The sequence below is a fragment of the Lontra canadensis genome, unplaced genomic scaffold (genome assembly GCF_010015895.1).
Source record: "Lontra canadensis isolate GAN:19392208 unplaced genomic scaffold, GSC_riverotter_1.0 scaffold72, whole genome shotgun sequence".
Taxonomy (NCBI): domain Eukaryota; kingdom Metazoa; phylum Chordata; class Mammalia; order Carnivora; family Mustelidae; genus Lontra; species Lontra canadensis.
Window position 1 is genome coordinate 8,169,626 of NW_022631066.1, and position 144,179 is coordinate 8,313,804.

Sequence of the window (144,179 nt, forward strand, 5' to 3'; positions counted from 1 at the left end):
ATATGGGCCTACAGAAATACCAACCACCTGGCCCCAGATGAGACGCGATTGTTCCCTAGCTTGTCTATATCCAGGGCCTCATCTGCCCATCTCTTTCCTGAGCCAGTGATTCCTATGTCCTGTTCAGTCCCACAGCCTCTGAGCAGAAATCAAAGCGCCATCGCACTCAGGCTCTGTCACTACGAAGGGGAGCTGTGCTGATTTGCCACGATTAGAAGATCTCTGAAGGTCTTTGCCAGTTTTTATCAAGCCTTAAAAAGCGATTATTACAATTAATGCAATTTACCATGTGTTACTTTTCCAAAAATGCTATTTCAGGGTAGGCCTGCCATCTGTCCCTTTCAGAGTTATAAAACTAATAATTTAACTCCATCCACGATCCCAGGTTTTCCATGTAAGTCTTCGGAGAGACTCCTCAGAGGGACCCGGGCCAGCATTTGTCTCTTGGGCTCTCTGAGATCCCTGATTCACCAATGCTCTTCATCTCCACTGAAAGAAAAGCTTTCATGGCTGGGCCAGGTGCAGGAGCCAGCCTCTTTTCTTTTCTTTTCTTTTCTTTTCTTTTCTTTTCTTTTCTTTTCTTTTTTTTTCTTTTTTAAATTTACTTGACAGACAGAGATCACAGGTAGGCAGAGAGGCAGAGAGAGGAGGAAGCAGGCTCCCCGCTGAGCAGAGAGCCCGATGCGATGCGGGGCTCCATCCCAGGACCCTAAGATTATGACCCGAGCTGAAGGCAGAAGCTTTAACACACTGAGCCACCCAGCGGCCCCAGGAGCCCGCCTCTTAATGAATGGATATTCAGATGTTTATCTCTGCAGAGGCTGCCCACAACCGGCAGAGGGAGCTTCCCTTTTGCCTTCAGCAGCCCTTTCCCTTAATAGCGCACTGAAGTTCGAAGGTGTTGTCTACCAACATGGCTTCTGACGACCAGGAAGTATGGAGGAAACACTGTCGCGGCCCATATGTTGCCACAGGAGCCAAGGGAAATAGAAAAATGCATGCCAAAGGAATCCAGGCTGAACAGGAAAGAAAGGAAGAGGCACCAACATGACTCCTAGTTGATAGGAGCTGGTTTTTAGAAAATTAGAACAGACATTTAAGATCAAAGTTCAATTAACAAAGATCAAGGTAAAATGTAAAACAACAAGTAGTTGTTATGGGTATCCTTTTGGGGGAAACAAACAACCCCACTTGATAACTGTCTTTATCATCCTTTCTTTTTAAATAGATGATTTGGGGTTCTGGGGAAATAGAAAGTGATATCACCCATTGTAAAAAGCATGGAGCCAACCAAATGTCTGGAAAACTCATACTTCACTTCTCACCAATCGCCCCTCATTCCTCTGAAAGAAATCTGGCTCCAGAGCTGCTGAGTGTGTAGTGAAAGGAGAAACAGGACAGCCTTTTCCCAGTGAAAACAGGATTCACAAAGACTGTGAGAAACAAACCAGCTTTTCTCCCTGTTCACGCATTTGGTGGAAGCTGCCATTTTCAGGTTTGGCACTTCTTTCCTTTCCAATAACCAAGAAGATTTTCTATGAGATATTTATATATCTATAAAGTACTATCTAATGTTTTTTAATGACTAAATGTTTTTATATTTTTTTTTATCCCAATGCTTTGGCTTGTACAGTAACTTTCATTTTTACTGAGATCCTTGTAGCCCTCGGGTTTATGAGAGGTTGCTGGAAAATAAATTAGGTTCTTTGAGATGATCTTTGGAATCTTCAGACCTTGTTGTTCAGGAGACACTCTTTCCTCCCTTGCCTACATTCAGGTGAAGCCAGGGGACTGGGACCAGGGCATTTATCTGAGGTAGAATGACAGTGTGTCCTTCAGTCGAAAGAGCTATGGTGGGGCAGAGAGTTATGCTCACTGTTGCTGGAAACTGCCTTTTCCTCACATCTCATGAGCCGATATTATGCCCTCACTTAGGTGGCAAGGGAAACAGACACGTCAGTTTACACTGTTGGCTTCTTAAAACATTTTTTACCCGGCAGTGTTCAAACCGTGTATTTACTGTCACATTTTATATTTGCTATCAGGCTTCTACTTACCATTTACGAGATATATTGAAAATTGCCCTCAAGACGTTGCATCCAATTGAAGACATATTTAAAGTTTTTTTTAAACAAGATTGGGGCTTGCGTATCCTAGCTATGTGCATAGGAAATACACAAAGTAAATTAAATAAAGTTAAATAGATAAATGAAGTTAAATAAATGAAGTTAATAGATATTAAAACAACCAGTAAAGAGATGATCATTGGGAGCTTAAGCGTCTTTTCAACCCTTATAAACCATCACAGACTGTGAGCCTTAAAGTAGGCAAGCAGGACTCAAGTGAACAGGATGTAAAAGTAAGGCATTTTGGAGAAGCCAATCATGTTCACAGCCTCTCCAAGTGTTCCTTCTGAAAGAGTGGACTCTGACTGGACCAGTGTTGTGCACATGACCCATAGGCATGAGATGGTTATGGGTAGCCTGGCCATGAGTTGGTTTAATGACCTGCAGTGGCCTCCTACAAGGGACTCTGCCCAAAGTCACTGGAGTCATCAACTAAGCAAAGAAGACTAGGGCCCCCCAGAATGTGAGAACACATATGGAATGATCATGTAGGACTGAGAGAAGCACGGAGCCCACTTACAGAGAAAATCAGGAAAACAAGAATGGATGTTTACGAGAGAACATAGACACTAGAAAATCAGGTCAACCTTTGGAGACATCTTACTTTCCTGTGGTTTGTGCATGTTTTTATGATACACACCCTTTTACTTCAATTGCTGAAGTGAGCCTCTGTTAGCTTAATTTAATCCCCAGAATAGATACTGTTGTTATTCTCAAATATTTCATAAATGTACTTGTAAACCCAGATAGGACAAAGATGACCGCTTTTCATTTTCACTTGGTACTAACTAGACTTGATTTCTAGGACGAGAGTATTTCTGCTCTACCAGCATTCAACAATTAAGCCCATCTCCAGAGAATATAGTTACCTGGCACACACCACCTAGGGAACCAGCTGTCCCTAGAGACTTCCCTGGTTCAAATGAGGAAAAATTCCTGTTTGCTTATAGCTTTCACTTAGGTTTTTTGGGTTTGTTTGTTTGTTTTTGTTTTTGTTTTTAACATTGGAGAAAATATCAATAGAAAAATTATAAAACTTAGATGAAAAGGCAACATCAGGCAGTGTGTGGCATCTCTCAGTCCAATGGAAGATATATAGGCTTTAGTATAGGACTGGGTTGGGTTGGTGTGGCTCCCCGTTCCCTGTGAATTGTTTATAGAAAGTGAAGGACAGCTATGAAGTAAATCTCACCTTTAACCTGAGGGCAAGTGGTACCAAGATTTGTCAAGGGAACCTGGAGTCGAACTTGGACAGGAGATGTATGTACGTGGAACAGCCTAAAGTCACGTGCTGAACTCATTTGTTCACCAAGTATGTATTGAATTCCAGACGCTGTTGCAGGTGCTGGGGACATTGCAGTGATGAGGAAAAAGTCCCCGCCCTCACAAAGCTTATATTCTAGTTCAGGGTGTCCCAGAGTGTGACCTACAAAATGCTAGTCTATGAAGGGTCAGTAGTCAGTAGCAGAAAGGGGGTGCTCTGGTATTAAGTGTTGGAAAATACTTGGTTGAATGAAATCAAGCAGGTTTTCATAAAGCAGGTCCTCACAGCCATATTCCTTTGTTAGGGCTGCCCTAAGAAAGTACCACAGATTTGGGGCATAAGTTTACCGTGTCACCGTTCTAGAGGCTGGAAGGCCAAGCTCAAGGTGTGGGCAGGGTTGTTTCTTTTGAGGCCCCCTCCTTGGCTTGCAGAAGGCTGTCTCCTCTGGGTGTCCTCCATGGTCTCCCCTCTGTGTGTGTCATGTCCTAATCTCCTCTTCTTCTAAGGACACTGAAGTAGTTGCATTGCATCAGCACCCACCCTGATGACCTCCTTTTACCCTAACTGCCCCTTTAAAGGCTCTGTCACCAAGTCACATTCTGAGGCACTAGGGGTTAGAGTTTCAACATAGGAATTGGGGGAAAGAAAAAATTCAGCCAAAACAACAGCTTTGTGAAGCTGAGTCTTCCAGAATTGTAAATCACACCATGTCCATTCCATCCCCTTGCCTACATTGAGGCTCCTTGTATGAAAGAGTGAACCCTAATGTAAACCATGGACTTTAGTTAATAGTTGGTAACAAATGCACCATGCTAATGCAAAAGATGTTAATTATGGCAGAAACTGTGTGTGTAGCGGGAAGTGGGGATGGAGAACTCTGTGGTTTGTGGTCTATGTTTTGGTAAACCTAAAACCACTCTAAAAAAAAAGCTTTTTTTTTTAATTTTTTTAAGGAAAAGTCCTATATAAACATTAAAAAAAAATTTAAAAAAAGACCCCTCAAATGACTATACATCACCAGGTACTATAAGGAGCTCCCCTCCCCCTTTCTGTGTCTCTGACCTCCTCTGCCCCTGGCTTCATTCTGTTCCAGTCACACTGACCTTCCTTTTGGTTCTAGAGCAGGTCAGTCTGGTTCACAGTGGAAGGGGTTTTCCTCAGTATTTCCTCAGCCTGGATTCTTTTTTTCTCTCCTGGTTTTCCAGCTCTCAGTTTACAGGTCACCTCCTCAGGGCTGTCCTTCCTGACTGTTTCACCTACAGGAGCTCACAGAGCACTGTCTCATCCCCCTGCATTTATTTTCTTTGCAGAATTTATCCTTGCTCGCTAGGTTTTATTTCTGTGTCTGTGATCTGTTTGTTCCTTTTCTGCCCCCTGGGCTCTTGTTCTCCCCGACCACTTACTCCCATTTCCTCCAACGCTGCCTGGTCTCCTCCGAGGCTGCCTGCTCCAAGCTGCCATCTGACCTGATCAATTGCAGCAGCTTCTTAAATGATTATCAATAAGATACAAATGAAGATGAGTGGGATCCTTGAAGATGATTCCAACAATTGGGTCCTTTCGGCTAGATCTGGATTTCATCTCATATGCAAGGATTTCCAACCCCCCCCACCTTTTTCTCTTGAACAGTGTAGCTGTAAGCACAAGAGAGGAAAGAAAGGGAGAGAGAGAGGGAGGGAGGGAGGGGAGGAAGGAAGGAAGGAAGGAAGGAAGGAAGGAAGAAAGAAAGAAAGAATGCCCTTCTTCCCATAAAGATCTTTGTTTAGCCTTCAAGATTTAACATCTTGGAACTCTTAAGGTAAGCACCTGAGTTGATCTCAGCTGGTAGAGTTAAGAAAGGTGATCCTGAGAGCAGTGAGAATTGATGAGGCAATTTAGAAAAAGATAGGTTTAAAAACACTGAGTGTTCCTGGTAGATTTTGGAGCACAGGTGTACTTTCTTCTATTTGGAAAGAATCGCAAAGAAATTCTGTCCAACGCTGTGCGTTAACTGATGAAGGGCTACAGTTCTTCACTTACCCCAAAGTAAATGGGTGTCAGTGGGAGATTTGAGAGGTAGGGAAGGGGGCCAGGGATTTTTATGCCTGTTTTCCTGAAGGGAAAGACCTCTCTTTTTTTCCAGAAATTGTCACGGGGTGAATGAGTCGGTTTGGGTTTTGGTTTTTTATTTTTGTGGGTTTTTTTTAATTTGTTTTCTTTGTGTGTTTTGTTTTGTTTTCCAAACAACAGAAACACTCAAACCAACTGAAGCAAACAAGGGAAATTGATGATGGGGGTCACAGGGATGCCACGGAAATGAAGGGTGGAAATGGAAGTCGGCATTAGGAAGCTCCCTGTCACTGCTCTGCTCTGCCTGACTACATACTCCTTTGCTTTCTGTGTGAACTGCCTTTCCTTCTCGGTGCCACAAGAACACCAATCCCCCTCCTTCCATCACCTAAGTATACAAAAAATAAGGGTTGCAGCCAGCAGTGGTGTCACGATTCTCAGTCTCAATCCATGTTCCTGGGAGAAGTCATCTCAGTGGTGCAGTGTCCATCTCTGCTCCGTGTCTCTGGCCAAGGGGAAGAAGAGAGAGACTCCCAGGACACACTCACTGACTTTCACTTCTGTGTTCTTTGCGTCGTGGAAGTGAGATGAAGGGTGGGGACGTGAGAGAAATCTCAGCGAAGGGGAGTTGCTGGGAGCTGGCCGATGTTTCCCAGAGCCCAGTGGTGTGCACAGGGTCATCACCCATCCATTAAAGATTTATGGAACCCCTCCTACAAAAGGGCAGAATTGCTGGCCCTGAAGACAACTCCTGCCCTCAAGAAGCTGGGAAGCAAAATAGGCACGTAGGGAAATTGTTGGACAACATGCAAATAGGACATTTTGGGATGAAATATCTATTGAGTACCTGCCATGTATGAGATACTACAGGTCATTAGGGAGTGAGGGTGCTAGTAACTAGCTGCCCCCTTCTTGTCCAAGTTCTAAACCCACTGAGAAATAATGTAAAGCCAGCAGAAACCCAAGTGCTGCCTTTCTTACCAAGAGAGGCTGGTAGAGGGAGGTAGTTTTTCTTTGCAGCTAAATGGGCTTCCTTTGCTAACCCACAGAATTAGGCAGAGATTGGTGGACCCAAGCATGTGGACTGGTATTCCAAACTCCATGTATTAAACCCCTACTACACACCAGGCATTGCTCTGGATACAGATACACAGCAATGAACAAAATTAAGTTTCTGCCTTTACAAACTTGACTTTCTAGTGGGGAGAAACTGACAACAACAGTGAAAGGTGGTAATATATCCACCTGTATGAGTCTGCTGGCGCTGCCGTTATGAAATACCACAGACTGAGTTACTTCAAAAACAGAAATTAATTTTCTGACAGTTCTAGAGGCTGGAAATATGAGATCAAGGTGTTGGTGAGGCTTTCTTTGGAGAGCCATGAGGGTAGGATTGATCTCGGGCCTCTCTCCTGGCCTTGAAGAAGATCGACTTCTCTCTGTCTCTTCACTTGGCTTTCACTCTGTCTTATCTCCTCTTAGGAAGACACCAGTCATACTGGGTGAGGGTCTACCCCAATGACCTCATTTCAACTGAATCACAGCTCTAACAATCCTATCTCCAAATGCAGTCATGTTCTGAGGTCCTGAAGGTTGGGACTTCAACACATGAACTTGGGGTGAGGAGACACACTTGGGCCCTTAATAGCACCATCAGGAAAATCAAAGCAGGGTTACAGAGTTTTGATGGAGGGAACACTATTCTGGACAGGGAAGACTTTTCCAAAGAAGTAAAATTTGAATACAGGTTTTATTTTAATGAAGAGTAAGGCCTTTGAAGACATTCCAGATGGGGTAAGAGAGCGAGGGGTTGGGCATGGAGTGTGTATGAGATATGTCAGCAGGAAGTAAGGAAATCTGGGGGGACTCAGAGGAGTTTTTTTCGGTAGTAGTAGAAATCAGAGTCATCCGCAGGGTGTAGTAAGGTGATAAATTACACTTAGCTTGAATTAGGAATTTGGGACTTATCTTGAGACAACTAGGCTGAGGGTCCTTTGAAGATTCCAGGGAACAGGAGGAACAATGAACATGGTCTCTTGGGAAGGAGAATCTAAGCTTAGTAAGTAGAATGAATGAGAAGTGGGACCGGCTGAAGGCCGGGGGATCATGCAGAAAGCCATTAGGAGGGTCCTGGCATGGGGTCATAAAGACTTACTCAGATAGCCCTTGGAGGAAGAAAAATTCAAAATTAGAGATAATTTTAAAGGAAGAATCCAGCGAGTCAAAATCAGCATTCAAATCTGTTAGTTACATGGAATAAGTAAGTCGTACTCATTAAACTCCTTGGAAATTGTTGCTGGGAGTAGAGCTATGCCCATATCTATAGGTCAACTGCTGCTGCAATTAAAATGCAGAAAATGCAGTCAAACTTGGATTGGAAATGCGGCACAGGTCTCCAGCCTCAAGGGTGGCTAGCTCCTGGTCAGGCGAGCAGTTGGAATTTTCATCAGACCTTTGTCTCTCAGCCATGTCCACACAGAGACCATTAGTTATGGGTAGGACTGTGTCCTCCCAAAATTTCATACTTTGAAGTCCTAACTCCCAAGTGCCTCAGAGAATGGTGGTATTTGGAAACAGGGTATTTAAAGAGGCAATTAGGGTAAAATGAGGTCATTGGGGTGGGACCTAATGCAATATGACTGGTGGCCTTAGGAGGAAGAGATTAAGAAGCAGACACGTGCATGAGGGAAGACCATGTGAGGACACAGTGAGAAGACAGCCATCTATAAGCCAAAAAGAGAGGCCTTGGAGAAACCATCTTGCTGACATGTTCCTCTTGGCCTTCCAGCCCCCAGAACAGTGAGGCAAAAAATATCTGTTGTTTAAGCCCCCCAGTCTGTGGTACTTTGCTACAGCAGCCTCCAAACGAATTCACCATTTTTTTCTGATGGCCATTTCTGAGCATGCCCGAGAGTCCCAGGAACCTTCCTTGATCTTTTTTCTCATGTTTTGCTTACAGCTAATGCTTAGCCTCCTTCCTTCAAGTTAAGTCCAGTGTCTCTTGTTCTATCAATAAACAGAGGAAAGGATTTTCACCATCCTCAGCAGGCCGCCCCATCGAATACCTAGCCACTGGTCACCTGTGGCTACTTAAACTTAGTTAAAATTAAATACAATTAAAATTTCAGTTTCTCCAGCACTAGCCACACTTCAAGTGCTCAGTAGCCACATGTAACTAATGACCACTTTATTGGACACCCCGTATACAGAACATCTCTGTTATCACAGAACGTTGTACTAGACAGCGCTGGTGTAGAAGAAAGCTTAATCCTTCCTTAAAGCCCAGCCTGTTGTATTTATTAAGGTTCTCTCCAGTGTAACCAACATAAACCCACTGTTGGTAGACTAAGGTTTAAAAAAGTGGGATGGGAAGGTGGTGGTGTGTCTTACTGCAAAATATCAAATATCCCACAGGATTAGAAGGTTGGTTGAAAGAACCAAGGGCAGCTCCAGGGCTTGAACAGTAGGCTTTTGTGGGCCTTTCCTCTATGGAGCTACCAATTTCCATATCTTTCTACGCTGTATCTCAAAAATCAGGAAAGAAAGCTGAGTGCCATCTTTTTTTTTTTTTTTTTAAAGATTTTATTTATTTATTTGAGAGAGAGAGAGAACATGAGAAGGGGGAAGGTCAGAGGGAGAAACAGACTCCCTGCCAAGCAGGGACCCTGATGTGGGACTCAATCCTGGGACTCCAGGGTCATGACCTGAGCCAAAGGCAGTCACTTAACCAACTGAGCCACCCAGGCACCCCTGAGTGGCATCTTCTGAGACAAGAGTCTACTTGGCCAAATTAAGCTGAGAAAGAGGTGGAACAGGGCACTAAAAGACAAAATGGCCACGTGACATCCACCCTGGTATCTTCTCCATGATACCAAAGAACAAGGAGTCACTGTGAGTGGAGCTGCCACCTTGATCAGGGCACTGTTCTGAATAAAGAAGATATCTCTTTTGTGGTTGATCCAGAACCTTCCATTGCAGAGTAAGCATTGTGTATGCTTTGATCTGTACTTTTTGTGGGATGCAAGCCACAAGCATGTTGGTTTCCTTTACTTATTTTTTTTTAAGATTTTATTTATTTATTTGACAGACAGAGATCACAAGTCGGCAGAGAGAGAGAGAGAGGAGGAAGAAGGCTCCCCGCTGAGCAGAGACCCCTATGCAGGGCTTGGCCCCAGGACCCTGAGATCATGACCTGAGCCGAAGGTGGAGGCTTTAACCCACTGAGCCCCCCAGGCGCCCCTCCTTTACTTACTTTGACAAAGATTTACTGAGGGCTTGCTTGGTGCACAGGTGCTGATACAGATGCTATGGGGGTTATGGAAAAGAATAAGGTGTGTTTTGTTAAAGATATCTAGTCTAATAGAAACTCGTTCTACACAAAACCGAATAACCTGGAAACAGAATGGAGGCTAGTTTCACTGGACTCTTTGTCCCATCCTTTCCCAACCTTAATAATATTTTTATTCTTTTGCTGCTTCCCCACTTAGGAAAAATTATACGAAAACACAAGAAACTCTCAAACCTAAGGCCCTCCCTTCCAAAGCAACCACCTCGTTTACTTTAGCCAGTTCTGATCGCCAAGATCAACGATAATGACATCTTGCCGAAGCCCACACTTCTTTAGGGAGGAAAATCCTGTCATTTTTCACTTTCATGAATAGTTTACCCAAGAAGAGTTTTCCGTCTTGAATCTTGTACATTTTATTTAAGTCAGCGTACATACGCCCCAATCATCCCGTGGCACTGAGCTCTATGATTGCGGTTAAATTCCACACAAAGACTTCAAATCCCTTTAAAATATGCTATCTACCATAAAGAGGCCACTTCGTGTCAGAGAACTCAGTTGAGATTGAACTCTCTCCTACTTTCAATTAAAAAATACTATGCAAATGAATCATTAAAATAATTGCAGTTGTGGTTAAAAAATTAGATCACTAATGATTCCAAAATTAATAATCGAAAAACAGAGGAGTGCATAGAGTGGATGACAGCCAAAATGAATCTCTCGACCAACAAAACAGTGAAGATTTTAATTTGGAGTTGCTCTACTCCTGGCAATTCATTCATAGCACACATCCATCAAGTCCTGATGACTATGAAGGAGCACGGTTTATCATGCCATCAGAGCCCCAAGGATGTCCGTGGATTTGGAGTTGGTCAGAGGAAATGGCGGACAACCTGTATGGTGAATCTTTACCATTCCTCTCCTTCCTCCCTGTTGTTTATTTCCAGTTGCACTGCTAATAGTGCAATTGCCATTTCAAAGGGATTCCAGTTCTTTAGATAGGCTCATCTTTAAAATCTGCCCGTGACCATGACCGTGAGGAACCGTAAATGCTGAACTAACACGTGCTGCCATTTTTGAAGCTTGAGTTATTCAGAGAAAGCCGGTCTGTAACACCCTCAAAGAAGGAAAATCAGCAAGTCGTTTTCCTCTCTCATTCAGATTCCCATTTACTAGTTTAAACTACCTATATTTATTCCTGCATTTTTTATCTCCCTGGCTCTGTTCCTTTTTGTGTCACGAAAGAGTTTTTATTTCCCCCCTTTGTATTATGTACTGTTTATCGCTCTGTAAAAGCAGTTTGCCTTTTATCTTTGGCTGGTGGGAGACTGTTACCTTTTGAGTGGTTTCTGGTCCTGGGTATGAATGCGCCCATCATGGGGACGGCATTACCATCCACTGAACCCATTTCAAGTTCATTTGCATTTCACAATACATATTTCTATATTTGTGTGTAGATCTAAGCGGAGCTGAAAACCATTAAAATTCCTACTATTCTGCACACTCAAAAATCTTCAGAAAATTCATCAGCTATGTCTGGAGTGCTGGGGCGCTCTTACCTCGCATACACGCATCTGTATTTTAGAGACCGTGAGTAAATATCCAGTGGCTTAGTACAGGCTTCATTAAGGCGTTACTAGGGTTGGCATAAATACTCTTAATTATAAGTAACAACTCAATGGGAAGGGAGAGAAGTGATTTTTGTATTTGGTGTAAGTAGCTCAGCGCTTGCAATTCACAGGGGTGCACGGGTTTGGCAGTCTTTTCTCTGAATAGTTCCGGTGTTTATGAATACTGTTATCAGACAGTATAGGCAATCATTTTGTTTTCAGAATCGAACGCTGAGGTGTGATTCAGTAACTTCCTGTCTGCTCATGGTTGTGTTTTTATAATATAAGTAGTAACGCTTTTATATCTGTAGTAAATTCATGGGTCAAAATACTGTAGGCATGACTCGGGAACAAATCTGCCAAGTGGTTTAACTTCCTTTTTTATTTTCTGTAGCTAGTCACATTTGACTGATCTCCTCAAATTACATACTAAAAAGAAACCGAAACGTGGAATTTATTTGCATTTGTTTTTGTCAAGCTTCGTCACTCTGATGATAATATTTACTACACTTCTGATTTTTATTTGAAAATGAGTCGTCACCCCTTTTGGCTTAAGCCGTATCCTCTGCTCTTCTTCCCATTCATTCTGCTCTCGCTAATTGTGTATTTTCTGGGAGTGCTGTTTGCTGCATGTTCAGCATGTCCGCTATCTTTGAATGAATTTTAAGATGTACTAGCGTTGGTAAGCTGAATTCGATTTGGGCTGCTTCAGTTTCTCACTGGGGAACATTTCTTCATTTTCCGGGAAGCTGTCTTTGACTCTTATTCATGATACAGTTTCATACCTCTGACTTAATAAATGCTTAGAACTTGATAGTAAAAAAAAAAAAAAAATCATTCTCCTGAATGTTGAATCATTTCTTTTAATAAATCATAAAATGAAGATAACTCGTGACATTTCCCTTTTTGCCTTGGCTATTGGGGAACCCAGAAGTATTTTATTTTCTATATAGCAGCTACCATCCTTGATATAACACTTCCGTGCAATTCTTTCTCCCTAGTCCCCAGCCTTTCTTTCTGTCACCTTGCTGTTCTCTTGTCTTGATTTTTAAGGAGCTATTTTGTGTTTTCTTGTTAGAAACATCAAATATGGGGCACCTGGGTGGCTCAGTGGATTAAGGCCTCTGCCTTCGGCTCAGGTCATGATCTCAGGGTCCTGGGATCGAGCCCTGCATCGGGCTCTCGGCTCAGCAGGGAGCCTGCTTCCCCCTCTCTTTCTCTGCTTGCCTCTCTGCCTACTTGTGATCTCTGTCAAATAAATACATAAAATCTTTATTAAAAAAAAACATCAAATATTTCTTTGGAACTCAGTGATGTTTAAAAGAAATAAAATGATCAATCTGTATTTTAGAAGAAATACGTTGTATCCACTTTTTGACAGTTGATAGAGCATAGGCAGAATACCTTCCCATGAATCTTAAAGAAACAAAGGGAAGAACCCCATAGGAGATCCACTGAGGCCTGTATTTTGGGTGCTTCCTATGGCCATCCTCTTGGGCCAGAATCCCTGAGGAATTCATGTCCTCTTTTAGTAATCGTGGGTGAATTTTTGCTCTCCACCATGTGCATGGTATGAGGTATTTTGAAAATACAGTAAACAAATCTAATTGCTCATTTCAACTATTAGAACCAGGTCTGCAAGTATCCCTGCTGGGAGATGAACACATATTAGGTATGAAATCTAAGGCACCATTTTTTTTTTAAGATTTATTCATTTATTTGTGGGGGAGTGTGGGGGGTGGGGGAGGCAGAGGGAGAGGGAGAGAGAGAGAGAGAGAGAGAAGCAGACTCTCCACTGAGCACAGAGCTTGATGCTGGGCTTGTTCTCAGGACCCTGAGATCAGGACCTGAGCCGAAATCAAGAGTCAGACCCTTATCCGACTGAGCCACTCAGGCGCCCTGGCCCTAGTCCATTTCTAACTCTGATTCCTGTACAGGTTATTTCTCAGCTCTTATTTTTCCTTTTATTTATTTATTATTATTATTATTATTTTAATAAAGATCTTCTACTAATCTGATTCTTAATCTAATGTTTTTGGCAGTTAAAGGGTTTCCATTCCTTTAGGGAAGTCTGGTCCTTGGAAATACCTAATTTCCAGTCCAGTCTTATACACTACATCTAGATTTCTTAAATCTTACAAAGTTCTTTTGAAAGCTATGCTGTCAAACCCAGTTTAACAATTCCATTCAACAAACAACCTATTTAGCCCCCAGTCAACATGTCTTTAGGGCCTGTGGGTGGGGTAGGGCCCAAAGATGAAATGTCCTGGCATTTCAGTCACAGGAGAGGAAACAAAGCAGGAGGAAGGAAGCCCAGCAAGAGGAGGACACACCACAGGCTCTGGAGGCACCAGTGAGGTGGGGGGTAAGTGGGGTGGGGGGGGTGCATGGTAGGAGCCAGTAGGAGGAGTGACGAAAGAGGAGGTGGCTTTGGAGCTGGAGGGCAGGGGATTTGAAAAAGGAATAATATCAGGAGGAGGAAAGAGGAGAGGGAGGAAGTCGGTGGCCAGGGTAGAGGAGAGACAAGGACAAAGTGGAAAATGACAAGGCCACTTCCGGTGAAATTAATGACCACTTCCAGCGTGTTTAACCAATAACCAGAGAATGGATAATGAGGGGACCAAGTATGAAAATCAAGGCTGGGAAGGCAAAGAGGCCTTTTGGCAATTTCTGAGGAGCCTGGCATTCTGAGCTTTCGTAGTTGGACTTTCCAGCCATGCGGACAATGAGGAAGATACCGTTTCTGGGCAGAGTGATGACGCACTGAGCAGGTGCTGAAGGCAGATCATTGCAAATGCCAGCGGGAGACTGTCTGGTGACGGGAGAGGCTTCAGGAGGAGAAAATGGATAATAGAGTGCAGTTCTTGTGGGTTTTAACTCCATTCAATTGAATTACATTGAACACATTAATGAGAAGATAATAGAAGTGACTTATCCAGAGAATTCATTCTAACTAGTACAGTCAAACCCTGGATAAAACATTAGATTATGGCCTTCTGAGCTTGTTCTGAATTTCTGAAGGAAAAGTTAATTATGTAGTTTAGACCTAATGCCTTATTATATCCGAGAACCACATGTCCAAATTTACTTTTAATTAGCTCCTTCTTTTTTTCTTTTTTTCTATTCAAGGCTTTAAAAAAAAAAAAAAAAAAAAAAAAAAGCCCCTGCTACCCTCAGCCCTGGGGAAATGAGCAAAGAGGTCTGTGGAATGCTAGAACAAATGTTCATACGTACTCGGGTGCTGGAATCATGTTATGGGGCTTTAACGAAGTCCACTTCGGGCTCTCATTATCCAAATAACGAGACCTTCTGCCTACCCACAAAAACAAATCCTTAAGATGAAATGAAAGAAATCATATATATATGTATGATTGCAAAAACACACACATACATGTATATGTGCATGATGGCAGCTCCTGGATAATGGACCTGCCTAGGGGATCCTCGATTTAGCAAACAGTTTTGAACTTTCTTTTACAAAAGCAGCCATTGGTAATAAAATGAACCATTTTGCCCCTGTTCCTGCCCCTGTGAAGTTGTCAGCCTGCTGGAATGGTCCGGACAAGAGAGCAGTAGACAAGAAAAGGCTAAAAGACCCAGAATGATTAGCCTCTGTGAAGAAGCTCACACTTAGAATATTCCCATGTGCTTATGAGTCTTAGAAGCCTGAGTGAAGTCAGAGAACCTTTGCAGATTTTGACTAGTGGAAAGATTACCCCTTGAATATGGGACTCTATGGGCTGAAGAAAAACACCAAACCCTCATCTAAATAGCATCAACTTTTACTGACTTTTTCCACTTTCCAGAGCAAAAGATAAAGTAATTAATAAAATTGTGAATTGTTACAGGGTAACTGGGTGGCTTAGTCAGTTAAGCAACGGACTCTTGATTTTGGCTCAGGTCACGATCTTAGGGTCCTGAGACCAAGCCTGGCATAGGGCTCCACGCTCATGGGGGAATCAGCTTGTGATTTTCTCCCTCTCCCTTTGCCCCTACCCCCACAGGATCACGCACTTTCTCTCTCTCTCTCTCTCTCTCATAAATATATCTTTAAACAATAAATTATGAATCGTTACAACGACTCTCAGTGGGAAATGTTGAAATATACAACTACTTATATTCAACATACAACTCCCTCATTTTTTCCCCCCTCTAGCTTATTACAGATCTAAACTACCTACCTCTGCAATTTATTTTTAGGATTATGGTTTCAAATTGTATCTATTTTTATATAGTTTAAGTCTTTTCCCAAGAGTTTGCCTGATTTAGGGAAAAGCTGATACGTTGGTTCACATACAAATACCCAAGGAATGCAGTATGTATTCTCAGGACGGATTGTTCATATTTGAAGGTGACATGGTCTGGGGTAGGAGTGGGGCCAAATGCACCTTCCCTTGATAGTCATATCCACTCCAGCCCACTTTCTCTTAGAGCCAGATTCTAGGATATTCTAGAAGATCAACTGCTCTTGGCAGGGTCTGGCTCTGTTGGTGATTCTCTGTTAGACCTCTTAGGATTCATGATGCTTTAGATTTTTAAAACAAAACAAAAGAAACAAAACAGTAAGACTACCCCAGTTCTTACCGCTGCCTGCCTGGTTGGTCTGTGTGCTGCACAGCTGTGTTCCTGTGATACATTTTCTGCTTGAAATTCCTCAAGATCTAATGGCACCTGTGTTTAGTTTCTCTAATTCACCCATCTTCCTTGTATAGCTGAGGTATCATGACCGTCCCTTGGGAGGACTGGCTGACCCTCTTAGATTTCATTCTTGGAAACTTTTCCTTCAGTTCTACATCAAATAGGGTCTTAGGGACTGAACATTCCACCCATGGAAAACAAGTATGAAATATTATATCCATCCTAGAGATTTCTTCCTTATATTGATTGATATGGCAAGAATTTGAGACCAACTTAAAGCCATACATTGTAACCAAGTTTTGTGTAATATGCTCATTATCATCTCCTCCTGACTATTCAGTAATTTTCTGCCAATAGACTTGCCAGGCTAGTTTTCCAACTCACTATCCTCCATAGAGAATTTTTTGTTGAAAATTCCCTATTGCATGGGGTTATGACTCAGGTGTCCTTCAGAGTGATTAATTACTCTTCTGGCTAACTCAAAGCAGCCCTCTCTCATATGTTCCCTTTTTCTGAGAATCACCATCCATAGGAATAGTTCCTGAGTAACTATCTCATTGATTTTTAAATACACTTGCAACTTGTTGACTTGGGGGAACTTCTCAGAGCAGGAGAAAACAGGTTTTAATGCTTCCTCCCAGGTTGTAAATCCAAAATCTTGGTCTGTCAAACTGCAGTGAATTCAAATTATCTTGGTATAAAACTTTCTTTTTCTTACTTTGGAGAAGCGTGAAGTGATCCTTGTGTTGAGTTTTGTCTTACTTTGTTTTATATTATACAATAGTACACACAGGCAGCTCTCCTGGAGAACTTGGGTGTTCTAATTTTGTCTAAGTCTATGACATTTAGTATCCATTTGATGTCATTTGTCTTAAGTCTGATGCTTTAGCTTCCTGTACTGAGCATGTGTCCTACCATCCAGCTCCTATGCCCATGCACTGTTCAGAAGTCCTACAACATATGAACATGGAAATGGACATTTATTGGGCTCTGGGTGTGAGTTGGGTAGCATTATCATTATATGCATTAACTTGCTTGGGCTTCACAACTGCATGAGTTAGGTGTTAGTGTTCTTCCCATTTTAGAGAAAAAGAAGAAATGAAGCCTCGGGGAGATTTAGTGACTTTTATAGCAACTCAATGAGGAAACCAGGATCCAATTTAAGACCCATCTGATTCCAAAGCTGTAAGGATATACTACTTCCCTACATCGCTCCAAGCAGACCCTTTCTGGCTAGAAACCTAGAACTCTTCATCATAGGGGTGTATGTTCTGAAATAAAATTAGGAGATCGAGGAATCAAAGGTAAATAGCTGATCCCAGTCTGAGGGTTTTTTTTTTTTTTCCTCTTTTTATCTCTATTTCTGTAGATAGTCCTTGGGTTTGTTAACTCATCTTATTTTCCTCTTATAAATGCTATTTTTGGTTCAGTACTGCTGGATTTGGAAACCATTCTCATGACTAAAGATTTGTTTGCCTCGTAAGAGCCCAGTGTAGGGCTGTGCTGCCCGTGGGCGCTCGATAAAGATTAATGGATGGCGGTGCACGTCTGTGTGGGAGTTGTGTGGCTTTGGATCTGCTCGGTTCTCCGAAAGAGACAGAAATGATGCGGGAAGATGAAAATCAGTGGATCATCAACCAACCCAGATCTTGGGTTTCTGTGTTGGACTTTATGATCTGAATGGTCACAGAGGCCCAGGTGCTGAAGGAAATGGGAACACAGAGCCTTATGTTTTCTTGAGACGTGATGGGGGAAATTAGATCGCAGGGCTTGCTTCCAAGATTAATATCAACTTTGAGAGAAAACTTGCTTCTCTGATGAGGACTGAAGAGAATCAAATATTTTTTTTAATTGACACATTTTCTATTATTATATACATATAGAGATGATGAGTAATATGCCATATCAGATGGCTTATTCAAACTGTCAGAATAAGGGCTGAAGCGTGAGTAACTTTCCAGAGAACCTTCTGAGAAATTCAAGCAGTGGAAAGTGGCAGCCACCAGCCGTTAGTTCATCTACTACCCAGTCATCCCTGAACCAAAAAGAAAAAAAAAAGTTTCTCCCAAAGCACATGGTGGGACACCTCTAGAGAAGAGGGAGGAGATTGGTAATGTATATTGACTTCACTCAAAAGCCAACTGTCCATGCGCCACCAGGTTTGTCCCCTCACTAGAAGAACGGGTCAGCCGTGTGACCTGGGAAATGTTGCCTGTGTTGTGCACAATGCCCACAGAGCACTTTTCCAAATCTCAGCAGACTTTTAAAATGTTGGTGCCCTCCCTTGCAAAACCAAGCTGGGCTTTGGCATTAGAGATGGTGGAAAGAGAATCGCCTCCATTGCAGGGCCAGTCCCAGAGGTCTGACATTGTGGCGTAGAGGAGAGTACAGCAGCACATGCACTGGGAGGCCTTTCCTTCTGCTCACACCTGTATCTCACACTTACCGTCTGCAAAAGTGAGCAAGTACAGGAGAGCTTTCTAGCATTCATTCCGTCTCTACCATTTCATGATATCCTCACTGGCTTCCTCTGTAAGATGAACAGCCTTCAGTGGAAGTGTATCTTGAGCTTTTCAATGAGAATTTACTTATTTAACTCTACCTTTTAAAAAGTCCCCATCCATCCCCCAACTGGACTCTCTTTGGCAATGAGGAGGTCTTATGAATTTTGATAACTTGGTGCATTCTAAAAGAGTTTGATTAATACATTAACCTTCATGGCCGTTCCCACATTTTACCGTCTTGTCCCCCAAAAGAAAGGTGACTTTTTTAGAAGCAACCCATATGGTGTGTTAGGAAAATAGGTATTGTGGCGGGGGGAGAACTTTCTATGTGTCTGATGCTCAAACATATGAAAATAAGTACCTCCTTTGAACCAAAGTCTTATGCCCAAGACACAGACACACATTTCTGAAACCACTACCCTAAAAGGTAAAGATTTGAGGAGTGGGAAGGACTCTTAACCAGCTGCAGCCAGAGGGAGAGAAAATACGGAGACCTGGGCCAGGCTGAGCCCCAAAGGCCGGGGGCTCACTCTTGATTCTCCCCGGAAAGAACTAAAGGAGCTGCTGACATTTCTCTTAAAAGAATCGATGTGGTTTTCTTCTCTCTGCTCATTTGACCTTATTTCGGTTTGAAACATAGAAGAAGAAAGAACTAAATTGACATGCGGTGGAAGTTAGGCAGAAGGAACAGACAAGGAAATGCTCAGGCAGTATCCCAGGCCGAGGATTGTCACCCCGGGACGTTACTGTCTCTTGCCTTCGCCCTATTTGTTCTTGCTTCTCATTTCAGATTCTAGCCCTGATGTAATAAGTCACCGTCTTCCCAGCCATCATCCCAGTATTGACAAGCAAATGTCATCCGCATTTGATTGACATCCATTGCTCCTGAATGCAAAAGTATGATTTACAAATCAATTCCACTTGTTTATTTAAAGCTGTTCTTGTGTGTCTTATGTATTTGTTAGTGCCTTAACTTGCCTGATATCTACTCTGGGGGTTTTACATTATTATTACAAAGCCAGGCTTTCCCTTCTCCCGCTCTCTCATTGCAAATGGGGCTCTTCTTTCTCACGTTTTTTTTTCTTTTTGCCCCGTGCCTCAGTGTACATCCAGGAAATGTGGCATGAAGCCTAGAGGACACTTTCCATACCTTAGCAAAAGATGTTGCCCAGTACTCTTGCAAAGGCTGCTTGGTTTGTCTTAAGACTTTTAAAGACATTTTAACAAGTGATTATTTTTCATTCATGTAGTGCAAGTAAATGCAACTTCAGGTCCAATGGCAGTGTCTCCTGAAAGGTAGCTAGAACTGTAATCCTGTAAGTGGAGGACAAAGTATATACTCACCGTCCACGGCACTGGTTAAAAGAAACCCCCACCCCCTCGCCATTAAGTGGTGGGCCTGTTCACTCACAATCGTTCAAAATATCCTTTGGCTTTTCAATGCCTCAAATGTTCTCTGGGTAACATCTTACTTCATCTTAGGAGGCTGGAGAGGAAAACCATAAGGTTAAAAAAAAAAAAAAACCCCATCTGGAAAATTCTAAAGCGCCCTTCTTATGTTAAAAGTGGCATTTCAAAAAACACCTGAAGCACGGGTGGATTGTGGGTGAGCCAGTAGAGAAATACTGTCAACCGAGCCACCCTCTTTTCAACCTTCACCTCCGCCCTCCAACTGGCGCCGCTGGCCGCGTGGGGAACTAGAGGGCTTAGGTGTGACCTTCGAGGGCCCAAGGCTATTGCACATCTGTCTTCCTCCCCCCAGGTGTGTCCAGCGAGAGCGCTGCCATCACCTGGGCTCGGCAAGGGAGTATTTATTCACGATCTCACTGTTCATCCATGTGCAGAGGGGGAAAAAAAAAAGAGAGGCTGGAAAAAAAAAATCCCACATTGTCAGAGTAATGCCAAACTCTCTCTGAGTGGGATGAGCAGAGCAGATGCTGCAGTGAGATGCCAAAGCGGCTCCCCTTCCTCTGTGCCTTGGGTGCCTATAAATTGCTCCGGCGCGCGTTTGTCAGCCTCCTCTTCTCCTGGCAGGTGGTACCCAGGCAGAATTCTGCGTTCAGTCTCTCTCTCGCTCCGCTCCCGGCCGTGAGGCGCTCGCCGCTGCTCACTAGCTCCTCCGCTCCAGCCCGGAGCCTCGCCGAGCTGACCGTGCCCGCCGCCGCTGCTCCGCGCACCCGGGGGGCGGCTGGCCCGAGCTCGCGCCGCCAGCGCCGGGCGTTGGGGGTGCGCGTCTATTAGAGTTGTGGTGGTTGCAAAGGAGGGGGAGAAAGGCAGTGGAAGGGCGAACAGAGCAAGCGAAAGAAGAAAAGAAGGAGGCAGAAAAAGGCAACTTCAGACGGAAAGTTGGTGCGAACTGGCGCAGTCGGCAAAAACGGAAAAGTCGATCGCAGGCGCTGCTGCATAAAAGTGTGAGCTGCCCGGGCCAGCGCGAGAGGCGGCGGCAGGCTCTGCCCTTCGGGTGGCCGCGCCGGCGCCCGCGGCAGCCACAGGTGCGAAGGGGCTCGAGGCAGGCGAGAGGGCGCCCTGTGCACCCCTCCCCCAGTCCCCACCCCCCAGCCCGGGACTTCAGCTCAAGTCACTTGGCGTCTGAGCTCCCTCCCCAGCCGCAGCTTCGGCAGGGGGGAGCGGGAGCGGGAGCAGGCGGGGAGCGGCCGGCGCGCGCCCGCCCAGGGGAGTTGGGGTTCGCAGGGGGTTGTTTTCGGCTCTGAGGAGGTCCCCGCCCAACCTTCAAAATTTTGTCCAAAAGCAGACAAGAGGATCGCCCCGCGCTGAGCCGGCTGGTGGGCAGCAGGAGGCGCCTGATTGCCGCCGGGGCGCTGGGGGTGGTGATGGTGCTGCTGCTGGTCATCCTCATCCCGGTGCTGGTGAGCTCGGCCGGCACGTCGGCGCACTACGAGATGCTGGGCACCTGCCGCATGGTCTGCGACCCCTATGGGGGCACGAAGGCGCCCAGCACTGCCGCCACGCCCGACCGCGGCCTCATGCAGTCCCTGCCCACCTTCATCCAGGGCCCCAAAGGCGAGGCCGGCAGGCCGGGGAAGGCGGGCCCGCGTGGGCCCCCCGGCGAGCCTGGGCCGCCGGGTCCCGTGGGCCCTCCGGGCGAGAAGGGCGAGCCCGGCCGCCAAGGCCTGCCGGGCCCGCCCGGGGCGCCCGGCCTGAATGCGGCCGGGGCCATCAGTGCCGCCACCTATAGCACGGTGCCCAAGATCGCCTTCTACGCCGGCCTCAAGCGGCAGCACGAAGGCTACGAGGTGCTCAAGTTCGACGACGTGGTCACCAACCTCGGTAACCACTACGATCCCACCACGGGCAAGTTCACCTGCTCTATCCCGGGCATCTACTTCTTCACCTACCACGTCCTGATGCGCGGAGGGGACGGCACCAGCATGTGGGCTGATCTCTGCAAAAACAACCAGGTGAGTGCCAGCAGGCAGCAGGGTGGGCGGAGAGAGAGTGCGGGAAGGTACGGGCAAGAGGGAGGAGACCCCGGAAATGGGGGTGGGAGGTCGCGGTGGAAGGGCGCGGCAGCCCGGCTCCTGGGAGCGGAGCCGAGGGGTCGCCGCTATTCGCTGGCGAGGCAGGGGTCGTAAGCCCGCACGGGCGCCCGGAGGCCTGGAGAGCGCGGTTCCCAAGCTGGGATCTGCACTCAGAGCGCGAGTGCGAGCTCGACCCTCGAGGGTAGGGAAGCCGGGAGCTCCGTCCCTTGGACAGCTTGTGCACCAGGCAGTCCCGGGCAGGAAGCGACCTGTGGGATCCTCAGCAGGGCAGGGACGCTCTCAGGCTTTGCCTGGAAGAGGAGGGCTGGGGGAGCCCCGAAATGGGCGTGCCAGGGTGACAAACTCGGGGGAGAAAGGGGCCCGCGGGAGAAAGAAGGGATCCGAAAGAGGGAGTCCAAATGTGACGCGTCCAGGGCCGAAGAGAGACCGGGGGACTCGCGGTCGCAAGGCCCCTGCGACGTCCCAGACCGGGGAAAGGAGCATACCGTCAAATTCAAGGCACAGACTCCGGTTTAGATTTCAGCCCAAGGAGAAGAAGGGGGAGAAGTAACGAGTCCTGATAACAAGAGAGAAAAGTTGGGACTCATGGGTGTACTCAGCAAACACGAACCCAAACACAGAACCCAGACTCCAGGGGCTGAAGTAGGAGGCCGCACAGGCAGGTGGCAAGGAGGGAGAGAGGCAGAGCCGGCGCTGGGGCGATGGGCCTCACTGCCAGCGAGCCCCCGGGCCGCCTGCGTGAGGGTCTTTCCAACCCTGCCTTCTCACAAGGCAGTGGCCTTGGCCTTGACTGTGCCCTAGCCTCAGATTAGCCCTGAGCCCCAGGATTTGCTCTCCTGGGCTGGATGGCTCCGCCATCAGGGCCACGGGTCTGTTTTATGTGGGGGCCACTTTATCGTTTGCTTGAGAAACTCGCGGTCACTGCAAAACCAAGGTGTGCCCAATCTCTTAGAAGAGGAAAACTGGATTTGTAACTACCCGGAAGTGTCCTCCGACCTGAGGCACGCGCTGAATCAGCAGGAGCGCTCTGGGCCAGGCCTTGCAACCGGAAGCCTGCAGTCTGGGCTAGTTCTCTGGCTTTCATTTTGCCTCTTGGGTGGTACAGGGAATGGCCAATTTAGATTTAACAAGGGCTACTGGGCTTCAGGTAACCCGCGCCTTGAATTTCAGACCTTTTCAGTTATAACCCAGGTTTCTATCAAGCAGCATTAAGGCAAGATTTCTTCCAAAGACCCAATTCAGGATCAGAAGTGTTGTTTGTTGTTGTTGTTGTTGTTGTTGTTTTTGAAAAGTGAAAGACAAATAGTATAAATGTATAAGAAGGAAAGGACCAAAAAATCCTGTCCCTCCTTTCTCTTCCCACCCCTCTTTTCTAAAGGAATTTAGAAGTGAATAGCTCAAGGACCCCACAGGACAGGTAGAAGCAAAAAAAAAAAAAAAAAAAAAAAGGAAAGAAAGAAAAGAAAAAATGGCCACCAGGAGGCACTGACAGGGTTGTTTATTGTAGTTATTATGCACAAAAATAATATTAAGAGAAATAAATATTTACAGAGGAGTGAGATAGTTATAGGTGTATGGTTAAAAAGGGCATGACTCACTGTATCAAAATAGAGCTATTCGATCACCTTTACGACATGGTTTATGAAGAGCCCCTTAAGCAGACAGCAATGAGGCACCCATTTATTTACAAACTGGCTCTCTTCTGACTCAAAGGTTAGGTCTAGAAAATACTGTCAGGCTGAAGGATTGTTTTTAGTGGTATTAATTAAGATGGAATAATATTCAAGTTTTATCAGCCACTGAATAAAAACACTCACATCTTTAAAGATCTGGAAATTGCAGTTGCATGAAAAATCAGGGAATGACACATTTAAATTAGTTTAAAGGTTCCTGTCTCAACTGCTGAGCCCAAGTATATTGAACTGATTCCAGGAAAACCATTTTATATACCTGTTCAGGCGCTTTTTGTTTTTAAAATTATTCCATTGTTTGGAGAGTAGAATGCTTCTTTGTATCCTCCTAGCTTGCACATTCTCTGAGGATCAGGAAAAAAAAAATAAGGCAACCAGCTGACCTTATCATGTATAAAGCTCTCCACTGGCATTATTAAGCTGTTACTTATTCAAAAGGTGTGCAACAAGTAATTCTGAAAAATATACATAGCAGCAAACAATATATTTTCAACTTAAGCATGGACTATTTTGGAAAATGGTTATTAAACTATTACTGTTAAGGAATTTTATCCCTAGAATAGAACGATTTTATAAAGGCTGACCTGTAGACAGTTGCAAATGAGAAATATTTTATAAAGTTTATTTTATTAATATTAAATAAATAGTTTATCAGTGATCTTCAGTTATGTTCTTGTCTGATCACTTCTTAGAATGGCAGTTTCCCCTCTGGGCAGACCTAATTTGTTTTCATAAAACAGAAACTCAGAGAGCCATGTCAGTGTAATGTTCTATGGATTAAGTGGATTTGAGAAGCACAAAAATTAAACTAAAAATGCAGTGCACTCTAGGATAGAGGAATGCCTCTGGACCGTAACCATATGAGAACCATTTTATTTATGCTTTGTGTTGAATGCAGGATCACAGATGGAAACATCAAAGGCCAGTAAATTAACCTGATGCACCACTTAACCTTTTGTTTATGATTCCACAGAAGTACAATGAAAATGAAATTATGAGAGCATCAGTAGCAATTAATTAAATTAGCAAATGTTACCATAAATATTGTCTCTAATGATAAACCCTCCCTAATAAGATAATGCCACAGCCACGCAAACTCCCAGGTTCTCACAAACAGGCCAGTAAAAGGATCACAGTTCTCATATTCCCCATGAAACCATCAGCCCAAATTTAATCATATCATTTGTTGTGAGCCCATGACAGTGCATATGAAAGGTAAAAGTTGGACTCTGGTGGCTTTACAGAGAGACAGGAAATATAATTTTAATTTGTTCGTATACCTTTGGCAGAAAACCTGAATTCAAAAATTGCTCTTTGAACACAGTCACTGTGATACCACTATACTAAAAGCTAAAACTGGCTCAAGATTAGAACTATAAAATAATTAAAGGCCCGGTTTCATTTTAAGAATCTACTAAGTAATTACAGAACCAATGACCATGAGATGTTGGAAACGATAGTTTGTGGGTTGATCATTCATTCATTAGCGAGATTAATGAAATGTCAAATTAATATTATCTTTTTAAAAGCGGTGACACACACACTACAGATCAAGCAGGATCTAAATAGTTAACTTAAAATTTGAAAAGATATTAGAGTACATTCAGGCAGAAATGGGGGATATCGGGCTAAGGAAAGGATGCATCATATTCCCAGAGAAAATGCTGAAATTGGTGTACATTTAGGAACCTGAAAATAGCGTCCAAGGCGGATGCATTACCTTCCTCAGTAGTTCGATGGCTTAAAGGGAGATTTGTTGGAAGTCACCGAGCTGATTACTAGAGCTTGAAATTTCAAGTTCCATGATACCTTTAGAGTAGTAGGACCAGGTGAGCCGGCAGGCTAAAATCATGCAAAGCACATTGGAGTGTGGCAGTTATTTCATTGAGAGAGTCTTGTGGTACAGTATAGGGTAAAATCTTAAGAGAATCACTTTCATTAAAAAAACAATCACACAACAAAGGAAGTGAAAAACCGTAAGGGTAACCTTCTAGGCTGTGGAATCACCCTAATGCATTTGCAGGGTTTGTGGTCAAACCTACAGAATAAATATGGTCACATTTACAGGGTTTTCTCTTTATACCCTGTAGAATAAAAACTGTATCATATATATATATATATATATATATATATATACACATATACTTATATATAAGACTATTGCCTCTAAATCAAGGGATTTTAATGAGTACTGGTTCCCAGATTCCTTTATAAAGAAAAGAGTGTTACAGCACAATACCCATAGAGCATATATTAAACATCTAAAGCACTAAATAAAATGTGTCTGCCTATTAATAATAGCTGAAAAGTATATTTATGGATGGCTAATTAATTAATATATTACTGACATGGCTAATTACTAATTTGTATTTTAATTTTTCTCACCTATTAAAAGTCCACGTGTTTAAAAAAAAAAAAGATGAAGTCATAACAGCGCTATCCTCCTTGTAGATTTTTTTCCCAGGGAATTAATGACTAGATGAAATTAGTGAATAAAGCACTCAATTCCTACAAACTTATGATTAATTTCTAGGAAATATTATGACATTAAATTGGGTTATTAATTAACAGTCCAAACAGATCACCTCATTGAATTGGTGTATATATTTGAGTCAATGTTTCAGAGCCTAATTGCATGGTATATTGCTTTCACTGTATTAGTTAGTGTCAGCACAGTGTTAAGCAATTATAAATCCTTTAAGCCCCTTTCTCCTTTTGCTATACGATATCCAGAAAGAATTTTTTTAAATACTACTCAAATTACTTTACAAGTTCAGCAGTGTCAAAGAGCCTTCTCCTTTTTTAACATTTTAGCATTAATGTGAGAACATACCACATGAAAATTTAATTTGAAAACCTATCACTTAAGTTTTGAAAGAAATGCATGGAAATTCTTGACTTATGTCTCAGTTCCCTCATTTTACCAAGTGATAAAATTCAGCATATTATACCCCAAGTCATGCATTATTACATAATGCAGGTTTACAAAACCACTAAATCACTTGCTGTGTTATTCAGGGAAACCATTATAGTGGAATAGAAACAAGGCACAGAGTGGAAGATGTTTTACTGAAATAAATCAAATTACAAGTCTGCCTACTGAAAATTTTTTTCCAAGGCAGAACCAAAATATAGCTAAATGAATATAAAGCCTAATTTGAGTTGAGGAAGTGACAGAATGTCCATATTACTTGAAATGATAGGCAATTTGACCATTTGCAAATGTCTATCAACCCACTAATGAGATCACAGACTCAACACGAGTGGATTATAGGCAACTTCCATTCCCAAAGCAAACCACACATTTTTAGAATCACCCAAATGAAAAAGGGTGTTCAATCAGATCACTAAAAATGTTTAGAAATTTGAGAGACCTCAAAGCTTAGTTCTTTCTATAACTTTTAGATATGTTGAAATTAAATATGGAAGCGCACACATCACAGGTTAGTAATAAAAAGGCACATCTAGAAAAATGAACTCTGCAAACTTGGGTGATGTTTAAATGAGGTTTCTGGCCCCCCCCCCAAAAAAATGCTTTACCTGAATTAGATTTCGAAAGCCCCAAATCAAAAGACTTCCTTCCTTTTTTTTTTTTTCTCCCTATATAGTAGAATTGGAGTCGTATTATTTCTCTGACGTCTCCACTGCTATGGCTCTCCATTTTCTAATAAGCATGGGGACCCGCTGAAGTTCAGATTGAACCTCTGTCCTCGTAAACAGCTGCTTAGAATATTGGTAATTGGCTTAAATTAAAATGCAAAAAAAATTACCCTTCTTTCCATTCCAAGAAGTGACTGGGCCTAGAGATTCAAGAAATGAGAAAAAGTGCTGATTTAGGAAGAGGATAGAGTGATGTGCATATGGTTTACAGCACACAGTAGGAAAAAAGCCTGCTGGAATGCCCCTTGCATAGGACCTTTTCATCTTTCTGCTCCTCCCTTCCAGCGACACAGTTGAAGCTGTTACAAAGATACCCTCCCAGAGCTCCAAGGCCCTGGTGGACTCTCCCAGGCAGAATTCTGTGCTGTGGCGCAGGCTGGCTTCCAATGCTGAGTGAATGGCAAAGAGAAAAACCCGACAGCTCTCTCCTCCAGATTCTAATTCTCCTTTGCCTCACACAGGTGCGAGCCAGCGCCATTGCCCAAGACGCTGATCAGAACTACGACTATGCCAGTAACAGTGTGGTTCTTCATTTGGAGCCAGGAGACGAAGTCTACATCAAATTAGATGGCGGCAAAGCCCACGGAGGGAATAACAACAAATACAGCACATTTTCTGGATTTATTATTTACGCTGACTGATCACGCAGAAACTAAGCTTATTATTCTGAGTTTGAACGCTGGATTCGTATGGCTAACGTCCGTGAATCAAGGATCCCAGGGGATGCCGGTTGCGGGGCACCTCAGTTGTGTATATGTGGGGAATTCAAATGCTACCTGACTCACATCTGTATACGCAGAAACATTATGTAAAAAAAAAAAAAAAAAAAAAATTAAAAGCAAGATAAGCAGATGTGTTATCCACTACCGCCAAAGCAAATACTCCTCCTTATCGTTAGTGTCCATGTGAATGAAGTCCTATATAGATCACAAATTTTTATAGAAAAATCTAAGACACTGAATTATTTCTCCAATATATCTGAACTTTGGTGTACTGTGATCTTGCTGCTTTTATCCATATGTCAGCTTTGGTTCTTGTGAGTTTACCTGCTTATTATGATACCTGGAGTCCATTCATAGTGTGGGGAGAATTATATTACCCTGCAGGAGAAGGTCTGATTGAAACAATGCTGCTTGTCCCCAAAGAAATTGTTTGCCTTGTACTTTTGTTAACTTTAGAGCTAGTCCTGGGAATGATTCAACTTCAAGCCTTAACCTGGAATTTTCTGGATTTGAGGGAATTCCCAAGCCTATGATAATTTTCACATTTTCTTTTTTCTTATGAATTTTCTTTTCTCTCTTTCCCAGTGATAGTCTTTAAAAATAGAGATCGAAATTGTATCATAGGATTACCCTCTAAGTGTGAAAATGTGTAATTATGTATGGTATTTAGAAAATCCCCTGTGTGTCCATTTTGTCCATAGGATGCGTTTAGATTTACTTAGAAAGTCAGAGAAATTTATTCTTTGGTGTTAAATCAGACTGAGGCTTTTGCCTTCTTTGGAACAAAAGATTATTCATCACCCAATGCACAGTGGTTTAATTTGAGCTACTGCATGGGTCACCAAGGGGACACTAAGTAAGGCCTTCAAATAGTTACTACAAGTCACGGCCTGAGGTTATTTCAAAATGAGCAATTTCACATATAACCAATAAGACAACAAAGTGTATATATTTTATACAAATACCTGCTACATATACATGTATTTGTGTGTACACACACACACACATATGTTAGATCAAATATAATATATACATGGCTTCAGACCATAGGCACAGTGGCTGTATAGCCTCAAAAATTTAATTAAAAAAAAGTATGTGTATATATACACACAAACACTCATAAATTGTTCGACTTATTTTCGATCAAAATATATTTTGGATTACAAAGGCATATGGGAGAGCAAAATAATTTAAGTGGCTTCTCTCTTAAGAGTTACCCAGAAAATTAAATTTTATTCAGTTAAAATGCCCTATACATCACATGTCTGTAAATTATGCCTATGGCTTCTTTATTACCATGTGCCAATCAATATTTCCACTGGATTCTGTGGCAGACTGTTAATATTAGGACTGCAGAAACAAAGGGGCTCTCTTTTGCAATGTTTATGAATCACATGCATTTGAATTATCCATTTTTTCCCTTTTTTCTCAGGTGGATTAAAGCTGACGGTAAAGTAGATGTTGAGAGTAGTGTAAATCATTTCTCTCTGGCTAAAATACATTGCCAAAAGCCATCTCTTTAATCTAAGAAAAAGATTAAAAATGTATGTTGATAGGTCCTAACTATCAGACAACTTCCACTATTACGATGAAAAATCTGCTCCCCTCTCAGCTGCCTTTGAAGACTCTTTGAGCAAGTCGATTTGAAAAACAGGGATTTAAAAATCTGCTTGTTTTACTGGTGAAGGACATTTGCATTTTTTCATTTAAAGGAATTAGTTTGTTCTCATGGCTTGTTCCTCGTGGGTACTTTCTGTTCTAATACACAGAAAAAACTCGATCATCTTTGATCCACAGAAATATCTTGTATTTAGAAAACCTCAAATTTGCAAAAGAGTTACGCGTGGTGTTCCCATCTGAAGGTGCTGTTGGCTTGGTTTAAATGCCTTGGTCTGAGTAACTGTCATGATTTTTATGATTAAAAACACTTAGCCCATTCATCAAGAGTAGTGACTAATTCTGTTTGGCCTTTCTGATACGTTGGATAAGTCATGAAGGAGTTGCAATGGATTTATGTCTGTTTAACAATATGTATTTATCAAAGAGAAATTGGTAGCAAGGGTTTGGAGATTTGTTTTGGGGGGTTGGGGCAGTTAACAAATAGTATAACGAGGAATCAACCAAAAGATTAATTTGTAAGCAGCAGTGCACATCTTCTATGGGTTTTAAAAAGGCTTTATTTACACAAACATCAGGGTTGGGTACCTTCTGAAGAGCAGGCTCTAGAATCAGAATGTCATTTCTAATAGATCTGACCTTTCCTTCAGATAACTAAGCATTATTTTCTCTGTTTAGGCCCAAGGAAAAACAAATAAAAGGTAAAGGGATTAAAGGGAATACATATAAGGCAAACATTTCTCTTTTTTTGCATTATATATTATTAATTAAACTGTGGCCTTTGTTATAGGTATAATGATTCATTAAACTATATTATGTAATATATTTTTATTATGATGATTGAATTTTTATAATTCACTATTAGGTGTTCATGCTCCCTTATACAGGTTTTTTTAAAACAACAAAGTTTTACAGCAAAAATGGATACCAGGAAGCCACAGGCAACAAAACTGATTTATTATCAGTAAATATAGATAAGGTAGACAGCATATCATTAAGCTTACACAATCTTTTTTACCATTGTGAATTGGTAATTGTATTACAGTATCCTCCGGGGGAAAAAAAGCCTCAAAATGTAACTTCCTTTGCTGCTGAAGCTATTTTAAAAGTGCCGTATTATTCATTAAGCATTAATTAAAGAACAGCAGGATAATTAGTAGGATCATTAATATTACAAGTAACATTAGATTGCTCCAGAAGGGGGTAATTTAACTAGAAACACTTTAAATTTTCTCAAGTAGTGCAGCTGATAGATTAAGAAAACAAAACAAAACAAAACTCCACTAAGGGGACACAGACTGTAAATCACTGTTTGGAAATAGGTATTTCTGTATTTATTTTGTGGAGGCAAAACAATAGGGCTGAATCAGGTTAGTAACTTCTTAAGGTACGGGGGTAACCGCAGTATCTGAGAAGGCAAAACTCTTCTAATTCTCATGAAAAGGAAAGGGCCCACTATTGGTCCTACAGGGCTCTGATTAATATCTCACAATGCGCTCGAAATCACTGAATAATGTTCTCCGCAAGCTTGATACTCAAGGTGTGAACTCATAAGCAACCACCCTATTTGAAAGTTAGCCATCGCTTAGGGTTTTCTATCAGTATCTTATCAATTGCATTCTCAGTGATACCTCTAAGCAACATTTTAGGAACAATGTTGGTGAGTATATGAGAATAGCCGTGACCTCCGTATTTCATTATCCGATGCTTCGTATGTATGTCATGCGCCATCAGAATTCGGTCTTCATAGCCCTCATCCACCAGAAGACGCACTCTGTGAAAAATGTTAGCTCATTAAATGGCATTGGTCTCACATTTAAAATTATCGGGGCGCTTGAAACGTTTTACTCATAGACGTATTATGCTTGCTGTAGAAATACTGCCTTCCGCTATGGCACGGGTAGTGGGAGGCCCTCATTAAACACTCCACGGTGATGATAAAGATAGCACTGCATCCTAGTAGGAGCCTCGTCCTTATTCCACGCACAGAGAAATTTCTAGCCTGTGGTATTTATGACAACGCCAGCAATACTGCATTAAAAACAGTTTCTAATAGAATGTACCAGTCATTCAGAAAGAAATAGGTGGCATTTCACAAAGTAACTTTGTTCTGGATTTGTAGCCAGCTCTCTGCTCTAAAATCCCTCTCTTAGTGGACCCATTTTCCAGATTCCATTCTCTCTCCGGCTCACTGTCTCTCTGTCTCTCTGTCTCTCTCTCTCTCCATTCTTCTAGCAAATACAATCAATGGCAATTTGTGATCAAAAAAGGGAAACAAAAGGAATCTTCATACAACTAAAACATTCCGAGAGTAAAATCTGTTGTTTTGAAGGTGAAGGGCATATTATCAACTAGATGGTCATTTTAAAAAGGCCAGGAAATGTACCTCTGTAGTTCGAGCATTGGTCCCTTCAAAGTAACTATGGAAATTTTGGCTTAGTACTTGTCTCAGAGCATTGGATTAAATCAACCAACAATTGATTCTGTCTTCCTTCTATTTCAATAAGATTGTTATAAATACTGAGATGTTCCTTTAAATTTATAGCCAGTTGCCTCAAGTTCTGTCTAAACATCTAATCCTCTTTGCTTTGTTAAATGCTGTAATCTATAGTGTGAGTCACCTCCGGACAGCTACCATCTGTGTGTCTGGACTCTGGGCACTGTCTGTCGTGACTTCTACGAGTCGCTGATGGCAGGAGGTGCAACTTGGAGACAGTGGTTCTTCTCTGGCATTCTCTACACGGGCTTGTCAGTCTCTGGATTCCCAAATGAATCTAGACGGTTGGATAGCACCTTCTTCCCAGAGACTAATTATTTAAAAGGTATCCTTTTTGTTTCTAGGACATTTTTTTGCCATTCCGGTGCATGAGTCATATTTAATAATAACTAAAATAAGCAAATTGTGGACCAACACACAGAAACCTCAAACACAAAGCCTTGCCCTCCGAGAACAGATGTTCTAAAATAAAATTATAATTGAAGATGAAATCTTGTGTTTGTAGGTCAAAGGAAGGCAAGTGCCAGAGAAGAGCCACCCCGAGCCTTTTTGTCTAGAAATCTGTATTTGTGTCACATGTACCCAGGCGTGTCCTGCAAGATCTTGGACTTCTGTTTGTGCCACCGTGGATATTTACCTCTTTAAAAATTTGTATAGCGTCCAAAAGCTCTTGTCTGATGTTACTTTTGGAACAGGCTCTCTTTAAGGGAATGCTCTGAGTTATATGATCATTTATGAGAAAAGAGGAAGATTAAACAGAATGCATATGCATTGCTGAAACTTAGTGTAACCTTGATCCCCTACTGAAAAGGAGTTATCATGTTCCCGGAAATTTTAGGGTACACTTCCCCCCTTATATTTTCTGAACATTTCCTGAAGTTTTTGTCTCTTTTCCGTGTCTGAGAAAAAAAATGGTGTCACGTTACTACAGAGGCATTTCGTATGGAGAAACAAATTCCTGTACGTGGCCTCGTGCCATACCCTGACACCCAAAGTTATCAGATTGTGAGATAGTAAGGAAAGAGCATAATGGATAAGATACTCGTTGAAAAAGTGAGAACCCATAGAACTCATTAAGTCAAGAATGGGGAGACCAGTTCCCTCATGAGAATATTACCATGGCACTTCAAACATAGTTATCTCCTGACTATCAAGATATAACTTCGCCACTCTTTTTTTTTTTAAGAGTTTTTTTTTTTTTCCTCTTAAAGATTTTATTTATTTGAGAGAACGCGAGAGAGCATGAGCGGAAGGGAGGGGCAGAGGGAGACGGAGAAGCAGCCTCCCTGCTGAACAGGGAGCCTGATGTGGGACTTGGAGACAAGTCCCATATCAGGACTCTGTGATCATGACCTTGACTGAAGGCAGATGCTAAACCAACTGAGCCACCCAGGAGCCCTAATTTGGCCTCTCTTAGAATAAAAGCTTCTCTCTCGTGCTGTGCCGTTGTATGGAAGAACAGTAGTTCCAGCGATGCCGCCAGAAGGAAGGAACCACTGTAGACGAGAAGACAAATATGATAGTAATTATAGAAATACAAATGAGTTAGTGTTTTGCAAACAAATATTAGAGAGAGACTACAAAGTGTGAAAAGGCAGAGATATAATAAGATTTGAGAAATGGAGCATAAGATTGAAAACAGGTGTTAGACACAGAATTTCTGGTGCTGAAAACCAGAGGTAGGCAGAAGCGTGCTTCTCTGTTCTTGCATTTCAGAGCTGTAAGATGACTAAGGCTCAGAAAAGGACTGCCAATGGATGATGAAAATCAAGTGCCCAAAGGGGGGGGGGGGGTGAGGGGTACCAGAGCACAAAAGGTCATTTAGTAATTACCGTAAGCTGTACTCCAGTCAAGTCACCTAATGCGTGATTTTCATTTAAGGACAATTAAGTATATGTATGTGGATATACATAAACACACGTATACTACATATAAATTTTGATGTATTTCCATATGTCCAGAATGTTTATATTTGGTTCAAGGAAAGCTGACCAGAATGAAATTCTTGTTCTTGAATTAATAGCCAAAAGCTGCTAAGAAGGGATATGAGACTAGGTGTTGGTTGTCCTCCCCGCCCCATATCTCCTTTGTAGACCCCCTGTGCAGATCCCTGCCCCCTTATTCCAGGTCCAAGAGCCTCATGAATAGTGTAGGCTTCCTCCTAAGGATACAAAAGACGCAGCTCACTGCCACAAAGGAGCTTAGGGAAAGGAATCAGGTTCTCAAAGCAAACTTCCTATTTCTAAGATGAATTGTTTCCTCCTCAGGAAATCATGATTTTGAGATCATGGAAGATGAAAAAGCCCTACCACGCTGCCCACTTTAAATTCCAGGGAATATTCGCCTCTGAGTATGGCTCGGGGGCTCTAAGGACACACGTTTGCACCTACTGAATGGTGCTCCTGGGCAAGTAAAAATCATAACACAAGATGAACACACAAAAATAAATCTGTGTATCAACAATAATAATCAATAAATCTGTGTATCAATAAATCTGTGTATCAAAGAACTGATTTCAGTGGTTTAAAAAAAAATTTTAAAGACCTAGCTTCACTGGTCAGGTCAGTTTGCTTACGTATGGCCAATATGTCTTCCTATTGACATAGCTAGGGTGGGACAGATCAGCCAGCTCTCCCTGTCGATATTAAACTTGAAGCATCTTTTACTGTTACTGAGGTCATCAAGAAGGAGTGATCACACACAGAGACAGAAGAAGGCGCACAGATATAAAGGTTGACTGCCCAGGGTAAGAGCTGAGGGCTGTCCCAACCGTGGCCACCAGCTCGAGATCTTTCCCTCAGCCCCCGGGTGTGTATATCCCACTATTGCTGCTTGAACCTCAGTTTCTGGATGTCCCTTCTGTAAGTCAGTTCTCTCTACTTGTATTCCAAATCGGTTTCTACACCCATAACCACATTCTGGTTCTTGTCGTCATGGAAGACTACTTCCTCTCTGAAATCTCGATCTTGGGTGTCCCACTCTGATCACAAGTTACATCCCTCGATGTTTCCTCTCACCTCCTTCTGTGCACATTCCCCCACTTCACTCAGGCTTCTGGTTATTCACCTCTGCTATATGATTCCTGTATCGTCCCAGTTCTCTCTACACTCTCTTTCCTCCGTCTTGGACCCCATGACCCTCACTCAACCCCACCCTTGTTCCCCGGGCTCTCGGCCGTGTGTTTGAAGACAGAATCCCAACCGCCAGTCTCTCTAACTCTTCACATTTTCTGCCTCTCCTCAAAGCTTCCTTGGTCTTACTGCCAAAATACGCAACATTTTGGGTGGAAACAATCTCCACATCACGTGCATTGGAGCCACTCTGCAGTTTGTAAAGATCTTGAGTCTCACGTGGGTCTCACACACAACACGTCCCATCCGTGTCTCTCTCATTCCCTGAGCATCCATTCCCAGGCTTCCTCCTCTTCCACGAGGTCCTGCCCTGAATCGTTCCCTTCCTTCTCAGAAGACAACCATGTCTACTTCACAGGGACACTACCAAACACGTGTGACCATATGTCCTCAGTTTCCTGTTCTCACCATGACATCTCTCGGCATTCACCCCATTGCTCGCCTTATCCCTTTCAACCAACTTTCCGTTTGCTTCCCAGATTCCATCTGTTTGTCTCCTTAGAAGCCTCGCTCTGTAGCTCCTCTCTCCAGATTGTTTTAAGTTAGCATCGATTGACTATTTTCATATTCTGCACCAGACACTCACGTAAAAACTCTGCATACTTTATGTCATATAAATTCCGTAGCAGCCCTGTAGAATGAGTACTGCTTCCCGGGACTGGTCTCGCTCTCCATTTTTGTCTCTCTGCTTTTGCTCTCAGGCACATAACCATGCTCAACTCTACAAAACCTCAGGATCCTGCCGTGGCTTCTCGCTTTGGCCCTACACCCCTGCTTCCCTTTACTACCGAGCTTCTTGAAAGAATACCCTCCACATTCTCTCTCCTCTCCCTGACCCCTCCTCCTTCCTCAAGCCTTGACTGTGGAGACTGCACTTACTAACTGCAAGACAGTCTCCAGCCTATGAAATCCAACGGACACTTTTCAGCCTTGACCACGCTTGATGCCTGCCACCTGTCCAGTGTCCAAGCCCTTCTGCTCTAAGTATTCTCCTGCACCGACTCTCACCACAAGACATTTCCCTGATATTAGAACTTTTCAATCTGTCCTTGAGTGAGTGTTCCTGAGTTCATCCCTTAAATATCAGTGTTCCCTAGGGTTCTGTCCTCATTCTCTTCTCTGAGTGATCTCATTCGTTCCCATGCCACCAACCATGACATATAGACCAAAGACGCCCACATTTATTCTCAGTCCAGATCCCTGCCCTGAGCTTCCCACCCTTAACCATTTGCTCCACTGGAGAGCAACTCTTAGATACTCCCAAACCAGTCATCCTTGTTAATCCCGAATCTGTGTCTCCTCTCAGATTCCCTAATCTGGTGCACTCAAGGTTCACATTACCATGTAACCAAGACAAGCCAGGTAGCCATCCGCCCTTAACTCCAAAAATTTTCCACTTGGTTGCAGAGAATGACTCATACGATTATTCGCTTAGACAGTTTGGAAGGGGTTAGATCTCCTTATGATGGTTGGTCTTTAGACATTCTACTTACAGCATTTAAGTTTCAATCATCTCCATAGTGAGTATTTTTGATAAAGCGTTTCAGAAATTCATTGTAGGAGGTTAGGACTTCAGCGTTGGCAACTTCTTACTTACTGCTTACTTCGTTAGGGATAAAAAGAGGAAAACATCTTTGTTCTCTTATTGCCGTGGCAGGGGTTAAATATTATCTGTTTCTTGTCAGCTGCCCATCTGCACTGAACTTCTAAGGCTCTGCTAAGCTTTTGCCTACTTAGGATGACTCATTTCCTTCTTGAAATAATATATAAAGATTTTCTCCCTGCAATAGCATTGATACTTTTTTTCTGCAAGTCTCTGGTTCTGCCTGCATACTGTTTTGTGAATCTTTGCTAATACCTGCCCAGCTATGAGTCAAAATGGGCTGGGAAAAGAGAAAGCTATCAGAGATTTCATCATATTTACCTTCTAATTCTTTTATTATCGTCGGGCATGTCGATATCCGGGTTGAATTGGTAATGAAGGAGTTCGGTCCCAAAGAGATCATATTCCAAGTAACAGCCAAGTTGAGCAAACTCTAGTAGTTCCGTTTTATCAAGTATAGTCCTAGAGACAATAAGACAGACATACTGTTATTGTCAAGACCACATCTTCCACATATATAGATTAAAAGTTCTAAGTGTACTGTGTACTGAAGTATAATGGAAGTAACAGAACTTTTGAGTTGGCTCTTACGGTTTAGCTATAAAATAGTAAATGCAATTTGTTACCAGAAATAAAGGAATTTACCCTTATCTAAAAGGGAGTTTTCCCTTCTAAAGTACTTGGGAGCTATAGACATTTTAATGATGCTGCCATTACTCAATAACAATTTTTAATTCTCCTTCAGAATTGTCTTCAGGATATGTTCCATATTCTTTTGAAAATCCTTCATAGAAGTGGGATAGCTATGAACTCCGGAAGTTAACAAAGGGAATTTGGCATCAGTCTGGTGAATTACGTGAGTATTACTAATCTGGGTAAAATATGAAGCTAAGGTAAAGTAATAGGGTGATTTTCTTGTGAAGACCATAAAGCAGTTCCAAAATGAATTCCAGTGTCGTTTTGGGCTTTATTGTCATTTGTGAATATCACTGCAACTTTTCAAAAAGAGGGCAACACTCATACAGCTCTTTGTGTTCTGGTGTGCCTAGTTTTTAAATAGTATTTATTATTTCATGATAACTTTTAGGGATGTCTTCTCATTTCTTTAGACATCATAGTAAGAATAGCACTGTTTTATGATGTAAGACAATGTAAATGAACAGGGAAGAAGAGGGGTAGAAGAGAAGCTCCAGCTACAAATAGGGAAGCGGAGTCCAGAGCAAGAGTAGATGATCTCAAGAAATATAACAAGTAAAAATTTAAAGAATTTTTAACAAGTAAATTTAACAAGTAAAAAGGGGTACATGAAGTTAACCCCCAAAATACCCTGGTAGAGGGGCACCTGGGTGGCTCAGTGGGTTAAGCCTCTGCCTTCGGCTCAGGTCATGATCTCAGGGTCCTGGGATCGAGCCCAACATCAGGCTCTCTGCTCAGCAGGGAGCCTGCTTCCTCCCTCTCTCTCTGCCTACTTGTGATCTCTGTCAAATAAATAAATAAAATCTTAAAAAAAATACTATGGTAGAGATTCAAACACATAGAGAAAAAAGAAAGGAAGAAGGAAGGAAAGAAGGAGGGAGAGAAATCAACCAATCAATCAGGAGACAATATGGAAATAATGTGAATGAAAAACACACCCTTTAGACATTTGTGAAGGGAGGTCAGGGTGCAGAGAATGGAAGTGATTGAAATTCCAAACTGGCCTGGCACATTAGATGATCATTGTCTTACTAGGCTTTTATCCACTGATATTCTATTACCTTGGCAATTCCAGGATACAAGGATTAAAGTATTGTTATATGTCTATAAATCTGCTTCGAAGAGGTCAGAAGTATTTTCAGGGCCTTTCTTCCAAACCATAGGAGGACCAATTAAGCCTCTGTGTGTCATGAGTGCTAGAGGTTTCTGCTGTCTTGGGATGCTACCTAGGAGGTGACTATTGACTTTCACTCTAAGCAGTCATATTGTAGCTGGTTCCGTTTTATTCCATTCAACAATTCAGCATAACTGATAGTGCACAGTGTTGTTTTAGGCAAGGAGGCTAAAATATCTTTCTTTTACACTATAAAATGTACATTCGTTCTGTGCTATCTTCTGCTAATACCACTCCTTTTCCATCTTCTTACCCTGGAGACTGTCTTATGCTTCCAAAATTACTTGCCTAAAAGAATATGTGTTTTTCTATAGTAGACACATTGTGGTTTCCCCCCAAAGAACCAGGCTTAAAAACAAAATATACACAATTAAAATAACATAAGAGGGAAGTTTAGTGTGTTTCTCTTGAGTCAGTTCCTTAAGTTCGTTAATTACCAATACGGGCAAGGTGCTACGGGTGGGTGAGGAGACAAGCAGGGGATGAAGGTGCCTATGACCCCTTCATTGGATCAAATAGGATCTCACTGCTATTTCAGCTCCTAACGTCTTTCTCTTTCCTTTGGCCTAATGCTTTGAGACTAAGTTTTGTAAATTTTAAGTGATATTTTGAAATAGGTATCCAATGAAAAGTCTATGTTCAATGAAAAGCCATAGGAGAGTTTTTAGTCTTAGTTACAACTGAAAACAAAAAGTAAAGTTGCTTGGCATCATAAGAGCTGAAAATTATAAGAACTTACTTGTGTCGGGCATTCTGTTTAGCACTTTATTATCTATTACCCCATTTAATATTCTCCATACTTCCACTGATCTCAATTTTACAGATGGAGAATTGGAAAAGTGAGAGATTAGAAACTTATTCAACGTGATGTTTTAGAATATGAGTTCATTTCAGTGCTAGAATCAGCTATCTTAACCATCATTCTATATGACTTCTCCTACTGCCAAACATTTTGTGCTCAAAGGACTTTGTCCAGAATTATACTGGCAATAGCACATGAAGTGTTGTTTTAATCTTTATTTTGAACTTGATTTCCCTCCCCACAAAATGCACTTGAAAAATGGGGAATTTCCCATCAAATGGTAGCATGGGGACAAGGCAGCGATAAACCCAAAAAGTAAGAAAGGATTACTTTGTACATTTCTGTAATTGTTAGCTCAGAGGACAAATACATATGTTAGGCAGGCGTTGACCATTACAGTTATATTGGACAATTTGAATGACATGGTCAAAGGAGGAGAAGGAATTGAATTAATGATGACCACTGCTTACTTTCTTACTAGGAACGTGATATTGCTCTAAGGCTCGCAGGGGCACATATTAAGGGTCTTCTAACACCAGATCAGGCCTCTGTCCTGAAGTCCAGAATTGCATATCTAATTGCCTGTTTGCCTTCTCTACTTAGGTGTCTAATAAATAGCTCAAATTTAACATGTCTCTAACTAGAGCCCTCATCTACCACCCTAAACCAGCTGTTCTGACACCCTTCCCTCTCTCTGCTGGTGGCAACTCCATCTATCCATTTGCTCAGGCTAAATGACTTAGAGTCATCCTCGACTGCTTTCACCGTCTCACACTACACACCCAGCCTATTGGGACAGCTTTTTGGTTCAACTTTCAAAATGTGACCAGAATCTGGTCATGTCACCATCTCTCCTGCTACCCTCTGGCCCAAATCACCACCATCTCTTTCTCAACTGCTCTCCTCACTCTTCTGCCTTTGCTCTACTGTGGTCTATTCAAATATGGCGACGAAAGTGCTATCACTACAGCTAAGTCAGATCAGGTCTCTCATGTGCTCAGAACTCACCAATGACTTCCCATTTCCTACAGAGAAAAACCCAAGGCCTTGTAGTGACCCATGAGGCCATGTGCTATCCCTTTAATGTGGTCCTATAACAGCCTCATCTAACAGAGGGATGGGGAATAATAAGGATCCAATTCTCCAAATGTCAATTTTATACAAGTGCTTCTAATATTATAAATGTTATCAGAGAATATCGCCACAGATGAAGATATTTTTCTAGAGGAAGGCTAACATGTTTAATAAGAGTCATCAGCACATGTAAGTTTCAAAAGCAACCCCGGGGAATTCTTATTCTGTAGAACAGCACATAGAAAGCAGTATGATTGGGAGGGGGGTGCTGTCCTTTTAAAAATTTCATAGTCACATGGAAAGGAGAAGATTTCTTCAGAAGAAGAGTAAAAGCTGTTATTTTGGACATTTGGAAAGTGCAGTTAAAAAAATGAAGCTGACAAATTTGCTATCATTAAAGAGCCAGGAGATAGATAGATGAAATCATACATTATACAATATATACTATATATTATGCATTGTATATTATTATTTTTACTGACATTTGGTGATATGACACCCTCTGGATAACTGAACATTAGTGTGAAGGAAACTGAGAAATGAATTCACTTTCATTCTCCTCACTGATGTGCAAAACCCATGGGGAAAAAATATCGTCAGTGATCATACACGATTTTCAAAAGAAAGTCCTGGAAAAAACCCAGAATTTGGTATGAGTTGTTAATGGGGGATAGGATGGGAGAGAGAGGTGAAGCAAAAAACCAAATCAAACCAAACCAAACAAACAAACAAAAAAACCCCACATAATAATCATCAAGTATTTAAAATAGCCCTATCTCATTTAATCCTTGCAAAAACTGTATGAGGAAGGTGGGATCATCCCCATTTCATAGATGAGGACACCAAGACTCAGAAAAGCTAAGTAACTCAACTTCCCAAATGACAGGTTGAGAATAAAGCCAGACTATTTGTCTCAGAAGCCATGTTCTTAGGCCACGGTGCCCCTTCTGTGATGGGAGTGTCCCCCACATACTTCTCACCAGCACTCAGCTATGAGTCATGCACCCCCCCTCCCCCAACAAAGACATCCTGGAGCAGGCCTGCACCATTCCTGTCTAACAAGGTGACTTCACCACATTAAACTGGCATTCATTTGGATGACTTCCACGGACTGTCAAGGTGCTACTGAAGTTGCATTTATGCAAGTGACTTTTTTTCACTTGGAGGAAGCCTTGACCCCAAATGTCAGAATGGTACCCTGGGAAAATGTACTCTGCTTGACGCCTTTCAGATGAGGATTAGCAGAGGTCCTGCCCCTCCCAGTCATCAGGGATCTCCTGGCACTTCTTATAGAAGTGGAGGTGTCAACTCCAGCCAGTTCTGTTCATTCCATATTCTATATCCATAAAAATTATCTTCTTTCTTATTCCGGTCTTCCCCAGCCTTTAAGGTAAGTATTTTTCACCTCTTGGCCTAACAGGCACTGGGATGATTTTGAGATACAAAGGCCCTACTGCCTTTCACACTGGAGAAAGTCCCTTCTTCAAGGTGCATGAAGTGATTGCAATGTCACTTGTAAAATATCCTGGGATTTCCTGGGAAGAAGCTGAAATTTTTGTATCAAGTATTCTTGTCATTCATATTTTATATATATCATTTCTTCTACTACATGTTTTATACTTTTGCTGCCTATTAAACTAATTCTCTTTATATAAGGAACAGGCATAAATTTAGGACAAACATACTGCCATCAGCCCCCCCCCCCAAAGGTACCTAAAATGATCTGCAATCTTCATTTTCAGAATATGGTTATCATTTACTAGCCTTTTAAGGCTGGTACTAAATCGCAGGAGAGTTGATTCTGTTTTTCAAACCTCTTTATATTCTAGATCTTATCCAAGTGCTGAGGGGTTTGGTTTAATGTCAAAATGTATTTTGAGTGGGAGCAAGGAAGTCTGCGTGAAGTGATGACTTAGATAAGGGTCTGTGGGCTGTCTAGGTAGAAAGAAGGAAGGAGCAGAGGAAAGGATATGATTTGTGGGTGTGATCAAGATGATAACAGTATCTAACATTTGTCTTGGGTTTTCCAGTTTCAAAGAACTCTCAAATACATTGTTTCATTTCATACATTCAGGCACATCTTCCTGAATTAATTCAGCAAGCACCTACTATCTTGTACTATCACCTACCTTGTGCTAGCCTGTATGTCTGTATCCGTTGGGGATACAGACATGAGGAAGAAATTTGAGCTGCTGTCTTAAGGAACGTAAAGTCCAAGGGAAGGAGATAAGCATTTAAACTAATAATGACAATTAAAAGTGTTGAAAGCTTTTTTTTTGGTACAACTAAATATGAAGTGTTATGAAAGAACAGTAAAAGGAGACATTCATTTGAGTGAAGTTTATTGAATAGAAGACTGTTCAGAGAAAGGTTGGGGGGGTTCAGATGTTGAGGGATGGATGATAAAGAACATCTGTTGAGAGGGAAAAAAAAAAGAATCTTGTTACTGAAAACAATGCTGTGATTTTCAGAGCTAAAGTGCATGAGGGTAGAAGCAACCATCCATCTATGCAACCACCTATAAGAAATTATTGATCATCAACTTATAGTATGAGACATTCACTGGATAAACAAAGATGAATAACACACTGTCCCGTCCTTTAAGAGGTTCAGGGTCCTTTAGAAAAAAAGAGACAAATAATTATTTTACAGATCTACCAAGGATAATAATAAAATTACTGCTAGGAACTGCGCTGGCTCAGAGAAAGGGATAACAGATCCTGTTTGGCTCATTCAGGAAAAGCTTGGTAAAAAGAAAACCTCTCATGAGCTGCAGATTGAGAAGCATGTAAGAACAATGAGCACAGGGCACTGAGCGTCACGGCCTGTGTGTGGCATTAACCCAAATGTGGCGCATGTGCTAGAGATCATGGGAGATGAGGTGGAGGGATGGGTGTAGACCCTATGATCAGGATGTCTGGATTTTGTGCTGAAGCTGAAGGGGTCCTTTAAGAGCTACAAGTCGGGGTTGAGGAATGTAACCCAATTTGCACTTGGAAAGATCAAGATGGTGTCTACATGGGCAAAGCTAAGGGAGCAATTCTTGTTTGGAGACTATTAACAGTGGTTCAGATGGCAGATGAGGGCCTGACTTAACAACAGAGGACTGGCTAGGAGGCGTCCTATTTGGAGATCTTCGTGAGGTAGACAGGTTTCTTCATGTGAGAGCGCAGGCAAGGGAGGAATTTAATATCTGGGTGAATAATGCCGTCCTTGACAAGAATAGGGCAAACAGCAGGAAGAGTCAGTGATGAGTCACCATTTCCATAGTGATAGCGACAGAGAAGGAGAATCAAGGGCCTGTCTTGGGCAGTTGATTAGATGTTGGCGTCATTGAATGATACCAAGAGCATGAGACGAGTCTGTTCTGAAACTCACAGTCCATTGGTAAAATAGTTATGCCACATAGTATCATTATTGCATAGATGAAGAAACTAAAGCTTGGATCTCTTAAGTGATCGAAGCCCCAGATATTCCTACTCCTAGTGCCCTTTCCATTACACGGACTGTGATTGTGCTGTAATCCATCTGCCATTACAATCTGTGAATTCCTGGACCTAGACTTTGCACCATGATTTAGCAGCGCTAATGTGAGATCAGACTAGCTCAGGGCCTAATGCAGAGAGAAGCACAGGACATATTCATTGCTAAAACTTAATGAACTTGACCGAGAGACTTTTTTAGAGTTGGCATACAAATACAATAATAAATGGATCTGTAAACCACTGATTTATTAAAAACAGTGTTGAATTTCAAAGACTGATTCTTTTTAAAATTATTTATCACCAAGTAATTCCCAAGAAAAACTGTCTCTCTCCCTAGTGAATTCTTCAGTTTAAAACCAATGGATATTTGTACAGATAGTGTTATGTAAGATTCTTTATTATTTTATGGGAGTTTTTCAACAACTGCTTAAGGGAATTATTAAACTCACCTAGAACTAACTATCCATGTAATAACCTATGAATGTTTAAATGTTTATCATGGAATATTTCAAAGAAATTAATATGAAAATTAATAAATTCAATATTAATATAATTCTAAAACACTATTCTTGTATATTCCTATATTGCTAGTAGCAGTTGCATCTTATAAATCTGAAAAATTCTTAACTGACAAATTTCAATTAATTTATTTTTAATGCCAAAATAGAAACTAAATAGAGGCAAGTTGGTTTTTTTTTTTTTTATTTTAATTCCAGTGTGGTTAACATACAGTGTTATGTTAGTTTCAGATGTACAATGTAGTGGTTCAACAGTTCCATAGATTACTCAGTGCTCACAAGATAAGTATGCCCTTAATCCTGTTAACCTATTTCGCTCATCCCCCCATCTACCTCCCCCACTGGTGACCATCTGTTCGTTCTCTAGTTAAGAGTCTCTTTTTTTGGTTTCTTTTTTTTTCCAGTTTGTTTTGTTTCTTAAGTGCCACATATGAGTGAAGTCATATGGTATGTGTCTTTCTCTGACTGGCTTTATTCTCAACCTGTCATTTGGGAAGTTGAGTTACTTAGCTTTTCTGAGTCTTGGTTTCCTCATCATTTATTCCACTTGGCATTGTGCTCTCTAAATACACGCATGTTGTTGCAGATGGCAAGATTTTGTGGGGTCTTTTTTTATGTCTGAATAATATTCCGTTGTATATGTACCACTTCTTCTTTATCCATTTATCTATTGATGGACACCTGGGTGCTTCTATAGTTTGGCTATTGTAAATAATGCTACAATAAACAAAGAGATGCATATATCCCTTTGAATTAGTGTTTTTGTATTCTTTGGGTGAATACCCAGTAGTGTGATTCCTGGAATGTACAGTAGTTCTATTTTTAACTTTTTGAGGGAACTCCATAGTCTCTGCAGTGACTGCACCAATGTGCATTCCCACCAGGAGTGCACAAGAGTATTTTTTTTTTTCTCCACATCCTCACCAACACTTGTTGTTTCTTGACTTTTGGGATTTTAGCCATTCTGACAGGTGTGAAGTGATACCTCATTGTGGTTTTGATTTGCATTTCCCTGATGGTTGAGTGATGTTGAACATCTTCTCATATGTCTGTTGGCCACTGGTTGTCTTCTTTGGAGAAAGGTCCATTCATTTCTTGTATTTTTTAATTGGATTGTTGTGTGTATGTTTGTGTGTATTTTTTTTAAGTTGTGTAAGTTCTTCTTATATTTTGGATACTAACACTTTATCAGATACCTCATTTGCAAATATCTTTTCCTATTCAGTAGGTTGTCTTTTAGTTTTGCTGGTTGTTTCCTTTGCTGTGCAGAAGCTTTTATTTTGATGTAGTCCCAGTGTTTTACTTTTGCCTTTATTTCCCTTGTTTCAGGAGACCTATCTAGAAAGATGTTGTTATGACCAATGTCAGAGAAATCACTGCTTGTGCTCTTTTCTAGGATTTTTATGGTTTCAGGTTTCACATTTAGGTCCTTGACCCATTTTGAGTTTATTTTTATGTATGGTGTAAGAAGGTGGACCAGTTTCATTCTTTTGCATGTAGCTGTCCAGTTTTCCCGACATCATTTGTTAGACTGTTTTTTTTTTCCCCATTACATATTCTTTTATCCTTTGTCAAAGATGAATTAACCAGATGATTGTGGATTCATTTCTGGGCTTTCTATTCTGTTCTACTGATCTAGGTGTCTGTTTTTGTGCAGGTACCATACTGTTTTGATTACTACAGTTTTGTAATATAACATGAAATCTGGAATTCTGACACCTCCTGTTTTGTTTTTCTTTTTCAAGATTGCTTTGTCTATTTAGGATTTTGGGGGGTTCCATACAAATTTTAGAACTGCTTATTCTGGTTCTGTGAAAAAAGCTGTTGGTATTATGATAGCGATTGCATTAAATTTGTAGATTGCTTTGGGTAATATGAACATTTTAACAATATTTGCTCTTCCAATCCATGATCATGGAATATCTTTCCATTTGTGTCATCTTCATTTTCTTTCATCAGTGTTTTATAGTTTTCAGAGTGCAGGTCTTTCACTTCTTTGGCTAAGTTTATTCCTAGGTATTTTTATTGTTTTTGGTGCACTTATAAATGGATTATTTTCTTAATATCTCTTTCTGCTGCTTCATTATTAGTGTATAGAAATGCTACGGATTTCTGTATATTATTTTTGTATCCTGCAACCTTACTGAATTCATTTATCAGCTCTAATAGTTCTTTGATGAAGTCTTTAGTGTTTTCCAGATATAGTACCATGTCATTTGCAAATACTGATGGTTTTACTTCTTCATTACCAATTTGGATGCCTTTTATTTCTTTTTGTTGTCTGATTGCTGTGGCTAGGGCTTCCAATGCTATATTGAATAAAAGTGGTGAGAGTAGACATCCTCGCCTTATTCCTGACCCTAAGGAAAAAGCATTCAGTTTTTCCCCAGTGAGTATGATGCTAGTTGTGGGGTTTTCATACATGGCCTTTATTCTGTTGAGGTATGTTCTCTCTAACCCTACTTTGTTGAGGGTTCTTATCATGAATGGATGTTGTACTTTGTTAAATGCTTTTCCTGCATTTCATGAAGATTTTTCCTTTTTCTTATTGATGTGATACATCAAATTAATTGATTTGGGAATACTGAACCACCTTTCCATCCCAGGAATAAATTCCATGTGATTGTGGTGAATGATTTTTTTAATGTATTGTTGGATTCAGTTTCCTACTACTTTTGCTGAGGTTTTTTGCATTTATGTTCATGAGAGATATTATCCTGTGGTTCTCCTTTTTTGTGGTATCTTTATCTCATTTATGGGTAACACTGGTCTCACAGAATGAATTTGGATGTTCTCCTTCCTCTTCTATTTTTTTGGGGGAATAGTTTGAGAAAAATAGGTATTAGCTGTTCTTTAAGTGTTTGGTAGAATTAATCTGGGAGGCCATCCAGACCTGGACTTTTGTTTGTTGATAATTTCTTGATTAATGATACAATTTCATTGCTGGCAATTTGTCTGTTAAAGTTTTCTATCTTTTCCTGTTTGAGTTTTGGTAGTTATATGTTTCTAGGTTTTCCAATTTATTGACATATAATTTTTTATAATATTCTCTTACATTCATTTTATTTCTGTAGTGTTGGTTGTGATTTTGCCTCTGTCATTATTGATTTTATATGAATCCTCTCCCCCTTTTTCTGTGTGATGAGTCTCACTAGAGGTTTATCAATTTTGTTGATCTTTGCAAAGAACCAGTTCCTGGTTTCATTAATCTGTTCTATTGCTTTTTTTACTTTCAATGTCATTTATTTATGCTCTAATCTTAATTATTTCCTTCCTTCTTCTGGTTTTGAGTCTTGTTTGTACTTCTTTTTCTAGCTTCTTAAGGTGTAAGTTTAGGTTGCTTAATTGAGATTTTTCTTGCTCTTTGAGTTGATGTATTGCCACATACTCTCCTTTTAGAACTGCTTTTGCTGCATCCCAAAGACTGTTGTGTTTTCATTTTCATTTCCATGTAATTTTTTATTCCTTTGATTTCTTAGTTGACACATTTGTTGTTTAGTAACATGTTATTTAACCTCCATGTATTTGTGTTCTTTCCAGATATTTTCTTGTGGTTGACCTAGTTTCATAACATTGTGGTCAGAAAAGATGCATGGTATGACTTCACATTTTTTAATTTGTGGAGATTTGTTTTGTAGCCTCTGTGATCTCTTCTGGAGAATGTTCCATGTGCACTTGAAAAGAATGTATCTTCTGCTGTTTTGGGATGGAATGTTCTGACTATATCTGTTAGATGCCTCTGGTCCAGTGTGTCATTCAAAGCCATTGTTTCCTTGTCGATTTTCTATTTGTATGATCTGCCCATTGACGTAAAGTGGGATGCTAAAGTCCTTTACTATTATTGTGTTACTATTGATTATTTCCTTTATGTTTGTTAATAAAAGCTTTATGCATTTGCGTGCTTCCATGTTCGATGCATGAGTATTTACAATTGTTATATTTTCTTATAGGATTGTCCCCTTTATTATTATATAGTGTTTTTCTTTGTATCTTGTTACAGCCTTTGTTTTAAAGTCCATTTTGTCCAATATAAGTATTGCTATGCCAGCTTTCTTTTGACATCCATTTCTATGATGTTTCTCCATCCCCTCACTTTCAATCTGCAGGCAACTTTAGGTCTATAAGTCTCTTGTAGGCAGCATATAAATGGGTCTTGGTCTTTCATCCATTGTCTTTTGGAGCATTTAGATAATTTATATTCAAAGTGATTATTGATAGATATGTATTTATTTCCATTTTGTTACTTGTTTTGTGGCTGTTTCTATAGATTTTCTCTGATCCTTTCTTCTCTTGCTCTCTTAGGGTTGGCTGGCTTCTTTTAGTGATATACTTGGATTCCTTTATCTTTGCATATCTATTATAGGTTTTTTTTGTTTGTTTGTTTGTTTGTTTGTTTTTACTTGTGGTTACTCTTAGGTTTGTATATAACATCTTCTGCATATAGCAGTCTATATTAAGTTGATGGTTGCTTAAGTTTGAACCCATTTTTTGCTCCTCTCCCTCCAACCCCACATTTTGGTTATATGGTATCATATTTTACATCCTTTTATTTTGTGAATCCCTTGACTTATTTTTACAGATATACTTACTTTTACTGCTTTTATGTTTCCTACTTTTCTTACTCTTCTTTATAGTCTTTCTTTCCCACTCAAAAAGTCCTTTATGTTTCTTGTAAGGCTGGTTTAGTGGTCATGAACTCCTTACCTTTTGCTTGTCTGAGAAACTCTTTATTTATCCTTCTATTCTGAATGATAGCCTTGCTGGATAGAATATTCTTGGCTGCAGACTTTTTCCTGTCAGCACTTTGAATAGATCATGCCACTCCTTTCTGGCTTACAAAGTTTCTGTTGAAAAATCTGCTCGTAGCCTTATGGGGTTTCCCTTGTATGTAACTGTCTTCTTTTGCTACTTTTTATTAAAAAAAAAAAAATATATATATATATATATATATATATATATATATATATATATATATTTATTTCAGGGAGTGGGGAGGAGCAGAGGAAGAGGGAGGGAGAGAATCTCAAGCAGACTCCTCCCCACTGAGCCCAGAGCCTGACATGGGACTCAATCCCAGGACCCTGAGATCATGACCAGAGCTGAAATCAAGAGTTGGAACCTCAACTGACTGAGCCATCCAAGTGCCCTCTTTTGCTGCTTTTAAGATTTTTTTTTTTAATAGTACTTTTTACCATTTTTACCAGGTGTCTTGGCATGGACCTCTGAGAAGATCCACTGAAGCCTAGGTGAGTGGGGCTTGGTGTAAACAAGTCAGTTAGTAGATGGTGGTACCCTGCTGGTTCCCACAGGTAGCTGTGTGTTTATGCTGAGGGGCAAGGGAGGGAGAGGACATCTGACAGCTCTTTTGTTCCTGAAGGGGTCTTCCAATGATCTCTGCCCCTCCACACATGCTCTGAGATGAGTAAATAGCTTTCCCTCCCATATACTCCAGACACTTTTCAAACTGCTGCTTCTAGGCTGTGTCGGCATGGACTCTTTGTTGTGCTGTCTCTTTAAAGACAGGCATTCAGCTTCCTATTCCCCTCTCGGCTCTCCCAGAACTGAGCCCCCCAAGTTTCAAGTCCCTCTGGTTAAGTTCTGGTAAGAACTCACAAAATTTGGACCTCTTGACTTCAAAGCCAAATGTTCTGGAGATTTGTCTTCCCTGTGCAGGCTCCCCCAAGTATTAGTCTATTTCTCTCTCCTCTCCTCACCCAGGGCTGCCCCATCCCCCAAGGACAGCCATCCCATTTCATTCCACCCTTTGTGCCCTCTTTGATGTGGCTTCTTCTTGGCTTTCAGTGGCGGAGTTTGTTCCATTAGTCTTCCAGACATCTTCTGGGTTATTCACACTGATGCGTTACTGCGTTGTATTTGTGGGACAAGGTGATCTTAGAGTCCTCTTACTCTGTCATCTTCCCAGTCTCGCCCTGAAGAAGGTAAGTTCTTAATGTGCAGTCTAAACATTGCGATGGATAGAAAGTATAACTTGTTATTTCAATGAAATATTGCCCAGAAACTTTGGTTTCACACAGAGTCAGGCCTGCAGTTAGAACAGTGCAGTCACGTGAACATGCTCGTTAACTCCATATATGTAAGCATTTTAAAAATTTTTTTTAATTCTTTTATAAACATATAATGTATTTTTAGCCCCAGGGGTACATGTCTGTGAATTGCCAGGTTTACACACTTCACAGCACTCACCACAGCGCTCCCCCCGTCAATGTCCATAACCCCACCACCCTCTCCCAACCCCCCTCCCCCCAGCAACCCTCAGTTTGTTCTGCAAGATTAAGAGTTTCTCTTATGGTTTTTCTCCCTCCTGATCCCATCTTGTTTCATTTATTCTTTTCCTACCCCCCAAACCCCCCAGGTTGCCTCTCCACTTCCTCATATCAGGGAGATCATATGATAGTTGTCTTTCTCCGATTGACTTATGTATATGTAAGCATTTTAAAGCTTCATTTATCTTTTGGTATTAAGACATTGCTTTTATGGGACAGTCTTTCCAACATGAGAAAACCATTGGGAATGAAAAGCAATAAAAATATAATTCAGGTTGCTCTGTATTAATTTTATTCCCCATTATCTACAGTTGAACAAGGATCTTCCTCCTACTTTATTCACTTCCCTGACTGCACGAGTCCCCACCTTACAGAGATTATTTAATGACATCATAGAAGGAATGATGTCACACTTTCAATATTATGACTTAAGTGTCGGCTTACGCAAAAGGAACAGATGGCTGCAAGAGAGAAAAACCCTTGTTTAAATTAGACTAAAACCAGAAGTTGGCTCTGAATTGGGAAGCGTAATTAAAACTTTATTTTAAAATACATTTCACAGTTTATATACCCTAGGAAGAGCTTTTTACCATATGAACTTTCCAGCTGCCACATAGCACAAAAGAGCTTGCGTTTTTCATGTAAGGCGGTACACAGTTCAGGGAATGATGGTATTGAGAAGAGTGAAGATAAATCTCATAGACATAGCAATCCTATTTGTTAAAATGTCACATTCCATGGGAATGGTGTCAGACTCATGAAAAATTTCTTCAGAAAAGAAAATTGCTGGTAGAAGGTTTGGGTGGGTGTAATGCACTGGAGAGAATACCTGACCAGTGCCGCCTTTGGCCCCCCATATGGGCTGGTCTGCCCATATGTCTGCTAAAGTGTAGCATACAATGTGGGATACTCCACAAATATCAATTACCAGCATAACTTAATTGTATTTTATTTGGGATTATTTCTGTATTTTAAGATGTTCTGCTGCCTTTCAGTCTGTCACACATTTGTCTGGACTTTTTAAAAAAATTATTAAGATACAGGTCCTGCAATGAAAGGAAATCCATGATAAACAATAATGGGGGGGGATCCACATAACACTTTAGGGGTTAGGAGTAATTTTTCTTAACCCCTTTTGACAGATGAGCAAAGGACTGGAAAGGCTTAAGTGACTTGTTCAAGATCACACAAAAGTGCTGGTGTCGTTACCAGAAATTAAGCCACATGACTCCAGCACCCCGTTTCTCCATCATCCCACGTGTGTGTAGAACACACTTAGAAGGAAGGCACATTCCAGGGATGAAGGATTAGCTGCAGCCAATATCATCACACAATTTTAACCTCAAATGTATTCAGAGTTTGTGTTTCTATGTCAGTGAGTACTCTCCAGAAACCAACGTAGATCTTTATATAAAATTTGGCCACAGTGTGACAAGTTATAGACAAGCGGCCATAATGACATGTTTAAAAGCATCTAGGCTCTTTTTTTTACCCCCTAGTTTTTCTTTCCTATCATCTGCCATAGCGAGAGCAGAAGAAATGTCGGTGGACATTAGTAAATTTTGAAAAGGGGAGTGTTCTTATTACTTATTTTCTTTTAAAGACTCTCATTTGCTTACCAGACCTCTCTCTACTTTGTTGCCTGAACTGATTTCTTTAGTTTTTCACTCCATGGTAGGATCTGAGCCAATATGACTAAATAAGTTGTCTTTACTATAAATAATGTGCACAATGTATATAATCTACAATGTGTACTCATTCCTCTCAGACATACTCTCCTTATGCACATAATGCATGCATATGTATAATGCTAATAATAAACTGTTAAGAACTACGGCACTGTACACACAGGATTCTAGATGTTCTAAACCATTTCACGTGCATGACATACCAATTGTTCGTTCTTTAAAATCCTACCATCCTACTTAAGGATATAAAGATGTTCGGAACCATTTACATTTGCCAGATATTTCCCTGGAATTGATTTTGAGTGATCCCATGTTAATTCACTAGTATTTATAGGAATTAAAAACATGCAGTTCTGAGGATACCAGATAATTTTTTTGTGGCTTTTCAAAGACAACTGTAAAGTTAAAAGTCACCACAATTATAATCCAATTATCAGTTTGAAGGCAGAGAATGTGTCATGTTCCCTGCTCTATCCCAGTGTCTGGTATATGAGGCACTTGATAAATATTTGTTGAACGAATAAATAAATGAATGAATGAAGTAATACTCTACCCTCTTCCTTCATCTAATTGAAAGCATGAAAAAAAATGTATCAAAATTGTATCCTTTAAAGAATTAGGTGAATTTGGCATGAACAATCAGTGGTACAGAGAATAAAATGGCTTATTAGCTCATTCCTCATGCTCTCACTTCTCTTTCAAAACCCTTGGGTCAACTACTTCTACCCTCCACAGGGAGCAATTTTCCAAGAGAGAGGTGGGCTATATTCCTGCGCCTAACTATTATTGTGCCTCTCATCAAACTCTAGGCCCTAGATTTCCATCAAAGCCCTGTGCTTCGTTAGATAGATAACCAAGTAGAAAAAAGATGGAGACATAGCACCTGTCTTTTGCCCTCCCAGAGACTCAAAACTTAATCAGGAAATAGTTAGTACCCCAATGCTTTCCAGCCCTGTCCTTTTACCCAGCTTTCACTGGTAATGAAAGAATCTTATTGTCACAAAAATACCTACAGCTACCCTATTGTACACGATGGATAAAATATCCTTGGAGGTGAACTGCGAAAAGACCATCCAAGGGCTATCTTCTTGAATCCCACACACCCTGTATTAGACCAGGGCAGAGACTGTACTGGGATTCTATGCTCACTGGAAAGGTAGGTAGAGTTTTAACAGGTAGTATAATTATAATAAAAAGGGCATAAAGCCTTTGTAGATTAACAACCCAAACAGGGACACCTAAGGGCTGGTGTTATTTTGCAATAACTGTTGACTTTGGGTGGCTGTAGCTGTGAAGGGCAGCCCCCTGCCCTGTTCCCTAGGGCTAAATTCACAGCCGTCCATAGGCACGTCCACAGGCCCGTATTTCTTGAAGAGAACAGATGGTGAGGGGAGGGCCTAGACACAGAAGCAGATTTATCTTGTCAAAGTTGCTATCTCTAGGTAAACGACCTTAAGCAGGTCATACATGGTCACATGACAACAGTGTGGTTCAGGGGTGTCCTGAGGTGTCCGCCATTCATTAACTCTTCCTTCTCAGCCTCCCAACTGCTCCTTTTGGATCAGTAGTGGCAGTTTTGCTGTTGCTGCTGTTGGGGGTGTGTATGTGTATGTGCGTGCATGTGTCTACATGTATTTAAAGAGAGAATGCCTTATGCATGAATGCTAGTGAAGATTTATCTACCTTCAAAATATTTCACTGCTTTAACGTGACTGTGGACATCCTGGAGTATTTTATTTTGTGTTCTCAAATGATAGAAGTCCTACCTTGAAGGGGGTAAAAGCACCCTTCTTATAGGTAGTCAAATCTGAGCGTCGGTCCTGGTGAAAGCCCAGTGTTCTAAAAGCAGTTGTGGGGCAAAGCCAGTGTCTGGACCCGTCATCTCGCAATCACAACAGCTCGGGGTTCAGAGCCTTCTCCTTGATGCCTGAAAAGGCATGGTGGGATGACTCTGTGTTTTGTTGGGTTTGCTTTTCCTGGAGGTCTTGTTTTCCGAATGGTCTACTTTTTATGTGCTGTCTGTGTATTTCCTTGCAGGAAATACATGCCCTTTTATGATATGTCCCCATTATAAAAGCTGAAATCCTTGCCCTTTCAATACAGATCAGATTGTGTGTGCACCCTGGCAGACCTCAGGAGTCTGTGAAAGGCTGACCTAGTCACACTTCAGCCTGGCGACTGTCTTGCTGTGAACACCCACATCAAAAAGCCAAAGTTGCCAGCATCTGCCTTCCTGAGTATTATTATTATTATTATTATTTTACTTTATTCCATTTGTTTTTCCAAATGCACTACTTTTTTTTTTTTCCTGAAGCCATTTTTGCCCAGTCGCCTCTTCCCTGAAATGTTCCTACTTCTACGTATTTATTTCTTTAGGCACTGGAACCCCGCATTGTCCTTAATATAGGTTCAGAATGGGTGGGCTGCTCTCAGAATGGTCTCAGGATTTCCCAGCATGCTCTGAATTTGTCTGATGTCAGGCCAACCTCTCAGTTCCATCCTGAGCCATTCTAGAGGGAGGCACTGGAAAGGCAGCCACTGAAAATCAGATAATATAGCTTTGTTATTCAAAAGAAAATACACATATGTGTACAATATATTGGTTTTATGAGCCAGGATGTCCTACTGTACTTAGAGTTAAGATTTATTTCTCCATTTCCAACAAAAGCTTCCTTTCTACTAACAAGCATAATTTTCTAACTTACCTACATGTCTACCTCTAAAAAGAATCAGAAAGATTCTTTAAGGATCATCATGAGCCAGTTCAAGCAGTATGGTAGATGAAATATTCACGAAAAGCCTTTCCTACATAGTGCATGTAAAATACTGAAGAACATGAAAGGGGAAAAAATCATATTTTTAAATGCTTGGTTAGGCTGGTGGGGAAACAAAGGACTTGCTCATGGTGCAGAAACAAGGGAACAGAGAAAGTGAGAGGTAAGGCGAGACCTAGAGCACCCATCTGCCTGGTGTGGGGTCAGTTAATGGGCCAAAGCGAGACAGAGCCCAGCCTGGATAATTAGGAGGTAAACTGCAGACACAGTTCCCATCAGCACATAAAGGGAGTGTGACCTCACCCCACATAACACCCATGGGGGCAGAGGAGGAGGTAAAAATCTGGTCCATAGAGGGAGTCTTTGGAGATTATATGCCTTTCTCGGTCTTGTTTTCTGGTGAAAGGGAAGCAGACTGGGAAAAACCATCTCCAGTAAGAATCCACAGCTGCAAGCCTGCATTCACTGGGTTTAGGAGCCAAAATTCATAGACCTTGTGTGATTCTAAACCCCTCAAGTGAAAAGTTTCAAGAGCCACAAAAAGGGGTTCCTGGGTGGCTCAGTTAGTTGAGCGTCCGACTCTGGTTTTGGCTCAGGTCATTATCTCAGGGTCGTGAGATCAAGCCCCACACTGGGTTCTATAGTCAGCGTGGAGTCTGCTTCAGATTCTCTCTCCCTCTCCCTCCTGCTCACTCTCTATCTCTCTCTAATAAAGAAATAAAAATCTTAAAAAAAAATAAAGAGTCACACAAAAACCCAAATACTGTATGATTCCACCTGTATGAGGAAGTTAGAGTCATCAGATTCATAGAGGTGAACTGTAGAATGGTGGTTGCCTTGGCCAGTGTGGAGGAGGAGTGGGGAGTTGTTTAGCGGGTGAGAGTTTCAGTTTGGCAAGATGAAGATTTCTGGAGTTTGGTTGCATAACAATATGGATGTATTTAACACTACTGAATTTTATACTTCAAAATGGATGTAAGATGGTAAATTTTATATTATGACCATTTTACCACAAAAAAATAATTTTTTTTAAATTTTTAGAAATTGAGTTTAAAGTAGTCCCAGATTGGTAGTACTCTCTAACTGCCTACAAGAAATGAATAAAACAAGCCAACAAATGAATAGGGGGAAAAAATCCTTCAGCCTAGGACTCATAATCATTTCCAGGATCACAATAACATTTGTTTTAGTATGAGAAAGTAACTTCACATGAATGAGAACCCAAAGAACCAACAAACTATAAAATCGGGGAGAAAAACATTAGAAATTAGGGGCGCCTGGGTGCCTCAGTGGGTTAAGCCACTGCCTTCAGCTCAGGTCATGGTCTCAGGGTCTTGGGATCGAGCCCCACATCGGGCTCTCTGCTCAGCAGGGAGCCTGCTTCCCCCTCTCTCTCTGCCTCCTGCTCTGCCTACTTGTGATCTCTGTCTGTCAAATAAATAAATTAATCTTTTAAAAAAGACATTAGAAATTAGATTTATCAATCACAAGGTAAATATATGTTTAATTTTTTTTTGGAAGATTGAATTGAAAACATACTGAAGGAAAAAAGAAATTATCAAAATTCACCAGTCAGGGGCACCTGGGTGGCTCAGTGGGTTAAAGCCTCTGCCTTCAGCTCAGGTCATGATCCCAGGGTTCTGGGATTGAGCCCCGCATCTGGCTCTCTGCTCAGCAGGGAGCCTGCTTCCTCCTCTCTCTCTCTGCCTGCCTCTCTGCCTACTTGTGATCTCTGTCAAATAAATAAATAAAATCTTAAAAAAAAAATTCACCAAGCAGAATTAAAAAGTAAACTAATAGGTGCTCCTGGTGGCTCAGTCGGTTAGGTGTCTGATTCTTGATTTCCGGTTGTGGGATTGAGCTCTGTGTCAGGCTCCATGCTCTGCGTGCAGGGCCTGCTTAAAGAATCTCTCTCTCCTTCTCTCTCTGCCCCATCCTCTCTCCCTGATGCTAGCTCTTGCTTGCACTCTCTCTCTCTAAAAAAAAGAGACACTCCCACCCTCATCAAAAGTATATGCCCATGACTACAGAGCCTCTTGTCAGTTAGAGCTAGATTTTCCATAACACATTGCCAGTCTATGCCTCCTTCCCACAAAACCAAGTAGGTTTCAACACCTTAAATCTAAATATCCAAAATAAAGAATGGTAAAACCTTAAAAAAAAAAAAAAAGTAAACCAATAGAGAGGTGTCTGAATGGTTCAGTCGGTTAAACATCTGACTCATGATTTAGGCTCAGGTCATGATCTCTTGGGTGCAGCAATGAAGCTCTATGAGGGGCTCTGTGCTCAGGAGGGAGTCTGCTTGAGATTCTCTCCCTCTGCCCCTTCCCCCATGCATACTTGCTCTCCTCCAAAATAAATAAATAAGTCTTTTAAAAAAGTAAACACATAGAATTTATAGAATTTTTTTAGAAGGACTATAGTTTTATGTTTTCTGTTCTTAATATTATAAACCAAATTAATAGAGCAGGCAGCAGATTATTTTGCTGGAGAGAGAAGTAGTAAATAGGAAGATAGAACTTTCAGAAAATGGGTCCAATATGCAAAGGGATGGAAACATGAACGAGATGGTAAAAGACCTGCAGGACAGGTAATCAGATCCTACGTATATCAAACTGAAGTTTATGATGAAAATAATCACAAAGATACAGATGAAGCACTATTTGAAGAGACAATCACTCAAGTTATCCAGAAACAAATGAAAAATACATCTTCATATCCAGGAATCCCAGGCATACACGATAAAAAATTCACACTGAGATAGATCATAGTGCAGAGAGAGACTCCCAGAGACAAAAATGTCAAAAAAAGAAAGAAATGGCAGGTTACTTCCAAGGAAGCATAACTAGGGTCAGTGGATATGTCAGTTGAAAATGGGATATCTTAGAAAAATAACTTTTAAGTAGAATTGTCTATTTTAATTAATTATTATAAATTACCTATTCCATTTAATTATCTCTTATGAATAAAGGAATGAAGGCATTTTCAGATACATATATACTAAGTATTTATTACCAAAACAGATACTTACTGAGGGAACTTCAAATTGTGTACTTTAGGAAATTCAAGGATAAAGATCTGAGATGAAGACGGAATAGTGAGCAAAGAAAACAGCAAACAGAAAGGCTAATCTTAATATACACTGACCATTTAAATGTTTGATGATAATAAGATAATGTCTAATTACTGGGATTAAAAAAATGACACCTATCCTGGAAAAAAAATAGTATGTAAGTTAGATGATAAGTGATTGAAGTCAAAGGATTCTAAAGTCTGTATTGCCAGGGAGGTTGGTAAAATATTTCTTATATTTAAAATTTGACATGTTAAATATCCATGTTACATTTTCTGTTATAACCATTGAGAGGATAGAAATAGCATAGATACCTTCCAAAGTATTAAAGTGCAGAAGGTGAAAAAAATCAATAAAAGAAATCGAGAAAGGATGACATTAACTATGACAAAAAGAAAAAGGCAGGGGGGCACCTGGACAGCTCAATTGGCTAAGTGTCCAACTCTTGGTTTTGACTCAGGTCATGATCTTGGGGTCCTGAGAGCGAACTCCGCTTTGGGCTCCACGCTCAGTGAGGCGTCAGCTTGAGATTCTCTGCCTCTGCCCCTCCCCCACTCATACACTCATGTGTGCGTGCTCTCTCTTTCTCAAATAAATAAATAAATAAAATCTTAAGGAAAAAAAGAAAAAGTGGAACAAACATTTTAGTAAACATAGTCAATGTAAAAAAAAACCTGAAGTGTTCATATAGGAGAAGAGACTAGATAAAACCCAAAACCCAGCCACATGCTAGGTGTGTGTAAAATGTATCTAATTTATAAAACTAACAAAGAGAGATCAGGATAGTCACATTAATATCAGATAAAGAAGCCTTAAAAACGAAAAGCATTACTCAAGAGATAAACCAGTTCAATATATGTTGAAATCAGTTTCAATTTGCCAGGAAAGTGAAACAACTTTATATGCACATGAAGGCATAGCTTCAAATTTTATATATATAAAACCTGATATATGTACAATGAGAAATTTAAAAATCCGCCATAATAGATTTTAACATACTTCTTTTTTTGTAACCAATAGATTGAGCGGTCACAAAGTCAGTAGGAAGACAGAATATTTGAACATGGTTACTAACTGTAGTCTAATGGACCTCTGGAGAACCTAATAACAACAGAATACGATGTTTTCAAAAACCCGAGAAATATTTATAAAATTTAAAAATATATACTATCTTACTCATTTTCATGCCATACTTCACACTGTTTAAAAGATATTAAAAAATCATCCTTCTGGATTAAAGACGCTACATATGTTCAAAATCATACAAGGTAACATTATCAAATACATTATTTTAAATTCATATGAACTTACCCTAGATCTTACAGCAAATGATTGAGTCAAGATGTAAAAGCAGGAGTCTCTGGGTCCAAAGATTCTATTCTTCATATTAGGATACATTACCTCTAAGATGGGGATCTAGAACCATCCTCTTCTTTATCAGTACAACCGGAAGATATTCAAAATAGCCATATATTGATCTTGATACCAACCCAGTTGCCAGAAAATTGCCTTTACCTTGATGTTCTGTCAGTCCATTAATATCACCCCCTGCATTCTGCCACAATTGTAAGTTTTAAATTCTTTTCAGCACAGGATTTTATAACATTTCTATTAAGTAGAAGCATATTATCAGTGCACGCTGTAGAACTATTAGTTTATCAAAGAGCAGAATGCCAGGTGTGACGGTGAGGGGCCACCAGTCTGTTAATATGGCTTTACTCCAATAGGCAAGATATTAGTAATTGTAATGTGTTATTAGTATTAGTCTCATTTGTCCTGTGTTAATTTCTTTTTTTTTTTAATTTTATTTATTTATTTGACAGAGATCACAAGTAGGCAGAGAGGCAGGCAGAGAGAGAGGGAGAGGCAGGCTCCCTGCTGAGCAGTGAGCCCAATACAGGCCTCGATCGCAGGGCCCCGAGATCATGACCCGAGCTGAAGGCAGAGGCTTTAACCCACTGAGCCACCCAGGCACCTCTGTCCTGTGTTAATTTCTTAACCAATTTCATCTATAGGCTAATGTCTGGCCTTTGTAATACTGTTAGGTTTCTTCAAGAAACAAACTGCAGCCAACATCTGTTCAAACAAGATAGTCACTTATTTTGTGGACCCCTACATATCTAATATAATGAGTTGGGGGGGTTGAGTGGTGGGCTCCAAAAAGATATGTTCATGTTTTAACCCTCTGAACCTCTGAAAGTGATCCTGTTTGGAAAAAGAGTCTTTGCAGTTGTGATGAAGTTAGGGATCTCAAAGGAGATCATTTTGGTTTATCTGGGTAGACACGAAATCTAACGATATGTTGTTCTAAGAAACAAAAGAGGAGAAGACACAAACAGGAGGGGACCATGTAAAGAAAGAGGCAGAAATTAAAGTTATGTAGCCACAAGCCAAGGAATGTTTGGAACAATCAGACAATGAAAGAAGGAAGGTAGGATTTTACCCTAGAGCCTTTGGAGGAAGTGCAGTTCTGGCCTCCAGAGCTGTGAATAAGAAATCTCTTGTTTTAAGCCACCCAGTTTCTTATATTTTGTTATAGTTGCCATGGGAAACCAAGAATACTACCAAATAATATACCCATTACTATTATGTTTTGTTTTGTTTTTAAGATTTATTTATTTGAGAGAGAGAGAGTGGAGGGGAGGAGCAGAGGGAGAGGGAGAGAGAATCTGAAGCAGACTTCGGGCTCACCGTGGAGCCTGGAGCCCCATGCACAGCTCAGTCGCACAACTCTGAGATCATGACCTGAGCCAAAATCAAGAGTAGGATGCTTAACTGACTGAGCCACCCAGGCTTATGCCCCAGTATTATGTTTTATAATTGCATTTTCCCAAATTCGGATGACTCAAACCACCAGTCACAACAGCACATTTGAATATTTACATTTGTGGTTTTCTTCTCAGGGTGAAACCATTCACTTTCCCTTCCCTTTATATTTGCAGATAAATTTATCACTTTAACTACTGATAAATACTGAGCAAGTAGACTTGGCAGCTACTGTGGTATCAAAACTTGAGGCAAAGAAGTGAAGTACACAGGGACAATTCCTATGAAGGTTATGAAGGATTAAGTAAATGAAAAGAAATGATTTACACAAAATACCTAGAATACCAACAGCCCAGAGTCAGGACAGAGCTGGCAGCATTGACTTTTACTAATGTCTACTGTAAGATACTCTCATCCAGGTGGTTAGTGGTTTTCTGTAGGTGATTAGTATTCCACTAATCTGATGATATTATTTATTTGACCATCCATTATCATCTGGTGACTTGGACTCATTTGGAGAGAGTCTGCTTACCTATCAATGTGAGACATAACCGTTTTGGAGATGTCTACACCTGCTTCTTGCAATACTCGGATAATCTGAAATGGTGCACTTGGATTCCTTCCAGGATGAATAATAACAGGACAGCCTAGCTGAGCCTGAGCATGAGCTGTTGCTTGAAGAACCTTCCTTTCACTCTCAGCCAGAGGCCAGGAGCAGCCAATTTCTCCAATGACGCCACACTTGATACTAGTTCCATCAGCTCCATGGAGAATTTCATTAACGAGGACATCAGTAAGCTAAGGAAGAGCAGGAAAGAAAATATTTTAGAGACTACGGAACTGATCAACACAGAGTCACCACAGTAGGTGAATGGATTTATTCATTTGGTCATTCATTCTTTTAAAAATGTATCTGCCATCCATTCAATTAATATGCGTCCATGAGAAAGGCCAAATCTCAAATTCAGCAAGTTATTCTAAATCAAAGATTCAATATTATCTTACTGTGATTATTTGATGAGAAATCTGTGACTTTAGGAAGCTATGGGGGGAAAATGTGACTTCTTGAAAAGACATTCAGATGAGAAAAAAAAAAATCTATAATTTAACCTGAGAAACATCTAGAACATAAAAAGACTGCCCTTGAGCTACGTCAACTATATCAACTAATCCTTTAAATCTCCGTAATGTATGCGGTCCTTAATCCCATGCCGCACAAAAGAGTCACAGCACACAATACTCCTATGGCATTTTTTGATTCATAGGTATATTACTACTAAGAGTGATTGGAAGAAGGTGTAATGCTGACTTCCGGGTAGTCTTCAAACAATATAAGCATATAAAAAGGTAAAGACCTGACTGGAAAATGATACAGATAAAGTTCTGCGATACAAAGATTTTAACGATTAACTGAATCATTGTGAAGACTGCAACTGACATTCTTTGCCTAGCAAGCAGGCAAGGGAAGACATATACACATACAGACAATAGGTATAAACATGTATAAACACATCCAGGCATGTTCAGAAAGGGAGCACATATACATGTAAAGAAGCTTTGTGGCTAATTCTTTCTGTTTCTCTCTGGAAGCTTTCTTTCCTTCTGCCCATTCTTGCTTAAGATCCTATGATAACAAAACCAGGAATGGATTTTCTTCCACCCTTCCTGTTTTGTAAAAGAAGGAAACATACTCGCCCATGTGCCAATTCTCTGCCTGCCAAATTTCACCCTACCGTGAATTTTTATTGCTGGTTATGATAAAATCCAGAAGGGAAATCGGGGTTATGTAACTGAAGTTTATAATGGGAAAATGAGGTTTACAAATAGGCTGTGGTACCACTACAGAGCAGGAATACCAGATATCCCTGAATGTTAACACTCGGGGTTTTTCAGTGACTAGAGGGTTAAGCTCTCCTCCCTTGATGCTTTTTTCTTTAGGAGATGAAATGTTCCTAATTTGGGTCTCCACTGGCAGATGTCTTTGCTAGCTAGCACATTTCTGTAACATGCTACCTCTGAGTCAGTGACATTCCTTGGTGGGGATGACAGAGGGAAAATCCAGTGTCTGAGGTTCTGGACTTTCTGAATTGACACGCAAGTACTGCCCACGTCCTTGGGACTTCTCACCTGCTCTACCGACATGGCTCTGGTTTCCGGGGAGTGAGTTGCCTCCACGTAAAACCCAGCTCCAGCTATGATGTGGACGCCTGTCTCTTCTGCAAACCATCTCAGAGCCTTCATGTCTCGGCTAATCCCAACGGTCGTGTTCTCCACCACAGCCCCTCCACCTTTGGCTTTAAAATATAGCAGTTCTTCTCTTACGGCTTCCATCTCCTGATTCAGCCGAAGATTCTCTTTATGGGAATAAGGGTTTTTTTGAATCCAGAATAAGTTTTTCATCATAATAGGTTCCTGAGATGTGGCTTCATGACACAGAGGAGGCGGGTAGTAACAGCAGTCAAAGGTCATCGTCAGATGTTCATGAGTCAGGGTACGGCCCAGTTTGCTGGGCTCCATGGGGCCCAACACCGTCTGGACTTTCCCACTTAAGGAAGACATTTCTGGTGATACCAGTAAGAGGCTCTAAAAAGAGTGTTTTCTGGGGGAAAAAAAAAAAAAGAAAACTATAATCAGAAAATGTAACACACACATAAATTTTGTCCACTGGGGAGGGGAGGCTGTGAATGGATACCTGTGTAAGAAAGAGAATCAATGGAACTAGAGATATGATCCCACTTATCATCCTGCCAAAGCCAGAGTTAGTCTCTAGTAAATTGTTGAAGTTCACTGCAGCCTTCACCATGCATGGTGTTAAATGCCCCCGGCCACTTCCACTGGGACTCCTTCTGATTTAATCCCAGCCTCATCTACTGAAAATATTTCTTGGTATTCAGATCACAGTTTCCTTTTGCTTAATTTTATCTCATTAGTCACGCTGTACTTCCTTAGTTAATTCAACAATAATCTCCATTAAAAAAAAAAAACCTCCTCATAATCAATAACTTAGGTCAAAACCAGCCTTGTATCAGAAATTTTTCATTTGTTGCTTTTCAAATAAATTAAATAGACTGAGGCTATTGATCGTTCCATTACTCATTCACTATCCAAGAGAACAAACTTCTGTTGAAAGGTCCATCATGTGTCAGAAATTGTAGATTTAAATACGTAGGACAAAAATCTCTGACCTTGATGATTTAACAGGTTATTCCCCCAAAAAAACAACTGGGAGGGGGTGCGCCTAGGTTTACTAATAAAAAAACAAGAATAAAGACTTTCCTTGCTGTAGATGTTTTCTTTGGTCTAGCGCACATAGTCAGAAACACTTCGAAAATCATTAAAAGCAAAAATTCCGAGGCTCCTGAGTGGTGCAGTGGGTTAAGCGTCCGACTATGAGTTTCCGCTCAAGTCATGATCTCGGGGTCCTGGGATTGAGTCCCGTGTCGGAGGCGAAGGGGTCGGTGCTTAGTGGCGAGTCTGCCTGATGATTCTCTCTCTCTCCCTCTGCCCCTCCCCCGCCCATGTACCCACGCTCTTTCTCAAATAAATAAATCTTTTAAAAAGCAAAAATCCTTTGTTATAATGAAAGTGACTCTGATTGAAACTGAAAATTGCTGCTTCCAAAGAGTAAAAAACCTCTCTATTTTTCCTGTTTATTTTCATTTGCAATACAAACTAAGTAGTCACCAAGTTTCCCTCACTGACAACAAGAATCCCAGTTCCAGAGCTTTCATGCGTCCGTATGTTTCCTAAATGAAGGGATTCTTTTGGAAAGAAGAAGGCGCGACTGAAAGTGTGAAGACAAACACCTTCGTGGCCAGGAACCCCTGCCAGAAACAGTGGTCTACACGGAGTGCCGCCCGTATACATTCGGAGGGCGGTGACAAATTGACTGGGAACCAGGTAATACAAAATGCCTCCAAAGCTTTCAAGCTGTTCCTTAAAAAGACATTCTGAAGCCTCTGTTTTCTTCTCTGTAAATTAGAATAACAAAGCACATTTCCTAAGGTCAAAGGAATTCAATGAAATGAGCTACCAAGTATCAAAGCGACCACAGGTCTAGCACACAGCCCGCAGTTAACAAATTGACAGCTCTGTTCTGCTAGCAGGAGGAACTACTGTGTATTCCCTAGATGATTTTTTTTCAGAGGAAGCGTTTGGGTAGAGAGGAGATCATTTCGGGGAGAACAGGCAGAGGACGATGCACAGTGGTACATTCAAGAGACAAGGTGAAAAGAGACCAGGGATGGCGAAAAAGGAGCTCGGAGGCTAAAGCAGCTTTTATCCGCAATTATCTGGAACTGAGGAGTGGGATATATATTGGCCTAGAATGTGTAAATAATTGGTTCCGACTGTTTGACAGACAACTGTAGGACTTGTGGCTAGCATGGCCATTAGTTTTTGGTTGGTAGTGCTCTTCTGCAAGCCAAGCTTCCATCATTTAAATAATTCACATGTGACAGAAGCTGGTGTCTGTTTAGAGAGTCACTGTGTGCCTGCCAGTCACTGCACGGGGCAATGATTTTCCTTGACGATGTCTAGGACCACACTGTTCGATGCTTTATTCCCTGTTACTGAGAGCAAGGGATAGGTCACTAGTTCTTTCTGTTGACAAAAATCACAGTTCCATTCATGATCAATTCAATCTTCCATATGGGTTCATTTGTTCTTTCCTTCCTTTTGGCCGATGGGGCCAAGGAACTTGGATAAACTGATAAAACACTATCACTATCATTGCATGTCAACTAGGCTTCAATTTTTTTTATTTTTTATTTATTTGTGTTCATTTTTTTTAAGATATTATTTACTTATTTGACAGACAGAGATCACAAGTAGGCAGAGGCAGGCAGAGAGAGAGGAGGAAGCAGGTTCCCTGCTGAGCAAAGAGCACAATGCAGAGCTCTATTCCAGGACCCTGAGATCGTGAACTGAGCCGAAGGCAGAGGCTTAACCCACTGAGCCACCCAGACACCCCACAGTCTTCAATTTTTTAAAAAGGAAAAAAAAAAAAAAAAAAAGGCAACAACACTAGCCGTTTTACTAGAAAAGCACCAAACTGCATAGTTAATTGATACAGATTTGAAAGAGCAGTGTTAGTAAGTTTCAAACTCACCACCTGTGAATCTGTGAAAAAAAAAAAAAAAAAAAAAACAACAACAACAACAAAAAAAACCACTTAAGAAATGTCATCTCTCCTGGGAAATTCCTGAGGCAGAAGGAGTTGCTGTTTCCTATGATCACAAACGAGGTAACCCATACTTAAAGGATGAAAGAAAAAAACTGTAGCTGACGTTGCTCTAGGATGGAGTGTTTCCTTTGCTCAGACAGAGTCTGTATACAGCGCTCCTGGTTTCTGCCTAGTTACGTGCTGTTTCTGTAGGGCTCTTCCACCCACATTCGGCCTGAAAGCTGTTCTCTTAACAAGGTACAGGCAAGGGGCTACCATTGGCTTCCACCATGGAGTGAAGAGTTCACAGTGTGGGGTAGGGGAATGGACACTGAGAGCGGCCAGTGTACAGACAGGGGCGCCCCGCACGGAAAAAAGCAGGGCTTCCGGCACTTTGCAGGCATCCACGGGAAGCTTCCGCATTGCACACACCTGCTATGGAAGGTAGTGGGAAAAGCGACAGAGGAGCTATAAACGCAGTTGCCAAAAGCTCTGTTGTACTTCAAATGTGAAATCCGAGCAGTCAGAGACACCAAGGCTAGTCTGCAATTACCAGTATAAGCCTGGTCAAAGGAAACAATGCTTCGAACCCCAATGGATATGGAATCAGAAAAGAACACAAACTTCAAAGAAAAAAAAGAGAGAGAAGAAAACCAGTACTATACGGTTGAGCTGGAAACCAGAGACAATACATAGGATGTGTCATTTTTGAAAATACACGCATCAATTAACTTTTATAAATTTGCCAAACTGTTGGGAGATTTGGTGGTGGGTGGGTAGTTTGGAGGGCAATTTTCACTTTGTTTCCCCAAGATTTTGCCACAGTTATTTCACTCAGGCCGTTATGCTTAAGATTTTTCTGTCCCCCTGAGTTGAATATCCATTTTGGTTACACTCCTCATTTCAGAGGATAGAACTTCTGAAAATTTTACATTCAAATGACTGTCCTCCAGGGTTTTGTAGACTCAAGCCCTTTTCCTGCCCCTGCCTCTCCCACACCTGGTCCTGGACCTGGCTGAAGCTTTGCAATTTTAGATGCAGGGGTCACACTGGCAGGTTGATATTGGGTGAATTGATTTTCAGTTCACCTCCCCAAGAACTGCGTTTAAGTTCGAATCTTGTAATAAATCCTTGTTCCATTTCACCTATAGCTGTTTTCTTTCCCTGATCAAACCCCTACCTGATTTTAAAACAAACAAAAAAACGGGAAAGCATTTCAGAGTTTCATGCAGGAGAAAGTATAAACTGAATAACTAGCAGCCCCACGGAGAATGGATGAAGGGGAGCCTGTGCATCTGCAGAGACCAGTGGGGACATCGCTAGAACCTGGGGAAAAAAATCAGTTGGTGGCTTGGTCTGAGAAGATGCCAGTGGAGATGGTGAGAAAGCAGAAGTGGCACGAGATACTGGAAGTTTCTAACTGGACTTGCTGCTTCTATAAAAGCATCCCCCAAATAATGGGTTCCTAAAAAAAAAAAAAGAAAAAAGTGTCTTCTGGTACAAATAGGCAGGCACTTCTATGGGGCGGGCGGGCGCGTATCACACAGAGCAGCAGTACTCTATAAACACTGCCCTTAGCGCTGACATTTGATCTGTGACCAAAACATTTTTAAAACCACATAATATTTTTTAAGGCTTGTTTGAATACTTCCATCATGTGCAGGTTCAATCCTGTGACATGTCTTCTCTCAGTGTTAGTCTGGTGGCTGAACAATGGGACACAGAGTTTCGTCCTCACACCCACCACCTGCCCAGATATGTATGGTTCTAAGGCTCTACTGCATGGAGGCTTATGACTTTTCATATTAAGCGTCATCAAAAAAATCAGTAACCAGGCCTGAATAAGGAGAATGCAATCCGACCGCAGAGCAATAATGGGACCCAGTGAGTTCTTCAAACTGTGACATAAATAAAACAAAACCACTCAGAGATATAAATGAGCAGTGAGATTCTTGCATTCAGAAGAAAAAAGTGGGTTTCATTTCCAAGATTTTTTTTTTTGCCTTCCTTCCCCCTCCATTTGACTAAGGAAGTTGGATAGACATCTGAGGATATTTCCAAATTCCAAGTAATAAATATGAAGATGGTGATGAAGATGTACCCAGGAAGTGACACTCCTCGAAAAAGGCATTGGCAGATGGGTGCACTTGGGAAAGGTCCCTTCCCCTATGTTGGCTCAGGCCTTCCCTGAGTTCATAAAAAATGATAGGTCAGGGGTGTCCGGTAATTATTAAAGTCAGAAATCACATTGGGTTGTTCAGCTGTTGGGGGGTAGTTTGTAGCTTAATTGACTTTCTTCTTAAAATTTTTATTTTTAAAGTGTAGTTGACATACAATATTATATGAGTTTTAGGTGTTGAATCTAGTGATCCAACAATTATATACATTTTGAAATGCTCGCCGTAAGTGTAGTTACTTACCACCCATCACCACATAATTATTACAGTATTACTATGTTCTTTATGCTGTACTTTTCATCCCTGGATTTATAGCTAGAAGTTTGTATCTCTTAATCCCCTTCATCTACTTTGCCCATCCTCCCACTGCCTCCCATCTGGCAACTGCCAGTTTGTTCTCTGTATCTGTGAGTCTGTTTCTAGTTTTGTTGCTTTGTCTTTTAGATTCCAGAATTAGTGAAATCATATGGTGTTTGTCTTTGACTCTTTTATTTACTTAGCATAATGCCATCTAGGTCAATCTATTTGCAAATGGCGAGATCGCCTTCTTTTTTTATGGCTGAGTAATATTCCCTTGTACCCCATCTTCTTTACCCATTCATCTATTGATGGACACTTGGATTGCTTCTCTAACTTGGCTAGTATAAGTAATGCTGCAGTAAACATAGGGGTGCATATGTCTTTTTTAATTAGTGTTTTCATTTAATTTGGTAAACACCTACAAGTATAATTACTGGATCATATGGCATTTCTATTTTTAGTTGTCTGAGGAACTTCCAGACTGTTTCCATAGTGGCTGCATCGACTTACTTTCCCACCCAACAGTGAGGAAGGCTTCCCTTTGCTCCACATCCTCGCCAACACTTGTCATTTCTTGTCTTTTTGATCACAGCCATTGAGGCAGGTGTAAGGGGATCTCATTATCGTTTTTCCGATTGCCTTTTCTTGATGATGAGTGATTCTGCACATCTCTTCATGCATCTGTTGGCCATCTGTATGTCTTTTTTGGAAAAATTCCTATTCAGGTCCTCTGCCCATTTTTAAATTGACTCTTTAGTCAAACACATGCTAGCTGGTCAGCTCTTCAAGTCACATACACTAGGCCTTCGGTAAATGCTATTAATATTACTACTGGCTTCTGTAATTTATCTGTTTAGTCCACAAATTGAAAACATTTTTTCCTTAATAGAAAAAGGGAGGGAAGGGAATTAGAAGGAAGGAAAGGAGGAGGGAGAGGGGAAAAAAGCCCTCGATCTCTATTCAGGTCAAAAAGCAACATTACTCACTACTTGTCACAGTAACATTGGAGTGGGGACAAGTGCGATGCTGTCAAAATGCTGTCTACAGAACTGACCTTTATGGATTTAGCTCATCTCAATCCCTCATTCTCAGAAAAAGGTTCCACAGTCACTTCTATGAGACTGTTTGATGTAAATTCCTTGATTTTGCTACTAGCATATTCCTCGCAGTGGAACATGGAACAAGTTATTGGATACAATGATTATGGCTTCTTTTTCCTCATAAAGAGCTCTCTACACTGCAGCTGGTTCTCACCTTTTCTCTTCCACAGATTCTTAGCACTAGGCTATCTTGCAGAAACACCAGTATTTGCGGCAAATTGCACCACTGGTCCTTTATCTTTAGTCCCTTAAAGAGCTTACAACTGGTGTTCCTTTGAATTCCAGGTGAATCGCAGGTTAATGTTTTAAACATATAAAGCATCATGTTCCTCACACAATTTCATCTGGAAGACTATTCTTGAGGTGGCCTGATTTAGTTGCAAGAATGGTAGGTTCAGAGTCAAGAGCTCTTGGCTGTTCCACTAAATAGCTGTGTGATTTGGAGCAAGTAACTTGACCAGCCTAAGCCTCTTTTCCCATCTGTGAAATGAAAGGGTTGGACCAGATGATTTCCAGATGGCATTCATGGTTCTGTAATATCCTTTAGCTTGAAATGGATATTAATGACCTTCTAAAGATCATTCAATGAAGAATATTCATTCATCAATGAAGGTGTACTTTAAAATGTATATCTTATTTAATTTTTTAAAAGATTTTATTTATTTGACAGACAGAGATCACAAGTAGGCAGAGAGGCAGGCAGAGAGAGAGAGGGGAAGCAGGCCCCCCACTGAGCAGAAAGCCCAATGCGGGGCTCGATCCCAAGACCCTGGGATCATGACCTGAGCCGAAGGCAGAGGTTTAACCCACTGAACCACCCAGGCACCCCAAAATGTATATTTTATATATACCTTATATATATATACATATATTGTATATATAACATATACATATATATGTACATTTACATATTATATGCATATATATGTAATGAGAATGAATTTCATTCATTACCTATCAATTTCATTCATTAACTATCAGTGAAGGCTGTACATATTAATAATTTTTTAATGTACAGTTTATATACATGTGGATACGTACACACATGTACATGGAAAGAGAATGAATGGGTTTCAGTTTGAGACCCTTCTCAGTTCAAAAGAACTCTAGGAGGGACAGATGGTCTGAAAGAACCCTGGAATTCTGGCTCCAATGTTTCCTACCTGTGTAACTGAAAAATTTACACATTTTAAAAAGTTTAAATTTTACCATGAGTTAGTTTCCTCACTTGAAAATTGGAATCATATCTGCCTGATATCGCATGTAAGATTTGAAATGAAAAGCAATTAAGGTGACACCTAAAAGCACTACCTAATTTATAAAACACATACAGGGGTGCCTGGGTGGCTCAGTGGGTTAAAGCTTCTGCTTTCGTCTCGAGTTGTGATCCCAGGCTCCTGGGATCAAGCCCATCAGGCTCTCTGCTCAGCGGGGAGCCTGCTTCCTCCTCTCTCTGTCTGCCTCTCTGCCTACTTGTGATCTCTCTCTCTCTGTCAAATAAATAAATAAAATCTTAAAAAAAACACATACAAATGTTCAAAATTATTATTATATACCAAACATTATATTATTTTCCGAATATCTGCTGAGTATCCCTAGGCAAATACACCTACACTTGTTCTTTCATAAACCTAAAAATAAGGGGCTGAAGTTTATGAGTCAAACCCAGGCTGTAATCTGCTTATAGACGAATTCCTTCGCTTGAGACCTGTGATTCTTAAAAGCAAACTGACTGTTGCGATTGACATCACAGCTCATTAGGCTTTTGGAAATGACCCACCGAAGCGACTGCAGCTACAGGGGGTCCTCATTTTCCATGGGTAACTGGTACTGGAAATGCCTTTTTAAATGAATGCACTTAATACAGTGTGTTCGCTGGCATCCATAGACGGCCTTCAGTGAAAGATGCCTTCCCACACTCACATCTGTGTGCCCCTCCCTTCTAAGCGAAGCCGAGCTCACCCGTGACTCAGTCGAACCAATAGTATGGGGTGGAAGTGATGCCATGTGTCTGGGACCCAAGTCTTTGGAAGTAGCTTCTGCTTTTGTGCCTCAGAGAAACTTGAGCTGTGATGTAAGAAGTCTGGCTACCTCTCTTGTGGAGAAAGAGAGGCCCTCAGATCACATGGGGAGTGTAAGAGCCAGTCACCTCCACATCCCTTCTGAGCTCAGCCTTGCAGCTGTCTCTGAGAAGGTACCAGATGAATGGGTGAGTCATCTCGAACATTCTAACCCAGCCAAGATCCCACAGGACTGCAAGCACAGCTACAGCCAACCCAGTAGAATCAGGCCAACCCGCAGAATTATGGGATGTAATAAAATGGTTGTTCGAAACCTGTGGTTTGGGCTGGCTTGTTACACAACAGTAGATAACCAAAATATACTGACACCAACATCGAGTAAAAAGTTCTATTAAAAGACATGATTAAGATTTCAAATTAGGAAATAAAATATCATAAGTCACCATTTAAAAAAAAAAGTCATAATTATAAACATGTCCTAATTCTAGAACAAAGAAGTAACTGAATGTTGGATTTGGGGGTGACAAAATTTTGTGCTATGACATCGTTCCTTGACTTTTGCACCCCAGTGGTGAAGAAGGCTATTTTTGCAAAAATATTTCTGAAGGCTTTATCATTTTTTACCAAGGTCCTCTATTAAGCTGCTGTTAGGCAACCTTTCTTCTGTGAAGCACTTATCCTGATGTACTATCTCTGTCAGTTTCTCCTCTTGTGTTGAGGGTCTGACTCTGTCACATCCTCAGGGGGCTCTGTAGGGAGCTTTTGCTTCGCTCCAGTATCACTTGCATCAACTTCACGACAACTGCATCTTCTTTTTTAAGGTTTTCAGTTTTACTTTGCAATCTACTTGCATCCTATTTCTTGATATTTATCAATATTTACAACCACCAAGCACACATGAAGAAAAAGATGCTGAGATGTGAGGCAGGCACAGAAAATTAGCATGCGGAAATAGGAACGCTTGAATGGAAATTGGTTGTTGAACGGTCCGTTCCTAAGAGCACAGGTGTGGTTTTTCTGAGTTACCTGTTCCTTGGGGGAAGGGGCTCTCCTAGTGAGTATATCACATAAGGTGATCGAAAGTGTGTTTAGCACGCATCAGGTTGTATTGCATTGGTCCGTAAGGGATCAGTCTCTGTTCGACTATGTTCTGTGTGTGTGTGTGTGTGTGTGTGTGTGCACTTGCATAATATCTAGCATTTGGTTCTCATCTGTGAACCTGAACTGAACTGAGTAGAGAGAAAGAAAGTAATTCGTTTACGCCTTATTTAAGAATGAGGGAGTCAAAAATCTCGTTCTGAAATGAATAAATTTGCCATTAGCTCTAAAATTCCAATAAGATTAATTTTTTTTCTTTCTTTTTTTTTTTTTTTTTTTTTTTGGTAAAAGTTTGAAAGTGGAACAGGCATGTCAAATGAAGAACTATACCCAAATCCCATTGGATTAGAATATCCTACAAATAATTACATCTTCTTTTACATACAAACAAATGTGACCATCTAGTTTAAAATATTCATTTTTAGTGATAAATGAAGAAAGCAGTGGCTACACACATAAAATTCTCCTGTCTACAAACTAAAACTAAAGCGTGGTTTATTTTTTAAAAATAATTTTCAGAAGGTATAACATAATGGAAAACTGCCCAGATTTCAAATAGCTTTCCAAACGCCCAAAGATCAACTAACTGGGATATTTGTTTGGAATTACTGCTGCTAGATAAGCCCCCAAACACCGAGGGGAAGAGGGATGCTTGATTTTAGTTTTGTGTGAACAGTGCTAAAAAAAAAAAAAAAAAAAAAAAAAAAAAAAAACATTTAAAATGGATGCCACATTTAAGGAACTAAACTTTACTTGCAACACTGTAAACATCAAACAACCCTTTGAAATTTCTCATGAATAGAAATCTAACTTTACACTTCAGGGAAAAAAGCTCTCCCCTTTAAATAGCAAGTCAGTCCTAAAAGTGTCCAAAAGTCACATTGTAGGGATAGGACAGAAAGCACCACTTGGGAGGCAGTGAAAACAAATCCGATCAATCAGTGCATTGTCTGGTCTGTGAAAAATTAGATCCAGAGTGAGTGGGGATCTGGTGACAGGCCAAGACAGAACACTGTCCAGAGTGCAAATTCACTCAACTTTCCTGAAAAACAGTTTATATCTGGAGTCTCAAAATGGTACTTTGCTACTGAGGATCTGCCTTAAGGAAATATTTAGAGACATGTAAGACATATTTACGCACAAAGATTTCATTATGGCCTTATTGAGACTAGCAACCAAAATATCTCATGGTATGGGAATGTTTACATGCATACTGGAACATTATGCAAACGTTCGAGTTCTACTTTCAAAGACTATTTAATGACACAGGAAAATGCTCTTATTATAACTTCTGAAAAAAGCAAAATACGAAACCGTATTGTAAGTACTATAAATTTAGGGAGAGTGCATTCATCTACATGTAGGTAGAGCTTAACTCAAAATAGTAAAATGTTATGTGTATTTTTGGGTGGTAGAAAGAGCCAAAATAGATAATTTTTTTCTTCATTACAATTTAATGTATTTTCCAGGGCAAGTTTCTGGTTTTGTGGTTTTTTTTTTTTTTAATGTTTATCTATTTTCATTTATAACCAGTAAAAGGGAGTAAAATGGGAAAAGATCAATGACACCAGTATAAACTTATCCAATGCTTATACTAATGCTACATGTAAAATAACAGAATATATATTTTGAATCCTCCAACTAAAACACACAGCAGGCAAAGATTTATGAACTCAAGAGCTATTTTGAATTCTTCTTTATTATCACAGATTTGCTAATTTCTAGCCATGCCTAGAATTGAGAGCTTCGTGTGCAAATATTTCTGATCAAATTACATGTCTTCTCAGTGCAGTGACTGTGGTTCAAGCTGTTTCATCAGGTTCTTAATGGACTGATCTTTGTTAGTCGAAGTCCTGGGGCCCAGTGAGGATTTTAGAAAAGGTTCAGCACTCCATCCAAGTAATTCTTATCACAGTCCAGTCACACAAGGACCAAGATCCTACTATCGAAAACACTCTTGTGTGAGGTTAGGCGTGCAAATGGAGAATTGCCAAGGAGACATTTTATAGGAAAATGTCAGAAATTATGAAGTGTGGGTTGTCTTTGTAAGTGAAAAAGGGGATCAAATGAAATAAGGTTTAAGTAAAAGTAAACCACACAAGGACAAAAGCATAGCAAGAATCTTTGTAAAGGAAGGTTAACAACCTCTGGCAGGTTAGGAGAAAGACAATCAGAAAAGATGAAGTAGCATTATTATAGATTCAATAAGTATTTATTGGCCATCCATTATACATAAGACCCTGCGCTCTCAGTAAGAGGGAACCCCCAGCCTCACTTGGAGACTGTGAAGCAACAGCGATGCTTCATTCATTCATTCATTCATTCACTAAGCTGACTATGCATCAGATGCCATGCAAAGCACTTAGTCTCTCTTATCTCAGGTTCTCGCTAAAACACTGCCAGGTTGATACCACAGGAGGAAGGTGAGGCCAAGAAAAGTGAAGACACTTAAAGTCACAGAGCCCAAAAGCCGCGATTTGAACCAGTCTGCTTAGAGAATGCCAAATATCAATCACGAACGGCACTTCCTGGAGAGCTCTGTTAGAATGAATCAGAGTTTAGCCTATGATTACAATGATAGGAACCCTAAATGGATGATTACTACACCAAGCCTACGTAGTCTTCGGGCAGGATTCAGAGGTCTGTCTACATTCTCTCCGACTACATCTATCCAACTGTTGAGGTAAAAACAAAGCAAACAAACAAAAAAACGACCCAAAATCCAGGGGTCATCCCAGATTCCCACCTCACCCATTGGGACTTGTAAATGCCATAAACACCCCCACTTCACTAGCTCCTTCATTTCTCCTGCCATCTTTGTCCTCAAAGCCATAACCTGAGTGCAACCACCACCAACCTCTCTCAGGTGACTCCCGGTAAGAGCTTCTAACCCCGTCTCCCTGCCAGTCTGCTCTGCCTTCACCAAGCCTACAGAGCACTCTTTCTTTCTTCCTTCCTTCCTTCCCTCCCTCCCTTCTTTCTTTCTTTTAAAGATTTTATTTATTTGAGAGAGAGCACAGAGCATGAGACAGAGAGAGAGAGAGCACCGGGAGCAGGGGAAGGGGCAGAGGGAGAAGCAGACTCCCTGCTGAGCAGGGAGCCTGAGGCCTGGGCTCAATCCCAGGACACTCGGGTCATGACCCAAGCCAGAGGCAGATGCCTAACCGACTGAGCCACCCAGGTGCCCCCAGAGTGTTCTTTCTAAAACACAGATTCAAACAGGCCTCCCCCAGAGTCATCCTTCCAACCTTCAGAGACAAATCGGCACCTGGAACCCAGTAGATACCTTTCAAGCCACTCTACTGGGGCCCAGTTCAGCCGCTTGCCTTTCTCTGGGCTCAGCGTGTTCACACCTGTCTCGAGGTCCTTGAATGTGTCTCTGCCTCTCTTTCCTGAGCTTACAAACCCAACCTGTCCACCCTTTTCCTGTCCTGGCTAACCGCTGCTAGGCAATGAGGGGGAGCTTCTGGCATCATGAGAAGCTGTTCTTGATGTTCTTCCTTGTTGCTCAAGAAGTCTGGGTCACATGCCAATTCTAGGTTCTCTTCTAGCCCTCAGACTTTTACTTTGAAACTCCCTTCTTATATTAATGCTTCATGTCCCTCCCTCACACTCTGACCTCCTGGAGGGCAGAGTCCATGGCTGTGTCTGCCCGTCCTCAGCCACCCACCGTGCTGGCCCATGGTTAGTACCTAATTACCATTCATATGCTGGCTTGTTTGGAGCCAGCCTTCTTCTGCAAAGGATTTGAGGGAACTTGCAACAAAAGACACATAAAGTGAAGAAAAAAATATTAAAGCAGGAGCAAGGAAATGATGAAATCGAAGCAGAGTAAGGACCAGAAAGGAGGAACAGGTTAACAGTTGTTGGCAAAGGGCTAACCAAATCTGTCCTGGGATATTTATTTTTCTGACTATAGATAATTCAGAGATCACAGCACACCCCTTTTAGGGTACATCGCCTTATTTCCCTAAATCAAAACAGCTAAAAATTATTATTTAAAAGCATGGGAAATGGTTTCTTGAAAGTTTCTGGACTTGGGATTTTGAAGCCACGTTTGTTTTTTACAACTTTCCCTTTATTTTCGCACTCCAAGCTCTCAGAAGATAGGGAACATGCCGTTTTAGCGAATTCATCTGCACCTAGCAGGGCTACATAGGAATACATAAGTTTTTTGTTGTTGTTGTTTGTAACTTTCCCTTACTAAATAAGGGCAAGAATCTTTTTTTTTTTTTTTAAGTTTTTGCTTTGTTTTGTTTTTTAAGTAATCTCTACACCCAGTGTGCGGCTTGAACTTATAATATAACCCAGATTTCAAGTGTTGCACGCTCCACTGACTGAGCCAGCCCGGCACCGCAGGGCAAGATTCTTGAGCATATTAATACAACAACAAGCAACTTTTTCTTCAAGGACATTTCCTATTTCAACGGGTAGAAGCCAATTATGAATCAGAAAACTAAAAGCACTTGGTAAAATTAGTGCAGGTAATTCACGGCAGTAGCTCTTCCTTTACAAGGACTAAACCTGGGCGAGAACTGACAGGTAAGGCTCATTTGTCAAACGTATCGACTCTCCACACTAATTTCTTTTCAAGGCAGTTTAATTTTAAAACACGCTTCCTTGAATTACAGAGAGCTTTTCATCTGCACAGATAAATACATACCTACAAGGTGTTCCCCACAGAATCACGTCAGGTCCTTTATTTTGAAGACCACACAGCAGACCCACTTAGAAAAGCCTTAGCTTTGGCCACCCTGTCTGGCTGGTTCAGAGTTACTAAGAGTCAGCGTCGTGTATGTGTTGTCACGTGGTCAGGCCTCGCCTGTTGGGTGTGAAGAAGGATATGCCGGAGAGGGGCTGAGACACACTGCAAGGAGCGTGAGCCTGAGGCTGGCCCACCTTGTCTTGTTCTAGTGACTTCCAAAACATGATCCGCTGGGTGAGAAGTGCACGCTGTGCTCCATGAAAAGGAGAGGCATAGGTATAACTAGCTTCTCTGATCCCACCCCCACACATGGGCAAGTAGGTACCACCTGAGCGACGTGAGAAACTGGCAAGAAGTAAATGCTCAGTGAGCATCTGTTCAGCCAATGAGCGGTTTGTGTCCTACCCGCCCTCACGTCCACACTGATGAAATGCAAGTTCAGCCAAAAGCACTCTGACCTCTTCATTAGCATCGTGGCCTCTTTACAGGCTTGTGACCAGCTATTGTTACTCTCCTTGAAACATTAAGAAGAGTCACTTATATAGGTTCGAGGGGGAGAGCTTGGACTTCAAATTCTCAGAGCACAGGAAGTTAACATAAAGACGTTTGCTTTCCAGGCACCCGGAAATTTCACCTGACGACATTTCCATTCAACGTGGCAGATACTTGCTGAGGATCTAGTAAGTCCAAAGGAGGATAGTATGAAAAACAAAGATGAAAAAGGAATCATCTTATTGCAGGAAGCTGAAAGAGGCCCCAAACACGGTGCCTGGCTCATGGTAAGCATTCAATGGAGGGGCTGATATTTTTTATGTATTAGTGGGACACCTTTGCTGTTAAAGTGAATGCAGTAATGTTGGAAAAGAGGTACAAAGCCAATGTTCCGGGAAGATGCACCTGGATAACATTCAGCGGTACTGCAGGGGCCGGGAGGGCTTTTAGGAGGAGGTGGCATTTAGGTGAAGCTGCAGAAAGGAGATTTTTACAAGGAGGCATCCTGGTGGCATGGGGGACAAAGGGACTCTTTTGGGATGTGTAAGCAGTCTGTAGAGGCTCATGGACAGGATGCATGGCAGGTCCACAGTGAAAGCACGACACACACACTGGGCCCAGAGGAAGAGACCTGTGTTTGGATGGTAATTAAATGGGCAGAGTGAGGATAGGCTGAATGCCGGAGAGAGGAAGCCAGGGAGGAGTTAGGAAACTAAAGCAAATTTCATTGTTCCTTGGGGATTTTAAGAGCCAGAGAATTACATTTCAGGGCCAAGGAAGCCCGGAACAACACTCTCTTTTCCCCCATTGCGCTCATATACAAAAGTATTATCATGGTAGCAGTGTAAAGTACTCTTCATAATCACACTTTAAAACAAAATGTTGAAAAAAAATTAAAAAAATAAAAGTGAAGTCTTTAAAGTGGACTATAACCAGCACGACTTGACTACTTTTCGACCTCTCAATATATGTTAGTTCTTGGTGAGCAAACATTAAATCAAAATATTTGCAATTAGAAAGTTGACAGTAATTGAACTCTGTGCTCCGGAAGCCACGTGATGACCACGATTAGTATAACATCGTAGGGAAGTCTTCATAAAACTCTGACTGTATTGAAGCCCTAGCTTTCTGTATTGCTGGTATCATTACCTTCAAGAGATTATGGAGTATCAAAAGTATATCTACAATAATAATGCTGTTTATTTCTCTAAAGAGCATCAAGCAGTGCACATACTTTAATTAAATCTCCTAATGTCCTTGCGAAGTTGGCAAGGGCTCAGCCGAAGGTGAGTCATTGAAAAGTATCCGACTAAAAGAATGGACCAGAGGACCTACTTTTAGATGAAACCCACTTTTATTATTATTGTTCCCATTTCACCAATGAGGAAATGGAGTTGTTATTCAGAGAAGGAAGATGGGCTATCCTCCATTTTCACTAAAGGCAAAATACACTCCTGTAGTCTCTATAAGCATTTGCTGGGAGACCTTTAAAAATAGTACAAGAACCATGCCCTCTGAGGTTTCTCCTTTGAGAGCCAACCAACCTAAACGTGCACCAAAGAGAATATGCATTGCCCCTTTCTTTCTCTCAAAAGAATACAAGACAAGGATCCCAATTTATCATGACATATAACCTCTTAGCTTTAATGGACTGGTTGACCAGAAGTTCGGCTAAGTTCTTTCCATAGCTTCTTTCTCTATATCCCCAAGCTTCCCCAGGCAACACCAGAAAGAAGGGTGGACGTCTTTAGGAGATAATACTGGGAATAGAGCAGGTTGGGTTGAAGACACAGTACAAATTGCAGGGCTAGAAAAAATTGAAAAGAGTAGAAAACAGAACAAGTCTTGACTCTTGGTTCTACCTTAGGATAGTGGTATAGATTCCAAAGTCACAGGGTGAAAAACAAACGTGCATGTAGCTATCATATAGGATCTTGTTTACAAATCAACTCCACGTCTAATAAAGGAGGTGAAAGGGCTCATACCACTTTACCAGACCATGACACCACTGTCTCAATCTAACCACCTCCTGATGTCCCAGAAAATGCAGTCATGGCTCCCCGTAAAACAGAAACCCAATTTGAAAAAAAAAAAAAAAAAAATCATGAGCAAAGTAAATGCTGTTGTTTTAGGCAATAATTTCCTATCACTGAAGTCTTAAAAACAAAGATATGAATAATGAAATCCTATGGCAATATTTGGTTGTAAGATGGTTATATGGATCCAGACTGTGCTTAAAATTGTTTGGTTTCTCATAAAAATGAAAAGGCAAAATCAAAAATTTTGATGAGAACTTGTAGACCCTGAAGTTGGGGGAAAATGTCTCTAAAAGACAGCCTTTTAAATTTTTATTATTTTTTTAAAGATTTATTTATTTATTTATTTGACAGACAGAGATCACAAGTAGGCAGAGAAGCAGGCAGAGAGAAAGGAAGGGAAGCAGGTTCTCTGCCGATGAGAGCCCGATGAGCTCCCCTCCCGAGAGCCCGATGCGGGGCTTGATTCCAGGATCCTGAGATCATGACCTGAGCCGTAGGCAGAGGCTTAACTCACTGAGCCACCCAGGTGCCCCAAAGACAGCCTTTTTTAATGGAACTAGGGAAGAAGGCAAGATGACAAATTTTGCCTAGTCCTAAAGAAGTGTGGCACCTGACACGGCAACCTCTTTTGTAGGAAAGACTAGTATTCGATGTACTAAAAATAAAATAACAAATGGCTTATTTCTACCCTGGAAAGCAAATTTACTACAGTGGGATCAAGGGCAAATCTAATAACTTCATGGATCATAGAGTAATAATCTCTCCTTTCCAATCTTTGAGATGGCAGGGGGGAAAATGCTCTAATGGAATTCTCTAGATAAAAAGCATCACCAAATTAGGAAAATTCTCTATAGTCAAACAACACATTTTTAATTAACCAATGCCTAGTCACATATCTGTACTTACATATAAAGGACATGTAATTGCTTATGTAATTTCCCTATAAAAATAAGGTGCCCTAAAAGATTTAGAAAGGTTTGTCTAGTGCTATATTTTTAATTTGATTTTTATTTTATTTTTATTTTTAGAGAGAGAGTACATGCACATGTACGAGTAGGGTGGTCGGAGTAGGGACAGAGGGAGAGAGAGAATCTTAGGCAGGCTCCACACCCACTGAGAAGCCCAACTAGGTGCTGGATCTCATGACCTTGAGATCATGACCTGAGCTGAAATCAAGATTCCCACACTTAACCCACTGACCTACCCAGGGACCCCAGCACTCTATTTTAATTTGGCATCTCAATCATTACACTCATCTGCTTACTAAGAATTCACAGAAAGCACTATGAAGTGTGTAAACCTGGTGATTCACAGACCTGTACCCCTGGGGCTAATAATACATTATATGTTAATAAAAAAAAAAAAAGAATTCACAGAAAGCATGTCTTTTAAATATTGTCCAACATGAGTATTTATCTACGTATTTATTTACAATTGTGCAAGCAAAAGTTTCCTTTTTTTTTTTAAAAGATTTTATTTATTTATTTGACAGACAGAGATCACAAGTAGGCAGAGAGGCAGGCAGAGAGAGAAGGGGAAGCAGGCTTCCTGCTGAGCAGAGAGCCCAATGTTGGGCTCAATCCCAGGACCCTGGGATCATGACCTGAGCTGAAGGCAGAGGCTTTAACCCACTGAGCCACCCAGGTGCCCCCAAAAGTTTCCTTTTACTGCAGTTCTGATCTATTTTAACAACATTGCCAGTGTACCAAAGGACTATAATTTTAATCTCTTCTTTGGATAGACTTATATGTATAGCTTTAATAATTTCAATAGATTCCCTAAATAAAAAAAGACATTTCTAAGTCAAATTACAAATTTGCTAAAAATGTCAAATTATGAAATGTATCTAAATAAGGTATGGGTTTTTTTGTTTTTGTTTACTTTAGTTTTGTTTTGTTTTGAAATAGACTTCATGCCCACCACCATGGAGCCCAACACTGGGCTTGAACTCACAACCCTTAGACTGAGACCTGAGCCAAGATCAACAGACACTTAACAGATTGAGCCATCCAGGCGCGCCTAAATAAGGTACAGTTTTGAATTTAGATTAATAGCTTTAGAGTAAAATCAACAACTTATTAAATATTATATTTTTAATTAGTATATATAAATTTCAGTTAATATTAAATGCTATTTGACCTCAGAATTTTTGAGCAGAAAGAGACCGTGGAGATCATTGAAATCTATGACTTCCTTTTTAGGTGCGAACACTAATGCTTGTTCTTTTGAAGGCCAGACAGCTGGGACTAGAACCAGTCTCCCAGCTTGTCAGGGAAGCATTTCTTTTCTTTAGCCATGCAGATATTTACTGTAAACATCACATTACATTATCCTGTGTCCATTAGTGTGGAAGTACTATTCAGAGGTAACATCACTCATTGGCCTAAGGAAGAAGCTACAATTATCTAGGACCAGAAAATCCTATCCCAACTCCACTGTTGATTCGATGTCACCAAGCAAGCCATTTAATTGCATAGCGCTTTCCTCTTCCTAATTATAAAAATAAGGGCTCCAGTAATTTAGACTTCCCTACTTAAATTGGTTGTTGCAATAAGTAGTAATAAAAATAACTCTAAAGCATACAGCATATCTAAGTGCAAACAAAATACTTAATAGCAAAAACTCATCTGCACTATATTTGAACCAAGGAGTAATAACCACTTTTAGTCATAATTAGGAGGGAGTATGTATTAGCTGTGGTGTGTCCTTATAACATCTGAACAAGTTAATGCAGGGGTATATCTAACAAGTTCAGTAGCTCCTAGTTTTTCACAATCCCTCTTTATGTTGACCTAAACCAGATAGTAATTATTACTTGAGAATAAATGAGAAATCTTTGACTTCTGAAATGCACCACTTTCCTAGCAGAGAGAAGTGTCAACGAACTACCTATTTATAGTGTTGTTAACAGAATCAGAAAGTTTGACTACAGAATCATCCTGTAACTGATATATGCAGAGCATAAACTACCAAATACTATTCCCTAGCAGTAGAATAAAGTTTCCTGGGCGACATGTAAAATCATCCAGCCTGAGCTGACCTTTAAAAGACAAACAAAAATTTATCACCCAGATTCTCCTGGATTAAAAAACAGATCTTAAAACTGGGAGAGAAATAACAAATGAATAAGTAGCCTTGAAAAGTGTTGTAGAACACAAATTTTTGTAGAAGAAAATGTATCTACTTTGCAGAGAGAATAATCAGAAAGAAAATACCCAGAGATACTAATAATGGGTCATTTTCTAGGGGATAGAATTTTAAAATACTTTTTTTTTCTTTTTCTCCTTCGTGCTTATCTGTTTAGAACATAAATCAATTTTGATGTCTTTTTAAAGAAGTTACATTTTTTAAAAGATTTTTATTTATTTATTTATTTGATAGAGATCACAAGTAGACAGAGCAGCAGGCAGAGAGAGAGGGGGAAGCAGGCTCCCCGCTGAGCAGAGAACCCGATGCAGGGCTCCATCCCAGGACCCTGAGATCATGACCTGGGCTGAAGGCAGAGGCTTAACCCACTGAGCCATCCAGGCGCTCTAAGAAGTTACTTTTAATGGGAAGAAAAAATTGCTGGAGTCTCTTGTGTGGAGGCAGTGAGGGACTATTATGCCCACTTCAAGAATGAAACAGGACTGCTTGCCACGTGAAGTGGTGGTCTTGCTAGAAAAGTGGCAGGATCCGAGGTCCTTGTGCACTGATAGTGGTTTTGTGTAATGACAGCCAGTACACACAGAGGAAGTCTGGGGAGGCCACTTTGTTGTGAGCTTCCCATACCCAGGAAGGACCAAAGGGCAGAGTTGGGAATGGTTTCTTGCCATCCTCAGCTCGTACCTAGCATGCATCTTTCGCCCACGATTTCCATTTCTGGATGGTAGGTCTCCATCTTAAATTTAAACAGGCATTGCTTTCAGTGTTTAATTACAATTTAATGGAAATACTACTCGCATTCAAATTAGCTTTTAGTTTTCGCATCACGAGTGTGTATGCAAGTTATTGTGTCATTATAATCTCATGTTATAATGGCTTCATAATGCAAGTCCCTACAGGGTTGAATTAGTAGTTTCCTATGGTAATCGCCCATCACTATAATATCATAATCACATAAGCACAGTCCCCACATGCTTCCACTGCAATCATTTTGACATTGTAAGAGCATTTTAATAGTATTAGCATAGATTCTCCGGAGAAATCATCTCATTGTCACTGCATTATCATATAAGATTAATTGTGCTATGAAAGCTTAAAAAAAAAACAAAAAAGATGACGCTCAGCAATAAAGCACTTCACGTTTCTAAAGGTCACTGCATTTTGCACTAAGGTTTGTGACACAACCCTTCTTTGAAGAGATGCCCTTCCACACCATGGATGTTTTTCTGTCTTGGTCTGTTTTTCTTTGTGTTTGTTTGCTTGGGACTCTTAACACTCATCCGTTAGGTCAGGCCCTGTCTGTGCCAGAAACAGACAGCCCTGGTCCTGTCCTCAAAGAGTTGACAATTTAATCAGGTTTGCAACAAGTTATACACAGCGTATAGGTCAGTGAAGGTCAGGATAAAAAAGTACTTGAAAGTAACTGGCATGAAGCCGATGTAAGAGCAAACCACACAAAGGGTTCCTGAAAGGAAATGCCTGATAATGACAAAGGGTTAAACCTAGTAAACAGGAGTGTGTGGCAGAAACCGAGCACAGCCTTGTCAGGGTTCACAAGAATCTGGCTGACGACTTTGTCTTCACTGAGCCTGCGCAGAAGGAAGGCCACCTTAGTCACCCGTGGTGGACACGGACACAGCCCCGGCCACAACCCCAGCCCACGGAGCAAGCAGGAAGAGCAGGTTAGGGGCAGGAGCGCCTGCACGCGTCTCTCCTGATCTAAGCGGGAGCGTGGAAGCGGGACCTCTTTGCTCATGGCTAAGAGAGTAAGCAGAGAGCGGCTACCCAAGCAGCAGATCGAGGGCCAGAAAAAGGAAACGCCTGCGCAGAAAAGCACTGCCGGCCCCTAATACTCTCCCTGGGTCGAAGCCACATGTAAAATGACTCCGTTGTGTCAGTGACAAATGGCACACGCTGCAGAGACTGGCAGGGTATTGTGTTCCTGTGAGGGGCCTCTAATCCTCTGGTGCTATCTGGGGACCCCACAGGAGAATTGCAAACAGAGGATCCTAACTCTCAAGGAATCCTCTCTGCTCAGCGTCTGAGCGAGCACAGCGTCACGGCCAGCCTTCAGCACCCTGACCGGCCCAGAGCAGGCGCCCGATAAGTGCTTAGGATGGATGGATGAGTAAATTAACAGGAACGCACAGGCTTCAGAGCTGCCGTGGGCCCGTCTGGGAATACGTGCTCTCCAACAGCATGAACAGCGGAGGAATTCACAACTGGCAGTGTCTCTTGTATTATGAAAGACCTGCTTGCCTTCTTGTTCGGGTAGATGACGGCGTTCTGAGGAGTCAGGGTTGCTAATTTCCCTTTTCTTGAGTTGTATGGGCCTGGGAGATCTCAGAACGGCTCGGTGGCTCCCTTTCCGAAAAGAAGTAATACTGCTTTTTTAATTGGAACACAATGAGGGTAAAGATTGCTTCCCAAGTGCTAAAACTACTTTTACCAACAAGCTCTGGAGCCATATAAACTTATTACATACACAAAATTAGCTGTCCTTCCTTTAGAAGCTATATTTAATTTCACAGGTAAAGTCTATGGTACCTGCTATGCTATTCTTCCTTGAGATCTTGTTTAGGCATCCTGTATAATTAAACTCTTCCTGCTCATTCTTCACAGTGACATCTGCCACTATGAAGTCCTATCAAAACTGACTCTTACTGCCTTCGGTTACCAGTGTTTATTTGCTTTTTCATTAGACATACAGACGAAAAGTCAAGAATCAAAGATGGGATGTTTGAATCCAAAAATACTCCCCCTAAGAATACAATTTTATTTATTTGGCAAAATATATCTTGACACTGCTTAGAAAAATGTCATTTTCCTTTCTCATTCAAATGTCTTCAAGGCAACAGAAAATAGTCCTGATAGTGTTCAACGGGGTTAAGCTTGTATTTGATACAAACAGTAGTCAGTAGCAATTTAGTATCTGGAGTGCCACCAAACATTAATGCTGAACTGCTGTGTTTCAAAAATGGAAGAATGCACACAGACGGGACAATAGAATTATCTTACGAACACACCACTATTTCCCCGATAGGGAGAAATGCTAGAACTTTGCCAATAGCATAAAGGTTTCAAGAGGTTGATACGACCAAAGGGGCTCTTTGGGCAAACTTAGCACGTGAGCCTCAGTTTTCTCCCAGATAAAACAAAGGAGTTAAACAAGGTGACCTCCAAATTTCCTTCCAGGTACAAATTCCACGATTCTAGGCAAAAAAGGCAGTAATGGACCTCTAACCGACCTCTGCAGTGGCTCCCCATGAGCTCACCCTGTTTAGACATTAGATAAGTGGGGATGTTAAGGTATAGACAATCAGGCAGAACATTTCTATACAAGAAATGAGAACTCTATTGATACTGTTCTAATTCATTTTCTGAACCATTCTCGAACAAACTATATTGTATTTTATATATTTTACATATATATGCATGTATATTTATATATCCTTTATATATAAATTATATATACATTTACATATATCTGTATTTTTACATATTACACTTTAGAGTATTTACTATAAACTTCAGATTATTACTAACAGATGAATTAAATAAAAATACTTCACAACGCAGATTAAGACTTTCTTATATCACTCTCTATACTGCTTATGACTAAAATAGAGGCTAGTATAAAATAATCCCAGCTTATTAGCCCTCAAAAAAATGATGCCGAGTGTCTAAGCAACTGAAAACTCTTGGCTCTTTCCCAAAGAACAGCTACAATGATCCATTATGTATCTGGGCATATATGTGTACATTTTTTTATACACACACATATCCAGTATTCACACTGTCTAATTATCACAGTGCAAGTACAGAAACTATTCTGGAAATTGTTTTGTGCCAATGTTACAGCCAAGAATCATTTGATGTCTTAGTGGACAGTGAGATAAGGAAAAAAAAGTCAGTCATATGCTTGTTTTTTTTGTCAGTGTTTTCAGTAGGTGTGATATATATCCCACGGGTGGTTCAAACCAATTTTAGGTGATATATGGGCATTTAGAATGTCTTAAACACATATTTATTTTAATGTGTTTTAGAATAAATGTTGCAAGCCTCTGATTTTATGGATATTATTATTTAGAATAAACTGAAGTAAAAAAGTGGGTTAGTTTAAAGAAAAATATTAGAGAAGGTAGTACTTGGTCATAGCGAACATGCTTTATTTTATTTATTTTTTTAAGATTTAATTTATTTATTTGAGGAGAGAAAGCACGAGTGGTGTGGAAGGGCAGTGGGAGAGGAAGAAGCAAACTCCCCACTGAGCAGGGAGCCTAATGAGGGGCTCCATCCCAGGACCGGCTGAGCCACCCATGCGCCTTGCAAACATGCTTTAAAAATGATAGGAGAATGAATCAAATTTGACAAATCTGAGAAATATTAATGTGTGATGAATTATTTCATTCTGATGACTATTACGCTGAGTTTGTGAAAATTAAAAGGCATTTAGCATCTCTACAATATCTTGTAATACCTTTATTTTCTCTGACCTATTCAAGAGCTATCTCCTATTCTGGGGATAACATATTCCTAACTCATTAGAAATATAATCATGACTTCTAATTAGGCAGAGAAAGCTGTCATCCAATTTTAACTCTCAGACTTTTTGTTGGTCTGATAATTGTTGACATCATTTTAAATGATGTTGATTTAAAGATATTAAGTATGACAGACGGTGTTGGGGCACCTGGGTGGCTCAGTCGATTGGGCGTCTGCCCTTCAGCTCATGTCATGGTCCTGGGGCCTTGGGATCAAGCTCCACATTGGACTCCCTGCTCAGTGGAGAGCCTGCTTCTCCCTCTCCCTCCTGCTGCTCTCTCTCTCAATTAAATAAATAAAATCTTCAAAAAAATATGATATGTGGTATCAAGAATATAGATGAGACATAACGGTCAGACATGGTACAGTTATTGAGTAAACTTTCCAATTTTCATAGAATAAAACTCTGAAGTTGAATACATCATTATTTGTAAAGAAACAACATATAGACAAAGAAACTTTCCTTTTTGCTAATGCTATAAAAATCATCACATTATGTAAGAATAGTTAATGAAAATTTATTTTACTGAGGGATTCCTAACACAAAGATAAGAGTAAGTAAGTGAAAACGAGTTCACAAAAAACTACACCATCCCTACATAATGCACTGTGCAAATTCCATATAAAAAACCTTTTACAATTCTGATCTTGTCTATCAAAAAGCAAAGAAATTTAGAAATTAATCCTTTCGACTTCACCATAGCAAGATTAAGTAGTAGCAAAGGTTCAGGAAGTGTTCCTAATGCTGGAAACTGTCTATGTTCTTTTATCTATTTTAAATCTAACAATTAAATGAATAGAAATATTGTACATTTATTCAATAGATAATAAATAAACTATATAGAATCTTCACAAAGATCATTTTAAACCTGGGTCTCTTAACTTGAATATTTTGATCTTTCTACTGAAATACACTGATAAACAAAGAGTGAAAAAAGAATGCGTGGGAGGAATGGATTATGTCAAAAAAGGGGAAAGGGGGCCCTGCAGAGCAGGATGTAGGAAAACACCCCCCACCCCTTACCCTGGAACACCCACCAGATCAAATACGGCTGTAAGGTCAAAGCTCAGTAATGTCAGTGCTAAAACAGCAGATTCTTTACTTCTTATACCTTAAGCTAATCCAAAGTATTTATACAGGACAAAGAGAAACACCTTGAAGATGCACCTTGCTGAATGAGAATGGGGAGGGGGCAAGTTCAAAGCAACCCAGAAGCCAAAGGAAATCAATGTCAGGTCTTTGACTTACGCAGCAATGTGAGTGAGACTTGCGCCAGAGAGGCCCAGGACAGTCCCTAATCCTACCTGTGGAAGCTTCGGGAACTTGAACGGGCAATGGCAGTGACAGGAGGGAGACAGGGCTTTGGAGAAACAGACCTCGAAGCACACTCAGCAGAGATGTTTTCTTGCCTAGTGACAACCTGGAAAGATCCTTCCTGCAGTAGCAGAGGACTTTTTTTTTTTTTTTTTTTTAATAGAAAGTACTAGACAGAAGGCATTCACCGGGCGTGGTGCATTGATTGGAAGCCAGTGCCCTTTTCTTTGAATTCACGTGTGAAATGGACTTGTGCAACTGTAAATGGAAAGTGTCTGAAGTGAAAGACTCTACTTGAAGAAAATGCAGCTTGGGCAGCGATTCTGTCCTATTAGCTAATCTATTCTATTCTATTCTGTTAGCTATTCTATTCTGTGACTGGTAGAAAGGCAGACTCACGAAGTGACAGACATGCCATACACCAGGGAGTGGTTAAAAAAACATGTCAAATAATCTGGGTCAAAACTAGCAAAGATACCCTTGGACCCTGGATAAGGGTGCCAACAGTACTTTTCTATGGAGCAACTGGTAGTGAAAACCACACTCTACTTACACATGTAGTGTCTTACATATGCCCACATACCTCACTATCCAAATGTAATTTCTCCCTGAAAACACAATAGGTACCAAATTTTGCATTGCAGGAGGTTATATATTACATTTATTTATTTTTTAAAATTATTTCATTTCAACTTTTTAATGTGGGCATTTTCAAAAGCTTGCCTATGTGGGGAGAATAGTGTAAGGAACCTGTAGGTATCTAGCACCCAGCTTCAACGATAGATTCCAATAAAAACAGTTTTTAAGGGGAAAATGAATGTTTCACAGCTCATTCAAAAACACCAACCAGTTATTCCAAATATTACTAAAATACTCTTATAAACCCATACAATAACAATCTTCTAAGGATTTCTGGCAATTAATGAGCTGCAAAAGACATTCTTTTTTGGAATTAAAAAAAAAGTTATTATTCTATTCTGAAGGCAGACGGTAAAGCTTTCCAGAAACAACTATAGTACCCATGGTAGATGGAGAGAGGGGACAGTCAAACTGAGGTATTGGAGGCTTTCAGAGTCCCAATACTTTTTCAAATGTAAGAGCTTTTCTAGCTTCTTATGTTCATCACCTCTCTTAGACATTTTCAGTTGATGACATGAAGGCAACACAAGATGTTGACCTCTAAGGGGGATATCTGAACTATAGGATCACAGTGTCCTCCACATCCTGTTGCCCTTTTTGATGACACAAGTATGTGGACTAATATTCGCAAGTTTGGATTCAAAGAGGAAATTCTGAGGAAAAAAATATTGGCGAGTTGTAAGAAATATTTGGATGGTGGGAGTTCAGATGGTAAGGTATACTTAACTATGTACATTTTATGGTTAACCACTTAATAAAGTACATAGGATTCAGGTAATCATGTTGCTACAATTTCTATCTAATTACTTCACTGTTTTAAGTCACAAGCATAAAACCCTCCTCCAAGTAATGCTAAGAAGTTCCCAAGCTGAGTAGACCCTCCAAAGTAGTCATCACTTGGTTGTTCACATTTGATAATCAATGAAAGTAACTCCAAAAATGGTAGTTTCCACAGACCATTATTATTACAGTTGAGTAGTATGGACTGAATTGTGTTCCCCCTACCTTATAAATTGGAGTCTTAACCTCCAGTACCTCAGCATGTAACTGGATACGGACATATGGCCTCTAAAGAGGTAATTTCATTAAAATGGGGTTTGGGCAGTGAGTCCTAATTCAATATGACTATTTTATGTAGTTATAAGCAGAGATTAGGACACAGACAACATAGAGGGAAGACCATGGAAGGACACACAGAGGAGGTAGCCACTGGCAAGCCAAGAGAGGCCTCATAAGAGACCAAATCTACCAACACTATGACCCTGGTCTTTCAGCTTCCAGAACTGTTAGAAAATAAATGCCTGTTGTCTAAGTCACCCCGCTGGTGATATAGTGTTATGGCTGTCCTAGCAAACCAATACCATCAGTGATGGAGGTCATCTAAGCCAAGCTACGGAGGTGGCCTTTAATTACACGTGGAGGATCTAGGTCTACAGAGTGGGTAGAAACTTTGTTGAAAGGGCTGGGGACACCTGGATGGCTCAGTGGGTTAAGCCTCTACCTTCGGCTCAGGTCATGATCTCAGGGTCCTGGGATCCAGCCCTGCATAGGGCTCTCTGCTCAGCGGGGAGCCTGCTTTCCTCTCTCCCTCTGCCTGCCTCTCTGCTTATTTGTGACCCCTGTCTGACAAACAAAAATAAATAAAATCTTAAAAAAAAAAAAAAAAACAAAACAAAGAAAGAAAGGGATGGCCAGGCCCGTATGATTCAGTCTGATGCTTCATGACAAATTTTGATGCCAGTCAGGTGTATGGACGCAGAGTTATCTATTTCAGCTATTTGCCAGGGTATCATAGGTGGCTTGCAGAAGATTTAAGCAGGTATAACACACGGATGATGGAGCAGGTGTACCCTGTGACATACCCCTGAACTGGGGGCTGGGCTTTACATTTCCTCCAAACCTTAGAGAGCAAGACTAATAACATTGCACTTTTCAGATACATAACGAATATAATAGACAAGACATGTAGAAATGTGACAGTATAAACACAATAACTTGAGGAGTTTATGAAAATATTCTAACTATTTCAAAAATCAGGGGATACCTGGGTGGCTCAGTCAGTTAAGCGTCTGACTTTTGATTTTGGCTCCGGTCGTGATCTCAGGGTTGTGAGCTTGAGTCCTGCATCTGGCCCCACACCAGGCGTGGAGCTTGCTTAAGATTCTCTCTCTCTGGGGTGCCTGGGTGGCTCAGTGGGTTAAGCCTCTGCCTTTGGCTCAGGTCATGATCCCAGGGTCCAGGGATCGAGCCCTGCATCAGGCTCTCTGCTCAGCGGGGAGCCTGCTTCCTCCTCCCTCTCTGCCTACTTGTGATCTCTGTCAAATAAATAAATAAAATCTTAAAAAAAAAAAAAAAACACTAAAAAAAATTCTTTCTCTCCATTTTTTTCTGCCCCTCCCCCAAGCTCTCTTTCCTCTTTCCAAAAAAAAAAAAAAAAAATCCCCAAATCAGTATATATACAATTTTGAAAATAGTAAGCAATATCAAGAAATCATTGTCACTACACAGTAATACTAAGGAGTTTTTGGTTGCAGTGGATTTGGAATTACACAAGGAGCATTAAATTGACAACAATATTTACCAATATCCTCTTCTAAGTGCTTTTCAAACACTAAATAATTACCCAATTAAGCCACTGCAAGATAAGCTGTTATTACTCTGGATTTAGTGAAAAGGACTAATAATTACTATTTTAACAGTTTCTGTGAAGAAAGCCTCAATGTTTACTGAACACAACTGTGAGAACACCCCATCCGTTTAGCAAGTAGGGAACAGAAAAAAACACAAAAAGTTGATTAGTTAAGTGAATTCAGGGAAAGACAGAGTTGATTAAGAACTAAGAGCCACGACCTGTGAAAACAGAGAACTTAATATGCAAAGCGGTGACCAAAATTGGCAGAAGGCTATTTATGAATCCTGCCAATATTCAATGTTGCAGACTGACAATGGAGAATCTGTGGTCATGCCCTCAGCGACATAATTCATCATGCTAGTGCTTGGGGCGGTCATGTCCAAGCAATTTATCATCATCATATCACTCGTCTGAGTAAGAGAGGGGGAGAACTTTGATTGTTAACCTCTAGGGAGAATGGATTTATAGCCAACATCCCTAAGAATACAGCATAGCTCTGCCCGAAGCAAAATGTTCCCTGCTGCGCTTCTGTTTGACTCAGAGTAGAAGTGTGAACACATTGCCTCCAGGACACTGAGAGCAAAACCGAAGTCTGATGCCCTTAGCTCAAAAATAAGATAGCCAGGAAACCATATTTAAAATCCTTGAAGCTGCGTAAAAAAAAAAGGCTTATGGATGATGCATTTCAAATGTCCTTTGGTGACAAGATCATTTCTGAGATGCATCCGTGGATAATCATATTTGGGAAGAATCATCTCTTTTATTTTTTTTCAAGATTTTATTTATTTATTTGAGAGAGAGAGGACAAAGGAGAGCATATAAGCAGGGGGAGGGGCAGGAGGAGAGGGAGAAGCAGGCTCCCCGCTGAGCAGGGAGGCCGATGTGGGGCTCAATCCCAGGACCCCGGGATCATGACCTGAGCCAAAGGCAGATGCTTACCTGACCGAGCTGCCCAGGTGTCCCCACATTGAGCCTTTCTGTATTTTACATTTTAACAACGGCTACCCTTACAGGGTGTAATGAAACACCTAACTACCATTTTGCCCCTGTGATTAAAATCATGAAGCTGATTATTGTGGAAACAAGTAGGCCTGTCTCCCTAACAGTAAGGGCAGCGTTAGGCACAACAGCGAGCCTTCTACAGCACCTTCCCTCCCAGTCTTCCAAGGTGTCTGTTAGACTGGAAATCAGTAATCCCTGGATGCATGCGGCTCAGCTCTTTCCCGAGTCCATTAGTCAGGATAGGCTAATTTCTGCTGTGGTAACAAACAAATCCCCAAATCTTGGGGCCTAAACATAAGAAAAGCTTGTATCTAGCTCTCGCTACATGTCTAACACAGGTCGACAGGGGGCACTGCTCTGTGTCCTCCTGTCCCGTCCAAGCTGACCAAGCAGCCACTATCTAAAAAATTGGTGGTCACTGTGGCAGAGGGAAAGAGAATGTGACAGACCTCTCACTGGCTCTTAAAGCATCTACCTGGAAGTGACACGTCACTCCACTTACATCTCATTGGCCAAAGCAAGGCACATGGCCATACCCCGCTGGAAGGGGACAGAGAGACTCCCACACAAAGCATGTGGACTCAGGCAGATATTTCTCACTGTTTCATGAATAGGCACTCAGAGCCGGTTTAGGCCAGGTGGCCAGGTGGCCAGGTGGGAGCAGGTATTTTATTTTTCTCCTTCTTCCTTTTTTTTTTTTTTAAGTGAGGGAGGATGTCTATGAATGAGAACCTTTTTTTAAAAAAGGGAAGTCTTTTTAGAAAAACTTGGGACTACTGAAAATGCACCCTAAAGAACATCTGGTGTGTAAAAAATATATTCAACCATCTTAGGTCCTCCTGTTAACAGTAAAGTTCATAGGGCTACTGAGCAGAACTTAATCAGGAATTAATTTTCCCATTGTTACTGGATGGCTCACTGGGCTATTTAAGACATGTGAGGAGAAAGAATCCTCATATGGTAAACGCTGTAAAGCATATGGAAGGAAGGATGGGCATTTTCCAAGGTCAGTAGTTCTTCCTATGTTATTCAGTTCATTATTTTGTCTTCAGATTTAATTCTGAAAGTAACCCCTAAAATCCTTACATGGGGCTCTCTACCAACTATAATCCCACACGGAGAGGGCACTGAGGATACAGACATAGATTTCTCAAGACTCTGAATGTTCTAACCTATATATGTGTTCTCCTTTTCTCTGCTTTTATCTGGGTCAAAATTTAACTACTCACACTGCAAACTATATTAAATTGCATTTTTTCAGAAATTCTTTTCACTTCAGCCATATTCAAGCTATCTTCTGCCCCTACATGGGAAAGGGGAAAGTTGTCCAGTGAAACCTGTCCTTCAGTGTAGTCACCCCAAAACACACACTGTGCTGGTTCTCTTCCCACCTCACTCGCCATCCTCCTTTGCTGGCTCCTCCTCCAATGATCTCTAAGTACTGGGGTCCTGGGTACTGGGTCCAGGTTCCTCCTCCCTTCTCTACCTATATTCTCTCCCCGGGTCCTGTTAAACACTTCCAACAGCTTCATATATCACGATTAATGACTCCCCAATAATTATCTATAGCCTAGATCTCTCCCGTCAGCTGCGGTATAATATACCCACCAGCCTATAGGACATTTCCCCTTGGACATCACATAGACCTTGTGGTAAGGCAGATGGTACAATGGCACCCAACAACATCATCCTTCCTGGTATTCACACTCCTGTGTTGCTCCCCAACACACACACACTCACACACACACACACACACACACACACACTGCACCAGAGCTGGTCTGTGTAATCAACAGCAAACAACAGAAGTAACAGCATGCTACTTCTGAGATCAGGTTTTTTGTTTTTGTTTTTGTTTTTTAAAGACTGACTTCTATCTTGGGTTCTCCTTCCCTCTTGGAACATTTGCCCTGGGGGAAGCCACATCATGAATAGCCCTATGGAGAGGTCCATATGGTAAGGAACTAGCCTCCAGCCAACAGCCACCCGAAATCTGTCAACAGCCGGGTGAAGAAGGTAAGAAGCAGAACTTATGGCTCCAGTCAATCCTTGAGATGACCACAGCCCCGGCTGATGGACTGACTCTACCATTACGAGAGACTCCGAGCCAGAACAAACCCAACTATCCAATACCCAAATTTCAGACCCACAGAAACTGATAACAAAGGGCTGTTGTTTTAATCAGCTAAATTTTAGGGCGTTTTTAAAAATATAGTAATAGGCAACTAATCTACACATCACAGAGTTAGTTTTGCTATTTTATGCCCCAAATCTATATTACAGATATTTTAGTAACTTTTATAATAAGACAACCTCTAGCCTCCACAAATGAAAAACATAATTTCATAAAGCAGCACGCTGTGAATTTTGTGTTCGAATTATCCTTTTTAAAATTAAGTTGCTCTCTTGCTATCAAGTGCAAGTTGTCTGATCTCTCTTTGCAGTGCGCACGGAGATTTCTTTTTAAAAGGGTTGAGTTATTTCTGGAATCACATTAGGTCTTTAGGATAACTGCTGTACACCCCTGCTGTCTATGCAAAGTAAAACTTAACGGGCTAAGTCGGTGTCATAAGTCTTGGGGCTCTTTTCTCCCTGACGTTCATTCTATTTGACAATGAAAGCGATGATCCTTTAGGAGAGGAGTAAATGTTTGTCAGTTTCCTCCGCCGTGGCGGTGATTTAAGGACGAATGGACACGTTTTTATACAAGGCAGAAGCTCTCTGTAAATGTGTCCCCCTCGGAGATGTCACTGCACCTGAGGCGTCTTCGCAAATATCATAACACTGCGGCTGTAAATACCAAGCTCTTATCCAAAAGGCAGGCGCACTTAAGTGTGTTTCGAGTACCTTTAGGATAGAAGAACCAGGAGACGGTAAAACAAAGGGCAAGGGCAAGGCCCAAGGCTTAGAGGTGTGACTTCAAAGCTCATTAAAGGAGAACGGATATGGGAGAGAAGGCCCCGGCCCAGCGCAGCTGCCAGACGACAACTCCGAAGCATTTCTGTCGAGCAACGCTGAGCTCGCGCCACGCGGGGCCCTCGGGCCTTGCCCCGCGCCGCACTCTCGGCCTCAGGTTTCAAGCCAGGCTTCGCTGGACTTTCAGACTCTGGGGCTACCAGCTGCTTCTAAGCCCAGGCCAGCCTCCTGGGCTTCGCGCAGCCTCTCGATCCCCGTCTTTGCAGCTTCCCCGGCGCATCTGGGGAAACGCAGCAGCTTGCCAAAGCGCGGGCTGCTTTAAACCTCCCTTCCCCAGCGGGACCTCCGCGGGGGCTCCCCGCAGGGATTAACGCGAAAGGCTCGGCCGCAAGGCCGGCCGCGGCCGCAGCGGCTCCCCGCGGACCTCACCCTTCCTACCCTGCCCACAGCTGCCGCGCCCGCTCCGGCTCCCGCGCACCTTCCCTCCGCTCGCTGCGCTCCGCCTTCTCCCCCGGGACCCTCAGCAGGGCGAGCTTGCGGGGACTTCAATGTCTCCCCCACTCCGGCTCCCACTCCACCCTCGGGCCTCGTCTATTCCCCGCCCCGGGGTCGCTGGGCCGAGTTTTGCAGGATCCGGTCACGCCCTGCGGCCCCAGCTACGCCCCATCTGGCCCTAGGCCACGCCCAGCGGGGGGGCTAGGATGTGTGCCAGGGCCCGCCCAGCCCGCCTCCAGGCCAAGTCCGCGATCCGTCCGGCGGGTGGCCTGCCCTAACTTTGGAACGGCTAAAGAGCTCGAAGCCGCAGGATCCTTTCAGCGGCTGGTTGGGAGCCCACTTTCTCTGCTTAAGAGTCTATTGTAGGTACCCCCCAAATGTCCTAGCACGAAAAGGATTAGGAGTTAGATCCCACAAGGGGAAAAAAAGCGGCTGCATTTTCCTTAAAAGTCCTTGAGAGTCCCAGGTCTTATAGAAAAGACTGCTTTGGCAGAGATTTCGGCTTCCTCCAAGGATTGCTAATCAGAGGGACGCATTGGCAATTTGGTATCTCAAACAGGATTTGGATCATCGTTTGAATACAAAGCAACTTTGGGTTTATTTCTCCACTGTTTCATGTCCCTGGCCCTGAGGTCTCTCATCTTTGCAGAGTTTTTACCGAATAGTAGCACGTGAACTGACCTTAATACCTCCTATGGCAGCTGGCTTAGTGAAAGTGAGAGCATTTGTACCCCCAAAAGAGCGCTAGGAACAGTTGTCGTGACACAGAGTAATTCCTTTAAGTATTACACTGTATTCAATTCATTTGATCCTGAATTCTGGGAAAAAGCGGATGAGGACTAAAATGGGAAGCATCTCCAATTGTCATGTGAAAGGAAGGTAAACATCTAATAATGATAATGATAATAATTAATAATAATAGTCTTGGATAGTGTTTCCTGAAGCCAATTCTGCTACTCTAGGCGATGCGTATATGTTATCTTGCTTAATTTTTAGAGTGACCTACATGTGGTAGGATCATTTTCTCCTCCAGTTACAGATTGGAAAACAGATCCCAAGAGAGAAGTCCCTTGTGCCCGTCCAGGGTTAGAACCTACTTTGGTCGATGTCCGTACACCACACCTTCTTAGATGAGAGCAGGGCAGTTTCATAGGAGGCTAGTTAATCGATTTATTTAAGTCAGAAAAAGAAGACAAAAGGAGATGAAGTTGTGTGTGTGTGTTCATTTTTTAAGGAAGGTAAAACTAAGAAGCTTGTTGGTAAAGGTGAGGCAGGGAGACAGAACTGAAGGAGAACAGTGGTCCTTAAGGTGGCGGCTGCTCAAATCCTAGGAACAGTGAATGGGATAAAAATAGGGCCCAAGAGTGGGAGGCACAAGAGTAAATGGAGAGCTTAAGAACTCTGGAGGGATGAGCCGCCTGGGTGGCTCAGTGGGTTGAGCCGCTGCCTTCAGCTCAGGTCATGATCTCAGGGTCCTGGCATCGAGCCCCGTCTTGGGCTCTCTGCTCAGCAGGGAGCCTGCTTCCCTCTCTCTCTCTCTCTCTCTCTCTCTCTGCCTGCATCTCTGCCTACTTGTGATCTCTCTCTGTCAAATAAATTAAAATCTTAAAAAAAAAAAAAAGAACTCTGGTGGGATAAGTATTGAGAGAACTGGATATCACTAGGAATGAATGACTGGGGCTCATACTGAGATTATATAATGCATAGGTGGATCGACTGAAGCTTCTAGAGTGATTTCAGTGCTGGCTAACACTTTGTTCATGCTGCAACTATGAAGCCTTATAAACGTGTACCTGACCATGGCTGTTGAGGAAAGACCTAAAAGTCCGTTATTTATAATGCTATGCATCTTGCTAGTCCGTACTGCCAGATGTGAAATTATACGCAAGATCCATGTTTAAAAATGACGTCAGTTTTTCTTTATGGAAGCTACTGCTTCCACTGCTCCTGTTGCATCCATCGGTGCACGATCTGTGATAGATTTCACAGGCAGGCTCTTCCTTTCGTTGGCTTTACTTCTTAAAACATAGCGTTAAAGGGAAACTAGTCTAGATTTTATTTCTCTTTGAAAGAAACACCTTCAGAGAAACTTCAGATTAATACTATAGGTGTCTATCGTGAACACATGTGCTCAAAGGGAGAGAAATCCGTGCAAATCCAGTGTGCCATGGTGAAAAATGTTGGTGGCATATAGTATTGGTGGCAGGGAGTATATACTGTGTGATTCCATTTCCCATCATAAGTGATTTAAGCACTATTGTTGATTAAGCACCAAATGCTCTCCTATGGAAAAAAGTAATTAAAATAAGCATTCTCCACTGCTAGCCCCCAATACCAGCTAGCCCTGGGGATACACAGACAAGAATGGATAAAAGGGGTCTCTTAGGATATTCTGCCATCAAAAATGATAATCTGGTATCAAACCTCTCGCCCAACTTCATTTTTCAGTCTTTCGTCCTGGAAAAGCCGAACTTGGAGATATTTTTTGAAACCTTGAATATCAATGTACTGCCATACGCCTATGATGAAATAGCCAAGTTAGAAATCATATTATTAAGGAACCAAAGGTTTCCAAATCAATCTCTCAGAGAAGGGTTTAGTTCAAATGTGCTCTCATTTCCGCGGTACCCGCTTTTCATTTTTATAGTATCTTTGAATTTTGACAGTACTTGTACTCAGAAACCCGAAATTGGCAGAGAGAATGAAATCAAAACCAAACATCCAAAACCCCTCGCTGTTTGGATGAAACTTCTGGAAAGCACTCAGGTCTTCATTACTCTAGTTAGTTGTTTTAAGTATTTACACAAAAATAGTCTATGGGAAAGAAAAAATCCGAAGAGGTCAAAATATGAAGTAATCCAGATAATTATCAGACAAGCCTCAGATACAGAGCACAGCTGACAATATCAGTTCGTAAATTGTGTGGCTGTCAGATTTTAATTGTTAATTGGAAGTTAAAACTGACAACGCTGCAGAGATATTCTCGGTTTAATTTTTAGTTGTAGTATGATAAACTAGTCCCATCATTTCCAGAAGATCTATTAGAGACCAGTGTCACAAGAGGGCCAGCACGGAGGTTTCAACACACGTTTTCTGATCAAATTCCTCTTTTTTATACCTCCCAGAGAATACAACTAATTACTCAGTATATTTTATTATTTCACCTAGAGGCAAAAGAAAAATGAAATTAAAACTTTTCTAGTTCTTACCCAGCTAAATTGAAAACACATAATCTCCCAATTCAGGAAACTTTTTAATGGGGACTGTACCTTTACAAATGAGTCATTTACAACTTTTTGTTGAAGCCAATTACAAGTTTGTCTCCGGCGTTATTAAGACTCTAACGGCCACTGTGGAAAACAGAGCAGTTCCTCAAAAACTTAAACAGAGAATTACCAAAGGATCCAGCAACTCCCCTTTCGGGTATTTAGCCAAAGAAGGTGAAAGCGGGACTTGAAGAGATATTTGTACACCAGGGTTCCTAACAGCATTATTCACAATAGTTAAAAGGTGGCAACAATCCAAGGGCCCATTGATGGATGAATGGGTAAACAAAATGTAGTAGACACATACAATGGAGTGTTATTTAGCCTTAAAAGGAGCGTTGATAATGCCACAACACCGAAGAACTTTGAAGGCATTATTTTAAGTGAAATAAGCCAGATGCAAAAGGACAAATGCTGTAGGATTTCACTTATATAAGGTGCCTAAAAATGGTTGAATTCTTTTTTTTTTAAATATTTTATTTACTTATTTGAGAGAGAAACAGTGAGAGCATGAGCAAGGAGACGGTCAGAGGGAGAAGCAGACTCCCCATGGAGCTGGGAACCTAATGTGGGACTCGATCCGGGGACTCCAGGATCATCACCCGAGCTGAAGGCAGTTGCTTAACCAACAGAGCCACCCAGGTACCCCAAATGGTTGAATTCTTAAAGACACAATGTAGAATGGTGGTTCCCAGAGGCTGGGGGGGAGGAAGGGGATTGAGGATTTAAGTGTTTAATGGTTCCAGAGTTTCAATGTGTGAGGAGGGCTGTGGAGACATTTGGCCAGCAGTGTGAGCGTACTGAATGTGGTTGAACTCTACACTTAAAAAGAGTTACCATGTTAAACTTTATTTTATGACACTTTTACCATAATAAAAAAAAATTGCCCTTAGACAGCTGCTTGTAAATAACTTGTAAAAAGTTGACGTGAATTTAGAACACCTGTTACTCTCACTAGATTGGCTTGTATACAAAAGGTCATAATTTTCAATTATATCATTATTAATTAAAAAAAAAACTTTTAAATTGAATTCCCTATTACTTTTTCTTGCCTAGCAGTTTCTTTCAGTATTTGTGACAGAGACTCGATTTTATTTGTTGGCTAGGTGCTCACAAAAGCCATTTCCTCCTTCTCCTGGGCATGTAACTCTGCTACTTCCCAGCATCCCTTACGGTCAGGTATAGTACCAGCCAATGGGATATAGTAGAAGTGACACCCAGAAGGGCCCATCCGAAAAACTCCTAGCCCCCCAGCATCCTCCACTCTTTCCATTCATGGGTAGGACAGAGAGAATGCCTAAAACCTGGAAAATAGAGCCCTAGGAGAGAAGCCAGCTGTGTCTGAAGGGCCACGGGGAGCAGAACGCCCGACTACCAACCCTAACTGTGAGAAAATGGGAGTGAAAAATTTACTCTTACTGTCTTAAGCCACTGAGATGTGGGGATCATTTATTATGGCAGATGGTCGGCCTTGATGAATATGGAATTTGTCCTGGTAAGAGAACCAGGTGTTTCCCTATGCTACTTGAAAACCACCAACCTTTAGCCAGCTAATATTAATAACTAATATTAAATGGCTTCCCAAATCCTTGAGAGAATTATTTAAGTGTTAGAGGCATCTGTTAGCACACAATAATGTGATCATTGATCGCTAATAATTACAGTGTTGAGAGCTAAGTGAAACAGAATGAAATTAAACCCCCAAAATCAGCGGGGAAGTTATTCATTAACTGTAGGCCCAGGCATATATGTCTGCAAAGAACACCAAATAGATGTTGTCTCTGTATTGAAAAAGCAGTTGGACTTGAAACAAACATTTAAGTGATGGCTTGAATTTATAATTCAAATAATTGAACCGTTTTCTCTTTAAGTAATATGGATAATTTCCTTGTCATTTCCAGGTATGTTTTTGATTGTGTGTGTGTGTGTGTGTGTGTGTGTGTGTGTGTGTAATCCCCCCCCCACCATGGAATTAGTTTAAATTGCTCTTCAGAGACCTGGTTGAAATAATGGTTTGAAGTATTTTCTACTATGTGAGGAACACAACCTTTGCAACTTTAGCTCTTCAAGATTTCTTCTGCGTGAGTAGTTGGCTAGATTGTGTCACTTAGTAAACATTAAGAGGAGTAACCGTATACTGGGATATGTAAAATTATGGGAGGGGATGTAAAAACCAAGCTGCATTTAAAATAATCGAAGAGAAGAGGTTGCTTCAAGCTTCCATGGGGTAAAGATCAGGGACAAATCTCCTGACAGAGAGCGCCAGAGGCAGCTACATCCTCAGCAAACACAGGGAAGCGGGCAGCGCTGACGCGTACCTTCAGACATAGCTCCAGAGTCTGAGAGACCTTAGTTCCTGGCTCCTTGACTACTAGGCTGTGGGACCTCTTGATTTCCCTGAGTCATGGGAAGTGAAAATATCATGACCTGTGAAATGAAAATACTGTGACCTGTCCCTGGCAGCTTGCTGGCTGTCCTGAAAATCTTTCTTTGCTTTCACACTCATAATTCACCAGGACTCATGGACGCCCAGTTCAAGACACACTTGGCAGCCTCTCTGGCAGCTAAGCAGGGTCACGTGACTTAGATTTGCTACACATGCCATCCCGCTGGGAGGTGATGGGAATGGAAGGGGCTCTCTTGGGACCAGAGGTGGACTTCGTATGTTGAGGATGGCAGAAAACCTTCCTGGGGTTTGTGTGAAGGTTAAGTGTGAGGGCTCCACGTGTGTCTTACCTGGATCCTTCAGATTGGTGCGGTGGGGGGACTGCGCCAGGCAGGAGGCACCATAAGGTTTAAAGAGAGAAGTCAGATAGAGCAATAGAATAAAGTAAACAGCCTGAGAAGAGAAGGTAGGCCTCCAGTGCAGAACTCTAAGAAATCACCCCTGCGGAGAGCCCGGGGTCCAGAAGGTCAAGAGAAGGGAGCTGATACCCAGGCTGGGAGCAAGAAAATCAAATATCAGAGCTGTGGGGGAGGAGCCTGGGAGAGAGGATTTAGGGATATTGGTCAGTGTGGTGGGCTGGCAGGAATGCTAATAATAATAACAACTAATAACATTTTTTACATTTATAGCAGGCTGTGTGTCAGTCTCGATTCTAGTAGCCCTTTGTCAACATTTTTACGATTTTGTATTTACGTAATCCCCCATTTTACAGATGTGAAGACTGAGGCTCAGAGATGAGCATTCCTTTTGCTCAAGGTTTCGTAGATGATAAAGGGCTGACCTGAGATGTAAATCTAGGACTGGCTGATTCCAAAACCAAAATGCTAAGAAATGATGACCCAGTAATCCAAGTTAAGTGTGTAGCACAGGACTTAGCAAAGGGATCAGAAAACATTAGCTGTGGAACGCCTGGATGGCTCAGTCGGTTAAGCGTCTGCCTTGGGCTCAGGACATGCTCTCAGGGTCCTGGAATTGAGTCCTGCATCGGGCTCCCTGCTCAGTGGGAAGTCTGCTTCTCCCTCTGCCTGCCTCTCCCTCTGCTTGTGCTGTCTCTCTCTGACAAATAAATAAATAAATAAAATCTTAAAAAACAAAACAAAACAAAAAACATTAGCAGTTACGGTCTAGACAAAAGAATGAGTATCTGGCACACATCAGCAGGAGCAAGCCTCAGTGAGGTCAGTCTCCCTATAAACTCTGTGTGTGTGTGTGTGTGTGTGCGCGCGCACGCACGTGTAGCAGAGGTGGGACGACATAGGAGATGGTCCGCTCCTGATTCACACTGAAAAATAAAGAAATGAGAAGTCAGGGAGCAAAATAATTCCCGATTCCATGCTCTCTTCTCTTTCTTTAATTGTGTAAAGAAGGAACCAGATGTTTGAGAACAGGGAAGCTGGAGAGGCAGGCTAACACTTTCCTGGATTGTCCCAGAATCAGATTTTTAGAGTCCGAAGAAGATCTTAAAAACAATCCAGTATCCTACTCTCTTCTCTCAGAAGGAGGCAAAGGACATTTGCTGAGATTTTTAAAAATCACCAACTGCTGAGAAATAAGTGAACTCAAAAGGGCTTTGAACTCAAAGATTCTGAGGTCCTAGAGAAAGGTTTTAACTTTAGAGAAACAGTGAGTGAGTCAGAAAGCACTCCATAATCATGGCATATGTGTGAGATTAAGGTCAGAATTTGTGTTAATAGTAACAGATGTAATAGGAAAGCATTTATATTAGACTTTGGCATTCTTTTTCTTAAATTTCCTTAAAATAGAGCACTTTATTATTCTGATGTTTTCATGGTAATAGTAGGTGAGGATGATGTGGTCATTTATTTATTTATTTTTAAGATTTTTTTTATTTACTTATTTGTCAGAGAGAGAAAGAGAAAGTGAGCGCAAGCAGGAGAGCAGCAGGCAGAGAAGGCAGAGCAGGCAGAGGGAGAGGGAGAAGCAAGCTCCCCGCCGAGCAGAAAGCCTGATGTGGAACTCGATCCCAGAACCTTGGGATCATGACCTGAGCCAAAGGCAGTCACTTAACCGACTGAGCCACTCAGGCGTCCCTGATGTGGTCATTTTAATACAGAACTATCTCTTTTAATGTAGGGTTCATGAATTTGTGGAAGCTTTAACAGATAGTCCTACTAGAATATCAGGCACATGGTATTTTTTATTTTTTTAATTTCTTCAGAGAGGAAGGGAAAGAGGAAGAGAGAGAGAGAGAGAGAGAAAGAGAGAGAAGTGGGGGAGGGGCAGAGGGAAAGGGAGAGGGAGAGAGAATCATAAGCAGTCTTTTTGCCCAGCATGGAGCCCTACATGGGGCTTGATCTCAAGACCTTGAGATCATGACCTGAGCCAAAATCAAGAGTTGGATGCTTAACCAACTGAGCCACCCAGGTGCCCCCAGATATAGAAGAATATATTCACTGAACATTATGGATATTATAAAGCCTGATAGTAAAATGAACATCTGTGTACCCACCACCCAACACTACAAATACCATAGATGCCCCTTGTACCCTCCTCTCCTATCTCATTACCCCCTATCCCCTGACCCCGCCCTGCCAGAGGCAGCTACTCTCCTACAATTAAGACATCCGGGATTTCAATATTTCAGGCACTGCCACCACACGGTATCCTGGATGCAGGATTCCAAAGAGTAGGGCAAGTATTACTGTTATAAATCAGACTTGCCATACTCTTAACGCAGTTTTGCCAAATTTAACTTGTCTTGAAAATTAGCTAAGGATGATACTTCTCAGAGACATAAAAAGTAAGGTAGAAGTGACTTATAAAAGTTCTCTCTCAGGGCGCCTGGGGGGTTCACTTGGTTAAGCGTCTGCATTCGGCTCAGGCCATGATCCTGGGGTCCTAGGATCAAGCCCTGTGTCTGGCTCCCTGCTCAGTGGGGAGCCTGCTTCTCGCTCTGTGTGCTCTCTCTCTCAAATAAATAAACAAATAAATAAATCTCTAAAAAAAAGTTCTGTCTCCACAGAATTAAGCACGTAGGATGCTACTTCCACAACAAATGAATAAACTTGACTTGGTCTCAATCTTATAATAAGGGATTATAGTTCCCCAAGGAGTAATGTCTGCAGCCGGTGCATATTTTAACATGAATACTCAAAATCCTATAATGTTCAGAGCATAAGTATACAGACCAAGGCTTAACAAAGTCGCAAAATATATATTTGTGAGGAAGGCTGTATTGTACTTGGCAGATTTGGGGTGAAGAGGAAGGCCCCATGGCTTGCTTTTCTTCTTAAATCAGGGATCGGAAGCATTTCCTGGTGAGATACTGTGTGACACACCTCACAAAGACCCCTTTTTATCTGCATGGTGTGGGGCGAGGACATGATGCTGGGAGCATTCGTGCTGGCCCCACTGGCTTCCCTGCTAGAATTAGGACAGGGGCAGATCTGGAGAGCCTGAGCTTGGAAGGGCATCAGGAAGGACTCACCTCCAAGGCGGGTCATGCTGGACCTCGGTCAACTCCACGGTGTCCCAGGTGTGGTGTCCCAGGAATACCACCAATGATAGGGACTCCATCTCCATTCTGCTTGTCCTCTCCCTACTAAACATTCTGATCTGGCCATTAAAAAGAAAGAAACCTGGTAACCAGAGCCCTGCAGCCAGTGATTATTTGAAATAGGAAGGCATGTGACTTTGTCAGCGAGTGGAGTAGAGAAGACCATGCAAGGAACTGGCTTTGTTTTTGCACAAAACAAACTGAAACAAGGATGCTAACTCACTTGCTTTGCCCTTTTGATGGGAACAGTGTCTGGTATCATTGGTCTGACGTGTCATGTTGGAGGTGTCTTGCTTTGCGACACATCTTGGTGCATTTCTAGGTGCCTTTGGCTGTGCGCTCGGGAGACAATGTTCGGTGATGGCACTAGCCAAGCTTTCAGACCAGAGATGCCAGGGGTTGATGTGTGCCTGTTCCAAGGTGTTTATGCTGGCCTTTGTTTAGAAGCAGCCATGTGCTCTTGAGTCCGTGCCATAAAATTCCTCTACCTGATCAGCAGAGTGGAGAGAAGTCCCTTTGCCTCGTCTGGGAGTTGTTTCTTGCCTGTGAATTGCATGGAGACCTAGTCTGACTCTTTGCCACTCATGCCTGACTTCGCAGATGTTCCGGTCTGGAGTCCTTCCTGTGGCTCAGATTCCTGATCCTCAACCAGCCTTTTTAAGATGACTTTGTAATAGGTCGGGGGGATAGGCAGAAAGGTGAAGAGGAAAAAAGGTGGAAGATAAGGGATTTGAGATTAATCAGGAACTTAACTAAAAGGACAAGCTATTCTTAACTCACACCATTGATTGTGGTCATAGAAAACAACGTACTATTTGTTTTCTTAAGATTTATTTATTTATTTGACACACAGTGAGAGAGAGAGAGAATGAGGAAGAGAGAGAGAGAGCGCACAAGAAGGGTAAGTGGCAGGCAGAGGGAGAGGGAGAAGCAGGCTCCTTGCTCAGCAGACCCTGGGATCATGACCTGAGCTGAAGGCAGATGCTTAACTGACTGAGCCACCCAGGACCCCCATACTATTTTTTTTTTTAAAACATCAGACAAATTCAATATTTTAAAATAAATCATGTAGGAATAAGATATTACTTAGACCTCTCAGAGGTGGGATTATTACTTTCCTTCTGGCTTGGGTGACATCATGGAAATGTTTATTTCCCTAATTTTTTGGCTTGCCTTCTTTTCTCTTTCAGATAACAAGACAGCCCGGCTTATCAGCATAAAAAAATATTTCTGTCAGCATTCAGAGAACGTGGGGTAAGTGGAAATGGAGAGTAGTTATGTCAGCCTGCACTTTTAACCTAAGCCTAGATGCCAAGAGCTGCGCTAAATTTTAAAAAAGAGAAATCTTACAGGCTGTCATTCTAATTAGCAGTTGATAAAGTACAGATATCTTAGCACATCACATAACAGGCAGATTGGCCCCTTTGACAGGCGGTAGAAACCTCACATGAAAATATTTCATCGAATATGAGTGTTAAGGTAGAAAACATGACTTGAAGTGGGAAGAAGGGGAAAAAAATCCTCTTGCTGTGGCAAGACACATTTTTCCTTCCGTTGGGAAAGGATGCAGTTCAAAGTAACAGTCCACATGTGCATCATGTCTTCACGGAATTACGGGGCTGACATGCTCATCTCCCAAAATAGAACCCCTGTCACCATTCTTGAACCATAGTCAGCTATAATGAGAGGCAATACACAAAAGTCGCTTCTAGGTTCAAGTGAAGCCCTAATCCTTTGAATATCTGGGAACTTTAATTTTAAAGTAAGAAGAGTGTTTACGCATTAATTCCAAAACCTTGACTAAAACTTCACTTTGCAGGAGAAATTAATATCTCATGCAGTAAAATTAATATCCCTAGGAGTAGAGTCTAAAACTCTCATCAGAGGAATACATGTGAAATACAGAATTAAAAACTGTGGTTTTTTTTCTATCTATTCCATATATACACTTTTAACTTTTAACTCATGCCTTTGTTTTTTCTATACTTTTTAAAAAGATTTTATTTATTTGTTTGACAGAGAGAGATCACAAGTAGGCAGAGAAGCAGGCAGAGAAAGAGAGGGGGAAGCAGGCTCCTCGCTGAGCAGAGAGCCCAATGTGGGGCTCCATCCTAGGACCCTGAGACCATGACCTGAGCTGAAGGCAGAGGCTTAACCCACTGAGCTACCCAGGTGCCCTTCTATACCTTTTTAAAACAATTTTAATTCCGGTGACGTTAACACACAGTGTTGTATTAGTTTCAGGTGTACAATATAGTGATTCACTACAATATAGTGATACTTCCATACATCACCCTGTGCTCATCACATCAGGTGCCCTCCTTCATCCCCATCACCTGTTTCCCCTATCAACAACCCCCCCCACCACTGGTAACCATGTTTCTTCTCTACAGTTAAGAGTCTTATTCTCTTTCACACCCAAAGGTACATCCCTTATGGCTGCAAGTTTCTCTTCTCTGAAGCTACTTATTTTGATGGGGGGAAAAAAAAGCCATGCTCAACTATTCATGAATGACAATGAGTTCATGACTTGTCCATCTCATTAGGACATTTACATACGATTAGGAGTCATCTGGGAAAGATGCATTTTCTAATCTTAGAAAAACCTAAAAATTTGGTAAGCTATATTGCTAAAAAAAAAAGGTGTCTTATGACCAATCAAGTTTGGGAAAACCCCATATGAACCCCATATGTATGGTTATTGGAGATTCATAACACTTTGTAGTTTTTCCAAGCACAGGTAAGTTCTACAGTAGACAGAGCTATTTGTTTAAACCTGAGATTTTCCCAAATTTATGAGCACTAAAGAACGTGTCTATCTGTCTGTATGTTTGTTTGTTTGTTTTTTTCCTTAGTATAACAGCTATTAACGCTGCCTGGAGAACACACTTAGAGATGTACTTCATTATTCCAGAGTAGGGATTTGTCCCACGGTGTGAAATTTCAGATACCTTGGTGGCACCTTGAGTAAGCAGTTTGGAATTAGATTGTCTTTCAGTTCTTCTAAAGTCACACTGGGTGATAGGCGTCTCCTCCATCCATGAGTATTTGACTCTCTTACCTAGTTCACTGTAATGTGTAATCAATTCCGGTTTTAAGTTTATGTAAATGAATCATTCACCTGTTCTTGACGTCATTGCTGCAGGTGGAGTTCCCTTCAGCAGCCCATTCGGAGTTCCTATTGCTCCCTACAAAGAAAGCGTATATTTTCTGATTCTTATCTTGATTCCTCTTGCCGTGTTTCAGCCGTTTCTCTTAACCTGGCAGAGGGTCGTTGCCGCTGCAAAAGCATTGTTCCCACCAAATCGTATCCCACAGGACCAGAGATCACTCATCGTCGTGCAGAAAACTGAGACAGACATTTCACTGAGCAGGCGTCAGCTCTGTTGGAGAAGCTGTTTGTCTACATTTCCTTAGCTTTATTTATTTTTGGTAAGATTTTATTTATTTGCTTGAGAGAGGGTGGGTGCCGAGGCTGCTTCTGACAAGAGTCCAGTTACCACTTCTAAACAGAACTGGCCAAGTCTTCCTGCCTGTGAGATGGTTTGCTTTTACTGGGAGCAGTTTCTCTGCATGATTTGGGGATCGAGGGCAAAGGTCTCTCCCCAGCCTTGGGCTTCGCTTAGGATCTTTTTATATTATCCCATCGGCATCTCTGGACTGGTCTCCAGCTCTTCACCTTGGGGATTTGTGTCACCTGGTGAATCCAAACCTTCTTGGAGATGTCTTCAATCATTTTATTCCTCTATAAGTTAAGTTGGAGAGACTTTGGAAGGAGGAACTTTAAGGGAAGCATAAATGCTCTCAGTGGAAACTACTTAGAATACATAATTTCGTGTTGAAAAATAAGTGGTACGCATGGCTATATAAAAAAAAGTAATGCTCTAAGAATTTACTGAAAAAAAAAAAGGAAGATTTGTCCATTAAACCATCATTTGAGAATTTATAGGGGAAGATACTGTTCTCCAAAAGCACACCACAGCTGAAACAAAAACAAACAGGAGTTGGAGAAAAAGACATATGTTAGAATCTTAATGTTTGTCCGAAAACAATGAAAAATGTGTATTTGTCTACATTTCCTTACCTTTATTTATTTTTGGTGAGATTTTGTTTATTTACTTGAGAGAGAGTGAGCATGAGCAGATGGTGGGGGGGGGGGCTGCTGAGAGGGAGGGAGAAGCAGGTTCCCTGCTGAGCACAGTGTCCTAGCAGGGGCTCAGTCCCAAGACAGATCACAACCTGAGCCGAAGGCAGATGCTTTACCGGGTACCCTACATTTCCCTAGTTGTAACATAACATGATTTTTAAAAAAATATTGCTCAGAGATTTCAAACGTTACTCATGAGTGCAGATTAGAGAAAATACTTAATTTTTCAAAATGGAGTTTAAAAAATTTTTAACTTTACATATAAATTTAAAAATGTATAGTACTCAACTAACCGATGGGTTTGACAAATTCCGCTGAGTCGTAGTTTACCCCTCTGTAAAAGGGACTATAGACTGGGCATATAATTTCATGGGTAATAAGAATGTGAAAGTATTTTATAACAGAAAAATACTAAGCAGATAAAGTTACCATCATTATCATTCAAATTGTTTTTAAGGGAAATTTCTAAGAAAGCAAGCTATTCTATTTAGAAAGACATGATAAAACAAAACCAAATCCTCATGCCAGCACATACCAATCCTTCCAGTGCCTTCTACGTATAGTCTAGGTGCTTTTCCAACTGCTGTTTTTTCACTGGGTCTCAAGGCAAGTGAAGCCTCACTTGAGCCCTTTAAAAGTGTAGTCTCTATTTTCTACAGTACTCTGGGTCCTCTGGACATCAGCCCCATTGGTTTTCCAAGCCAGATATTTTGGGGACTCATGTCTCCAGCACAGATCCCAGGAGTTGGGGCACCAGATGTGGGTCACCAAACCCTGTTGTGTGTTGCCACTCCAGGGCTGGATTTTTGGTGAGGCCATATTTCTGCTTCTGCTGCCTCTTTGGATGTTGTTGGGGAGAAGCAATTCATCTAGTGTTCAGATCTTTTTCAGAGCTGCAGCTGTGGATTTGGTGTGTCTGTGGGAGGACGTGAGTTCAGGATCTTCCTACACAGCTGACTTGCAGAAGTCCCTCACGCCACTGCAGCCTTCTTTCCAAGAACCAAGATACGGAAACAGCCTAAGTGTCCACCAACAGATAAATGGATAAAGAAAATGTGGTATATATAAAATGAAATGTTATTCAGCTGCAAAAAAGAAGGAAAGCTTGCCATTTGCAACGGCACGGATGGAACTTGAGGGCAGTATGCTAAGTGAAATGAGACAGACAAATACCATATGATCTCACTTATATGTGGAATCTAAAAAATAAAACCAAATGAGCTCATAAATACAGAGAACAGATTGGTAGTTGCTAGAAGCTGTGGCGTAGGGGGTGGGCAGAATGGGTGCAGGAAGTCAAAACGTACAAATTTCCAGTTATTAAATAAATAAATCATGGGGATATAATGTACAGCATGTTTACTACCATTAATAATACTATATTGCAGATTTGCATGTTGCTAAGAGAGTAGATCTTAAAATTTCTCATCACAGGAGAAAAGTTTTATAACTATGTGTGGTTGTCAGTGTTAACTAGACCTACTGGGTGATTGTTTCACACTGTATATAAATATTGGATCATTACATAGTATACCTGAAACTAACATAATGTTATACATCAATTATACCTCAAATAAAAATAAAAGAAAATAATAGCTTTTTACACTCTCACTATTCTCCATCCTCCTTCCATACATTTGTTGAAGTCAAGCTTCTAATTCCTCCTATTATTTCCATTTTTGCTTCTCTGTATTTTTTTTTTCATTCTATTCATGGGAACCAAGAATATTCTTGGCAGTCTGTTTTCCAATACAGTGCACAAGCTTATTTCCTCTATGTATTTTCTCAAGGTTACTGGATGACCATGTCAATCATCTGGGTGCTTATTCAAAACAAAGATTCCTGGATCCTTCTGTAGTCCTTCTGTATTAGTGTTTCTGAGTATGGTGCCAGTGTCTGAATTTCCAGAAGATTCTTGCACATACTAAAGTTTGAGAACTACTTAATTTTTTTTCAACTTACTTTTCTCACTAGTTTCTCTTATTGTAAATGGTAAAAGAAAACTTTGCAATCTACAAAGAGCCTGTGTTCTAGATGGCAGAAAATGGAGCTGGTGTTTAAGAATATCAACATGCAGGGGCACCTGGGTGGCTCAGTGGGTTAAGCCTCTGCCTTCGGCTCAGGTCATGATCTCGGGGTCCTGGGATCGAGCCCCACATCAGGCTCTCTGCTCAGCGGGAAGCCTGCTTCCCCCTCTCTCTCTGCCTGCCTCTCTGCCTGCTTGTGATCTCTCTCTGTCAAACAAATAAATAAAATCTTAAAAAAAAAAAGAATATCAACACGCATTATACAATCAACTCCCTGCCTTTTTTCCCCTAAAAATCAGGACCTGTGGTTGCTTTGAAGTAAGTCTAGATACAGTCTCTCTTTCAGTATCTTGATGAATTATTCCTGAAGAAAAGAGAAGGTACAAGAGATTGGCAGAGGATGAACCCCTCTTTCTTTTTTTTTTAAAGATTTCATTTATTTGTTTGACAGAGAGAGAGAGAGAGAGAGAGCACACAAGCAGGCAGAGTGGTAGGCAGAGGGAGAGAGAGAAGCAGACTCCCCGTTGAGCAAGGAGCCCGATGTGGGACTTGATCCCAGGACCCTGGGATCATAACCTGAGCTGAAGGCAGCCGCTCAACTGACTGAGCCACCCAGGTGTCCCATGAACCCCTCTTTCTTTTGAGGAGGTGTGAAATGTAGGCAAGAACTAGGTGCCCAAAGACATGACTGTTTTGTAACTTTGGATGGGTCCCTTCCTTTCCCTGAGTTTCAGATACCTCAGACACCATTGAGCCAAATAATCCCTCAGTTTCCTTTGAGCACTAATAAACAACATATCATTCTTTTTCTCCAGGGGAAGCCTAAAGCCAAACCAAAAGATGAGAGTGGAAATGAAGGTAGATGTTCCCTTAATCAGCAAATATTGAAGATGTATGCTTCATGGCCGATTTTCCTTCTTACATTAAAAAAAAAAAAAGATGTATAAATACGATACAGCGGTGAAAAAGAATAAAATGCACATCCAGTTGGATGCAGCTCACGAAATAGTACTCTGAGGGGAAAAAATCAAGTTGCAGAAGGATTCAGGTATTCCATTTATATCAGCTTGGAACTTTTCAGACTCAACTGCACTGATCTGATTGAACACTGAACTGATTGATCATATCACCATATGTGCTAGACTATAAAGAAAAGCAAGGGAGCAACAACCCAAACTTCAGGGTAGTGGTTTTCTCTAGGGAGAAGCCCCATGACATGGTGGAGTGACACATAGGAGCCCCCAGAAGAGCCCAGAACACTCTTATCTCTTATCCTGGGCAGTGGTTTCATGGTCGTCAATTTTACGGTAACTCTGTAAGTCATACATACTGTAATCGTACCTTATACATATAATTATTCTTTTGTATCCAATCAGTTTCTAAGGAAAACAATTAAAAATAAGTTAGGAACATATCACATTTTGATATATATTAGATTTTTCTCCTCCACTGTGTGTGTTTCTGCACTGTTGCTCGATTTCTTTGCAGACTTCCATGTTTAAATAAATAGATCCTTCATGAGAAACGTAAAACAGAACCCTGTACTTTGGAGGTTCTTCATGTAGAAACAAAACTGCATCAACAGCACAAGGTAAGAGAGCATCAACAAATATGTAACAGGTACCTTTGCTAAAGTAAACTAAAACTGTATAAACACGGATTGTGTAAGGCATGCATTTCTGCAAACAGAAATTTGGTGCCAGATTTCCAGAGCCTCGTTCTCTAGAGTTATTATTAGCTCCCTCCATTTGAATAGCTCAGGTTCCTTTTTCTCACAAATATTAAAAATTATGGCTTATTCTTCCCCATCCCGTTGGTCATAAAGGCAATGATTCATTTTTCAATATCATTATCCAAGCACTGCTTTGCAAGAACTATTCTTCAAAAGAACACCAGGTTGTGTGAATGTTGAGTCTGGATTTCTTGGCCACACTGTTGAACCCAGGAGTCTCCTGCTGGTAGATCAGTGATTTTGCAGCTTTGGAAAATGTTAAATTAGTCATCATGCCCCTTTACTGAAATTGGCCAGGATTCTCAGCTCATAGGAGATAAAATGTCTTCTGAGGTAGGGAAAACAGAACAGAGCAGGGTCCAAGATTTTAGATCTGGTGAACTTTCCCCCAAGGCTAAACGCCACCAACTGTGACCACCATGTTCCCCAACATACAAACACACTCTACCTCCATCCCAGCCATGACTCAGATCCTGGAGATCACATAGCTGTGTGTGTGTGTGTGTGTGTGTGTGTGTGTGTGTGTGTGTGGTGGGGGAGGGGAGAGGTGGAGGGAGAGGGCGAGGGAGAGAGATGGGCTTCCTTAAGCCTGTCTAACTTCTCCATTTCCCAGATTATAATATAAAGAAAATAATTTCCTATCTCACGTAAGTACGCAGCATAAGGATTTTGCTTCCCCGAAATTCGGCATCTCACACGGGTCACAATTAAAGATGTAGTTACAAAACAGAAATAATTTACTCAGCTCTTTTTGAGAGACAGCCAGTAAGTTTGGGGGCTTGTTCTATCTGTGAATGCTATGGAAATGCATTGAAAAGGCAAAAATCAAAGTAGCTCATAGCTGTTTATCCTAGAAAAGGCGCAAGGAAGCCATATCCTTTCTTATATCTTGTTGCTATGGAAAGTTTCACAGTCTGGATATGCACCCTAAGCGGTTTTCAAAAATGAAATAGACAATGCAATACAAGTGACATTCATCGCTGTTCTAAACATTTAAAATGGAGGTAGCTTTTGCTGGTAAAATTTAAAAGTTTGCTCTTTTATTGAGATGGAAAATAAGTTTTCTCCATTCATAATTTTTATAGAGGCAAGATCTTTTTTTGTAATGATTCAAAAATAAGGTGATGAAAGTGGATAGAACAGAGCTAACATACATGAAACCTAAAAATGGATGTAAAGACACACGTAGCAACTGGACATGCATACCTGAAAAGAGGTGCGTGGAATCCCCACATGAGGAATGTTCTAATTCGGTGGGTTATGACCGGACGCCCACTTGTTTGCACTGAAATGAAAGCAGAGAAGTAGTTAAATGCATAGAGAAACAAGGTAATATCTTGTAGGAGCCCAGCCTATGTACCAGTCCAATTAAAGGGCCCCATCATTCACACAAGCCAAGGCAGCTGACATTTCTAACACAAATAAGACCTGAAAATTTGGGTGGAATTGCTTATATTTCTCTTCAGACTCCCAAAGAAAGACCCTATTAAGTCAAACTAAATTGTACCAAGTGCCTTAAAGAGGTGCCTGTCTGTTTTAATTTTCCTGACACTCTTCACTGAGGTTTGGTCTAATAGTGACTGTATAGGGCTATTAGGAATGCCTCTGATAGAAAAATGCAATTGTCAGCTAGTGCTGTATTATTTTTATATTATACAATAATTTCTCTCATAGCTGTTGTCACATAAAAGGATATATTGGCCTACTATCTCAGCTCCTAATTAAGCAACAGTGAAATTTTATACTAATATTGGATTTAAAGGGAAGATTGCAAATGCACTTTATCTTCCAAACCTACCTAACTGTCATTAGTGTACTATTCTAAACATAAAGAAATCCATTTTAGAAATGGATTGAACAATGCAAGGCATTTTGTATTATTTTTCTGAAATCTAATTCCTATTGGGTATTTAATACTTACCTTCCCTTTAAAAATATAGATCGGAATGGGGGTGCAGCAGGGTGGCGCAGCAGGTTAAACGTCTGACTCTTGGTTTCTGCTCTGGTCGTGATCCCAGGTCATGATCTCAGGTCATGACCTTGGGGTTGTGAGATGGAGCCCCATGTCAGGCTCCACGCTCAGGGTGGAGTCTGCTTAAGATTCTCTCTCCCTCTCCCTCTGCCCTTCCCCACCGTGCTCTCTGTCTCTCTAAAGTAAATAAGTCTTAAAAAAATACATAGACTGAAAAAAAAATACATAGACTAGAATGACTATGTGTGACTGAGAAAATTTCAGGCATTTTTTTTTGCATGTATTACAAAAATAGGTGCTATAGAAATGTCACATTTCATCAATATCTTGTTTTGATTTTGAGTTGATGAACCAGGCAGATAAGCACTGAGCAGGTGTAAGTTAATCTAAAGGAAAGAAGGAGTTCTTTTCCAGACAGGTAGCCATTTCAAAACTAGCAAGAACATTAGCACAATTGAAATAGTTCAAATGAAACAAAGAAACAAAAAGGATTGATTTCCAATCTGCCCCTTGATGCAGTTGTGTCTAATTTAGGCACAGGTCAGTGTTTTCTCTCAACACCAGCTATTTTTATTTCCATCTTGGTTTGCCGTAATTTGGTATTTCCTGGCCCCGGCCATCGTCATCATTAACCTGCTGGCAAATGCTGGGGGAATCTGTATCTGCCTGTGTCCCTGCCCTATCTTTCCCGACCACCTCCTCGTTCCCAGTACTGCTGAGTTTGATTCTTGTCCTAGTGGTTCGAATACTATTTCAGCTCCCACGGACCTCCTGATGTTAGCCTCAAATTGTTTCTTTGGTGTCTAAGCAATATATTTCCAATTCTATAAGCTATCAGGAAGTAAGTTCCTCCAGATGCCGACTGGGGCTTTACATATAATATTTAATTAGCAACACTGCTATAGAGTAGATATAATTATTCTCGTATATATGTAAATGTATCAAGCCAAGACTCAGAAAAGAAAATGACTTGCCTAAAGGTTCTCATAGCGTCTAAGCGGCAGAGGCAGGACTTGAAACCTGGGCCAGCAAACTTTGCAGCAAGTGCTCTCCCCCTTTCCTCCCTGGGCCACACCCCCTAGATAGGGACCTTGGTGGAGTTATCAGCCCAGTGCCTGGGGAAGCTGAATGGTCCACCCAGGGACCACCTAAGGGGAAGTAAAGGGTGAGTAGCCAGAGATAGAATGGATGAAGACATTTGGAGGGGAAGTCTGAGCTCTCTGAGGAGTTGGTGATGATGTCCGATGAGTCTTAATGAATATCTGAAGGCTCAGCAGACCCAGATCAGTGAAGAGCGAGGTAGGGTTTGGGGCAGCACTTCTCCACTGGGGCTGATGTTGCATTCACACTTTCCCCCACCTAGGAACATTGGCAATGTCTAGAGACGTTTTTAGTTGGGGCTGTGGTCCTAGCATCTAGAGTTAGAGGCCAAGGATGCAGCTAAATATCCTATCAGGCACAGGACAGTCCCCCAACAAAAAATGCTGGTCCCAAATGTCAATAGCTAGAAAACCCAGGCCAGCGTGACTTGAAAGTATCCGAGTAGGAGAATATTGCTTCAAAATATGTAATCTCCACATCAGGTCCATTTCACTACACTGATCTCTCTTTGTGGGGCCAACTGTTTTCAGTTCATTATGTTCAATGAGTTGGATTTAAATTATTTCAAAATGAATGAAGCAATTTTCAGTTTGTTCATTTCTGACGGGATGATAATCGATTTGCTATTAGGCTACAGACAGAAAGTCTTCCGTAATCTATCTTCTCTCGGTGTTCTTTGACCCTCATGACTTTGAAGTAACTACTAACTTAAAAAGAGCACTGAGCTTTGTCTGTGATGGAGAGAACATCCTCACTCTTGCCATTGTTTTTAAAGCAGAGGTTAAAAAAAAAAAAGTGCTTCTCTGCACCCCGTCTTCTGTTTGTGCCGAATGCTATAGAAATCTGGGATGCTATTTCGGCTGGTGACAGGAGACAACTTCTCAGAACCTGATATCACACCACCCAATCTTTAAGTGGAGATACTTCCTCTTCATTCTCTGTGGGTTTCTTTTCAAAACACCACAATGAAATCATTGCTTTTCCCTCCAAGATGGAATCTTAGAGCGGAGTATTAACAGTTCATATATTCATCAGGGCTTTTTTTCTTTTGAAGATAAGGTTTCCTCTGTCTCGAATATGAAAAGGCATTTTAATGCTATCTTTCTGACTTATTCTCCCTTGCTTTTTCCCTTAACACGCTCACATTATTCATAGCAATAGCCGCTCTTATTTCTTTTTAAATAGTGTGGCTTTTAAGCTGGGCAGACCCTGGTGGAAATGATCAGGGAGGATTTCATAGAAATATTGCTTCTTCGGCGGGGCTCTAGTTCCCATCCTAACAGATTGAAGGAAAGCACTGTTTGTCCTTGCCCAGCTCCATGGCGCAGAGAGTGTTTGCCACTCTTCCTTATCAAAATCCGCGCCTCTGGAGTTCTTGAAAGATGGAACAGAAATGAAGTTTTATTTTATTTTATTTTATTTTTTTCCATGTCAGCTGTTGCTAGCCATTCAGTGCTAAAGGATATTGATTATGATCTTGGGTCGAGAATAGAGCAGAAGGACGGAGGGGGCAGTTCTCAGCGGCATTGCTCATTTTACCTCCAACAAGCTGCCGCCTTCACAAAGCAGAGTCACACGGTGGCGTGTCACTGGGGGCCTCCTGTCCTCATCAGCCATAAGGGACACAAGCCATCCCTCTGGCCTCGTCCATTGCTATAGCAAGTGCTTGATCGCCCTGCAGATAATGGTGTGCAATAGCTCCAAGAGTGTCCGGAAGAGCAGCTAGCTTTTCGGTAAATATTTATGAAGCGCTCACTCGTGAGCAGAGTCGTGCGGAGGGTGCCCAACTGTGCACAGGCAAAGGATGTGGTTTGCTCCAGATCTGTACCCTTTGTTATTGTCATAACCAAATTCAAAAGACCGGAAGGTGTGAAAACTATTTTAAGGATCCAAGGTCAAGAGGAAGTTCATGGCACTGAAGGCAGAAACTTTTCATTTCCAGGTAACCCCGTGAACCAAAGTGGGTCTGAGGGAGCCAGACCTGTTAGTGAGGTATTGTCTCATTGCTCTTCCGTGTGACATCTCCCTCCTACCCACGTACCCGCAGAAGACCTGCTCTAATTCAAACAGGCACTCTCTCCATATGATGCGGCCCCTTTGCTTGAGCACTCTGTAGCAGGGTCTCACTTTTCTTCTTCTAATACTTAGTGAGCACTAATTGCCTCCTCGGCTTAACCATTCTGACATTTCCAGAAAGGAGGTGCTATTATTATCTCTCATCTCACAGGTAAGAGACTTCAACTTGTATAGTTAGCAGCTTGCTTGGGGTCACCCAGGGAGAAAGCGGTGGCACTAGCCTGGACCACGTGTGATTTAACTCGACTCAGTGGTGTCTTTTCAGACTGGCCTGTTTACTCTCCCACCACCACAGAAATGAATCTGTCCTTGATGGACATCTTTGCTCTCAGAACCATGCTGGCCCTTATCACCATGGGGACCTAGACATAGTCTGAGCCACATTCCTTCCCTCATGGACTGTTGACATCACTGTTCTTAAATGATATTGAATGGCTAATAAATTTTTTAGTGAAAAGAACCGAGGGGCACCTGGGTGATTCAGTGGGTTAAAGCCTCTGCCTTTGGCTCCTGTCATGATCCCAGGGTCCTGGGTTCGAGCCCCACATCAGGCTCTCTGCTCAGCAGGGAGACTTCTCCCCCCGCCTCTCTGCCTGCCTCTCTGTCTACTTGTGATATCTCTGTCTCTCTCTCTCTCTCTGTCAAATTAATTAATTAAAAAAAAAAAAAAAAGAAGAACCGAGCCCTGACTTACAGTAAGGAGTTGTGAAACTGGAATCAAAATTAAAATTTGGGGAAAATGTTGAGTTCTTTTCAAAAATGGAGTGCACCACGAAGAAATTAGGGATAATTCCATTATTTGCAAACTCCTACTTAACATTATGAAAAAGCAGAACACAGGGACTCCTGACAGGAGCCTGGCTTTTCTTGCTCTTCCTGTCTCTGAGAGAGAGGTACAAAGTCCCTTTCTTTTCCACTTTCCGAGATGTTTTTCAGTGATTTCCACATTGGGATTTGGGGGTGGGGGAAGCCGAGTTACTGTGTATTTCTTCTTACATGTTTGTTTCCCCATGGTGCTTAAGCGGAGTGACTTTTTTTTTTGCCTCCTCTTTGGTCCCTGGTTAAACCTTCATTTTGCTTAGAGAAAATTGAAGGCCCCTGTTGCTAAAAATAAGAGAGATGATTTGATAGTTAAACGTATTAAATAAAAACATTATACATGGCTGAATGTGAGAATAGAAAAACATAAAAAGTACCATTATAATATATTCTACTTCTCTTAATTTGACACTAAGCTGCTTGCCTTCCTTTATATGTAGTCAACATCGGTTCACCAGAAGGATGGTAGTTAAGAAACAAGCTGTTAAATATTAAACTTGGATCTATGTAATTGAATGTTTTTAGTATGGCTGTGTTCTAAATATATGCTATTAAGATACTGTTCCACAAAGGTATTTAATTACTGACATCTAATCATGTTATTGCTGTTTCTTTAACTGAGCGAAAATATGAAGTGCTGCAAAGAAAACAGTTTCATTTGAAACAGAAACATTTTATTAATTTCAGCAATAAAACCAAACTCACATCTCCAAATGAAATCATCCCATTTTTAAAGATAGCACTTCTCAGTTTGGTAATCCTTGTGCAATCCTGAGATAGATGACTCTCCTTAACGTGTTCAAACATTCCCACAAATAACGCACGCAATAAAAGTTAATTATGCTCGTTTATTACATCAAAATAAAATCCAAACCATGGAATTCACAAAGGAGAATTTCATAGTCAACGGTGGAGCATTATTATAGATGTTTATGAGCATAACATTTTTAATGCCATAGACAATTTGGGAAGGCGTTAAGGCGACAATCAGAAAAATCACAGTATCTTTCATGGGTATAGTGCTTGCACAAATTCACACACGTTATCACATTTCCTCATAATAGCAGCGCTGTGAATTAGGAGAGGAAGATATTGTTAGAATGATTTTACATATGGGGAAATTGAGGCCACAGAAATGTATATGACTTGTAGCTCACGTGGCAAGTCCAGGGGCAAAACTAGAATTGAGTCTCTTAATTTCAATTCCTGGGAATTAGAAGATAGGTTAAATGTGGGTAGTTTTATAATAGTGGTTTCTGATGGTCGGTCTCATTTTTTTAAAATAAAGGGGTATTGTTTAAAATAGTATGGCCAAAATGATTTGACCAAGAATTATTTTCTTGGGATGCCTGGGTGGCTCAGTGGGTTAAAGCCTTTGCCTTTGGCTTGGGTCATGATCCCAGGGTCCTGGGATAGAGCCCTGCATCGGGCTCTCTGCTCAGTGGGAAGCCTGCTTCCTCCTCTCTCTCTCTCTGCCTACCTCTCTGCCTGGTTTGTGATCTCTGTCAAATAAATAAATAAAATCTTAAAAAAAAAAGAATTATTTTCTCTCAGACTAGGCATACTAAATGTTCTGAGTTCATGGAAATATCAAAGTAATGGCTTTTGTTTTTTCCTTTCTCCTTTTTTTTTTTTTAGCTTACAAAACCATCTTTGTTAAAAGGTAGTATTTCAGATTTTTAAAAAATTCCTGACTTTTCTTCTCATTCTTATTTTATTTCCTCTTACAAATATGTCGGTTTCTACAAGGAGAATTGAGAGACTATTTCTACCTAGTATCTGTGAATGCATTCAGAGAGGCAAGTAGGAAAGGAAAATGACACATCTTGAATGCTGAAATAATTTTCTAGGGGTGTCACTTACGTTAAGCACTGACAAGATGACTCGGTCCACATTCATAAGGAAGGAGTTAGGAGATTTGAAGTTTGATCATTGCATTAAAAAATTGGACACACTGCTATCTTATCTCAGTTATCATTTAGACATTCAAAATAAATCAGCTGATCAGCTTTATAATTTCATAACTGGATTAAAATATCAGCCTATTCATCTAATAAGTAAGAGGGAGCCCAGCTCAATAGTTGGGGGTTCAGCTGCCATGATGGTTGAATTTGTGAATTCAGGTTTCAGAATGGTTCATCTAGCCTGTCCGGGACAAAATTCTGATTTAATCTATCTTTCTTTCTTTCTTTCTTTCTTTCTTTCTTTCTTTCTTTCTTTCTTTCCTTGTCTTAGGGCAATATTCTCCGTATTATTTATTTTTTTAATAGTACATCATTGGTTTTTGATACAATGTTCAATGATTCATTAGTTGAGTAGAACACCCAGTGCTCATCATATCACGTGCCCTCTTTAATGCCCATCAGCCATTGTTACATCCCCCACCCAGTCACTGCCCCACCCACCTCCCTTTCTACAACCCTCAGTTTGTTTCCTGGAGTCAAGAGTCTCATACGGTTTGTCTCCCTCTCTGATTTCTTCTCATTCAGTTTTCGCCTCCTACCCCTATTGTCCTCCCTACTATTCCTTATGTTCCGTATATGAGTGAAACCATATGATAATTGTGTTTCCCTGATTGACTTATTTCATTTAGCATAATGCCCTCCGGTTTCATCCACGTTGATGTAAATTATAGATATTCACTCTTTTTTGTTTTCTAGATGAGGAGTCGGCAAACGGTCTATGTAAAAGGCTAAGTAGGAAATATTTTAGGCTTGCGGGACATATGGTCTCTGTTGTGACTACCCAGCTCTGCCACTGAAACAAAAAGCAGCCACAGCCAACAGGTGACCACGTGGGTACAGCTGTGTTCCAAGGAAGCTTTATTTACAAAAACAGGGGGCCCCGGGCTGTAGTTGGCCGGGCCCTGATCTAGACCAGTCAGATTTTGTTGTTCTGCAATTATCTATGAAATGTTACATCAAAATGTTGAATTTGATTATTTTTCCAACCATTGGTTTTGGTGGATAAAATATCATTTATTATACATTATTGTCAAATAATAACCTTACAGTTAAGTTGTCCTTGCTGTTTTTTTTTTTTCCCCTGAGTTTCTTTCCTGCAAACATTCATTCGGCTTTATTGAACAACTGCTGAGTGACAAGCAGAATTCTTGGCACTAGAGAAATAACTTAAAGACACGAAGTATCTTCTTCTGGGACACAGTAACCTATGAGTGTGACTATAATAAACAAAACACATGTGAGTGTCATGCAGCTGGTGTGGACATTTGGCAAAGGGAAATGGGGCTTGGAAAGGAGGTGGGGTAGGGGCGCCCGGGTGGCTCAGCCTGTTAAGCATCTCAGATTACGATCTCAGGGTTATGAGATCGAACCCTGCCTCATCCTCTCCACGGGGTATGGAATCTGTTTAGGATTTTCTGTCTCCCTCTGCCTTCCCCCAACTCTCACTTGCCTGTGTGTGTTCGCTCTCAAAATAGATAAATAGTCTTAAACACACACACACACACACACACATACCCCAAAAATAAAAGGAGGTGTGGTGGACAGAATAATGCACCTTTGACCAAGGCAGCCTATGTCCTGATCCCAAGAACCTGGGAATAGTTTACCTTACATGCAAAAGGGACTCTGCAGATGTGATTAATTTAAAGACCTTGAAATGAGCTTACACTGGATTTAGGCAGATGGGCCCAATGTCATCAGAAAGGTCCTAATGAGGGAAAGAGAGAGGTGGGAGGGTCTGTGAAAGGGAGGGAAACAGGGGTCAGAGTGATTTGCGGGAGAGGTCACGAACCAGGAACTGCCAGCTGTTTCCAGAAAACAGGCAAAGCAAGGAAACAAAGTATCTCCAGAAGAAGTCTCTGGAAGAAGCACAGTCCTGTTGACACCTTGATTTTAGGACTTCTGACCCACAGAACTGTTAAAATGATGTTTGGCGTGTGGTAAGTCACTGAACATACCGTAATTTGTTACAGCAGCAACAGGACTCTTACCAGGTGAACAATTCCTTCCTCTCAGGTGGGGTGAGACACAGAAAAGGATCTTGGGGAGGCGGTTCCTGCACCGGCTTTTGAAAGATCACTTTAGTGTTCTGGAGGCAGAAGAGGGATGGGGAAGGAAAGTCTGCAAAAGGAGCATTGGAGGCACAAAGAGCTGGTGTGTCTGGGTAATGTGGGGAGATTTGCTAACTCACTGGCTAGTGTAACACAAGGTTCTGATCAAGCAGGACTGTGGAGAAAGAATGAGGTAGGCTGTGTGTGGAGAGGCAGGGGATGCATTTAAGCTGCTGTGGTGGTAAAGTGATACGGCCTTCTCTCATGTGCCCCAAAGCGCTCAAAGTCATGGCTGCAGAGAAGGGGACCACCCTAGCCTGTCTGCTCACTGTTGCTGAAATTCAGTAGCTGGAGGCTGTGCTATGACCCTCCATCTTCCCAATCCGGCCACCCTTCAAGGGCAGCTTGCAGCAGCAAGGATGGAGAGAAATGTTGCAAAAAGTGTATTCTGATCTTAGTGCTGATTTATTGACTAAACTCTTTTGGACCCAAAACTAAACTCTTGGAGTCTACTCTAAAAGAAGAGAGAGCCAAAGGGAGCTCTCACAGGCTGAACTACACTATGACTTTATTCAAAGCAGATCTCTGACCCTTAAGCCATAAAGGCAAAAATGGGGCTGATGTTTTTAATCGAGCACTAGGTATTTACTAAATAGAACTGTATATCTTACACTGTGCACATGTGGGACGCATTCTGCTGTAAAAATGTAACCCAAAATTTTGGTCATGTGTGTAGAAGTATGTTTGTTTCCAGAAAGATATACCTCTCTGATCATTGGTTATTTCTATGTCCATGATAAAAAAAAAATGAGGTAAAGTCTAATTGATCATTTGAGAAATGACTTTTCTGTGAGTGTACTATTTAAGAAATGAAAGGGGATTTGAACTTCAGCAATTCCTACCAGGTACGTGGTCCCAGGACAACATTTTCAAGTGGGAACTGCTTTGATTTAGACATATATAGTAACGTAAGAAGGGGAAGAAAAAGATTCATTAGTGTTTCACTTGGATAGATGCTACGTTTTCCTTTAAAAAGTGGAGTTACACTTCCCAAAGCTTAACAAAGTTCCAGCGTGCTGTATTTGAGTGTAAACGACTTGAAGGTGAGAATCCTATCTATTCTTCTTTGTTCTTTCACAGTTCCTAATATAGTATCTTACACACTCTAGGTGTTTGATGGTGAGTGAATGAATGAATGAATGAATGAAGAAATAAATTAAGGGTAAATGAATGGTGGAGCGCCTGACTGTCTCAGTAGGTGGAGCATGTGAATCTTGATCTCAGGTTGAGTTTGAGCACTGGGTGTGGCGATTACTTAAAAATCTTAAAAAATAATAAGTGAATGGGTGGATTTTTGTGCTTTGTGTTGGTAGACTTGGAATGGAGAAAAGAACAGAGATGATGACAGCATTTTGGCCCTGTGGCTTATTGTCATACTTTCTTATCTTTTCCAAACTGTTTTTATTGAATTGGGTTTCTTTTTTCCTCCTGCTTAGTCCCTTCTTATAAGAATGGAACTCTCTTTTCTAGGAACTGGTGAAAAAAAAAAAAAAATCACGAGGTTCACACCAGGTTCACAGGACTTTAAACAGGAATTCAAACCAACTCTAGCAAACCATTGAAATTCTGATCTCTTTCCCCATCCGTGTCTGTGCTGTATGAGAGGATATCATATTGGTGCACTTTTAATAAGATTCAGTCATTCTGATAAATATAAATTATTTATCCACTTACTTCCCATTTTATGGCCTTGATGGTATTTAGAATTATATTACCCGGCATCATAATGCTCCCTTTTCCACTTCCCACAGTACTGAGCCCCTCTGCTAAAGGGACAAGTTGGCAAATGCAGCATAAGAGTGACAGCCTTTCCAACAGATAGATGACATGATTGTATAATTTAATCCCAGCCACTTACTGTATAGAAGCCTTTATTAAGGAGGGAATCGCATTAGCCATTTCTCTGCTTCAAGGATATAAGCAAAGGGACATTAATCTTCTATGATTGAGGTATTGGTCTGATGGCTTGGCAAGCATGTGGCACCCTTCCCCAAGAGTGGAGTACATAGCATGAGCTATGGGGGTTGTTCGTCTCCCATAACAGCTTGATGAGGAGCCCTCAGGTAGTTCAAATCAGAGACTGTCTGGGAAGAGGTGCTCTGGCAGATAGCTGAGCATCTAATTAGGGGGAGAGAAATATGAGTGCACAAGGAGACTGAAGATCAATGCATAGCGGTTTGCCAAGCTTATCAACTCCAACACCCTCCCGGTTGACCTCCAGAGCCCAACTCCATTCCTGGAGGTGAACAGAAATGAGCAGGAAACCGGAAATAAAAGCAGAGAGAAAGGAAAAATGTTGATCTGATTTTGTATGATTCAGAACTTGAGCATTCTCTGCCAGATGCCTGTGGGCAAGGAAGGGATGGTCTACCTTAGAAGATACAAGTATAAACTGATGCAATACTGGAGTTGAGATTTGGCAAGGTGAAGTTTTCCTAAACTTCACATTAAGCAGGGCTGGTGTTCAAGGTCATCTCATCAGAGATGGGAAACAACACCTGTGTGAGTTAAACAGCTGAATATGTGATTCAGGTGGGCAGTCTGGTCTCGGGAACATCAAAGTTGTACACACCGACAGCACCAACGATAAATTAATTGGGAAGGAGGTTCTGGCCAAAAGACAAGAAAAATGAAGTAATCAATATGTCAAGGGGAAGTTGTTTGTAGTGATGGATGTAACATCTGGTAGGTGGTGACCTCCTGTGAAGAAGTCAATATTGATAGACTTAGATGGTCACTTGGGGATGTTTTTAAAAGCGGGATGGGGCCAGAAAATGTTCTTTCTACATGGATAGGCTGCAATGCTTCGGAGAAGCCAGTGAAATCTTAATATGGAGTGATTTCATGGATAAGCAATCCTGGGATTTATTTAGACTGAAAAGTATTCATTCAAATACGTCCTTCTTGGCACAGTTATGCTTCCTTTTCACTCCCATGTTACCCTTTCACTTTTTTCTGTGTTCTCATAGTGTGGAAATTGCCAAAACTCCTCTCATAGTTGTCTCCTGGCAGAATATATGCTCTATGAGGGCAGAGAGTGGGATTGGGTTTTTGTCTCCCCTGCTGTATCCCCAGTGCCTAGAATAGCATTTGGCACAGATATGCGCTCCAAACACATTCACTGAGGGTCTGTGTTCCCTTTTGGTTTTCCCGCTCTGCTCATGGTTGATTTCTGCACGTTATTTTGCTTCATCTTGCTGCTAGAACTCTGGGCTAGCTAAATAGAACAAATCTTTAGAGTTGAAAGCATTTCTGATTTATCACTCCCCTTTCCCAACAATCTCAGTAGAGAGAATCTATTTTGTAGTGATTCTGACTATGACATTACTTAGTGTTTGATGACCTTCATGTTGGGAAGCTCACTTCCATTCCCCATGGCATTTTTGGCGCAATTTAACTGTTTCATTGTCTTGCAGTTAACTTAATACACCTTCTTAGAGTTATCACATACTTAGGGTTTTGCCTAGCACCAACAGTGTAAGTCTATAGATAATCCATTATTTGAAGAAAGACAAATCCTTTCCCCCAACCTCCCCTAAATATCACAGGGAATCTATGTTAGTTTGTAGACTCACCATGCTAACAATCCCCTTTTGGATATACGGTAATTTGAGAACGTTTGTAGACTCACCATGCTAACATCCCCTTTTGGATATATGGTAATTTGAGAACATCTTCTCTTAAAATGTCATGCTCAGAAATGCCTCTGTTCCAAACAATATATTCAGTTTGACCAGCACAGAATGGAGTAGAACTATTCTCTTCCAAAAATTGGAAAAAAAAAAAATTGTACGGGTAAGAATAGCAAGAACAGTATTAAACAGTATTTTATTGTTGGTTCAAATAAAACTTGTATCAATGATACTTCCTGAAACAGTTCTGATTTTTTCTTTTCACTCATGCTTCCATAGCCTCTATGATCTTTTTTGTTCTTGATCCTCCTTCCAACCTGTTGTTTGGATTACTTTGTAGCTTGATCATTATCCTGTTCTGAGCATTCGTTCCCCCGTGTTTTGCATAATCTGCATATTTGTAAGCGTGCTTGCTAAATTTCCACCCAAGTTAATAATAACAGGGTTGACCAGGAAAGAGCCAGAGAGCAAGCATTTTGTCTTTCCACTAGAAACTTTGAAGCTTTCAGTGGCTGCTAATCCACCTTCTTCAGGAGAATTGTATCCCTCTGTGTGGTCGATTTCAGCTAGCGTTCAATTTTAGCTGGCATTAAACTACCTTATATGCTAGCCCATTTCAGCTAGCATTAAACTACCTTATCCCCAGATATATAAAGAGACACCTGATCTTGCTGAAATCGTGATAAAAGTGACATATGTGTGTGAACAACATGCTCTTTATCTGTAATCGTAGTAGACCTATCAAGTAAGAAAATGTACAAATCAGATCTCACCTCTAAGTGTGGAAAGGAAGGATTGTAGGAAAATTGTCTTCTGAGCCAGGCAGAAACATACGTGGAATCCTGAGAGATACCCAATCAGTTGTTTCAGGTTCAATTATAAATAGGGGTTCTTAAACTAATTGGAATTCAGAATCACCTGAGTGGGGGTAGAATCCTGGGCCCTACCTCCAGATGTCCTGATTCAGTGGACTGGCGTAGGGTGGAGGAAATTGAGTTTTCATTGGGGTTCCTTAGGTGTATCTACTGTAGTTGGATGACAAGCTGTATTTGGACAAAGAGTGTCTATGAAGACCATGGAACACGTCCATCTTGGCTCTTGTTGATTATCTCCCCCATACTCTTCAGGAGCCCACCCCTTGGGAAGCTTGCAGATGGCATCCTTTGCTCTTGACTTTTGCACTTCTTTTTTGATGTTTAAGTTTACCTGTCCTGTGATACATTTGTTTATCGAGCCTCACTTTCTAATATACCAAATATGGTTACACATTTAATATTAAGGTTGAAACCAAATGTGTTGCATTTGCTTGGTTCGTGTATCTCACCAGGCTTCAATGTGGCATATTTAAGAAGTGGTTAACCTTTGTAGAACCTGCCAACAATACCACTTTGCACTTCTCTGCACTTATTTAATGCCAGATCCAAGTATATGGCCTGTGGGTCTGGTGAGAATAATACCATTTATTGGACAATTGCTATGGGCCAGTTACCTTTTACTTATTACTTATTTATTATGTTTAGTCATCATACAAAGGTAGATCCAAGATTTGTGGGGCCCGGAGTTGAGAAGTTCTCTTTAGGGAAAGGAATAACAAGTCCAAATATGGTATTGAGTATGGAGCCTCGAACAGACCCATGCAAGAGAGTGGCCCTGAAGATGAAGCTTCCTCAGCTCCACTTCAAATCGAGGGTCTCCAACAATGCCAAGAGATAGATGTGTTTAACTCATGGCACAATTGAGGAAACTGAGACTCAGCTAGTTTGAACACCTTGCCAGGGATCACTGAGCCAACTACAGTAGAACTGGGATTTGAACCCAGACCCACCTCACTCTGAAGGTTTTAACCCCCAGGTAACAATGGATCTCTTCACATGAAAGATGCCCATGGCTGCAAGTTGCTGTTGGTTTTGGTGGCAACTTCTTTTTGGATGTCCCCAGACACCCTGAATTGAGGATGAAGAAGAGGAAGGAATTTGAAGTGAGAAATGACATTTGGTTGATTTAGAAGAAAGTTATGTCTTTGATGAGATTCCTAAATGGGTATGTTCTGCCTCAGTTCCTTTTATCAATTTCCCAAAGATTCACTACATTTATGAGTCCGAGGATTTAAAAACTACTTTTTTTTTTTAATACTTTATGTTCATGAAATAGCAAATAGAACTGAAATAGAAATCTACTATTTAAGGATATTTAACCCAAAGTCTAGAAGAAAAGATTGCTAATGAATAGGAACAAGAGGTAACTCATATTTTTTGAGAAACTTTTCCATGCTGAGCATGTAATCCTTACCATGAACCCAGAGGATAAACACACAAATCTCAGTTTCTTCAATAATTGAGGGAATTGAGACTGAGAGATTAAGAAAATAGTTTAAATCTATACTACTATCACAGCAAAGAAGAGGTTATTTATTTTAAATGGCAGCAGTTTAAAATAAAATTTCTACAAAACACCATGTCAAATGCATACTCATTTTAATACAAATTAACACAAGATCGTGGTTTTGGGAAAAAGAAAAAAAGATGAATTTTATTTTCAGAGGTAAAATATGATTTATCCTATATGGTACAGCACGGTTGAGATTCTTTAATTGCAGTCTATTTAAGGGGTTAGTTAAAACAAGTGTGAAGGACCTATTAACACCCAGTACAAAAAATATGACAGAAAAGTAAAAGAATAGACAATTCCACTTTCTAATTGTGAAATCATTTGTGTTTGCATTCAGTGTGATTTCCAGTAAGCTCATTAACGTCCTGGAAGGGACCATGTCTCTAGCCACCACGGATCGACCGCAGTTCTCCCTGAGGCACAGTCTCACTGCTAGTCCACGTCTTTCTGTCGTAGGGGGCTCCGTGTCAGCCTCTGACCTTCCAAGGGTGGGAACTTTCCATGAGGGCTTAGAAAATATTTCCCCCCCTGATTATCTATAGAGAACTGTCCCTGGATTGTTCTCAGTGCTAAAAGTAACACTTGGGAGTACATCCTCTGAAGGCCTTTTGAATGTGTAGAGTAATAAGAAGTATGTATGTGCCTTACAATGCATACATTAACTTCTCCCTGGAACTATTTTATCCCAGCTTGTTGTGCAGTGCGAACGCACCAACTTCACACGGGAGTGGCAAACTAGGTTTTTGGTCTTGTTTGGCACTCCAGGCATTTATTATGCAACAGAGATTACACAATACAGATATATATTTTCTTATATATTTCCTCTCCTCATCTATATTTCTGTAATTACTAATTCTTGTCAGAGGATGTCTCAGACAAGTCACAGACCTATTCGGGGGCAAGATAGAAGGAAAAATACTTAGGTCTAGTTCCTCCCTCAGTAGTTAGGGTCTCGATGAAAGCATAATAAAATCCGACAGTTTATAATCACAGTGAGGCTCTCATTACTTTCTCTGACATTTCTGTAGGCTCATGTTTTCCCTGGATTGTCCTCCTCCTATATTGCGAGCAGTGTGGTTGACTAAGTCCCGTTGTGTTTTTGCAAGTGTCCGTCGGTACCCTTTCTTGGGGCTGAGCAGATCTTACTCACAGAGCGCTGACCCAGACCCCCTGAGCAGAGGCAGCTGGGCTGCATCAGAAGTTGGCATGTTTTCCCTCCTCAGTCTCCAGCCATATGCCTCATTCCACACTCTGGCATGGGCCCCACAGGCCTGCCTAGAACAGCCTAATCGGCAGTAGCAGGCCTTCTAAAGAGACAGCCCTTCTGAGATAATCAGATAAGCTTCCCCTATGCTGCCGTGTATTTTACCTTGCCCCTCCATAGGGTGAGAGCCTCGGATTATTGTCATGGTGATCAATTTGTCGCCCGGGAGCCAGCCGGAGACCATCACACTGATTCTATGCAGGCCATTAGGTAATGCCGAGAATCTTGGAGAGAATTGCATTTTTGTATGAAAGGAATCCCTGTGGGCAACCAGCACTGGGTTTAATTGGACTGTATAGTTAATACTGACTGAGAGGGGACAAAGGGTCTGTACAAATAGTCTCAGAAGTGACCTGACTGATGGGTTAGTCATATTCGGCTCCATTGTCCTTTTCTTCCCTTTTTAGATATTTAGCAGGAAGGAGGTGAATCTTCATGTTTTAGGGCCTAAAGTTATAGGCTATTTTCAAGTAATGGATTTGCAGATAACAAATAGTTGTGAAATTTTTAGAGTGCCGCATACATTTAGCTCTTCCTTGACAGGACACCTGAAAAGTAATTGTTGCTTCTTAGAGACCAATTACTAGACATCAGCCCAGCTGGAGACTGCATTCCCTCCCTCCTCCTTTCCGGCTCAGATTCTGCCGCGGAGAACTAGCCATTCCTGAGCACCATTTTGAACCTTGAGAACTTCACCCGCGTCTTCACACACATTACCTAATCAACCCTTCTCTGCTACCAGAAACTCCATTGTGGGTTGAATACTGCGCTCTGGGTGAATACGGATGCTGTTAATGAGAGCGTGGGTGTAGGCATGGGCTTGAAGCTTGGTTAGTGTCTCTGCCGATCCGTGCATGCTGTTGGAGGCTGTATTTTTAGGCCCCAAGGGACTTGTGCTGAGTGGTCCCACAGCCAATACGAGAATGGCTTTAATACTAGTATTAAAGGTCTTTTCCCTTAAGCCAAATGCCCTTGAGGGTCACAGGATTTCAGGTGCCTTGATTGCTGTTCTTTTCTGCTCAGATATTCCAACTTTAGTATGGATTGGGCTCGCCTGAAATAGTCCCAACTTTGCTGACCCCTAAGTTCAAATGTTCTTCTCCTACTGGGATTTGCCAAAGAAATTTTGCCAAAAGAAAATAAGATTGTCAGCAAAGAAGAGGAGCGTCACATTCTGGAAGATTCTAATCCACAGTGCCAAAGCCCCTCCTCCCATGTGGATTTTTGCAGTTGATGTAGTTTTATCTCCACTTTCCCCAATATCTTCCCAGACCCCAGTTGTGGCTGCCGCTCATCTCAGGTATGTATGTGGAGGGCTGGTCATTCACATGCCTACTTCAGCTGGCTGATGTGCTGCCTCGAGCTCTCCTCTCCTCCAGGACACTGTGCTGTTCCTCCTTCACTCAACCACTAAAATGCTCTTGAATTCCCTCCTCTCTTCAGGGTCCCCAGAGGTGAGCATAGAGCTCACTATTTCCCCTCACAGTGAGCATGTTAAACTTAATGGCTACTTTGCTTTATGTCATCTTGATTACATATGCCTTAGTTCATGTTGCCAAGAGACATTCACTTGACTAACTATTCAGTGATCTATTTTGGAACATTTCTGATTATTTTTTCCCAGTCTGTATTCCTGTCTATGATAATCTTTGTCTAACAAACAACTAGAAAATTATTGTGTTCTTAATGTATACCAAAGTGACATCCTAGGTAAAAACTAAGAATATGAAATTTTTCCCTGGAAAAAAACACAAAATCTCACCAGTCATGCACAACTGACATTTACTAGACCATTCTGGAAGATGATGGTGATGGTTTATGACTTCCAGTTAGCAAATCACACCTGTTCAAATATGATTGAAAAATACCTAATTTTAGTTGATGGCCTCAAAACTCTTTGAATTGTGGATTTCATTGCTTTTACTTATACTGTGTCATCCAGAAATTTCTCTTATTTTGTTTAGTCTTAAAGTTTTATTCTTTCTCCTGTGAAGGTCCAGCTTTCTTGAGTTTTCTTCTCCTTTCATTTTATCTTTATTGTTTCCTTCCTAAGTCTTAATTTCTATTTGATATTCATTTTCCTATAGCTTTAGTACTTCCTGCAAAATGCTTTTGTCATCACTCAGCAACATCCAGCCACTACTTCTCTATATTCTGGTTGCTATAGCATTCTCCCTTGGCGCCGACACTATAAGTAGCAGAGGAAAAAACAAATTCTTCACTCATTAATCATTTGCTCAGTGTTCAAGTCAGCTGAGCCCATAGCAGAGGTTAATCATGAAGCAGATGTCCATCCATACGGGACAGTGCTCATGGACAACAGTCACCAGTGAGTCATCTCTGAATCAAGAACTTCTGTAAATGATTATTTACTTTTCAAGTAAAGGTCAACCATTTCATCTGGGTTAACCCACTGGTTGAGTCAAGTTGCAGAAAGTAACGTACAAGTCAAAAAAATAGACCAGCAATGTAGTAAAAATTACTTCATGGTGGTCCTCGATCTTTGCACTCCTCAATAAATGTTGTCTTTTAATGTACCTTTCTGGTTCTTTGTCAAAGGATTCTTTGGGCTAAGGGTAGTTTCAGATAGCCCTGAAGTTTCGCTTCTAATAATTCATTAAATCATACTTAAGTTTCTTTTATACCTTATGAGAATCTCCACTTAATGAAAATTTTATCACTTTTTAAAGTTAATTCCATTAATCTTCCAAGTCATTCCTTGATCTTAGGAGATATTAACTATTGTTATGAGTTCTTCTCTGTGGAGAAATATGTTTGTCTCTCTTTAAATTCCTTGTTAATTTCTATTGGAATATGTCTAAAGTGTTAGGTTGTAGAAAAATTTCATCTTTTTTTTTTTAAAAGCAATCTATATCAGAGGAGGCTCTATTGTTTTGATAAATAGGTATGAACAGTGTACTCAAGTTAAAAATGACAAAAAGAATAATTTGCATGGAGAAACAGTTGAAACAGAAATGGAGTTAATGGAAGGAAGCTATTTGAGTTGAAAATCACACAGGTAGGTCCTTCAAGCCAAAAGGGGGGAGATGAAGAGAAGGAGCTCTGAAATCTAGCATAGTCTAGAGTCTTGGTTAAGCCACTTATGAACTATGTGACTTTGGACAAGAAAGTCAACTACTCTGCTTTATCCTTCTTGCCTGTGAAATGAAGGTGATAATACTTCATAGGGGAAAAAAGTAATAGATAAAACTCAGTCCTGACTCTACAGGAAGTACCATTTTTCATTGACTCTAAGTGAAATTTAGTCTCAACTAAATACTGATTAGCTTTGAATTAAGAAGTTTTAGAGAAACTAGAGGAATGTTTTCCTAATCTGGAAATATAAGGAGGGTCAATAGAAACAGAAATTGATAATAGTCCAAAGGGATATTTTTAAATTTTTTAAATCTTAGCCAAATAATATATCATATTAGATAGTGCTGTCTATGTAAGCTTACCTATAGGAGAGTTGATATGCAAAAAGATCTTATATCAGCTTTGTTGATGTGTTCGGGATAGGAGGTCATTAACTGGGCATTATTGCCCATATGATAGTAATGTTACAGAATTTCAGGGGCACTGACAATGAGAAGTAATGGCCTCTGGGTAATATCTTTGAAAACACAACTTTACGCAGTGATTAAAAACATTCATCTTTTTTTTTCCTGGAAGTATATGTGTTGCTTGACTTGTATTTCTTCAGTTGAGACAGAAAAAGTGGGGTTATTTCCTGAGTAGCACCTCTAAGCACTACATCTTGCATTACATCAAATATGTGACATACCAATTTGTTATTGTAAAGAAAATTCTTTTGTATAATTCAGTAACAGTCTCATAGGATGGATCACAGTGGTTTCAGACCTGTTGCCAAGAGCCCAATTCGGCCAGGTAATTTGTTTTAACAACTTTATGGAGGTATGATTGACAAAAATTGGATATATTGAGGTTGTACCAAGTTTTTTTAAGCTGTATGATGCGATGGTTTCGTAAATGCATTTATTGTGAAATGCTTACCCCAGTCAAGTTAATTACATTTCCATCCCCTCACTTAGTTACCATATGTGTGCTGAGAACACAAGATTTACACTAAAATGTTTACAAATACTTTTGAATTTAAATGCCTTTAGGTAAGCTTGACCTTTCTAGTTTGTCATAGGCTTCACCCTTCCTACTGTGTTACCCTTCACCTTCTTCCTGTATTTCTCCAATCCCTGATCTCATACAAAAATAAGTTGTGTATTTAGTGAAACCAATCAGTTTAAGTTTTTTCCGTGTATGTGTGTGTGTGTGTGTGTGTGTGTAGAGGGTTGAACGGGGCGGTAGTTAAATTCCAGTCGTGAACTTGAGGGACGCCATGTAATCGAAAATACCCAAATACCTATCAGGAGTAAATGCTGGTGCTCAGCATGGGCACAGTTCCTCCGTAATCCATAACATCTGCTGTGGTGACTCACCCCCTTCAGGTCCCAGGGAAAGTTTATCTATATTTCCTGCTCTTTGACCTCAAAACAAAAGGTGAGAGCCCTTGAATGCCCTCAAGGTTTTGTGGATTTACTGACTTTGGAATGTTGGGTTGCAGAATGGGCTCCGGGTTGGGGTGGGCTTTGAATAGAAATGCTTAGAGGAAAGCCAAATAAGTTAAATTACCAGATCTTTCTTTTAAGATGGCATGAATCGAATAGATTCTCACACAAATGTAATTTCCCAGTAGAACCTACAGTTTTCTGCTTTCCTTCCTTTTCAAATCCATGGTTTTGGATTTATGCACAAAATTTTATAATATTCACAATAGTTACAGGTGTTGGCAGAGGAACATTTTGTGATATTGATGAGTTTAGACAACTCTTAAATTTGTGTATGTGTAAGTCTAGGTCTGAAGCATGGTATCAATTCTTTTTTTTTTATTATTTTTTACTATGTTATGTTAGTTACCATAAAGTACACCAATTCTTTACAATGGTAATTAGATGAACAGCGAACCCTGAAATTATAAATAGTTTTATTTTTTATAAGTATGTTTAATGAGATTTACATTTTCAAAAAATAAATGTTTAAATAATTATGCTTAAGTATTTCAGTTAAATTGATCAAATTAAAAATATTGCTATACATTAATGCAGTCTCTTTTCCCTTTATTTTAATCAATGTTATTAAAAATATATTTTAAAAAGTATATGAAAAGTGCTTCTGGATATTTTGCATTTACATTAATTTACATATTACTTGAAAACATTCAAATTTTTATCACTGAAAATCACTACAGTAAATAATGCTTAAGGTGATTACTGACAAAAATTATATGAATATCTTCATTATAACAACATAATTATTGATTTGTGGAAAGGACAATTAGAAACATTTTATGGAATGATTTATAATTTATGTGTAAAATATCTTTATCTAAAGGTCACTGGTGTATCGACAAAATATCCTGATATATACAGAAATAAATTGAGTCATTTGCTATTTTTCTGATTTGCAGTGTTATAAAAGCCAGAGCTTTATATCCATGTTTCCATTTTGTTACTACAAAGGTTTATTTCTTAAGGTGGTAGAACATATTTGATTTCCTAGTTATTAACTGATTTCTAATGTGTAAATATTCAAACAAATTTATGTCTCCATTTGTCCTCTTGACCCCCATCTTACTAATGTTAGGAGTAGGTCTCTACCTAAACAGAATGGAGCTTCCATAGGGAAATGATAACTTTCATTCCCTTCTAAAATGGAAGAAGAGTTGACTTCTAGACATGACCTTTATGGACACACTGAAATCACTTCCTCTACACTTACCTAGAGGCTGACTTATGCATTCTTCTGTGTCAGTTAATTTTGGTCCCATATTCAAGCCCCTTGATCTCAGAAATTTCTATAGCTACCCCTCTATATCTCACAGCCTTTGTCTATAGAAACAGTTCCTTTGCTGGTAGAACTACGTCAAACATAGATTTAGAGAACCAAAAGAAATTAGAGCATGGAATTAATAATACCCACTCTTCTAAAAGAATTGATGTCTTACTGTGGGAAAAATTAGAAACACTTAAAAAATGTCATTTTACCTAAAATCATGCTTACATTTTGTGTCATTTTGGGGATGACAAATTTATGTACTATGTCTATACAAAAATGTTATGCATCTACTTACTGTGCTATTTAAATGAAAAAGGAAGCATTATAGATGCATTAGTAACTGTCTTCTCATATGAGGTATGCATCATACTGTTATTACGTGAATTCAAGATAAAAATGAATTCAAGTGCATTCTTTACAGAATTTGTATTGTAATTTCAGTTCTGTTTTTTTTTTCTTTTTAAGTACTTCAGAGATTTTTTGTACTACCAAAAAAATACATCTGTGAAAATCTGACAGTGTCTGTGCTGATGTTGAATTTTGCTGACTTTTTCTCACCTTACTCTATTTTGTCAGTGAAATTCATCTGGAGAGTCCTAAGTGCAGGCCATGTGACTTGCCATTAGGGAAAAGTCTTGAATTTTTCTGCCTAACACCTAAGAGCAAGTGCCCTTCTCTCCTCCCTCTTGGCTTCTCTCATTCTGTGGAAAGGCTTAGAGAGAAGAAGGTAGAGTTGAACAACCCAGGAAAATGAGTTGACTTGTCTTAGTTATTCCTGGATACCCCACTTCCCCAGGCAAAAATAAGTAAAGGATGACTGAGCAAAACTGACTTCTTACACCCAACAGCTGCTGCCTTTCTGGAAGACATCCCTCCCCATGACTATCTGATGACTATATCACTTTATCTCTTTAGCAGTTGAATAGCTTGACATTGCTGATTTTTTCATATTTCTTGTGTTTTTTAATGTTTCAGGGCTGTCCTCCAGGAAGCTTCAAGGGTAAGGGCCTGAATAGAAAGCTCCTTAGCTCCCAGAGGAGGAGACGACTAAGTCTACCTCTCCAGGTGTCCCAGCTTCAATACTTGAATTTTCTGATAGTCACTGAAATGTCTTTTGCCTGTAGTATTAGTTTCTTCATACTCCCAGAAAGTGTGCATTATACATATTCAGTACCTATTTACATTCTGAAGTGGATGGAACCTACGCATAAGTATTAAAGGATGATTATAGTTATATGATCTCATGTGTGGTCTCATGAAATTTGAGTCTGGTCCACATTATAAATTTTATGTGTTGATAATCAATGCAGAGAGGTAGTTTTGTGCAATGATCCAAATGCTTCTTAGTCATCAGGATCACCTGTAGGGCTTTAAAAAACTCAAATTCCTGGGCCCATTGTTAACCTATCAGATAAAAAGTAGGGAGGCAATGAGAAGGATTTGCCTCTCCACATCCATGTTCTGTACAAACATTACTGAGCACAATTGCCTTCTGGCTTCCAGGTGTGTTTAGCAAAGGATGGCCCTAGAAGGAGACAGGAAGGAAGAGGAAGGGTGAGCCTGGGAAATTATTCTCCCCCCAACCCCCCAACACATCCATCCCTATAGGTTTTTTCTAACTGGTGACCTCCCTCCTGAATGTCCAGTCAAGTCAAACCTCTCCATAAGGGTCTCTTCTATGTCCTGAAAACCACTCTCTTCTGTATCCCTTTGGTCTTACAGTGATAATCTTCTGGATTACTGCACTTTCTCATACAGTTTCTTTATATCTGCCCATGTCTTTTTTTTTTTTTAACTTTTAAAAGATTTTATTTATTTATTTGAGAGAGAGAGAGAGAGAAAGAGAGAGAGCAGTTTGGGTGGGGAAGGGCAGAGGGAGAGGGAGAATCAGACTCCCCGCTGAGTGGGGAGCCTGATGTGGGGCTTGATACCAGGATCCTGGGATCATGACCTGAGCTGAAGGCAGATACTTAACGAACTGAGCCACCCAGATGCCCTTCTGTCCTTGTATTTTAAATAGTTATTTTATTTAATAATAAATTCTCTTTTAAATTGTCCTCAAATTATCTGAATGTATCATGTCTTTTGCTGGAATCCTGATACGGAGTTCAAAATATTCATTTAAAATTTGCAGAATCTTTTGTTTCTGGAGATAGCTCATTGCTATATATCTCATGAACATATTGAGTTTATTTAGAATGAGTTCTCATTCTGTATATGGTTATAGCTAGTTATTTTTTTTTTCTTTAAAGATTTTATTTACTTATTTGACAGACAGAGATCACAAACAGGCAGAGAGGCAGGCAGAGAGAGAAAGGGGGAAGCAGGCTCCCTGCTGAGCAGAGAGCCTGATGAGGGGCTTGATCCCAGGACCCTGAGATCATGACCTGAGCCGAAGGCAGAGGCTTTAACCCACTGAGCCACCCAGGAGCCACTATAGCTAGTGTTTTTTTTTAAATTTTGACTTTTTAAAAATTTTGACTTTTGAAAAAAATATTATACCCATTTTAAATGTACAATTTGAGTTTTGATAAAAGTGTATACCTCTGTAATTACCCCAACAATCAAGTTGAAGAACATTTAGATCACACCAAAAAGTTCTGTGTCCCTTTCCAATCTATTTCTTCCCTACTTCAACCCCAGGCAAAAACTGATGAAGTTTTTGTCACTACAGATTAGTTTTGCCTTCTAGATTTTTATATAAATGGAAATACACAGTACGTAATCTTGTGTCTGTTTTCCCACTCATCATAAGACTTTCAGGATGTATCCATGTTATTGTCAGTGGTTTGTTCTCATTTTATTGTTAAACAATATTTTAATATATAAGCATAACACAATTTGTTCATCCATTCTGCTCTTAATGGAAATTTGAGTTATTTCAAATTTGGCTATTATGAATAAAGATGGTATAAACATAATTGGATTTTATTTGTGGATATTTGTTTTCATTTTTCTTGAGTAAATATCTGAATTGAATTAATGGATCATAGGGCAGGTATATGTTCAGCTTTATTAACTAATATCTCTCTAATATTACTCTTATAATTCATAAATGTAATATATTTATCCATTTATTTAAATCTTGTTTAATTTCTCCCTGTAATGTCTGATAGTTTTCAGAATAGAAATCTTGCATATCCTTGTGTACATTTAACTCCAGCTTACTTTGTGTTTGGTCATGCTGTTGTAAATAGTATACTTTTTGAAAGTCCATTTTTTGTTGCAGATCTTTAGAAACTAAAAAAAAAATACTGACCTTGGAATCAGCAACTTTGCTAGATTTACTGATCAGTTCTAATATTTTTATTTTTTATGTGCAAAAAATCATGTAAACTGCAAAAAATGAACACTTATTTCTTGCTTTCTAATTCTTAGGCTTTGTTTTTTCTTGCCTTATCACAGTGGTTAGAACTATATGATTTTAAATAGGATTATTAATAGGCATCCTTGTCTTTTTCCCAATTTGAGAAAAGTTTGACTATTTCACAGTTAAATAAGGATTTTGGGGAGACATTTTTGTCAGGTTAGAGACGTCCCTTCTATTCTTACTTTATAAGTGTTTCTTTGTTGTCATGAATGAGTACTACATTTTCACAAACGCTCTTTTGGAACTTACTTAGATGATTATCTCTCTATCACCTTTTATAGATTTGCTATTTGCAGACTCACTAATTTTTTTAATAACCTCCTTTTATTTCTGACTTTACCATCACTTGGATAGTTTAGTTTGATACTTTCTTATATTTATTTGCTTATTTCCCCCAAACTTCTGGAAAACCCTTATCTTGATCGTCTAAATAAAAGCAACAACAAAAAAGTATGTTTATTCAATTCACAATTTATAACTTCTACAAGCTGATTAAAACCACTTGCTGTTTAACGGGAAATACTCCAAAACATAGGTTTAAACTCTCAAAACTACTTACATTTTTAATCTGATACAGTTTGTATGAATTGTGTTATTTCCTGTGAAACTGAAACTCAAATAATGATTGTATGCGATTTTAGAACAAGTAAAGCTAACAAAATAAGTGTGAGCTAGATGTGACTGGACATAGGGAAATAATCATCTTTTGAAAAACCTGTATCTGAATCACTAGTTCGTGTGCACTCAAAATGTAAAATTGTTGACTTTTGGGATCAACTTGATGGTTATTTTCACAGGTCACATTCCCTCATAAACAGGCTTTGAAATGGAGATTAAATTGCCAAAGGTTTATTACAAACCTTACCTGTGAAGGAGTGAGGGAATCCAAATTGGATCAATGGAGAAGTCTGAGTGTAATGGAATGACAACAGACACCTCAGTGATTTTCTTTTCTTTTATTATTGAAATATAGTTGACATACAATGTTACATTAGTTTCAGATGTACAACATAGTGATGTGACAGGTGTATAATTATGGTATGCTCACAAGTGTAGCTACCATCTGTTAATATACAACAGTTTTGTTATAATACCATTGACTGCATTCTGTATACAGTACCTTTCATCCCCCTGACTTATTTATTCATTCATAAGTGGAAACTTGTACTTCCCATTCCCCTTCACTCCTTTTTGCTTATCCCTCTCCTTTTCTCCTTTCTGGCAACCATCAGTTTATTTTCCGTATTTATGAATCTGTTTTTGCCTTTGTTTGTTTTGCTTTTTGGATTCCACATACAAGTGAAATCATATAGTATTTGTCTTTTCCTGACTTATTTTACTTAGCATTATAACCTCTAGGTCCATCCATGTTATTTCAAATAAAAGATATAATTCTTTTTTTATGACTAACATTCCATTGTATGTATATACCATATAATCTTTATTCATACATCTATCTATGGATGTTTAAATTGCTTCCATATCTTGACTATTTTAAATAATGCTGCAAGAAACATAGGGGTGCATATATCTTTTCAAATTAGTATTTTTGTTTTCTTTGGCTATATACCCAGTAGTAGAATTACTGAATCATATGGTAGTTCTACTGTTAACTTTTTGAGGAATGTCAATACTGTTTTCCACAATGTCTGCACCGAGCCATGATCCTGCCAACAGTGCATGAGGGTTTTTTTTTCTCCACATCCTGGCCAACTCCTGCTTTTCTTGTCTTTTTTTTTTTTAATTTTATTTATTTAAGTAATCTCTACACCCAATGTGGGGCTCAAACTCATGACCCCAAGACCAAGAGTCACATGCTCTTCCAGCTGAGCCAACCAGGCTCCCTTCGTCTTTTTTTTTTTTTTTTAAAGATTTTATTTATTTATTTGAGAGAGAGGCAGTGAGAGAGAGCATGAGCGAGGAGAAGGTCAGAGGGAGAAACGGACTCCCCATGGAGCTGGGAGCCCGATGCGGGACTCGATCCCGAGACTCCGGGATCATGACCTGAGCCGAAGGCAGTCGTCCAACCAACTGAGCCACCCAGGCGTCCCTCCCTTCGTCTTTTTGATGATAGCTATTCTGACAGATGTGAGGTCATATCTCATTGTGGTTTTGATTTGCATTTCTCTGATGATGAGTGATGTTGAGCATCTTTTCATGTGTCTGTTGGCCATCTGCATGCCTTCTTTGGAGAAATGCCTATTCAGGTCCTCTGCCTACTTTTTAATTGGATTGTTTTCTCGGTGTTGAATTGTCTAAGTTCTTGATATATTTAGATATTAACAACTTGTTGGATATATCCTTTCTAAATAGTTTCTCCTATTCAGTGTGTTGTTTTTTTTGTTTTATTGGTGGTTTCTCTCATAGGGCAAAACTTTTTATTTTGGTGTATTCCTAGTAGTTTATTTATGCTTTTATTTCCTTTGCCCCAGGAGACACAGGTAGAAAAATATTGCTAAGGCTGATGTCAAAGAGACTACTGCCTCTGTTTTCTTCTAGGAGTGCTATGGTTTCATGTTTTACATTTAGGTCTTTAACCCATTTTGAGTTTACTTTTGTGTATGGTGTAATAAAGTGGTCCAGTTTCATTCTTTTACAAGTAGCTGTCCATTTTCCCCAGCACCATTTATTGAAAAGGTTGTCTTTTCCCTATTGTATACTCTTGCCTGCTTTGCCATAGATTTGCCATATTGTCCATTTGGACAATACAAACATGGGCTTATTTTTGGGCTATCTTAGTTCTTTTGATTTATGTGTCTGTTTTTGTACACATACTATGGTGTTTTGATTATTATAACTTTGAATTATTTCTTAAAATCTTGGATTGTGATAGTGCTAGTTTTATTCTTCTTTCTTGAGATTGCCTTGGCTCTTGTGGGGTTTTGTGGTTCCATAAAAATTTTAGGATTCTTTTTTCTAGTCTGTGAAAAATGCTATTGGTATTTTGATAGAGATTGCATTGAACCTGTAGATTGCTTTGGGTACCATGACCATTTTAACAATATTCTTCTACTCCATGAGCATGGAATATCTTTTCATTTGTTCATGTCGTCTCTGAGGCCTCAGTGATTTTCACAGGAATTTCTATGACTGAAATGGTCTTCAGAGTCTTCTCATCTCAGTGTAAGTGGTAGACTTTACAAGTCATCTCTGGGCCTGTTATTGGATATGGGCTTCCCTCTGGAAGGGCACATGACCTTGGACTAATGGCAGTTCCTGGAGAGGGACCAAGCTAAGAATCTAGTTACCAATATTTCTAGCATCTGGGGAATGAGGACCTCAGTTGTGAAGGGGAGACCTGGACGGCACATCAGAACATCCACTATGGTTCTGTGTTTAAGAAAATATGATATTAAGCCAAATGATTTAGACTTGGGTCAGTCCATCCATCTTCCTTGATAATGTTTTCATTTTGTTTATAGAGTGCCTTACAAAACAGGTTCAACTGTACTATGATGTGCTATGATAGAAAGAGGTAGAAT

The 144,179-nt window shown here is 40.7% G+C and overlaps 2 protein-coding genes across 2 annotated transcripts; one reads left to right on the top strand and one right to left on the bottom strand.

The window, feature by feature from the left end:
* The first annotated feature begins 20,402 nt into the window (after nt 1–20,402).
* On the top strand, nt 20,403–29,989 carry C1QL3 (complement C1q like 3). The gene is made up of 2 exons (XM_032880910.1): nt 20,403–21,895; nt 27,789–29,989. The coding sequence occupies exons 1-2, from the start codon at nt 21,308–21,310 to the stop codon at nt 27,966–27,968; spliced, it is 768 nt and encodes a 255-aa protein (XP_032736801.1). The 5' UTR covers nt 20,403–21,307; the 3' UTR covers nt 27,969–29,989.
* Nucleotides 29,990–30,206: 217 nt separating this feature from the next.
* Nucleotides 30,207–97,135, bottom strand: PTER (phosphotriesterase related). The gene is made up of 5 exons (XM_032880908.1): nt 96,999–97,135; nt 63,359–63,830; nt 61,764–62,029; nt 37,219–37,359; nt 30,207–31,440 (listed from the first exon to the last, which is right to left on the bottom strand). The coding sequence occupies exons 2-5, from the start codon at nt 63,788–63,790 to the stop codon at nt 31,230–31,232; spliced, it is 1,050 nt and encodes a 349-aa protein (XP_032736799.1). The 5' UTR covers nt 63,791–63,830; nt 96,999–97,135; the 3' UTR covers nt 30,207–31,229.
* Nucleotides 97,136–144,179: the final 47,044 nt, after the last annotated feature.

Excerpts from the sequence above, each read along its gene's own strand:
- PTER (XM_032880908.1), bottom strand. The coding sequence starts at position 63,790 with ATGTCTTCCTTAAGTGGGAAAGTCCAGACGGTGTTGGGCCCCATGGAG. Across the intron at positions 62,030-63,358 it reads GAGCCATGTCGGTAGAGCAG|CTTACTGATGTCCTCGTTAA; the intron begins GTGAGAAGTCCC and ends GCTCTTCCTTAG. Across the intron at positions 37,360-61,763 it reads GTTATGTCTCACATTGATAG|GACTATACTTGATAAAACGG; the intron begins GTAAGCAGACTC and ends TATTGTCTCTAG.
- C1QL3 (XM_032880910.1), top strand. The coding sequence starts at position 21,308 with ATGGTGCTGCTGCTGGTCATCCTCATCCCGGTGCTGGTGAGCTCGGCC. Across the intron at positions 21,896-27,788 it reads ATCTCTGCAAAAACAACCAG|GTGCGAGCCAGCGCCATTGC; the intron begins GTGAGTGCCAGC and ends TGCCTCACACAG.